The following is a 114830-nucleotide window of genomic DNA, read 5'->3' as shown; positions in this document are numbered from 1 at the left end:
CTCCTCAGTTATCCCAGAAGCCAGAATACCGACACCATGAGGCATTAAATCAACACAAATGACTCACACACACACACACACACACACGCGCATGGATACGGAGACACACCCACACAGCCGCACAGTTGCAAAGGAGAGGGGAGTGGGGTGTGGGGTGTGGAGTGGCTGGAAGGTAGACTTGGGCAGCTATGTGAGCCGACCAAAAACCATTGCGGTTCATATTGATGCACTGCTCCGTTAGGCCAACACTCGCCCAACGGCATGTGGGGTGGGACATGCATGCAACCGGGGAGTGCATGTGTGTGTGGGTGTGTGCCTCAGTTCGGGTGTGTTTGTGTGGGTGCATGTGTGCCTGCGCTCGCATAAATCCAAACATTTACAATATTTTGCTAATTAGCAAAATATGTGTGAATAATGCATATGACAAAGCGAGGGACGTATGGCAGGGAGCGAGAGAAGTGCAGCGAAGGGGAGTACTTAGGTTGATGCATCCTGTAGGTGTCATATTAAATTTATGATTCGTAGAACTGCCCACAGAAACAGAGGGGCAGCAGAGGCAAACATATAGCAACAGAAGGGGCATAGATGAAGGCAGTCACACAGAAGCAGGAACAGAGTGGTGGGGGGGAGAAACTGGGTTGCAGAGGGTCAGAGAGAGAGATAGACAGCGAGAGACACTGTGATACAGATACCCAGAGACAGTGACAAGTGGCAGGAACTCGGAACAATCTCAACAATTTGGTCAATGATTAGTTCTAAGGGGCGCCAGCAAAAGTTTCAACTGCCAAGAGAATGCTACGATTTGGGTTACATTATTAATAAACGGATGAGTGCAAGTCTGATACACACATATATCAGACATACAGTTGTGTTCAATGAAATAGGACCTCCTCACATTCTAAAACTCCTTTGAGACACTTCCAGACTTTCAATTTAAACAAATGATACCTTATTGAAGAAAAGAAAAGAAAAGAAAAGAAAAAAAAAAACACGTTTGCATTCCATCTTCTTGTTTTTCATAACTTTTGTAGTGCTAAGTGCAAGTACTTCAAAACAACTAAAAAACACAACAAATAAATTACAAAAAGTCGCCATCAATAAACTTAATAGATTATATTAAATGTTTTGATGTAAGAAATGTTTGGACAAGGCTGTATTTTTATTTTTGAAGCTTTGAAAAAATCATTGTTAGCTCCAGTAGAGGATACCTAAGATTTTGATTAAAAACTAAAGCCAAGAGGTATGATTGAATTGAAAACTAAGTTGAATGTGCTCTTACTATTGCAATTAACCCTTTTAACTAGAAGAAGATCCCTTAAAACTTATCTTTTATGCGAAAAAAGAGGTTTAGAGGTTGGTCGAAGATGGTCAAAGGCAAGTCATGGCCTTCAATATCCTCAAAAGTTATTAAAACCATCATATATCGCTCTGTAAATCAGTTATGACAGTTAGTATACGACTGACTAGATATTATTTAATTGAAAAAAGTTTGTTTGGCGTTCACAAACATCAGATTAGTGAAATTCTTGAAAAAACAGTATTGGGCATGTTGGGTTGAGCCCTATGAGTTCCAGCCCATATGAAGTGCTACTTCCAATCCTTTCGTTGGAGTATTACACAAAATACTTTTTCATACATTATATTCATATTCCAGTTAAAAAACCTTTAAAAAGGATCTGTCAACAAGCTTGCCAGAAATGGTGTTTCAGCTGAAAAGATCGGCTTTTTTCCATGCTAAAATCAGTCCCTGGATCTGAATGTGATCAAAATCCTATGGGGGAATGCCAAATGCCAAATGCAAATATTTGCAATTCCGGCAACCAGAGAAAATTGAGAGCCAGTGGTTATAAAGTTATTGGCTAAAATCCTATTAAAGCTTGGGCAGGACCTTACTGATTTATTTAAGGCTGGAGCAAGGAAGAAATTAAATCAAAATTTATACAAAAAACTAAATATTAAACCTCAAGAAATATGTGAAACATGAAAGATGGGTGGGTATTAACTTAAGTTTGGGTTTTTTTTATCGATTTTTAAAAACTCACTACTATTTCATTGAGCAACACTTTTCATGGGTATTTTTGTAAAGTCATGTAAAACAAGAAGATGGAATGCAAATTTTCCAGGATTCCTTCTGGTTTCTAATGCGTACATTTCAGGCATTCTATAAAGATATCACTTGTTTAATTTGGAATTTGAAAATGTCTTAAAAATAGTTTTGAAACTGGTGAGGTGCGGCACTACTACTTCAGTGAACACAGCTGTATATAGACAGCAGAGATTTGTAGGTGAATGACAAGAAATGCAATTAATTTAGGTTTAGGTTTACTTTTCGGAGAGTTTAAAATACACGTTTTGGTTGCATAACAATTCAACTTTAACTGTGGATATGTTGTCGGACTCTAACTTGGTTTTTCTTTTGCAATAAAATATTATATAATAATATAATATTATTATTATATAAATTATAATTATGAAGCAATTTCTTTTATGATTTTTGACTAACAGATATCATTAATTAAAGCAGAGAAAATTGTATACGAACTTTTGCAAGTATTCGAAAATATGTAAAATAATGTTGGACGCAAATAAATTGCTAAAATTCACTCACCCTTAGTTAATTTGAGCTAAGACTCACAATTAAAAACGATTTAACACAATATTGGATCACAAATCGATCTCTTGACCATGTGGACACTTTCCTGCAAGACTTTTATGCGGAAATGCCCTTCTATGCCAATTGGATCTACCGTGTTGAGAAATAAAATGGAAAACCCGAATAAAAGTCTCACAAAAATAATAAAAAAAGTTTTTACTTTACTGCACTTTACTTCAATCATTAAAAATCACATTAGAAAAAAGGACTTCAAGAAAAAAGGACTTCAAGGAAAGAGGACTTCACTACAACACTGCTACATGTAAGAAAAGGATATCCGAAATATCAATTATAACTTTCGATACTTGAACTGAACACTTTGAGAAATGAAACGTAAATGATCGATGGCTCTGCCAGCTGGTCAGTCGAAACCTTTGACAAAGTTTTTTTCAGAGGGTTTCAGACAGAGAGTGTGAGCTTTGAAGAGCGAAACCCGAAAAACGCCAAAGAGCGTAAAATATTAGAGAGAGATCACAGAAAGCTGAGTATGGTGGCAAGCTTTGACTCCCTTAAAAGAACAGATTAATAATGGGAGAAGTATGGCAAAAAAGAGAAGCTTTAGAAGGACAGAGAACAGAGATCTCTTATGAAGAGTGTGTTAATTTTTAAGTGTAGTTTTTATTTGGGTTCTCTTTGAAATTGATGGTTTGATATGGTTTATCCAAGCACTTGTCTTTCTTTTGATATGACGGAGAATATTGTTATTCTGCTGCTACTTTTTGCTTTAGTTCTCCTTCAATTCTTCCACAACACTTTAGGCATTAAACTCATTCTCTCCCCTTGCATTGTGTTAATATCTCCATTTAATGGTGCTAAAACTTGCATCGATTTCCCTATAATCATATACTTTTATAGACTTTTAATTGGCAATTTCCTCGGTTGGCTGGCACAGCACAACCTTGAGGTTGCGTCAATAACTCATCCGAAACTTTTGTCCACGGGAGTATTAAACGGGAGTCGTAAAAGCGAAGAATTTGTTCATAATTTATGGCAGTTAAGCAGCTAACAAACTATCCGCAGATAGTCCTGGGGTCTCCCTTTGCATGTTCAGCGATAATAAGCGGGGCAGGTGGGGGCAGTCTCTTTTTTTCAGGGCTGGTTTGGGGAGGCACTGCACCTGTCGTCGTCGTCGTCGCATCCAACACAAAACGCGGAAGCGACTGAAAAGCAATTATCAGGTGTCAAAATTTATATTAGAGGCAAAGCCCACACCCCAAACAAAGTAACCCAAAAGGGGAACCCCAAGCAACAGAATCCCTTAACGGGAAGGCAAAAGCAAAAAACTTTCCCAAGCCAGCAAGTGGTAAGAAACTTGAAAATCAACTTGCAGGCAGGTCCTGCAGCCCCTGGCTGGCTGGCTGGCTGGCTGGCTAGTCCTGTTTCTATGTTCTAACCCTTTCGGGTGCCTTCTGAATGATTTGTGGCCCGAGTGCATTGGCACGCAATGTGCATTGTTGGGTAGTCGTCCCTTGGGTAAGATACTAGGACGCGGATATCCTTTTCAAAATTTTTCGCTCTATAAAGTAATATTATTTTCGCTTCTCTTTTTTTATGAAGCATAAAATCTGCTATGGCTGTTAGTTCCTCTATTATTTATTGGCCGTGTGCGTGTGCTGTGTGAAAATGATAGGCGGATGATGATGGCCGGGAGGGGTTCGAGGTGTGGGTTGATTAGCTACCCAAAAACTAACTGATATACGAGAGCAATTAAGAGGGGGGAGGCCACTACGACTGAGTTTTTGTGCCTGCCACCTACTGGCACGGTTATTGAAAAACAACTTTGTGTGTGTGGGGGGGATTCCGGGGTGGTGCTGATACTGCACTTTGCCGCATTGTGTTCATATCTCGAGAAAGGGCAAACCATTTCGCACGGCAGTTAAATTTAATTAATTTATAAATCAAGTGATAGAAGTTTTAAGAGCCCTTCGAATTTGTTCAATTCAAATAATTATATGTGCACCTCGCTGATAAGAAATTCCTTCAAATTAGCTTTTAAAATGAATAGAAAATAATAGAAAATCTCTGCACCTGCCTTCCTGAAAGAACCTACTCAATAATATTTTTAGACTTTTTAATGTCTGCGCATCTGCATAATGGCTCTCCTGTTTATCTTAAGCCAAAAACGTTGCACATTTTATAGTCTTAAGTGCTTCCTGTTACATCCAAAATACACGAAACACAATCTAGCAGAGACCCCACACATACACAAACCCACAGTCCAATGCCATGACCAATGACAATCAATTTTTACTTAGCACGCACTCGCCACACACTATGACCTCACAGCCACCAGACCCCACCTACTACAGTCAACCCTTTTGGGTACGTCACAGCGGAATAAATTCATTCATAAATCCGAACTTGTACAATGTACAATGAGAGAATTTCCCTTGGCGTTCAATCGCGTTCAACCGAGAACCGAGAGAGCAGCGTGGTGAATAGCCACAGCAAACCACCCATTGGGCAGCACGGCCTTACCAGCACAGAGACACACTGCCGCACACACAGAAATACACAGAGACTCACACACACTCACACGAAGTCAAACTTAGAAACAGAAAAAAAAGTAAAAGGCAAAACGAATGGAAAAGCGAGCGCCAACAAAAAGCAAAAATAAAATGTAGCCCCAGCCAACAACAAAAATCACAGTTGTCTGATTCGTTCGCGACGCAGCTGCCCACAGAGCCACCCACATCCCCACCCCAGAGCACAGCACACCCACACTCTCAAACGACAACAACGGCAACGACGACAACGATTCGCCCAACGACATCTTCGGTTCGATGTGGGTCCTGCCGCCACTTCGTGGCTCGTTTGCCGTCGTTGCAGCCGTTAGTCTATCGACAGCGTTCGTGGCGTGCGGTTCTGTCTTACTCTAAAAGGTCCTTACCACTTATGTACATATGTACGATTCCCCAGTGCTACGATTGCCGCGATTACGATTTCTCGAGTGTTGTTGTTTACCGCCAAGTGTTGCATTTCGTTGTGGCCTGCAAAATGAATGAAAAACGAATCTTGAATGTTTATAGTGCATAAATGAATAGTGTGGAAAGGAATTCGAAGAGTATATAAATGTTAATGCCTTTTACAAGTATTTAGAGTATATTATGAACATTTTTTTTGGAAATAATTTAAACAAAAATTTAGCATCAAACAAAAATTCACTCGAAAGAGTCGCGTGCAAGGGACTTCAGTGTACAAGTTAATGATTGAAATTTCTATGTTATTTTTTAATTTCATAAATGTAAAATAGAGTAGTAGACTCAAGAGCATGTTGTCCCAAAACATCTCCATAACAAAGCAGAGTATAATGAAATATTCAAGCAAATTTGTTCTGTAAATCCCAGCCAAACCGTTCTTTCAATTTTCAAAGCCTCAAAGAGAGAGTTTTAGGCACAGATCTCGCTCTCTACTTCTGTAAAATATATAAATATAATTCATAGAATCCCCAACCTTTCAAAAGGAGCGAACTCATAACCAAAACGTTAACAAAAACACAACCAAAAAAAATTAATAGAATTTAAAGAATTTAATATTGTAAAACCGCTGGTAAATCTCTCAAAAGATTATTCCCACCCTCAGGTTATGCCCTTAGGCATAGTTGATATCAAACCTTGTAAAGACATTAGTAGATAATTAACTAGAAATTGCAAGAATGGTATTCCTCTTGTTAGCCCCCTGAAATCCGTATAACTCATTCGCGTGCTCGCGCTGGTTGGCAACTTAGCCGCAACTTTTGGCGACATTTGCCGTCAGCTGCGTGTTTGCTGTAATTATATTTAAAATACAAGAAGTCGAGGTATTTATGAAAACGTAACATCCAGAAGCAATGCTACCCTCAGACAGGGCTCGTCTGCCCCATTGCAGCAGCAGCACCACCCATGCCGCTGCCATGCCATTCCACTTTTCGGTTTCGCCAAAGCCCACCCTCTTGGCGGTCGGTCAATGGTCGTCACAGGATTTCCTATTGGAGCTGCAATGCGTGTATTTCGTGGCAAAAATTTGCCTACAAATGTGTCTGGCCCACTGTCCACTGGCTTTGTCCTACTGTTTATGGCACACCAACACACGTGAGTGTGTGCTGCCTCATTTTAGGCGCGCCAACAATTGCATACGAGTCCATTCCATTTATGTTTCACGACTGCTGCTGCTGCTGCTGCCGCGTGGCCTGTCGGTAATTTAAAGTTCATTGATATCCATAAAATGCAGTGTAAACACACAGGCAGAACAGACACACACACACACACAGCCAGACAGACGTACATTTTGCCATGGAAAATCTATTTTGTGTCTGTATCAAATTTGTTGCATACTTTTCGGGGTGTTCTGACATAATAGATTCCATTCCTGGTTTGTATTTTTGGGGGAGGATGAACCCTTGGGGGGAGCAGCCACACATGTTTCTGTGGCCCCATGTCATTTCTGTGTCATTTGCATTTTACATAGAAAATTTGATCTATTTTTGCTGTTATCGTGTTTGATTGTGATTGGAGTTTGCACTAAAGAGAACTGTGGGTTGGGAAAGTAGGTTTTGGTTTTGGTGTTGATGTTGATGTTGCTGTTGCAGTAGGTGATAATGCTGCAACGAAAACATTTTGGTTACAATTTGCTATCCAAAAATGTACTTTGGGGCTTTGCGTACACAAGTGGAAATCTTTGAAGTGTCCGGGCATAAATTTTAAAGCGTTTTATGCCAGGTTCCCCCTTTGGAACTCTTGCCTGCAGAGACTCAAAGTCAAGTTCTCCATCATATGGCATATCAATTGCAAATTATCATTGCTCCCTCCCCCGGGGGAACACACAAAAGAAAGTGCAGAGACTCATGAAGGGGGCCATGAGTCCCCCTTCAGGAGTTTGACATAATGGCCGACATGTGAGGGCCGAGCCGGGCCTGCTGCTGGCCAGTCCTGTCTCTCCACCTCTCTTTGTTACCTCGGGGCCATTGTTGTTGCTGTTGTTAATAACAAGCGATAATAATCAACTTCCGTGCTGGAGGCGCTCGTCGTAGGAGTGCAAAAAGGAGAAGAAAAAAAACCTCAGGCAAAACTTTGCATACTTCAAGCAGCCGCCATACAGTGGAAAAATCTACACTTTGATTTATGCTAATTTTATGCACGGCGGCCAAGTAAACGGCTTTACCTCAAAAACCGCACAGTCTCGGACTCGATTGAAAAATGTGCAAAGCTGTGCTGGGGTGGGGGTGGAAAAAATAATTTTTGAAAAATGTCGAAGTGGAATCAGCGATAAGAGGCGAAAATATATCACGTGTTAATTAATGTTTGTGCTGAAAATTGAAAGTGCAATTGCTGTGTGTTTTTACACAGCTTTTCTTTGTGCAGCATCAGGGTAATTTTAGTTTTTTGCAAGTTATTTTACAGCTGATTATACAAAAAGGTGAATGGATTCGAGAAGCAGGAGAAACAGAAGGAGCAGAAGGCACTTTTGCATGTCCGAAACCATAAAAATAAAATACGACTTTGGGTTCAGGCACCCCAAAAATGTGGCCATGAGCAGCACTAAGCTTTTATTGTGTCATAAATACTTTGTACTTTGTTTTGGAATACGGAAATATAAGAGAGTATCAGCAGGATTAGGCACAGCAACAGCTAAAAGTACCCTAATTCGAGTCTCGTTGCTCCAATCATAATTGTAGCTTCTTTTCGCTTCAATTAAATAATTATTTAATGGGCAAATCCTCTAGCCCCTCCAATTAGTTATGCAAACAGCGAGCCTCCTCCATCGACACACTCACTTTCTAGGCATTTTTTTGTATGGCTTCGGGCTGCAAATAAGATTGTGGCAAGGCTGCAGGTCTATGGCTATCACCTGTCTGTTTGTCTGTCTGTCTGTCGGTCTGCCCTGTCTGCCTGTCTCCTGACATGGCCCGCATGCTCTAAATTATTAATAATATTGCCATGCCCATTTGCCAGACATTTTTAGTGCCTATCGTTTTCCCGCTTTCCCCTCCCGCGTTTGAGCCATTTGCAGTGAGGCCTGTCCTGTCCATTGTCTGTGTCTTTTGTAGTCGCTGTTGTGCTTTTTTTTCCAGTTCATGTCTGCCAAAGGACACACCACACCAGGGCAACACGGCACACGGCACATGTGCCGGCAATTCAACTTTCAATTGCGCTAAATTATGTAAAAATCAATAAGAAAGAACACAGCAAAGTGGTTGGGCGAAGCAAAACAAGAAAGAATTTTAATGAAATGTCATTTTAAAATTGTTCCTGTCAGTTTGTGGGCAACAGAAAGTAGGCTTTCCCTTACATTTTTGTTACTTTTAGTAAGGCCCTGCCGTGCATTTTCGTAAGGCTTTCGTACCTCCTACCAGGCTGTTTCCTCGATTTTGCTCCTTCTGCAAAGCTTTTTAGTCCGTTTCATACCTTTTGAAAGAGTTTTACTTCCAGTTCAATCCTTCTTCTCGTCACAATCGTTTGCGTGTTCTGAGTCATGGGCCAATAGAAAGTTAATGAAGGTTTTGGTGAGAATATTAGAGATCTTGGAACTACAGAACTCTCTTTCTCTAGAAAAAAACTTGGATATATTTTGCAGGTGTGGCGATCATATGCCTTTTCTTAGCTAGTTTCCTTGCTTTTGAGTTGCTTTCGCGTGGCTTTTGCATTGCTTTTTAGCTGATTTTTTGTTGCATATGCGGTGTTTCTTCGTTTTTTTTGTGATCATTAGAGGTCTCTGCACGTGTCTTGGCTCTCAACATTTTTAGTAGTCTACCAGCAACGCAGGTAGACCTTAAACTAAAAGTGTGATTACAACTGCATTGCGCCAGTGTATCATGAAATGCCTGCCCCCAACACTTGTCACATACGTTCACCGCCTAAAAGCAGGCAATAGAAATGGAGGCGAAGTGAACCTTAACTTTGACATAAAGCGAAACTATTTCGGACTCATCGGAGAGGAGACGAACTCGTTCGAACGCCCCTACTGCCACACACAAGTGTTGCACGATTTTATGCTTTATTTACGAGGCAACACACGAGGCAGCGAAACATTTCATTTCCGTTCCATAAACAGTTTTGGGCCCTCTGGCCATGCTTAAATGCCATGAAAATGCTCTCAAATGAGCGGAGAGGGAGGGAGAAAGACGAAGTCCTGGCAGAGGACATGCAACACCTTTGGTAAAAAGATAGTTTGCCGTTTCTCGTACTTAATTTGCTGGCAGCTGTTCGCCAGTACAATTTACACAGCCCAAGCACGCCAGCTAAAATACGAATGAACCGGGCAGAAGGATACACCGATATACGCTGGAACCTGCCTCAAAACATCCGGGGGAGGTAGTGACTGAAGGGTAGAAGACTGAAGGTTTACCCACACTTTAAACTTGAAACTTTTTAATTTGGCAAATTTTCAACGCTCCCGTCCCTTCCACGCTGGCATCATGATTATTGTTTACCATTGTTTCGTAGCAGTTTTGATTCTGTTTTCAAGTACTTTTTGTTGAACTTTCCCACAAAAGTTGATGCCATTAGAGAGGGGAGAGATGGGAGGCAACTACGGGCGCTGGGCGCTAATGACTGCCAATTACGCGGCGCGCCGCTGCGCTCTTGCCCACTCAGGCTGATCCTTTCATACTCGAGGGACGGAAGGAAGGTGTGAGGGAAATCTGTCCTGGGTCTTTGTTTTTGTCGATTTATTCTGTGATGTTTGCATATTAATATGGATCGTTGTTTAACAGTTGGCGCTGCTCCAATAACTATAACAAGTAAATGGTTTCATGCGTCTAATCGTGGGCTCAATCAAGGGCAAAAAAAGTGTATAAGAATTTTCACAAAATAAAGCACAACACAAATCTATACAAACATGAGTAAAATAACTACACAATGCCAGGCTAACGGCTGTGGGAATACTCTAAAAGTGGCGCTCGTTGTCATTCTAATGTGCCAGCAATGCCAGCTGCAACGAGTGGAGGTGCCACCAGAAGCAATTGGTGAGTTTTAGAGATTTTCTATCAGTATTTGCTGATTTTCACATATTTTTTTATAGTTTCTGCTTCTATTTTATTACAACTTCATTGCTTATAAGCCACCAATTTCACATTTCTTTCATTATATTCCAATTATGGATCAATCAAGCCGTTAACCACTGAAAAGTAATCTCCTCACATTTCTCTCGCCTACAGTTGATCCCAAATTTAGTTCACCGATTATGAACATGACAGCGCCCGTGGGACGTGATGCCTTTCTCACATGCGTCGTCCAGGATTTGGGACCATACAAGGTACGCAAGGATTTTATATCCCCATACCTATTGCCTTATTCCCATCTCTAATACCCTATTACTATGTCTATTGCCCTATTCCTATCCCCATGGCCCTATCTGTAGCTCTCCTGCAACAAATCAGCTAATAACCGAATGTCAAATAAGCAAACTTGTGGCAGCTGTTCCGTTTCGGCTTGCAGTTCCTCTTCCGGACTCGGACTCAATTACACACTCAATAAGCAACCACAAAATTCCCCAACGACGCTCCCCAACCGTTCACATTAATATTCATTAACATTTTACCATTTGCCCAGACGAGACTCGACTCGGTATCAGATACCGGTCTCGCCCCAAGTCGTTGTAATCTCAAAGACCGAATCTCGACACCCCGAAGTGGATGTGGAAGTGGAAGTGGAAGTGGAAATGAAAGTGAAAATAAAAACATAAATAGGGATATAGCCGACAGGGCTTGAGTTTTGTATGACAAAAGGGAAAATCACATAAAAAGTAATTGAAATATGAATGAGGACGTGTTAAGCGACGAGCCGAAGGAGCAGCAGCAGCACGACCAGGAGGATTGTCCTGTCCTTTAGCTCCTGTCTGCATTTGTATTTTGCATTTGTATTTGTTTTGTTTTGTCTCTCCCCCCGAAAAGTTAACAGACGTACGTTGTACATCTCCATTGAAGTGCAAAAAGCATTATGCAGACACGCTCCACAGGGGGCTGAGGTTTGGGGATGTGGCAGGCAGGAAAGGTGCGCATTGGGAGAGGGTGTGGCTCATCCAACCCTTAGTCAGCGCCATGCACAATTAAGCGATGTTACCGCTCAAAAGATAATTGAGCAGGCACTTGGGTGTAATTACTTATTTTATGCTGACATCGACTGTGGAGTGGGAACCTCCCCCAAAAACCCAAAACTTAAATTCAATTTAATCGAAAATAATTCATTAGCTTGCTCTAAATTAGCCCCAAATTTAATTTATTTATGGGTGGCTATCCATTATTTCTATATTATGTATGTGACATCAGAAAATAGCTTTACGGAATATTTACCTTTACGTGTTGACATGTCAGAAAGAGCGAAATGGGAATTGGGGTTCCCTCATTTACACATGCAACGAGTCGTCCTCTCCTTTCCCTACCCTTTTGTTTCCTCATCCTATACATACAAAATATTTTCAGCTTTTTAGCTTACAAGCTGCGTGCTTTATCGTATAATAATTTACCCGGGTAATTGTACAATTACGATGGTTGCCTGCAGGGGGACAAAGGGTAAGGATAAGGGTAGAGTAAATTTCTTGAATAGTTCTGGGAATAGAGTATTATTTTTTGTTGTATATAATTGAACGGCTTTGCATGCGACAGCCAGACTTTGGTACAATTTCGTGTGGCATTGTGGTTGGGGATTCTGATTCTGATTCTGTTGGCATGCCCTGATAAGAGCTATCTGATGGATGTTGCTGGAATGCCGATTAAAGCTAGTTAGCTTCCTTAATAAATATCATTTATGTGACTGGTTTTGCTAAAGATTAGGCTAAAGGCATTTATAAGTCGGAAAGGGGTGATGCATTAATCATGGGAAAGAGGGTTTATATAAAGTTTATAATCACGTTTTATAAAAAGTTTATATCACATTAAAATTACTGATTAATGAAGAACCGACAATAAAATTAAGCTGAAAATGATTTGCTTCATGGCAGGTATTATCCAGTTTTGCCCTTTTAAATTTAGATTACTAACCCACAACCTGTCCAAGGGGAAAGTAAAATACTATCCACCATCCTTCTCCTACATATTTAATTACCCTTTAGTCCCGTACATCTCTCAAATAATTAATAAAACATCATTTTTCCACAGGTGGCGTGGCTGCGTGTCGACACCCAAACAATCCTAACCATACAAAACCATGTTATAACAAAAAACCAACGCATTGGCATTGCCAACTCGGAGCATAAGACCTGGACAATGCGCATTCGTGACATCAAAGAGTCGGACAAAGGATGGTAAGTGCCAGGGCACAGAATGCCTGTGGATCTAGTAATGATACGAGGCCGACTGTAGTACTCAAATTTACAATCCACCGCCCTCCAAGGTACATGTGCCAAATCAACACGGATCCAATGAAAAGCCAGATGGGCTACCTCGATGTTGTGGGTAAGTCTCCGCTGCAGCATTTCGCAGCCTTTTTTCATTTGGTTAGTCAAACAATCATACGCCCCGTTGCCAGGCACCGGCACTAGTCGGGTTGGTTGGTTCTCCCATTATTGTTCGAACTGTATTCAGGGAACTAAAATATTAAAAAATATACTGAATCCCCAGGAACAAAAAACATAACAAACAAAACGTTTTCGCTGGACGCAGTAGCGTATCGTGAGGGGCTGGACAAAGGGGCATACCACTGTGTGGAGTCCGACCTCGTGGCTTATGGATGCCGCCGCTGCAAGTTGGATTCAAAAGCCGAAACGTGTACACTCGGCGCACACTGGACCCAACGTTGGCTGGCTAACGCCCTGGGCCGCCTGGGAGGCTCTCAATTGTGACTGCTTAAACATGTTTAACCGTCCACTGAACCGCAGAAATTGTTGATTTTGAATTAAAACGGGCAGGCAGCATAAGAAATGTTCGCGCTCGACTCTCCGACCCCCGAGGAAGTGGTTTCTGACGAGGGAGGCCAACTTTTTGGCGGTCTGGTTGTCCATTTGTGGTTCATTTTCGTGCCCAGAGTCCGGTCTCAACTCAACTCTGCCTAAATACCTTTCGCTGGCAAAAATCTAAATCAACGCGCTAAATATTTTAGCCACCACTGCAGTCGGCAGTCGGCAGTCGGCGTAGAAATTGCACTGGCAAACACGAAAAACTATAATCAACTGTGTGTATTTGCACTGGATAATCAGTGGGCAATGGCACAGTGCTTCGAACTTAATGGGAAAGTAGTGGGAAAGTGGTGCAAGCTGTGAGTAAAAAATGGTAGACGAAATTATGTGGATATATTGCTACTAGAATTGACACACTTTCTGCCTTAAGTTGTCCTTTTTTGGGTAATTTCCCGCCTTCAAAATCTGAAGTAATCGACCCCTGGCAAAGCTGCGTCCCTGTTGCATAATTTCAGCAAAATCTGCCCCAATTTCAATCACTTGTGAAACCTTTGCTGCAACCACTGTGCCATATTCAAAAGGGGTACACGAAGCGCCAAAAGAGAGGCAGGAAAAACGGCAACGGGAAACGTTCGAGTTGCGAGCCAGCGGATGGTGAATGGGTGACGATGGCGGGAAAGCGGACGATGGTGGGAAGGCGAACGATGGCGGAAAGGTAGGACGCCGGATGATGGCGGGAAGGCGGACGATAGCGGTATGGGGTGCTGCCGTTTGATGGTGGATTGTGTGAATGGTCCGTGGACGTTGGTCGTTTCTGATGATTTTCGTGACCAAGTGCAGTTAAATAGTCGACGACAAACCGTAGAGGAAGCGACGCCCAGCGCTCACCTTTTTGTTTTTTTTCACTCACTCGCTGCCATACAGGAGGAACCAGTCAGGATATACACTATAGTATGATAGAGGGGCATCGGCAACGGCACAACACTCATGTATGGAGTGCAAGCCCCGTTTGCCCGAGCATTCCTGACATTTAAGCTGATGAGATATTCATATGCAACGTCCTCGTTTCAGATTTTAGCACACAATTTCATTTGGTTGGGTTTTCGCTTTATTTTAGTAATTTTTCTTTCTTTTAATGAGTAAAACCATTTATTGACATGACAACTGAATTGTTTAGAACTGATACGACTGTTGGTGGATTGGCGTATCATTGTTAGAACAAATTGCATTTGCCATTCGTTGTCTTGATTTAAGTGCTGTTATGGAGCCGCCTTTGTCAGCTGCAATTTCCCGCACCCGCCACTAACCTTGGCCACTTAATGACCATCCAGTGGTCAGACGAGTCCTGTCCATGTGCTGACTCACTCTACGGATTGCCCTGTACTGGCTGCCCTGTGCTTTCTGCCCTGCCATACTTTAACAAGCTGTTTGTCAACACCAGCACATTTTTTGGTCATTTACCAACCACATAATTGCGGGATATTATATGCATACAGAGAGAGACCCGGAGACCACACAACAGAGGCCGCCGACGCCGACGCTGCCGCTCCCACACCCAAACCATTCCATTCCGTTCCCTTCCCATCCCAGCGGTGTGTCAGGGCCCCTCGCTACCTTTGCTTCCCTTCACTTCTCCCTGGCATTATTACGTTTTCATAGTTCATAGGTTGTACGCTGTGGGTGTTGGTCTACCATCTCTCTTTCCCTTCTTTTTATGTCCATACCACTGTGGCCGCGGTAATAATTTGTATTTTCTGGACATGTGAAAAGTTTGTCCTTTAAACAAAAGCCTCACACACACACACACACACACACACACACACACACACTGGCACTGCCACATACGAGTATCTTTTGCTGGCTGCAGTCGAAAATATGAATCACGATCCACGAACAGCCCAGAGGGAGAACATATTCCGAGCAAATTATTTAAATGAAAAATTACAAATTTAAATCATTTAAAACGATTCCAACTCATATTATGTTTTATTGTTCTCTCTTCCCCCTCTCTCTCCCTTCTCTCTTTTCTTCCATTTTGTTGTAAACATTATCTGCCACGAACGATGACGATGAACCGATGAACCGTCTGTCGACCTCGATTGCAACCCGATTGCTCTCCTGCTGCCTGCTGCTGCCTGCCTGCTCTTGTTGCTGCCTGCTGTCGCTGCAGTACCGCCGGATATCCTAGATTATCCTACAAGCACGGACATGGTCGTTCGCGAGGGCAGTAACGTGACGCTCAAATGCGCTGCTACCGGTTCACCAGAGCCGACAATTACATGGCGACGTGAAAGTGGAGTGCCCATCGAGCTGGCCAGCGGAGAAGAGGGTAAGTTCCTAGCGGTGTGTTCTGGTGTGTTTCTGGGGGTTCTCGACTTTCCTGGTACTGCGATTCGAATTTGGGTTTTACGAATGCAAGGCACTGAGAGAAACACAGTTGGCACAGGAAATGTGATACATAGAGAGGATTAGCAGAGGGATATGCATGGATATTACTATATACTGGATGATAGATTGCAGATCTGTGCAGAGGGAAGAGTGAGGGTTGGATATCCATAGCTACTACCAGATCCTAGGTTGATAATTTCTATTTATTTTTTATTGCCCCAGAAGTATAAGAACAGCCTTTAATGTTCCAATATTCCCCACAATATCTGCTCCTACCGATAGTCTTTAGCTTTCTCTCACTGTAATACAAATCCCCCTTTCATGGACCCCCACTCGAACTCAAACTCGAACTCGAATCCCTCTGCGAAGCCCGCCTCTGTTGATTTGTAAGTACTTTTGCTGCTGCTGTTGTGGTTGTTGTTGGACGTCGTCATCGGCAGCCTGCATGAGGTCTGCCAGCCAACATTGTGGATTGGACTGGAGTACTCTTACACAAAAAAGGCAGCGGCTATCAGCCGGCAGCAGTTACCCAGCCAAAGGCTTTGGAGGCTCTCTCTGGTCTCTGGTCTGGTCTCTGGCCCGAAGCCGGGAAGTGCACCCTAGCTGCAGGTGTGGGTGGAGGCCTCCATCCTGCAGAATGGCAGAGCTACAGGATTGTGCCGTGTGGCCAGCATGCGAGAATTTTTCCTCGTTTTGCTCTTGTTTCTGTTGTTGCTGTTGGGCTGCTGCTGCTGCAGCTGTTGATGATGACGTCTGACTGACAGAATTAGCAAAATGGTTAAGGACCACGAAAGTGTTTGGCTGGGTTCACATATCCTGGCCCAGCCTTGGGTTGAGAGGATGAGCGAAAGGGGGGGCACTGGGCCAGGTTTACTAATTGGCCTTGAAGTGTGCGCCGTTCAGGTTCGACAGACGAGAGGAGATGCAAAATTGGAAACAAGTTTTTTCATACGAAATATGAATTAATTTTGTATGCAACATCAAAGATGATTCAGTTACCGATTCATTGATAAAGTTAAGCCATTCAATGCATTATTCATTCCATATTAATTAAAGAATGTGAGCGAATTATGAATTATTTAAATTTTGTAATGCACTTTAAGAACACTTTCTACAAATATTTTTCAATACATCACAGAATTCAAATAAAATTCCATATTGAATTCATAAAATCTTCTGTGAAATGTTGTTTTTTCTTTGGACATTCTAAAATATTTTAAATAATTTCATAAAAAATACACTGAAATGTTGATTTTCTTTGGACTTGTGCAGTTCCGAAATATTTTAAATAATTTACCGAGTTGCTCCGTAAACAATCTCCCAGTGTTTTTGTTAATGGCGGCCTCGCATGAGTTATCCTTTAAAGCATCTACCAAAAAAAAAAATAAAGAAATGTCCACACGAAAGACCAAAAAACGATGTGAAAACAAACTCGACTCGAAATCAAAGGTGGCCTATGAAAAAGACCATGAAAAAAAGCAACCCAAAACCCGTGAACATGAGGCAACAAAAAATAAAACACAACCAAATAAGAGAACATAAGAGTATGAATTTTGGGTGCAAAAAAAAAAAATCTGCATAAAGAGAACAAAAAGCTAGCGAAATGACCTTTTCGCCGAGGCTTAAATGTCTGCCAGCCAATTCGAAGCGGACCAACGTCCAAACGAGTCTGCTTCCTGTCCAAAGAGTGGACCCATTCCGACTCATTCATATACAAAATCCTCATGCCGTGGGTATTTGTTTGGTGTGGAAGTAATACTGAGCGAGAGACAGGGAACATTATAAACTTTTGTCGGGCATGGATGATGGGCTCTTTGAGCACTAAGTGTGGGGAGAGAGAAAGGGAGAGACTCTGTATAAAAAATGGCCTCAAAATAAGGAATGAGTTTTATATAAAGAAAGTGGCTGCTGATGTCTGATTCTACTGTGTCTAGGTCTCAAAATTGCACATGGAAATAATTTCCGATATTTGGGTAGAGCATAGTTATAATTTGTTTCTTCGTATAAATGTAAAAATAAATGTATTATTTTGTGATGCCTTCCGTCATTTCGCCATTAGTGTATTCCCCATTCGACATTCAATACTGTCACCATTTTCCACATTGTTTTAAACCTCTGGTTCTGTTCGGTTGAAAGTTTTCTTGTTCCATTTGCAATTTGACTATTTGGTTTTTGTTGAGGTGTGTTGTTGCTGCTGTTTTGAAATGAAATGAAATGAAATGAAATGAAATCGTCTGAACAAAAGTAAACTTTTATGCTACGGCTATGGCTATGGCTACGGGGCTTGAACCAAATTACACGTTTTTCGTGGCTATTACGTTTAATGACCGGGCCGGGCCCTGAACCAGGCAACTAAAAAAAAAACAAAAATAAAAATGGAACAACAATCAGGGGGACAGGATAAACGTAGAAGGTAGAGCGGTGAGTGGCTAATAAGCAAGTCGAAGTTCGCGGCAGGTCGAAAAAGGCAAATCAATAAACGAAAAATCAGCTGATACTCAATGATTATGTCCCAGCAAAGCCCTCTGCCCCCTCACCCCCTCGCTAAACTACCTCTCCAACAATATCAAGCGCAAACTAGCCAGAACTTCCGCTTCCGGTGTGCCCCGTGACCGTGGCAGTGCAGGGGCTACAGGGCTGTAGGAAATCGTATATCCTATCCATATCATCGTCTGCACTGCTGCCGGCTTTAACCTCAGCCCCCGAACCCTTGTGCAATTTATATTATATAAGCCTCGTTCGACTATCAGAACAGGATGTTTGTCCGGCCAGCCAGCCAGAACCCGCCGAATGCCCCTCCGTAACACCAGCAAACAGCATCATAAAAAGTCACCAACAGCGTGGGGGCATGAATGGTGCATAAATGTGGCTCTGTTGCATGCAACTTTTATTGTGCCTCTCTGTCTGTTGAGTGGCGGAGCTTAGGTAAATGTAATAACTATCATTACATGAAGGATAACAGCAGCAGGATAGGGAGTAGGAGCTGAAGACACATTTGCAGTTATGATGTAATTACGAGGCGAGTGTAGGTGCCTGCCTGGCCATTACTAGTCGTGGAAAGTAGTGCTAAAAAGTTATAGGAGATATCCCCGAACATAAGTTTTGAGTGGCAACACAAAATCGCACAATGCAAGTCAATCTTTATAGCTTCTAGAATTCAATTTGATTGCCATAAAAATGTTTCTAGGTAAAAGAAATACTCAATTAATTTCCTTTCCTTCCAGTACCCAGCATTGAAGGCACCGATCTGATAATACCCAATGTAAAGCGTCAGCATATGGGCGCCTATCTGTGTATTGCTTCCAATGGTGTGCCCCCCTCAGTGAGCAAGCGAATAACACTCATTGTGCATTGTAAGTGAAGGATACAGCTATAAAAAGTCCGTAATATATCATTGGTACACTCCTCTTTGCACAGTCCCACCTATGATCACGGTACAAAATCAACTCATTGGCGCTGTAGAGGGCAAAGGCGTTACTTTGGAATGCGAATCGGAGGCCTATCCAAAGTCTATCAACTACTGGACTCGCGAACGCGGCGAGATAGTGCCGCCAGGTGAGCGCCAAAAAAAAGGGTCAACTTAAATTAATTGTGGCATAAAGTTTATGACATTCAATTATTAAATAAACTATAAATATGAATTAACATTTAAAAGGCCATAATCCGCGACAAACACATTATCGCTAAGCCGCTTCAAGTCCTATGGGAAAACTCTGTAGCCATTTCCGTGATTCCCCAGTGGATCAAACCCGACCCCACGAAAAAAAACCAACTAACGTGCGAATGGATGACCGTTGAGTGCAAAACCAGACACACAAAAAAGTTGTTAATTAGCTGATTTAGTCACGGAAACTCACACAAGCACAGAGACAGACACACACCAGACATGACCACACAGTTCTGTGGTTTCACGACTCTGTCTGGGCTTAGAGCAGCAACAAAAAAAGATAGTCTGGAACTCAGAAAAACTCTTTCGGATTCTGAGAACCCTGTTCCCCTGTTTGTTTTCCCCTCAATTGTTGTCATAAATGGAAATGAAATTAATTTACAATTTGTTTGGCACTTTTTAATTGACAACAGAAAACCCCAAACCAAACCGAACCAAGCAGAGCTGAGCTCCTGGCCTATCCCCTGGTCTGCTCTCTTTCTGAATTTGTATCTGTATCTGGCCTCTGGTGTGACATGCTTTCGTGCATTAATTTTATGCCTGTCAGCAACATTGTTAAAACTTTTTGCCACCCCCCTCGGAGACTCCCAGACTCCCGGGGGCACTGTGTGTGTGTGTGTGTGTGCACGTGACATGCATTTAATTATTTAATAACGCAAATTTTCAATTAAATATTAATTAGTTTATTATTTTAATGAAATATTAAGTCCAAAAATCAAATGAAATAAAACCCCTCCCCGCTGGTTGGCAGGTGGCAAATACTCGGCAAATGTCACGGAGATTGGTGGTTACCGCAACTCGATGAAACTTCACATAAATCCACTCTCACAGGCGGAATTCGGTGCCTATCGATGTGTGGCCAAGAACTCGCTGGGCGATACAGATGGCACCATCAAGCTGTACAGTGAGTATAACATTAAAACGGACTAAAAGAGGGGTTAACCATGGTTAACCTTTGTGATAAACTCCCACAGGAATACCGCCTAATGCCGTCAATTATGTAGAGAACTTTGAGGCGCGACACAAGGGTAAGTGTTAACTCTATTGAAGAGGAGCGAGCAGTCTCTTAGAGCCAAACTTTTAAGCACAGACAAAGCGCGAGAAAACGACAAAATAAATTTAATAGCCACTTGGCATAAATTTAAGATGAGCAGAAAATATTCCACTTTGGCTGCGATCCGGCGACAACAGACAGAGTGGGAGACGGTGAAAAAGGCCCATAAATAATTCATTCGGCATGCAAATCCGTTTCAAATCGTCAACGCCAACGAATCAGGTGAATGCTGGACGACTCGACATGGTGAATGTAGAATGGTGAATGGTATATGGAGGGTGGAGCGGCAAATAAGACTCCAAAAGGGGTGTGGTTCATGAGGTCAGACTGAAAGAAAGAAATGGAAATTGAAATTGAAAAGCAACAAACGAGCGACAAGTTTATTATGAATATGCATTAAGACCAACCAACCAACAGAGTAACTTAAAGATACAAAAACTTCGACTGCTACTGCTACCTCCATTTGATAGACTAAACCGCATTTCAATAACTCTTCTCCTTTGCACTCGCAGGCAAAAAGCGAACGAAAAGCTCGGAAATGTATCATCCGGCTCGGGCACAGGAGCACAGCGGCGAGGATATGGAGAATCCAGGCAAGAGAAAAGGTAAGAGAGAGAGAGAGAGAGAGAGAGTAAAAGGCTGTGGTGTGCAGCGCACCGATTAGGGTTATGGGCCATATTTCAAGTATTTTGCCTTGTGGTTTCGGTGGAGGCGTACCCGGCCACTTGAGACGTTTCCAAAAGCCATAAAAAAGGGTCCCCTGTACCAGTAACCGCTCCGTTCGCTGCTTAACAGATTTTCACACTAATTTGCCAGAAATGGGAAGCAGAAGAGAAGTAGCGAAGAAAAGAGAGAGAGAGAGAAGCTTGTGCAAATACTGGAAATCATAGCATACTTTTTTGGGCCACGGGGCAGGTAAAAGTTTGCTTGTCTGGGAGGGGGGGGGGGGGGGGGGGGGGGGTGCTCTTTGGGGCCCACAATAATTGTATATCAATAAACACGCTCGGCTTGGCTTTATGGCAATTTAATGATTTGTAAATACTTGGGGCTGCGCCACAATCAAATAAATTCCTTTTGTGTGTGGTTGAAAAAGTTGAAAATACTCCTAGACTTCTTCAGGTTATTTTTATAGCTTAATTGAGTTGCTGGAAAAAGTTGTTATAGCATTTTAATAGGGTGGCCGAAGTACACCTAAGATGACCCATTAAATTTAGTACATTTTTGGCAGCATTTAAAGGTTTTTTAGTGCACGACAAGCTTGTCAAATTTCCCTCTGCTAATCACTTGGGCTGGCTGGCCCCCAAGTCGAGTCAAATGATTTAGCCAATTTCCGACCCGTCCGCTAGATGGCCCAAGCCCATTTGCATACGGCACTCATACGATCTTCTCATCCACACAGCCGATTTGAGTCTCAGTGCGGAGAGCATTGACAGCATGTATGGGGCGTCCTCGGCAGTGGTTCAGCACCAGACCCTCAACCGGTTACTTCTCATTCTGGTACTGGTCCTAACGACAACGACGACGATGGTAACGACGGCGACGGCGACGGCGACGGCGAGTATGAAGCGAAAAACCCAGCTGCCATTGTTGCCACAAACACTGACACATGTTTGACACAGACGCGAAGTTGACAGCCCTGTGGCCAGCGCGAACCAACCGAACATGTACTTCTTGCCGCCAAATCTGGCACTGAAGTCACAGCTGAAGCTAAAGCTGCTGCGAGCAGTCAAGTTGCAACAAAAATCTGTAGAGCTGCGATGATGATTGAGTTTGTCAATGCCAAATGTTTCTTGGTGCTGATTTATGGCTTCAATGTGGGCGGTGTCGGTCTTTAGTTCAAGTTTGTCAACAAGATTATGTTACATATTCTCTCAGATATATATATGGGCATGATGTTAGCTCTTAAGTTAACCAGGCTTCCTACAATTTTCCCTCGAATAAAACGAGAGCATGTGTTAAGGTGTTCTCTAAATATTTAAGACTTAGCCCCAAACAAATCAAAGTAACCATTGTAAAATAACGTAAAATATGCAAATCAATTACAGGCACATGTACATAGAGAGAGCAAAGTATTGCAAAAAGAAAATTTGTATATTTGAAGCAAGGTTAAAAGTTTATTATAATTATGTATAATATATGAATTTGTTTAAACCAAAATGTGTGGGCATAATTAAAGAGACTGTATGTGTGCAAAGTAATAGTTAATTGCAAATTTATTTAAATGCTAAAAAATATAATTTACAAAAAAATATTCATGCAAAATTAGAGTTTAATGGAAGGCTGGGTAAAAGAGCAACGGAACATAAAAAACAAAAAATACATCAAATAATCACAGAAAAAATATCAACCTAAAGAGAGAGAGGAAATAAGCTCCGCCAAAATGCTCAAAAAGTTATCCCTAAAACAAACCATACAAAATACAAGCTCAGCAAAAGGCTGTGTTACAGAAAATAATCCCGGACAAAATACACCCAAAATGTATCCATAGTTAACCTTCCTCCTACTGAAAGAAAGTTTCAAAAATTTAATTCATATTTAAACACAAAAAAACGCCATGCATATCATTTACTTAAACATACTTAAAGAGCGAAATACTATTAAAAAGCAAACATTTATCGATACTTTTTTAGGCATATTTGTTTCAAACAAACAATCAATACTATTAAAAGCAAAATGTTATTTACCAAAATAAATATATGAAAAAAGAAACAAAAAGTAATAAATAAATGCTAAACAGCTTAAAGTGTGCTGCAAAAATAGAAAAGCGCGTGTTAATCCGACATTTAAGTGGTACGTATTTATATTTAATACATTAATATTAAGCAATGTGTATATTACCAGCAGAAATTTAATTGTTAATAAAGAAAATTATAAGAGTTAAATAAAATATACATTATATAAATATAAATAAATATATATACAGAATATCTAATGTAAGCATGACATGTAAATGGAAACTTGACAAAATGGACAGGAATATTTATAAAATTAATATGAGAAGAAAAAACACAAATAAACATTAAAGCGTTAAGTCAACAGAAGGCGTTGTATTTTGGTTGGGTTCTGGGAGGAAAATGTGATTTGATAAGGTGTTAAAGTGTCACGAGAATGAACCAAGGATTTCATTTAGAGAAAATATATAATTCTTCTTTATGAGTCTAGCTATCAAATATTGAAGAATATTGAATAATTAATAACTGAATGGTCCCTAGTGATAATTCACATGTTTGAAAGGTACATATGCCATCCCAGTAGCCTTCCCAATTAATTTGCAATTTATTCTATGACTAAATTCCATCCAACAACTACCATTTACAAACATATATAACAGGTAACTGAACTCTAAATTTGTTATTTTATAACACGTCGTAAACTGTGATTTGAATACCCCAAAAAGTGCGCCAAACGACCTGGCAAATCACTTCCAAGCCCCACTTTAAAAGACGAATGCTGAGATTTGATTTTGTGCCCATCAAAACAAGCGAATAAATTACCAAACACACACTCGTATGCCCACTGGACACTAAAAAAATCAAATTAAAAGTGGAAAAAAATTCGGAATAAAACAAAACAACAACAAAATACAGAGGGACCTTTCATTAGAGGGAAATTTAAGTGCGGGTAAGCACGCAAAACCAAACCAAACCAAAGCCAAACGAAACGAAACGAAAACCCAAACCGAGTAGAAGCGAAAAATGCTCGCCAGTACGAACAAAGCAAAGCCAAAATTAGAAAACACAACTCTCGGCCAGAGAACTCTTCAAAAAGCTCAGGCTAATAAAAAGCCCGCTGCTCTCACCTAACCCAATGGGTGTAAATATGTACATCTATGTGTACTGTTGAGCGTGTGTATTACGAGTAGTTTTTATTACATTTGTTTCCAGGAATTTTCAAACATTCCAAAACAGGTGCAACCACAGCACCATTCCGGCTTACGTGAGCTCCTTACTTGCTCCCCTTTACTGGTTTTTTTTTAGTGCATTTTCATGGATTTTTTTCTCTACACAAAAAAACACACCAACGAGTGTAGCAGTGCAATGCCTGACCCCATAGGTGGATAGGTACATCTGACAGACATTTTTGCATATAATGCATATAAATCTCAAGGTTAAAGTGTTGTAAATATGCATTTACCTTTCTCTCTTATGGGTTGCTATGTGAACCCAAAAGCCATCGATAGTATGTCCCTGTCGCTGGCACTCTCCTTACCCCCGACTGACCCAAATAGTATCGATTTTAATAATGTCAAACTGCTAAAGGGCATTAAGAGGTCCATTGGCTCGTTGTACACGTTAAAAAATGGAAATGCGGTCAAAAGAGATCATTTTTCCGCAGGTAAAAGAACACTAAAGGCCATTTAAAGCGTAAAAATATGAAGTTGTGGTCAATTTATGTACATGGAAAGTGGAGTATCTTTTTAAATTAATGAGCTTCATCAATTGCAAGGAGAATGTTACTTAACCGGAGTAAATATGTAATCCATACGTGTGATCAATTGATAAATTCAAAAGGTGTTTCCAATTTTAATTAATTGCCTGTGTGCTTATGTGCTTGTAAGCTTCAACTAAAATTCAATTGGTGTCTTTTTTCCATTTATATTTCCTTAAATTTCATACCACAATCATTGTCCAAACACTCACCTTTTTCCTCCTGCCTGGGATCCAGCCATATCTAATTGCTTGCCCTCACAGGGAATGAAATTCGCTGAAATTCAATTAACAGGCAAAGAATTATAGCAAACTAAAACACAGGTTTAGATACGCTCCCGAAGCGAATTTCTATATTAGCATAATTACAAAAAACCTGTGTCCCAAGCAGGACCCACAGGAAGAGGAAGCCAGCGTTGTAGTGGCGACATCTAACGTTGCCATATGCCAGCTGCCAGCTGCCAGCCGCCAACAGAACCTGCACACAATTAACATTACTTAAATACACATTAAGGTTAAAGACGCGCAATTTCTTCATGTTTTGAGGCTATTTTTTCAGCGTTGAGTTGTTTATCAGAGCACCACGGGCTGTGGGGTATACGAAAAGAACCACCAAAATTGCGTGACGCACCCAAAAGAAAAGCATTTCAACACACACACAAGGGAAAGCAAAAGGGAAAGCAACGTGAAGGCTGAGGGATAAAATAAAGGAGGGAACGAGCGTTAAAGAGGAATATCTCGACGTGGAATGTCCCTTTCAAACAATGGACAATAAATGGGAAGAGGGGAAGAAAAGGCTTTAAAATGCTTAACAATTTTATAATCATTTTACCATTTTTTATAACCAAATTGATAGCAGCATATGTAATGTAAGTTCTAATGTTCCCACCTTGCCCACAATTTTTCTATATATGTATGTATTTCCCTTATACCCTTATCCCTTTCTTATATAGTTACAGGGTATTTTCAAATGTAGCTGAAAGCAGTGGGACTCAATACCGCATAGCACCGCATAGCACCGCACAGGAAGGGCAATGAAAATAAACACAGTAATTAAGTTAATGAGCATTTTGAGATTTATTATTAATTTTCTTTTGGTCCTTTTTCCTATTTTTGCTGTTGTTCGTTTGCGTGGTGAAGTAAAATCATTTCGAATATTCGTATTACAATTATTTGCGGCATTTTGATTTGCATTTAAAATGTTTCAAAGCCACAAATTCGGCCCTAATCTGCATACATTTTTGGGTTACAATAATTGTTTTAGTTTCCTGTGTGTGCTGTATGTGTTTGTTTGTGTATTCCTAATTGCTATTTAAATGGTTTTGCAAATTAATTTAAATGCGGAATGATGTACAAAGTCAAGCGACTTGAAATGGTTCTTTAATTTATGGCCCAAGCCCAAGGCCCACAAGGCCATAAAAAATCTGTCATCGCATTAACATTTTGTATCATTTCTGTGTGTGCTGTGATTATGCCATCATCGTATAAGTAGGGTTCCATTTAGAGCTCTTGGTCCACCCTAAATTTTACGATTTCCTGTTAAAGTTTATGGCCCTGCAAAAAGAATACATTTCAATGTTAGGTGGGGGGGCAACAATTTGTTACCTCGACAATGTGTCAGTGTAGGAAAATTACTCATCCTTTAGAATCAAACGTTAAATCTGCTCCAATCAATATACCAATTTATAGCCCCCACAAAGGACGCCACTTAATTTATCAATTTACATACAATTCTGGCAAATGGCTAAACCACAAATCCGCACTCGGAATCATTAGCTGACGGCCCACAACAGATAATGGTAATGATGAGAGGGCCCACAAAAAGCGATTAGCCAGGCCCAAAAAGCATGTTAACAAATTGCCAGAGCTTAGGCCAACAACAGACACTAATCACCTGAGAAAAGAGACCCACGTCAGGAGAGAAAAATCCCACCAAAAGGACCACAACACAAGCCTGTCATATAGCCATAATCATGTCGGGCTCTCTCATCGTGTAAACAAAACTACAATTAATCAAAGATTTTACCTAACCGGACTTTATTACACGAAGCTTTGGTTAATTGCATAAATAAAAGTCTAATGTTCAGGGTGAATAGAGGTACTACAACACAAAAAAGGGGAGGGAGAAGCTTAATTAAGGAGAGCCAACGACGACGACTCCCCATGGACTTGGCAAATAAATAATAAAAACACAAATTGACTCAAACACACAAGAGAATGAGCAAAATGAGCAGAGAATGGGGTAGTAGAAAATAGAGAGAAAGGTAATGAAACAAATATTGAGGGAATGGAACCAGGAAAGATAGCGTTATAAAGCGGCAGGGGAGCTGGGATTAAGGACAACAGGCCTGTGGCCAAGTTTAATGACTTACAAAACCTGTGTACAAATGGTTAAAAATACAATTACGCTGAGCTAGTGCGTGGCTGTGCCAGTACGGACTTGAAATCAAACTTTTTGACAGAAATAGTGCATCAAAAATATAAATACTCAAAGATTTGGCTATGGGCAAGCACTTCAGCCAGAAATATCCACTTAATGTGCTTTGTAATTAAAACAATTATAATTGCACGAGCTGAGCATGTGGCAAATGCACTGACAGAAAGACAAATAAATGAAAACAAAATAAAGAGAAGAGAGTGATAGTTGTTTGAAAAATATTTCCGACCTAGACAAAACGATCGTCCTGATCTGGCGAAGGATCGATGCTCGAGTCCCACTGATTCGGATTGACATAAATTTTTGATACTGTGCCACGGAGTGAGTCGAAGCCCTGGTTAAGAGGTACAGGTATGGGACGCGAATCTATATCCTCCATCCATTTGGAGTAGGCGGCTTCGGACAACTGCAGGCGTTTCTTCTCTTTCTCTTCGAATAGCTCCCGCTGGCGTCGGAGTCGCTCGCGCTCTTGCTTTTGCCCCTCGATCTTGCGGCGCTCCCATTCCTTGACCCGCTCTTTGACCTCCTCGGGCGTCTCCTTGTTGCGGTTGGAGTTCGTCTTGAGAACTGGTAGCTTCTTTTTATTATCCAACAGCTTTTGTTCCTGCTTGCGTTGGAACCACGCTTCGTAGTGTTTCTTGGAGTCCTCGGCACGCTTTTCCATCTCTCGTTGCTCCTTTTCATGTTGACGCTTGGCGGCCGCCAGCTTCTTCCTCTCTTGGTCATCTTTGCGCTTTTTCCATTCCTCATACTTGAGGCCATCGCGCTCCTTCTTCTCCTCGAGACTCTTGTAGTAGGTGGCAGAGCTCTCCGAGCTGCGGCTGTTCAAATTAAGCGGCGGCAAATAGTTGCTGCTCCCCTCAGAGGCCTGAAAGGCAGCGCCATACGCCTGACTCCAGCTGCAAGTGGACTGCGAGGAAGTCTCTATGTTGTAGGTTCGTCTGCTAATCTGCTGCTCTCGATCGGAGCTGGCCTCGAGAAACTTCCAGTCCTGCTGCGTGGCATTGCTGCGTATGTAGTTTCTGCCACTAGCCGATCCCACGCTGCAACTGTTGAACGAGTCCAGGCTGTCGGCATCGCCATGAACGTCGGAGTTGTCCTTGCCCATGGATTTCTTTCCAGGAATAACAGTGGGCTTCAGGTAATCACCCATCTCGCTGTCGTAGGAACTCTCACTGCGTGAATCAGCCTCCTCGCCATCAGGTCTTGGTGTATTCTTGTAGCAGTTCATTATGGATTCCAAGTCATCATCATTGATGGTTAGTCCACCCAACGCATCCCTCGCCTCTTCTTCCTCCAACTGGTGACAAAATTCCAAAATGTCATCGGTGTCGCTGTCATCAGCATCATCATTATATTCATCATGACCCACAAATGTGTGTTGAGACTCCGAGTCTGAGTATTCGTCTTCATCGGCAGTGGGTTCTGGTTGCTCTTCGAACGGCTTTTGGGCGCCCACAAATCGAACAGTTGGAGCACCCAAAGAGCGATCGCTGAAACCATCTATAGACTCTTCTGAGTCGCTAATTTCTATCAAATTTGTGGAACTATAGCCCGAAAATAGCTCCTCTTCTTCCACGACTTTGTCTGTCTCGTTTTTCTGCGATTGAAAAGTCATTTTGTCAGACTTGCCGAATCTCTGCGTAAGATAAGTAAAAATCAAAGCAAATACCAAAGTAAATGAAATAAATATTTTTTATCAATAAATACTTTTTGTTTTTCCAGATGACGTGTTTCTAATGAAAATTGTTCGTAAACGGAGGAATCTCGTTACGTGGCTCCCCTAAATAAAAACCTACTAGATCGGGGTTTTTTTATCAGTGTACGTTTGGTTAGTCCGCAGCAAAATAAAAACATTTTAACTAATGACAAACAATTACTTAAACAACGAGTCGAACGGTGGTCGAGCTCAGGTTCTGGTCAGTGACGACGACAACGACGATGGCGATGGCGACGACAGGACAAAAGGTAATTAAAACACTACCCTATAAGCGCAAATACACACGTAGACACAGATACTCCCAATCTCACACAGAACAACAGTCGACTATGGGGAGTTTGACCTCATTTTGGGGCAAAAATTAATACCATCCAAACAAAGAATGACGGGAATATGTTGGGCAATGCTAAATTATATAGAAAAGGAGTCGTGCATATTTTTTTTTTTTTTAATTGATTACTAGAAGATAATCGTATTTACATTGACTTCCTTGTATACTGCAAGCTGCTCTTTTTCTTTCAGTTGTAGAAATGTTGGACATAATAGCACTACACGTCAGTGCAGAGACTCTGCAAGTGTCTCAACTGTATTATATTTGTACGATTGTACAACACATTTAGCCAATTTTAGTTTTCAAGTTTACCGTCCAATTTTTTAAAATTATCGAAAAACGGTTCAGGATATCTATTAATTTTATCATAAACGTTTCTTTATCGTTCTCAAAACTAGTGACAGGTATTAACGCTTAAGTGCAAGGGAAATTATCATCCTCGTTTGCAATTTTCTGCTTCACTGAGTTATACATTGAAAACAGCTTTGAAGTTTTAGGATTAGTCCTAAAATCTTGAATTATAGAGAAAATGCACATAATTGCTAATTGGGATGCAAAAAATATATCACAAATATCGAATAACAAATATACAAATATCGAACACTCTAATAAATATGCAGCAATTCGTATGCTGCCAAGAGGTGACACTATTTTGTTAGGCCACTTTAAAAACAAAAACTGTTAATTAAAACCTCTACTAGGAGGCTGTCAAGTGAAAACGTCACTTAAATTGTTTAAATTTAAAAATTTTGTACTATTGCAAAGTTGCAAGAAATAATTTTCGTACCAACCGAACTTCTCTGTTAAAAAGTTTCTGACTTAGCAGTGGTAACCTCTGTTATATTTTTGGACTGAAAATGTGATCAAAAACTCCATAGTGCAGTCCTTTCCTTCCTCACACACGCATAGGTACTCCCTGCCCCATTCACACACACACACACAACTACTGATATGGCTACTTCCCCTTCCACACAGATATGGGTGTCTGAGCGTAAAGTTGCCGTTCCTTTAAAAATCGTATTTTTGTGTGTTCATGTGTGTGTGTGTGTTTGTGTGCGGAGTGTACCTGGTCTCGTGGTCGAGGTTTTGTGCCTGTCACTGCTCCTGCTCCTGCTCCTGTAGTTGTAGTTACCAGTTAATGAGCGGCCCTTCCATTTTTAATGAGACTCCAAACCACACACAGTTACACCCACATGACACACACACATGGACCTTGCTCAGGTGTAATACAAAACAAGAAATAATGACATGGTCATGTGATTCGACAGAGAGATACCTGTTTATCGGGGAAGTACGAGAGGCAGGACAAGGCTCACAGGAGATCACAAACTGATCTACTCTTAATGGGAGATTTATGAAAAAAGGGGCTACCTATGCCTAAGATTTTCCTAATGCTTCCGTTGATTATATTACCAAAGATTAAATAGAACATAAGCAATGTGGATTCAATATACCCCCTAGAAACAAAATGAAGCCTTTTGCCAGGGTACAAAATCTTATCGCACTTATCGCTTTCCTGCACTCTCTCTGTCTCCCCCTTGATAGACATAATGAAATGATTTTTTATATCCCTAATTATCGTAATCTTGGCTCTCAAATTAAAAAACACAACAGTAAAATACGAAAAACAATGCGAAAACCAATTAAGTTTTTTTTCGGCAACGAGCTGCCAAATGACTTGTCAAAAAGGGGGCGTGGCCGCGTTGCGTGTGTGTTTATTTGTATCATGGGTTCGCTCCAGTGTTCCTGGTCCGGTAAACGGGTCATTTTCTACTTTGTGCCCTGGAAAGAGAATAAGCCCAACATTAAAGAATGGGCAGCGAAAAATTATATATTTTAAAGTTTTTTAAAAAAGATTTAAGTCGTACAATTAATTGAGGAGAAAGTAGCTTATAAACCGAATCAATGGCTGCTATTTTGGGGCTAAGCCAAAGGAAAATCGTTGTTTTAAATTACTAACTTTAGTGCCATATAATTTACGACAAGCTTGGGAAACTGTGCAGATGTTCCTTTTAGAACTTTACGCGTAAGAGTGCGTGTCAAGTTTCGAATAACACAGTAAGACAGGAGAAAGTGTTGGATAAACTAATGATTCCAGTTGGACGAGGAAATCCTTTAAAGCTTCACGAATAAAACTCGATAGAGATCCCCGAAAAAGCTCACAGATTCCTCAATAAAATGCTTACATTCTTTTGAAGCCCATCAATTGATTTAAAGATTACATTTCTAGGGATTTTGCACATGCATTTAAACATTGTTGCCCCAAGGACTCCAACAGGTTGTCCAGCCATTCTTGTTTGTCATGTCCTGGCGTCGCGTCAATTACAGCATTTCAGGCAAGCACTCGAAATAACTTTTTATTTGTTGTGTTCTTTGTTGTAATTATAATTTAATTTTTTTTGGTTCGCTCACGGACTATTGGCAGTGCCCAATGCCATTGATTATTTTGTGCGTATTTTGTTGGTTCTACTGGGGGGAGGGGGTCACGTTTAATTAAAAACGTGACAATTTTACCTGTGGCCAATGCGGGGCATATTTCATACGCCATATGTGACCCGAAACCGAAACCAGAGACCGCCACGCAGCGAACACCCCAACCCTCCCATGCCCCGTGGGGAATATACATATATATTTAAAATGTTATTTACAATCATAACAATTCCGTATTTGCCGCCATCGAGTGTCGTTACATTTCACTTTCACCGACCGCAAATTTAATTAACTCTATGAATGCTCGCACTCGGCTGATGACGGCTCCGTAGGCTACGAGGAGGGTTGGTGGGGTGGCTGCGTATTGTATTTTTAATCAATGAAGCGTCAAATTGAACTGATTAATTTTTGCCTGTTTGACAAATTGAAAACAGCATTGAATAAATACTAAATTATTAAAGGGAAATTATGACAGTCGCATAAAAGTAGGAATTGTTGATCTACCAAATAATTATAACAAAACTCATCTGGAAATCGAATTGAATACTTACTTAAAATGCTAATTTCATGTCCATAAATAAATGTACAAAGCACTCGTGAGACTGTGGCTTATATGCCTGCCATGTTCCAACATAAACTTTTTATCTAATTAAAATGTCAGCACAGCCTTGTGACAGGAATTGAAAAGGCAATATCTTTGGCAATCTTTTGCTTGATGGATCCCCATCCTTGTGGCGGCACCTCACGCACAAAAATGAAGTGTAGAAATGAACCACAAACAAATCAGATAAGTAACTCCCAACCCCATATACTCGAAGCAAGCAGACCCAGACGTAGTCAATGTCGAAGTTGAAGTTGGAGACAGCGACGACAACCTTTAGTAAGGAGTCAAGGAGCCAAGAGCCAACCTCTAAGTAAGCCAATTTACTTAATTGACTTATGGCCGAGCACGAGAAAGTTTCGACAGTTGAATGTTTGGTGCTGCTCCATCGGTGCTTCTTTTACAAGTGGCTGACTTTAATTTAACCACAAAAACCTAGGGCACAAATGAAGCTAAAAATATTCGCCAAATGAAGGTCGTCGTTTCTCGAGAGCAATGATGCAATGGAGAGGAGAGCTCGGAGTGTGCTAGAGATTGGATCTTCAAGGAAGAGGTCATCATAGAGCAGGAAAGCTTTGCAGATGAGACATTGGATTGGTCCTAAGGCATAGGCTTTCCCTGTTTCTATACGTCTGCTGCTCTCCTATGGGTTTCTTGTGACATTCACACTTAAATCCTGTCAGTTTCTACGATGAAGGCTGTTTTTTTTCAGGCTTTTATACAGTTCAAATTGAATTTCTACAAATCTCCATAACTGTAAGCGAATCATCGCTTTTAACCCAACTGCCAACTGTTCCTGTAAAACTGAGCTTAAGTCCTTCTTCACGCCGCACAAACTTTCACCGACCTTCCTAAACCCTTTTCCAACGATTTATCGCAGCTTTTCACGCTCTCGATGTCAACAACAGTCTTTGCAACGCAGGCATAACCATCTCTCAACATCAATTAGCACTGGCCAAGGGGCAAAGGGCATGGTGCGCAAGGCACCGGCGTCTATCTACCTTCCAGCTACCGTGTCATATTTAATCAAGAAACTTTTCAACAATTGCTGATGAAATATTGCTGCAACCACGAATCTTTCCCGCTTCTATCAATGGCACGAAACGAAAAATATAAAAAATTAATGGATAAAGTAAGCTGCCGAAAATGGGGATCCCACATACTCGAAAACAATCAAAATTTCAGTGTCGCAGAGCATGAAATTTCATTTGACATAGTTTCGGTGAGCTAAAACCTAAGGCAGAGAGGCAGAAAGGCATTACATGAGTGTGTAAGTGTGCAGGCACACAGTCAGCCACAAAAGTATGCACAGCAGACACAGTATGTGTGCGGGGTTTGTAGAAATGTCTAGGTATAGAAGGTGGCGAGACGGTTGCAGTTACAGTTTTGGCCCCTAAGCCATAATTGGTTGCGTCAGTGCATAAGTCACGAGTTCGTAGCGAGTCCTTCGACTCCTTGTCGTTGTCGTTGTCATAACGACACTCACATACATGGCTATACACTGTTCGCTCTTTGCTATCCCCTCTTGTACCGAAAGGTGTTCTGCATTTAAATAAGATAAATGCAAGCGCCCACTAATTGAATTGCTGACAAGATTTTCCCTCGGAAAACCATAGACACAGAGACAGAAACCTATGGAAATTTCATACACTGCCACTCTCCCCCTCTTTCTCTCTCTGCTGTGTGTGTAGAAATTTTGGTAATTAATATTTTCACAGGAGCGGAAATGTGAAACAAGCCTGAAGGATCAGCAACAGCAGCAGCAAGTTTACCCCAAACTCGTATCGTTTGCTGCATCAGATTGTTGCACAACTTGTGAACTCTCCTCTGTACGGGAGCTGGCAAACTTTTTAGTGGTTGCCAAAGCTTCCCTCAGCTCATGAATGGACAGACAAGCAAGTGACAAGTTGAGATTGATGGCTGTGTTGTTGTGTTGTGGCAACTAATTTAGACGAAAATAAAGTCCTTGGATAGACTTAGCCTAATTCTACCGTATCCCTTGTGCACTTTCCAATCTATAATGATTGAGTAACTAATATTTTAACATCGGTTTCGCTTGGCTTTCTGCTATTTACCTCTGGTAATGTTGCTCTCCCTAGTCCTTTAATCTTCGAACTGCTCTGTCTCTCCTGCAACCATTTGCATACCTTTAGCATTTTTAATACTTTTAATTTCTAATATAAACAGCCTCACAGACAGTCTATTCTAAAGAGAGTCAGTCCTTCTGGCCAGACAAAAACGGAGAGGGAACCGTAGGCAAACACTCTCCCCCCAATGCTGCCCCTCCGCTGTTGTGCATTGGAAAAAAAGGGGAAAAAGCGAAAATAAAACTGATTTCATTACCTTGATTAGTTGGTCTCTTCAAGTTCTGCCCAACCCACCTAACCCCCCGCTTGTCTGACTTCTTTTTTGCAATGGAATACAACCACTCACACACATAAACACACACACATATTATTGAAATTCCACGGATGCGCTTATGATGGCAGCCAGAAAAAACAGAGAGACGTAGAGCGATGATGATGATGATGATGAAATTTTGACCTTTTTACTCCTCTGTCTTCTGGAAATTTTTTGGGTTCAATGCAAACATTAACCTCATTAGCATTCCGCACGGAATGTCGTAGAATGAAGACTGCACTTTAGCTGTATTTACAAGTACTACCTGTACCTTTGCTCCCCCACTGCAGCTGTTGCTCATTTTTCTATATATATTTTTTAATAGATTAATTTTAATAGTTTAAGGCGATTTGCATGTTTTTCAATTGAGTTGTAAACACTTTTAAGGGTTGTAAAAGTTGGCTGGCGAGCGTAGTTTTTAATGGATAATTAAATCAAGTCGCCAAGCGATGAATACTCGCAGTTTACGTTACAATTTAATCTGCGAATGGTTCAGAAGTGACTAAAAAAAAGAGTTTTAGAAACAAATATTTGTATATAAGTCGAAAAACCCCTTGGCGCTCCTGCTGCCTGATTTTTTAATAGTTTCCCAGCCATTTTAATCCACTTTTCAGCCTCTTGCCAAATGAACAAAACAATATCTAACCAAGAAGTAGCACTTGCTCCCACTCCATCCCTCATTTATTTTCGACACTTTTCTACAATTTAGCCAATTGCACTTGATGCCTCCTCACTTAACCTGCGTCCTCAGCCTCCATACCCTTAGATGTCCCATCATGAACCCTACTCAGTTTCCTTGCCATCCCGCAGAGAGAAAGAAGCTTAATTAAGCATAATAGAGCACTCATTTCGCTTGCAGCATTTCGTTGCAAGTTCTCTTGGGCTGGAGTCGAGTTCTCTTTTTTTTTTGCCCTTTTTTCTGCAGCCTAAGTAGCTGTTGGTAATTTGTGCTTAGCCACACTCACAGACCAACGCCTGCCTCCCTGCCACCACCCACACCCAAAGTAAGTCCAAGGGATAGCTGTGTGCTATGTGCATGGAAAAGTTTGCACAATTTTAATTGCATTTCCGCTATTTTTGATGCCCTTTGAATTTATAATGCCTCTTCGTTATGGCCTTTCCTTTTGAGCACTTTCCCATCATCATCGTCATTCCTATTGCCTTTTGGCACGTCCTGAGAAAAATAATTCAATTAATTACAAAGCGGACAGGTGGCAAGTGGCAGCTACACTTAATATTAATCATACGCACTGTGAACCTCTAGCATAAAAAGGCAAAACCCCGTAAAAAAAAAGCAAAACCAGAAAGCAGCGCCCCCTTGCTGATACACATTTGTATCTAATAAACATGTTTATTTCATTAGGAGCATTACACATGCGGCTATTTCATTTGTGAGTCCCTGCCCGTGCCCTCCCCTTTGCACTCTCGTGGGACAACAATTTTCCCATAGAACCCAACGATTTCGACATGAAAAATGCGTTCGCGAAAAGTTGCCCCACTCGAATGAGTCGTCCGTGGTCCGTTGGTTTATGATTTGGGGTTTTTGGGGGCCGCCACTCCACGCAGTTTTTTTTTTGCTCTTACACTTTCCCATTTCCCCTGCTCCAAGTGGATTTCCTTCTAGCCATGTCCTGGCTTTTCCCCACAGAGGAGGCTTCGGGCTGCTGCTGTTGCTGCTGGCTGCTGCTGTCGACATCATTACAAATAAATTGAGCGTGAAAGATACATTTCGCCAGATACATTGACATGCAGCAATGATAGGCACATTTCTACACAGGTTTCTCGAGGGATTCCCTGAAGGCTGCTGGCTCGTTGCTGCTGTTCCTTTGAAAGGTTAAGTAAGTGAGTTTCTGGATGCTGGCTGTTGTGCTTATTTGACTTTAAAATTTGTGCTCTGGCTTGTGCCACAATTCCGAGTCAGTTTTAGCGTTGACTGGTGGCAAGTTTCAAGCAATTTTAGCGTTGACTTGAGACACAAATTCGAGCAGTTTTAACGTTCAAGCTCTGACTTGTGGCACTCAGTGGGAGCATTCAAGTAGTTGCCACTAAAATGGCTGGAAGTTTATTTGCTGCAAAGTGTTGTGTGAAAACTAAAAGCCTAGAAATATATTTGGGAATTATTTGGCAGCAAATTTTGTAAAATGAAAAAATGTAAGTGAAAAATTGTACAGGAAAATTCGGAAAAGATTTTCATTCTATTTTTTCCCAAGTATCAGTCATAGCGCCATGAGCCACTCTCGGATTTGTCTTCCATAAAATAACTCAATTTATACCTTTCCTCAGCCATTTGGCAATCAATTCAAATGCTGTCACAGGCCAACAGGAAAATCGTCTTTAATCCTCATTCAAAACCCAGAAAAGATCCTCAAAATAAGCTTTGCCCCTTATGATTAGTCTTTAAGGAAATCAAATGCCGTAAAATGATTTAATTATAATCCCAGAGCATGGAATACGATACAAAAATTCAATATAAATTCAAATTTTACACACAACGATGATGTTGATGATGCTAGGGAATTCAACGTTACGTACATATGTATGTATTTATTATGCATATACATATATGTGTGTCTGAATAGGTTTGTATGTATTTCATGAGCGACAGTTTCAAATTGCGAACACAAAAGTCAATTTGTTGAGTGGCAATTGGTTAGAGGAGAAGGAGGGTCGGCACATTTGGCAGCAACAAATGTAAGCGTATAAACATAACCATGAAAGATATTTGATATAATAACATACGTGACCGCATTTACAAATTTTCAAATCAAATCCTTGGCAGCACCAGCAGCAGTACGAAAGGAGGAGGAGAAGGAGCCAGGACCTGGAGCCAGGCCTACTTGAACTCGCATCCATTGTCATCTCTGTCTATTGGTCGTGCATGTGAAATGAATTGAATGCTAAAATCTGAAGAGGTTTGAAGCCAAGCCAGCCGTTCATGCTGGGAAATCTGTTAACATTTATGCATTATCATTTCCAGGGCTTATGACATTTAATGCCATCCATAAGTTGAGTAAAGTCTGAGAATGTCTGTCTGTGTGTTGGTGTGAGCCATGACATTATCATGATGCCGTTTCATGTTTCTTTACAGACACTTAATGAGTATCGTCCTTGAGCAACAAATTTATGTTGCTGATTTTCTGCTAAATATCGTGCGGCTCAAGTATATATTTTACTCTGTTTTCTCTCTCTCTATCAACAGGTTTTCATTGGGCTAATTTATTCTAATGTGTTTTTTCAGTTAAGTAAATTAATTTTCATTGCATGCATAATAAATATTTGCACACTTTTAGCTAGTAATCAATTAAAACTCAATTATACAATCAGTTATAGTGAAGAAATGGCACACAGTAAATGTTTGACAAAAAGAAAATATTTTTTAAACCAAATTTAGTAGGCTACGATTAAAATATAAGTGAATCAAATGTATAACAAACAAAATATTATACCTACAACTAATTTGGATAAATGGCCAAACACTAGTTTTAAAATAGATTAAAACGCAACTTAGAAATTATTTTAATAGGGAACATTTTAAAATTATCAGGTGAGTCGAGTTCAAGTATTATTTTTACACTTTACAGACAGAGTAATTGGTTCTTCTCTAGAGTTCATGCTCTCTTTCCCCCCATTATTAATCCCATTATTTGTTTTCCATTTTCTGCTCTCTAAGCACACACAGAAAACAATACAAAAACACTAACTAATAAGATTTCCCCATTAACTTCATTTTCAAAGAAATAATTCATAAAATGCATTGCTATGCTGTGGCTGAAATTAGTAATCGCAGTCGCAATATATGTCCAGGACATGCACCTCCCTACCGACACCACTGTCCAATTAGTTTTCGTGGTGGTGGTCGGCCACGCAATGTCATATTTTCCGTGGCTATAACACAATGCAATATTTTTTGACAGTTGCAGTGGGTTTTGTGTTGGAATTGTGGTAGAGTGCATATAGGAAATTTCACTGTGGTTCTGCTTCGTTTTGTTTGGGAGGAGTAGTCGGTGAAGTATTGGGAGGGTGGTGAGAGGGAGGCTGGTAACATGGCGTATAATTAACAATAATGAAGTCGTAAAACCGCAATGCAATCAGCGATGCGCAAAACACAGATACGCACACGCACGCACAATGGAAAAGCCATTTGGCATACAATAAGCGGTACAAGTGGATTGGGTGGGGCAAACGACCAGCAGGTACGCTGGCTTTCAGCCTTGAAGTCAGGGTCACACGCGACATTATAAAATATTTATAAACCATTTGCACGCATAATTAGTCTGTCATTAAATTTGGAGATTTTCGCCATTCCTCTCTCCCTGTGTGTGTGCAGTCTGCCTTTCCAGCCGCTGCCAGTCAGCCACAGAATACATAAACAGAATCTGCTGATACCCTCAGTAGATTATACCAGCAGATGGTAAGTCCAATCATTTGTTGGTGTTTTTCAGAAATATTATCCATTAATTTTTGTACGTACAAAAATACAGTACAGTATTTTAATGAAGATGAAAACCAAATTTCAGTCTCGAAAACGTCTCTTAAATGGTTTAAAATATTTCTTTAAAATCAGAAAAAGCCTTGAAATAAGTAAAAGATCTTTTTTGATCATTTAAAATATATCATCCAGAAATCCTGGCACAAACATGCATTAAAATGGCCATAGGTACTCTCTTAAACCAAACTTCAATCAGGTTTAACAATCTATTAAGGACTGATGTTTAAAGGACCACATTCGTAACGTATAGCCATGCCACACAGTAATACAAGAACAAGCATCATTACAAAGTAATTATACCCTGCCTACCGTCAAGGTTGCAGCAGGAGCAGGACCCATAACCCACAAATCCATTCGAGAGATGCAGACGAGACTGTGGTGGGTTATCAGATGGTGGGGTGGGATGGAGCTCTGTGGGCAGAGCCACTGCGGGTGGGGCGTTGAAATGTCATGTCATGTAGGGACAGGCGTCGGTGCGTTATGCGTTGGACTCCCTTCATCCTGGCATGAGTTGTGGGGCATGTGTGTGTGTGTGTGTGTGTGTGCGTATGCCGAACTGTACATGTGTTTGGTCATAAAGTAATCAGCGGAAATGTCAATGGGCCGCCGCCATTTACTGATGTGTCGGCAACTGAGGTTTACATCGTCCTACAGCAGTTTCTGCGTCGTCGCCATCCGCCATCCAGCCCATCGTCATGGTATTCTTTATACCATATATATAACTATATTGTTGTATATATTGTCGCCTGACCTGATGTTGTTTTTCCGAGCCCATGGATCGGATCGGCTCTACGCTGCTTTTGGCCATTGTAATTAAAATTTGCTCGTTGCATATGCAAGGCGCGATTGGCATGGCTCCTGCCCTGCCTGCCTACCTGCCTGACGGTTTAATTGTGTGAATGCCTGTCATTCACTTCCCCCCTCTCTTTCCACTCGTTCACTTTTTCTCTTTGTGTGTGTGTGTGCCATTGCAAATATTTTATGGAGCCGCATTGATAGGCAGCTTATATGAGAATCGGAAGCAGCGGGACAACAGCTCTCACACATCAATTCAGGTGAAAAGAAAAACAACAAACAACAAACAAAGTGGCTTAAGTTGTTGATACGATCATAATATACCCATTAAACGAATACCAAAAAAAAAAACAAAACAAAACTTTTACAATGGAAAAAATAAAGTTCGCATGGAGGTTCGAGTGAAATTTCTAGTTCCGTTTTTTTGTTACAATTTATGACCACATCACAACCCTACATACTTCTGGAACAAAAATAATAATCCACTGCCTCGTTGACATTGGGAAAATCTGTTACCAAGTAGCACACTCTTCATCAATCAAGGTACACCCCACAAAAAACAGACAGATATTCATTCAATTGTTTTCTACTGCACAGGAACACTCATATAGAAACTACTAGCGAAATGGCATTTTGTGACCGCAGCAAGGCCAAGGGTTACTTTATACCCTTCAAAGATGTCTTCAAAAGCACACGAACGGGGATCTGTCAAGCTACAACAGTGGCAAAACTTTCTGATGAGCTCGCCAATGGAGCAACTATGCTGGAAGCCCAGGAAGTAGCGAATAGCTGGGGCTGTACATTCCCATTGTCGCCTGATTCGCATCGTATAGGAATGCAGAAAGGATCGCCTGAGAATGCCATGTACAATGATGTTCGCTTGCACATTAAGATTCCAAGATCCCCAAAATTCGGTAAAGAAATAAAGAAGATAAAGCGCATGGCAAAGGGTTCCTCAACTGTGCAAAAATATACGTCCCCACCAACATCTGAAAGTGCTCGTATAACCATTAAGCGAGCGGTGGTTGCCCGCAAATCTCCCCTCTCATCAACGCCTAAAAAGACAACTAAGAGCAAAACTGGTAAAAGCATTAGGCGATCGGGTATAGAAAAATCTCCGTGTACACCTTCGACTGGGAGTCCACCGAAAATCATTAAGCGCGCGTTAAAGAGCCACAAAACTTCCGCCAAGAAGAAGACTCCGAAATCGGCTTCTACAGCATCCCCAGATGTGACACCTAATAAGGCACCTCGCATGGGCATAAAGCGATCACCGCAGCTGCAAAAATCTTCATCTAAACAATCGCCTAAGCGGATATTAGGTGGAAATAATCACATGATAATTATACAACCCTTGGAGGTGGACAAATTTGAATTTTCGTCATCCCCAGATGTGTCCCCTATTAAAGACTCTAGCATGGGCATAAAGCGAACACAAAAGATGCCAAAGCCTTCATCTTCAGGTGAAAATAATCGCAAGAAGAACTACCAAGAGTTACAGAAATCTCCTGTCCTTGTTACGACTGGAGATAGTCCCAAGCCGAAGAAGGCATTGTTGGAAACCAACAAGTCTCCAGATGGTATATTTAAACAAAATCGTCGCACGAACCTAAAGCCCAGAACGGAGATTCTCAAATCCCCAACAACCACATCGTCGGATGAGAGGTTAACTGAATACCCGGAGCTTTATCCAATGTCATCGCCTGAAATGAACTATAATAGCGATATCATGTCATCGCTTTCTCCATTTTCCACCCCTTCCTCTGCCGACGCTTCTTCTGGGCCTTATCGTATGACCAGAAGACGATCTGCAGAATTCCATATATCACCATACGAATCGTCACCGGAATCATGTGCAGGCAACAAGAAGCGCTCCATTTATGATTCGACATCCGATGAGCTACGTAATAGGAAACGCCTTTTGAACTTAATGATTGAATCATATTTGCGCAGGACATCTTCCTCCATCGATTTCGATACGCCCACCAACGTCAAGCGAAATCTGGAGACTAACAAACATTCTCTAATGTCATCAAAGTCCCAGAAGGAACAAAAGGTAAGGACCATTCCCTAATAAATTTTCCCCTCGGATTGTAATTATTTTTAACGCAGAATCGCAATGTCAAGTCCTGGAACTGGACCTTCGACGACTGGTTGGCATACAAGAAAAAGCAACGTCAGGCGGAGTTGAAGCGACAGGAGGAAGAACGTGCCTACCGGGATTTCTGGACGGCAAAGCGTAAGGAAATTTCAGAGGGTGCCCATCAATCGTGGCTGAGGAAAAAGCAGCGTGAGGCGGAGGCAAAACGCGTACAGAGTCACATGCAGCTGGCGGCTCTAAATGCCAGCAATTCGCTCAAGAATAATCCCATTAAAGCAGCCCCGGCCAAACCTAAACGAAATGTATCCCAGGAAATGATCAAGCAGGAGCTCGAATCTTGGCACCTGAAGAAGATCGAGATCGAGAAGGCCAAGCGCAAGGAGCAACAACTGGCGTTGCTTAAGCAAGAAGAGGAACAGTTCAATCGCCAAAGAAAGTCCGAAATGGCCTTCAAGAAGTGGTTCAGTACTGTCCACACAAAGCCCAAGCCGGTGCCAATGAACCAGGGACTGTACTCGTTGCGTAGCACCATCTCAAAGCTGTATGTGAATCCCCAACCCTGGGTTACAGTTTAACACAGAAACACATTTTACGGAAAATTGTAAGAAATACAGAAAAAAAATTAGTTTGGTTAGATCTTAAAAAAAATTAATGAAATAAAATTTAAAATGTAGCCCTTAGTATCTATTGATCTATTAAACTTTAGTAATTCTACAGAAATTTTTTCACTGAATTCTGGATAATCCAATGCTGCTCTAGCTGGTCTATTTTGCATAAGAAAAGAGCCATCTGTCAGGACCTCTCACGACCTGAGCTGTATCTGAAGGAGCAAACAAGCAGTGAGAAAGAAGGTGCCAGTCGAAAGATAAATCTCCACGTTTTTAGTGGTTAAAACAATGAAAACCCTAAATCCCAATCCGCACGAGAGGGCCGCTTGCTGTGCCCATAAATAATGCAATAGAGAAAAACCCCGAAGACCATTCAGCATAAAACAAAGCCAGGTGCAAAAGTTGGACGGGGAGTGGAGTGGCGTTTAGGGTCATTGAAGCAAGCGGTGTGGGGTGGTTTTATGCTCAGACAATGAACCGACCAGATATTTATCACACTGATGTCGAGTGATCAATAACCACGAGGCGGGAGTACGGACTGGAGCAGTGGCAGGGGCAGCAGACTCCCCATGCGCGATGATGATGAGTGATGGGCGAGGCATTGAGCAATTGCCAAAGAAAAGGAGAGAACAAAGTGGATTAGAAGAGCGAATTCAAAAAAAGAGACTATAGAGATTGAAAAATAAATGGAACATAGAAAGATTATTTAGATAGCAAGCTAAAATCAAAGGATAGATAGAGCCTTAAGTTGAGTATGGGAATGGTAATTCGTAATTAAAAATATAAAATATAATGATCATAAACAATTAAATATGGGACTTTAAGTTAGGCAGAAATAATTCTTTTCTTCTGTCATTCTGTCTACAAATCACTCATCTCTCTCACCCAGATTAAGGAATATAAAATATCTATCAATTTATCTATCATCTATTCACCCACTTATGTTTCTTTCGCTACAAGACCATCTATCCTCGGCTATGGAAACACCACCAAGTCCAATCATGCATTCACCCTTACACACAGTCAATAGAGTAAAATTGGTGGTGCGGTGCGGTGTGGGGGTGACTCTCCAATCTGGCCATTACTCCTTGTTCCTGGTCATGTGACTATCAAGCCGAAATGCACACTACAATAATATCAAAGCGAAAGTGCGTAAACAATGCAAACAACAAGGAAACGACGAGACTCTCAGTGACCGACCACAGTTCGCTCCCACTAGCGACTCTGTATCTCTAACGTGCGTTGCAATGGCAGCAACAACAACAGCACTAAGAAGATGAAAACAAACAGCTCTGCAGAGGCAGCATCAGCAGCAGCAACACAAACTAGTTAGTGCAAACTACATTGATGACGAATAACATGCTTCAATACCTTCCAAATTTAATCCTGCCAATGCATTGGCAACACACCGCTTGCCCCTATTGCCCAGACATCATCCATCGACAGCCTCTCTTCACCTTCACCACCATCACCATCACCATCATCATCATCTCTCTATCTGTAGGACACACAAACACATGGAAAAGTAAGCATATCGGTCTGGTCAAAATATACAGTGGTTTGGGATTGGGAAGTGGAATATAAGAGCTAAATGACTACAATGACTTTCTGGTACGATTTAAACTTTAAGGAGTTACGCGTCATGCAGCAGCGCTCCTCAGTCGTGTCTAGTAGGTCCCTTCCCTTCCAGTCACCATCCTTCTCTTTTCTTTCTTTTATTTCCTGCTTGAAAATTTTCCGTAAAAGTTTACCAAACAGAAACAGATTTCCCCCATTAATGCTTTACCTTGAACCACTGTCCATTCACATATGAGGGGCGTGTGTGTATGGGCAGGAAACCAAACCAACGTTGACCTCATCAAAAGGATTGCCAACGTCTTTTTGGTCTTTTTGTTTGCCAAGGCCTGTGCGCACACGGCCTTTGACTTTGGCCAAAAGGGGGGGGGGGGGAGAGGGTGGGTGAAAAACATAGAGTGTATTTCAGAGGGTAGTAGTAGGTAGTACTACGGCCAAGAGCTAGGAAATTGTGCAAATGAACTTTAGGCCTTTGGCTTTGTTTGTTTGCATTTCGGGTTTTACATATCCCAAAATCTCTAGATTTCTCTTCTCCCACTTGAAGACCGAACGAAAACAAGCCTTATTTTATTTTGAACAATATAATTTTGTGACTTTACAACACACACACACGCAGACAACTGTAGTCCAGTGCCAGTGTGCAGGGAACAACAATTGAAATCTTATTGAGATCTCCTGTCCTCTGCAGTTTCACTTCGATTTTTGCTTACCACTTTTCCACTCTGATGTTTTTCCTCTGAAAATTGTTATTTGCCAGCCCTCCGCACATCCCCGCCAGCCACACACTCTTCTTGTGTCCTTTCCGTATTGGCTTACAAAATTGGTTAAACCCTATTTGTTGGCACAGTTGTATTGATTGACTTTTCAAATGGTTGATGATAATGTTGCGGTGAATATATGTGGCACAGAAAAGTCACTGGAGAAAGAGCAAAATGCAATAGAATAACTATGGATGATTGTGTGTATGTTTTTCAGCTATTTTCGAGTGCTTAACGTGATGGAATAATAATTAAATAAATTTTATAAAGCAGCTAATTGTTAAGACCGCTTTTAATTATGAACTTTCCATATGCCATCAGAATAATAACAAACTAATTTCTAATACTTCCCAAAAGAAACTACCACATCTATTAAATTCTCCTAATTAATTGCCCATTGAACTTTCACTTTAAATTAAAATTGAACTTGTAATAATCACCAGAAACAGAATCCTAGTGACTGCAATTATCCATTGGATTTTCTTCACTCCAACAATTGCAAAGTCAATTATGGGAACACTTATAAGTGGATCTACTCGTACTTCCGTCACTGTGGACTGTCATTAGCACTCGAACGAATTTTTGAAACAACAATTAATTAAGAAGCAAATTGAAATTCATGACTAGCGCTAATCAGGCGCTCACATTTACAGGAAACCAATACCCAGAGAAGGATGGCGAAGAAAAGTAGAGAAAGAATACTATTAAAGTGTTGAGAGGGAAAAAAAGTGGAAAATTATGTCAGCAATTAGGCAGAGGCCAAACTGTAGGGTATGACACTTGACAGAGATGTACATGGAGGGAAGGACATGGTACTGGAAGCAAGAGGATTTCAATGTAGCCAACTGCGGACTGTAGGACATCATTAAAAAGTCATTTACATGCAGGGCTAGGCTCTGCGTCGCAGGACACTTAGTTGGAAATGGCACGGGGACGGCAAGGCACGGTCTCTCCGGCGACTGACTCTCTGACGCCCGCTCTTTCTCGGTGAGTGACTATGGACGGTTTGTTAATTTTAGATTTGAAACACGTTTCCAACTCAATTTTATCGCATGTTACGCCTTGCTGCCTTTTCGCTTTACGCCCAATGCAAACAAGCTGCTGCCTTTTTCCTACAATTTTCCCTCCCATATACGAGTACTCTTCAGCTGCTGCTGCTACACGATAAGTTTTCTAGCGGCGCTTCTTGAGTGTACAAAAAACCGATGGCATTGTATAGGTCGGGTAGGTTTTGAGTCGAAGACTGTCAGTAAAAAGCCTCACGTGCACGCACATTTCCCCAGCCCCGCAGTTGACATGCTTCTCCCGCTCCTATGGTCATGAATTTTGATTTCAAGTGTCGCCATTGCCATCGTCGTCGTATCGTAATTTCTATGCTGAAGAAAGGAGCCGACAGGACTGAGGGAGGGACTGGTCCAATTAGAGGGCGAAGGTAAAATTTATGCGCCCCAAGAACCTTGCTATAAATTGGCCATTGTTGTCATTGCTATTGATACGTCTTTCCCCGGATTTCTGGCCCTTTTATCCACCTCCATTCCTTGGAACTGATTCCGATTCCCACATGCTTCTGCCACAATGAAAAGTTGTTGAACAAAAGCCTCCTCGCACTCAAAAAACTTTTAATATAATTTTTCGCATAATATTTTCTCAGTTGGAAAACGAAAAAAAAAGTTCAGTCTGTTTTTGGCCTAGGCCGGGGTCCTAGGACACCTGGCTGACCGCACGCATGGGAATTTTGACAGGTGGCCGACGGACAAGGACAGGACAAAGTTGGAACCCTGGAAAACTCATAAAGCTAATTAAGAATTGTGCCAAAGTTGCTCGGGCTCTTAGGGTGGCTGCGTCCCTCTCTAGGTATTTGTTAAATTTATTTAAAGCCGTCACATGAAATGCATATTTATGAGCAGGGAGTTTTGTTTCTTATTTTATTTCAACAATTATGAGTGTCAAAATTAGGTAAAGGCTTGAGGGGGTTACTTTGGAGCTTAACCTTTGGAATAGGAATCGTTGAGTCTTTTAATCGTTTTTCTTAGCCACTTAGAGTCTCTGGAAAACTTTACTCAAACTGCAGCGGTAGGTCAACTCACTCAAAATTGCACTCAACGTTTGAGCGCAGCTTCGTTGTAAGTAATCCCACACACATGTCTTTACACGATGTTTCTGATCTATGTCAATGAATGATATCCAACTATCCAGCGAAAGAACACTGATCCGACGGCCTCTGAGTATTTTCTCTTACCTGCCAAAGCTGCGCCGCTGCGTGGCTAACTTAGTGCTCTTCCTCTCTCTCTCTCTCTCTCTCTCTCTCTCTCTCTTTTTCAGCTCTAATCTGCTTATGCTTGTGCGCACTCACTTCGCATGTGGGCGAAAGTTAAAGAGCGACACAATTAAAAGCTTACGTCTGCTTCCCCTTCCTAAGACCACTTGAATACTGATCCATGGCTGCTCTTCGCTCTGCTCAATCTAAGCTTCTGCTTTGCTGGTGATGCCTTGCCAATTCTGCTGAGTAGGATGAGCTCACATAAAAAGAAGAGAAGCAGCTTAATAGCGTCTTGTGCCATAGGTTCTGGCATGAAGAAACTATATAAGGAGGTATCGTCGAGTGCGAGTGAAAGGGCTCTCGCTGTAAGGGCAACGACAATGGAGTGGGCTGATTAATCATTTGAAGGCAATGTGAAAAACATAATAATTGTTTCATAATTCAATTTTAATAGTTTGCTACATAATAGTAATCTGTGTTTTGAAAAAAATAAAAATTTTGGAAAATTTGAAAAAAAAAATGTTGTCTGCGACCAACTTTCCGCTTCGACAAGCAAACGATCACTGAAAATTAGGAAAAGCAACGAGTAACTCTACCACCGACGAGGCCTCCTTATAGTTACTTCATGGGTTCTGGTTTGTTCCTCTGCTCTGCTCTCTGCTTGCTCTATTGCTACTCTTCTTATTTTCTACTGTAATGGAGTCGAACTTTCGAGAGCATACGTTAAAGAGCGGCACTGCACTGCATTATCTACTTCAAATGTGTTATGGGAACAATTAGACATTGAGTTCAGCTCTGCATATTCTTCAGTGGTTTATAATAATATCTAAACCCCTCGGAAATAATATTCATTCAGAATCTTAGCTCTGTAAAGTTTTTCTGCTTAAACCTACGCAGCCAAAAAAAGTTGTCATATTTTCTAACAAAATAAATGCAGAACTATTGTAAGCAAAGCAGTGTTCAGTTTGTTTGCGAGTAAGTGCTTTTGAGATGTTACAACAGCCAACAATTGCCAAGAAGAAGGTATAAACACTGCTTTGATGGCAATTTTGCATATTTACTTATGCAACATGGATACATGGATACATGGATACATGGACAATGCTTTCCCACTTGACCAACTTTCACAAAAGCTAGGAAAAATCTTTATTTAATCAGGCATAGTTTGGCAAAAGTTGTGCGAGTACCCGAGAGAACGGAGCGGGCGAGGGCGAGCCACACACAAAAAAGTTGTTCGTGCCCTGCTTGTCGCCTGGCAATTGTTTTGCACAGAAATGTCTTTTGACATTTTGTCTGTTTTGCGAATGTTTGTCGCAATCAAATAAAAACTTTTCAGTAAAAGGCAGCAAAAAAAGATTTCCCAAAGGGAATGATGATAGGCCTACGGTAGGTGGGTGGGCTGTAGAATTATGTGGGTTGAAAAATCTAATAACTGTTAAATTACCTGCAAAATGTTCATTTCACAGCGCTATAAACACGCACTCGAAGGGGGGTTCGTTGTTCGTCCTTAGACGACTTAAACACTTACAAGGACTTAAGCACCTTTTGTTATTCTACCTGCGTAGCTGTAGTCCCCCCTTGTCTGTCACTTTAATCTGGTTGCCGCACGCAGCAGCAGTACTAAAATCATGTGAAGGACACTCTCGCACACACATGGTGGAAAAGTTGGCATGGAAAAGTTATTAACACGCGTCTCCCGACTTAAATAAGTCATATTTCTAGACGTCTTTCCCTTTGCCTGCTACCCCCACCAACTGACTCCCTGACTGACAACTGACTTGGGCAAGTTGAGGCCCTGGCGCTGTCCTGTGGATTGCTTATTAATTGCACGACTGCTGCTGCTGCTGCTGCTGCTGGCCTGAAAGTGAAAGCTGAGCGATGCAAAAGTTTGCCACTTAATGTGGAATGAGGCTCAAAGTGTGGTTGATGGATAACGGTTACTCGTTTATACTTTGGCATACTTTAGGAAGGGTTTAGACAAAGACCAGCGCTTAAAAATTGTGGCGAGTCAAGTGGGAAACTTTTGACATGATTTTTCATTAAATTGTGTAGCCAGAAACCTTTGCTACACTTCTAATATCCATAAATAATTATATATCTATGTTTCTACAAATCTGCCATAAAATTATCCATCGAATTTCATACATTTTATCGACACATCTATCGATGAACTGCATTTGTGTAATACATCCAAAAACTAATGGAATTTCCCCCCAGTGGCGGGGGGCTTCCGGAATTTCCATCTGCGTTTGTTTTTCGATAAAGGTAAACCGTGTTGCAGACATCGTCGTCGGCGTCGTGCGACTTGTTTGTAAATTATAAAATAATGTCGGTTGCATTGCCAACGATGTCTGCTGACTGCCTGCCTACATGGCCTGCAGTTTTGTTACCCCCCGTGCCAGATTGAAAGCTAACTTGTAGAGTTAAGGGATATACCCTTGTACTAAAATACAGCTGCACTACATAGGAACTAAAATAGGAGCCATGACATGATAGAGCCACAGCAGACATGGAGGCCTGCCATTGGAGTTACCTTTAATTTCGCTCAAAACTTTCTCGAAATTCTGCTTAAAATTATTATAGTTAATATACTGGGTATTATATAGTCGAGTATTTTCCAAAATTTCTTTATTTTTTTTCCTGCGGTTGCAGCCAGTATGTGTGTGTGTGTGGCAATGGGGGCGGCTTCTGCACAGGGCATGGGGCGGTGCCATTTTTATGCCCCGCTCGACTAAGTGGCACATTTTTGGCTTAGCTTTTAGACATCACGACGGCGACTGCCACTACTACGAGTACGAGTGGAGGTACAACAGCCAGTTTGCTACTACTGCGGCTATAGCGGCGAGACGAAGGCAGGCAGACTGCCAGCAAACCTCTTGCATGTCTGAGCCGCCATTGCACTCGACTGTCGGTGCTGTCAAATAACTGACATTACCTCGAAGCCGCTGCCACTGCCGCTGCCGCTGCCGCTACTGCTACTGCTGCCACCATTACCACCGTTGTTGCCGCCATTGTTTTCGTCATCGTTGCAGCGTAGCGTCGCACACATTTCGTGACTTTGAACAATAAAAAATTTCGATTAGAATGTAAAAGCGGCAACCAGCAACAGAAACTAGCAGCAACAGCGGCCACTGCAACGGCAATCAAATTGTGCGAGGCCGCCTGCCCCCGCTCCCTGCTGAAAGTGAAGGTGGAGCCGTGTAATAGCAAAAAATCGCTAAATTGTATATTAATAGAAAATGAAATCTAAAATGTAGTCCCCCGAAAAATAAACCAAAAAGCTTTCAAAGCAATTCAAAACTTTTTGACTTTGTAGGCGGACTCGAAGCGGAAAGCGAACGGAAACCAAATATTAAGGGAATAAATTGCAGGTACAAATATGCTTTAAAAAAGAGTGCAAGATTGTTCCCTCAATAGGTAAAATTTATCGATGAAAGTTCTATGCAGAGAACAACCACGACAAGTCAGCCCAAAAATAATGGATTCGGAATCAATTTGAAACCAAAATCAGATTCTTTTTTTTTTTGGTAAGAAAAAGCCATAAAAACCAACCGAAAATTGTATTTAAAGTAGTCTTTATCACTCACTGATGTAATTTCGATGTACAAAATTTCTAATATAAATCATTCAAAACATCTGCTTTCTGTTGTGAAATGAATGGTTCCCTTTGAAACCGTAAAATTTAGTTTATTTTCACACCCGAAGAAAGTAAATTTCAGCTACCAAGTAATCCTTGCTTATTTGCTGTTTACTTATGATAAATGCTTTGTAAATATTTCCTCATTCTATTGTTAGCAACACAGGAACACTGAAACATCAAAAACGCTCTGACAAAATAGTTTCAAATACAATAAAATTAAATTTACATTAAAATAATTAGAATTAATTCTGAAAAAATATTCGTTCTAAAGGCTTTGTATTGCATTTTGTAAACATTTTTGCAACATAATTCGACAGCACTTCTTACACTATGGCCTTTCTGGGTCGCCTTAACAGTCGCGGCGTTCTGATTAATTGGGAAATCTTCAGCGGCAATCGCTCGTGTGCTCTCAAGAGCCCACCCAATGACGACCAGTCGGTGGAAGAATCAGTTGAAAATGTACCCCTTTCCAAGGGCTCTAGAACTTACATCAAGACCTACGACGATGAAAAGACCGTTTCAGCCATGGGTAGTCCCAGCACAGTGCGTTATATGGGCAAATTCATTTCGTCCAAGAAAGGCAATTCAACTTATGAAAAGGATGTGTCCACACCACGTTACTGTGCTGCACAGGAGACTGAAACGGAAGCGGAAACTCTACCAGAAGAAGATGGGCGAAGCTCGTATAACTCTTCGCAATATGAAGATTCACAGGCCATGGGTGACTTGATGCTGGACAAGGACTCAACCACTTCGGTGTGCAGTTGGGATGAGATCATCTCGGAGGAGACAAGTTCAAGCCCCTGCATGGCAGATGATCCATGCCTGAGCATACCCTCGCTCAAAATTCGTTCCCAAACGGAAACTGAAGCCGAATCGGAGGGTTACTCGCCCACCTACAGTCAAACGATCAAAGCTCTGAAGCTGGAGCGTCCCGTCAAGGAGGCCTACGACACTTGGCTTTCAGCGAAGCGCCAGCAAAAGCAATACAAGGCTCAGGCCGAGCGTCAGAAGGAGGTGGAGCTCAAGAAAAATATCGCCGAACGTCAGAAGATGGCCAAAGAGAGCTACGAGCGTTGGTGTGCGGCAAAGTCTCTGCAAAAGTCAGCGTCCAGCTCCAAGACCTCTTTGACGACGCCCCCAAATAAACCCGTCCAGAACAAGTCTAAATCGGCTTCAGCGCCTCGCCTGGATGCAGCCGCTCAGCGTCGTCTGCAGGAGTGGGAAATGGAAAAGGTGAAGCAGGCGGAGAAGCGTCGCCTTCAGCAGCAGAGGGAGGCCGCGAGGCGGCACCAGGAGACGCTGTTGCGCCACAAGCAGGCGGATGAGGCATTCGAGAAATGGATGCAGAACGTGTCGCAACGACCCAAGCCAGTGCCGCTTAATCAGGGCTTGGCATCGCTGCGGGGCACCATTTCTGAGCTTTATATTAATCCCAATGAGTGGGTGGATTGATTGTCACAAATAAACAACAGCTCTCTTGTTACTTAATATTTTCAGTGGAATCTCTGCAGCTGAATCTCTTCGCTGACTGACTATCGTCCAGCTCATTAGCAGTATTAAAATCAAAGCACACTATGGATGGCTCAAAGTTATTTATAATACCCCAACCAGACTACACACCGACTACACTCCGACACGCATGCCATTAATGAGCTACACTAAGCTCTCAGCCCCTCCCCTCCCAAAACCCACAAAGCAGTGCTGTGTGGCGATGGTTAGAAATTACATCACATCTCATAGCACCCCCCCACTTCTCCCCTACTCTCTATGCACACAAACACTTCAAATCAAAACATACGCAAGACCATTCATGGGGCCATCCCGCAGTCAGCCGCCAGCAAGCAGTGTATCCTTTTCACAGCCTGACGCTCTCGCAGTATGCAAGAGTCTCAGTCTTTAGTGCTGCTGGGCGTTTGCATTGGATGTCTACTTTAACGGTACGAAAGCACGCACACAGCTGCACACACGTATACACACATACTCATGTACACGTAACGTTGCTAACACCTTTGAGGCCTTTTGATTTTGAATTTCATTGAAGCGGCTTGATCCCCCCACCCAACCTCATATGCAGTTTTGGGCAGCATCCCCTTGTCCATGTAACATAGTAATTTGTGAGGTTTCATGTGGCCTAATGAGGGTCAGTTTTAAAGGTTTAATATTACAGAATTTAGCTTGGAAAATGCGCATATCAGGCTAAGTATTTAAGTTAATTTTGCCCCAGCATTTTGTGCTGCATAAATATCTGCTCCTTCATCGAAAATGTACCGCTCTGAAATGACTTGTAGCTACATTTCCTGCCAATTTATCCTCATATTTCCGCTATGCCTATCAAGAGTTTAGCTACTGGCCTTCCTAGCCACTCGAATCCATTTTTTTTAGGTCAAGTTCGCACTGCTCATCACTTTTATTGGCTGCAATTCGAAAAGCACTGAAACTGGTCCTGACAGACTCTCTCTTTCTCTCAAGTTAATAAAGCAATTTACAATGCAGATCCACAGCATCGACCCCCAGGCGGATTTATGTTTAATTAAATTGTCCAAAAGTTTTGTCATGCTTTTTGCTCAACGCCTCCTTTGCGTTCTGTCTCTGTGAAGTTTAAAGAGAGTGCCAGGCTAAAACGCTGTGAACTTTGCCACCTGTCGCTCAGGTGAAACAATCAAACGAAGTGAATGGAGGAGCTGGCTGGACACAGAAGCAAATATACATACGAAAACTTATTTAATATGAAAATGGCGTGCAGGCAGCTAAACAAAGAACGAAAAAAAAGAGAAAGAATTGTATTATTATTTGTGCTTCGGTTGGCCCGAGGGCCTCAGTCACTTGGCCTAACGCTATTTAGTTGCTTCTCTCGGAGCTTCTTGCCAGCTTTTTTTTATTTTTGTGGATAAATTTCAAGCTTGAAGAAGCATGGAAATTGTATGGCATACGAGATGGAAATTGACAGACGCTCCGGCCAGCCCAAAGGCATAATTCCTCACCGCAACTACGAGTAATGATATAATTATATTCTTCTTATTTTGTTGATTGCCCAGCTCCTGTTCATAAGTTCACGGATAATTTAAATGTTAATCAAATTAAAGTCTCGTCACGCACCATTCAGCTTGGATGTATGGAGATCGGTGTTGTATTTTTTGATATTTCGCTCTTTCCTGTTTGCTTGTCCGACAATTTTTTAATAATTTAATCCACTGTAATTGAGCGGCATGGCAGCGCATTTAAAGCCTAGAAAAATGTATCGTGAATATATCTGAACAAAAACAAGAGCCAAATATATGAAAAAGGATAACGACCAAGAGATGCCCATTAGTCGATAAACATTTAAACTGAAACTACCTCTGATTCTTCTGCAGCAAAATTATAAGTTGTTGGAACTTCTTTAGCTAAAGAAAGGTTTAATCCCTTTTTTGATAGGAATTATAAAAAAATAATATATAATAATTATAAAATAAAAAGAAAATATTTGAAAAAAAAAAAAAAACAATTCGTAATAATCCCAATAAGTTCTCCTAAATTATACAGACCAAGCATACTCTCCTATTCTCAAAGCTCTACTAATTACCGCATTGCCAAAACTTTTACTATTTATGTAGCAGACGATAACCCAAAAGACTATACGACCACCGGGTATGAAGACAATCCCACAAGGGAGTGAGTTCCTGGCTAAGAGTGTGGAAAAAATGGGAGAGAGGCAAATATTTTTGCGCAAACATTGATTGGCAATCCGGCAGTGAAAGGTGAGTGGTAAGAGACTGGCGGGCTGACTGGTATGGTTGAAAAGAAGAAAACACTGACATTCTGGGTGTTAAAACATACCCAGGACATATGTAAATACAGACACAGGCACACAGGCACACACGCACACAGTCACAGTAGCCAACCCACACCCATTCACGTAAAGTCATGATGGATGAATAACCCACAGACACGGTTCGAGTGTGTGACGAACATTGAGCTGTGCAAAAAGAAACAAAAACACATGTGGCAGGAGGTGCAGAAAGGAGAAACCAGGCAGGGAAAAGAGGAGTGCAGAAAGGAGAGAGAAGCGAGTAGAAGGGAGTAAGCGACTGGTTTTAATAAATGAAAATTCATTGAAAACTGATAGCGTGTGAAAAATAAACGAAATGGGCAGCCGGCAAAAATAATAAAAAAAATAAAAAAATAAAATATGAAGTGTCAATGGTTGAGGTTGCAGCGGAATTCTGTAAGAGAGGCGCTATAAAAATTATGGCCTATTTTATACAACATATTGTAACAAATATAAAGCATAAATATTTAATGTATTGGCACATTTATTTATTGAAATTATCATCTAAGAATCCCTGCCACTTCTATCATAATTTTTTTGCATCTACCCTCGCGTTTTTTTTAAGCACGAGTACACAAATCCCTTTTGATTTTTCTATGATTTCTATATCCAGACAACGGCTCTACATTTATGTATGTCAACTACTATTTGATCACAGTTCCCCCATTCAGCCAAGTCGCTCACGTCATGCCATTTTTCTAGTGGCAATTAGCAGCCACAGGCGCCACAGCATATGTCGGCCCAAAATCTCGTCAAGCTTAGATACGAGTAGTTGGCAGATACCAGTTCGAATATTAATTAAAATAAATTGCCAGAATAGGCCAAAACACAGCCAGCGGCAGGAGTGGTTTGCTGTTCAGGCAGTTGGGAGGCAAAGAAGTGTTTCTATGCACGTAACATTTGTTTAAATCAAATATTGTGTCATATATGGCATGAAAAAAATGTCAAAATAAATAGGAAATTTTCTTTTATTATTTTGATCAATAATTGTCAAATATCGTGTCAGACATTGCCAATCCTAAATTTGAAAGTTGAAGTTTGATGTTACCTCCGGACTCTTGAGCAGCGCTTATTCTAATATCCATATATTATGTTTCATTTGTGGGTGTTAATATTCATGTGTGCATATTCATATATTCGTATTTTGTATAATAAATTGTATCAATTAAAGCGTACTCTAGAGCGGTTGATCGCGATATACCAATGGCTCTTACTCATTCAACAAAGGACGAATGCAAGCAATAAGAAAATCAATTCATCGGCTTTCGAGTACAGCAAGTGAGTTAATTAATTGAGCATATTAAATATATTTCATTTGGATTAATTGGTACTATTTTCTATGATACCAAGCAGACGAAACTCTGATATTTAAATACGAATAAATTAATATATTTCAGATACCTGATGCACTTATTGTTGCTGTTTAACTTACAGTTTCAATTGCTTGAGTTTTGCCAAAAATGTATCCAAATATGCCATAAATATTTGAGGGAATATTAACCAACCAAACTGTCTGCAAAATGCCTCGAAATATGTTGTGTTTAACCAAATATTTATAGCAGTAGTCCGTAGTTTCTGTTTAACCAAATATTGATAGTAGTTTACCCTGCATTACTCGCATATTTTGTGGTTAACCAAATATTTTAATTTAGCTAGAGACATAATCTTAAGTGATATTCTTGTCACCTCATTTGTATTTAAGCCCACAACGTACCATAAATGGTACGTATGAGTAGAAATGTATGTACGAGGATATGCCTGCCCACGAACTGTCATTTAGTGGGAAATAATAATTTAATTAGCCCCAAAAATACAGACGCTAGGAAAAAGGGTTGTCAGAGTGTGTCACACACACACACACACACACACACATACGTGTCAAAAAGGGAACAAAGAGTGCCAGAGGTTATGGCCTGCGAATCGAGAATTTGTGTGCATATCAAAAATACCAATTATGACAACATTTTTTTCTACCCAACCCCCGAACCCTTTTCTGAACCTGAACCATCTGAACCCATACAGTTGCGGTATATACATATATGGAAATGCACTGCACATGAAGGCATCCTTGTGTGTGTGTGTGTGTGTCCCGTGTCCTGGAATTTTCAATGGTGCTCGAGCATTAACGTTCAAAAGTCAATTAGTGGTTTTTATAAATGTGATTAAATTAAGTGACAATGTTGTTTACTGTTTTTACGCTTTTCGGATTTCAGTTGCATTTTAATTGGGCTAAAATATGGCCCTGTAAATTGAACATAGCCAGAGGCAGAGGCACGGGCAGGAGCAGAGCGCCGTCCGGGCGTATTTCATGGGAAAATTGAACTCTAATTGGGCAAGGAATATTTGAGAATTTGGTCTGTCAATGTGGATTTGTTGTGCTGCATAAAATTTGCATAGTTTTAGGTACGCTGTTGTGTTTGGTAACGAGAATACTTTAGGCGAATATTGGTTCTAAATTTGAATGGATTGTGGGCTTATCGGGCGATAAAATGTATCAATAGAGCACGGAAGTTATTTTTGCTTGCTTAGCAAATCAATATATCCTTGTGAATTGTCTTTTGAATACCTTAAAAAAAATGGTTTAAATATTGATTGATACAAAAGCAGCATCTCTCGAAATCTAGTCTCTATTTCTATATTTCTCCCATGTAAATTGCAAATTGCGCCTCCAGCAAACTCTAACCACTTAACCCTAATACAATTTTCATTGTTTAACATTTTAATATAGTTTCGAGAGCATGTTTTCCTGTCTAAAATATTTTAAAAATTAATTTTTCTCATGTACTTCGCTTCCAACATGTTTTCTTACACCAGCACAATATTTCTTATGCATTTTCTTTGTTCGTACAAAGGCTTGCGGGGGCCAGGCTTTTAAGCCTTTAAGAGAAAAACACAAAAAAAAACCCATTTTCCACTCGCTACACACAAGGTGCGGACATAGGGACAGAAAGACGGACAGACAGACACTCGTAGTATACAGACAACATCCAGAGGGGTTTTTTCAACTTAGCATTTAAAAAAAAAAATCTAAAAGCGACACAACGTCAAAACAATTTGTCGTCGTTTAAAAGTCGACATTTAAATAAGAAAATGCAAATGCGACGACGGCAGACTAACAGCACAATGCACAGTGCCACTGTGGAGGCCGTGCACCGCCTAAATGTATGCAATAATATTTTTTATGAGTACGAAAGACGCCGCATGCGGACGGTTTCATATGCATAAAATTAAGCCCAATGGACTACGGCTACTGACAATTCTAGTCATGGCTCGTAGCACTGGTTTGGAAGGGTCCGGTTTGGGAGGCTCTGCTTTGGCAGGGAGCTCTAGTCTGGGTCTCAGCTTGCTGCTGCTGGGCTCAGGCCCACTTCTGGTCGAGCGTGACGGAGCGCAGCTGTAAATATAAAGTGTCGGGGGGATCACCACCACACTCGTACTTCTACGTACAGACATGGACAACAATCACCCAGATGTGGGCACCGGCACTGGCACTCTCACACTTGGCTTTTGCAAAAACGTGTCTATTACAATTCAATTTGACAATAGGCGCACACAAGAGCCAACCCAAGCAACAAACCAAACATCCAACCAACCATTCAGCCGCACTAAGCTACCGTGCATACTCACATACACACACAAACACTGGGGACAGACGACAGGCACACACATGCAAACACTCGCAGTGGAACACAGAAAAGCGCGAGAGCCCCAAAAGTTGACCGTAAAAAAAAAGGTATAAAACTGCCGCGTATACTCTTTCGGGGGATAAGGTATGCCCAAGATATGAATATCCATGCTAGAAACTATACTTGATAATATTTTAAATATTTTAAATATTTATTTAAACAAGAAATACATTTATTTTCCTCCCCAAAGTCTGTTAATAATTTCATCAGTTTAAATGTGGAGCTACAAACGCAGAATTCCATTCCTTTGCACTTACCTCTTCCGTTTTGTAGGCTGTCCCGCCATTTACTCTATCTCTTTGATCTATAAATATTCCCATCTTAAAATCAAACTTCAAATGGCATCCCATCCTGCAAAAAAACTAACAATTCTATAGCCCACAGAGTATCCCAACTTCGCTTTAGTTCCCCTCACAGTACTTTCCCATTCATTGCCATTCATGTTTGTTTATTTGTATTTTGGCCATGTGTTTTTACTGCAACGGAAACGTCAAGTAAATTTTTTCCCCAGTTCCTACGTAGTTAGTTGATGAAAAAACGGGGGAGATAGCAAAAAAGGTGGAAAACTGTTGAGCTGGAGAGAGAGTAGAGGGAAAGCCAAGGAAGGAAGGCATTACAAAACAAAAATCTGAGCGACGCAGGTGGCAGGAGCCCCGGCCACAACAATGGTGACAATATGGCACAGAGCAGAAAACCCCCACCACCCCCCTGGAACATGGAATGAAACGTGAAGAGAACTCCACTTCGCCTAGTCCCTGGGGCGTTATTTGCACGTTTCCGGTATAAATATACAACGGTCGAGATTTGTTTATGCGAAATGAAGCGCACAAAAGACAATTCGCATAAATGTTTGCCCGGAAAAGAGAGCTGAGCTGAGCTGGGTGGAGCTGGTGGCTCTGCCCCTACCGTGTCCCAAAATGTGGGTCGCAGCGACTGAGGGTTCCCTGGTGCGTGACTTTGGCGGAAATAAAATTTGTCAGCTTTCGGATGGTTGGGTGGTGGCTAGTGTGTCATTCCTGACTTTAAATCAACTTACAAATGCTGTGACAAAACACATTTTTGGGGGGGGGGGAAGTGCCTTGTATCCGGTTCCCAACAGGTTGCCCAAATATTGTATCATTATATAATGGTGTCCAATATTCAGTGGCATACCCCAATTAGAGGCCACACCTAGCCATCAATCAATGGTAAATGATATAATAACTAATCGCCAGGAGATGTGATAACCATCTTCATAATTTGAAAGCTCTCTTTCCCACTCCCTCTCTTTCTGAGGTCCACACGGGCATATCAAATAAATAAATCATATGTGAAAACTTTTTCACTTAGACTATATTTTTGGGGTAACACATTCTGGCTGTGTGTGTGTGTGTGCATGCCCTGTCGATGTCGACATGCTAGCCGACATGTACAGTGGTTTAAGATGTACTTTTAATGATTGGAAATACATTTGTGGAATTATTACTATCATTGTGCAAGTCAGAATCTCTAACCCGCTCTGCTTTAACAGCCTCTAATTTTTCCACACTGCTTTAACAGCCTGTAACCGACGCTGTTAGCAGCCGCTCTGCTTTAACAGCCTCTAATCTTACCACACTGCTTTAACAGCCTGTAACCTGTAGCCTTAGCTTAACAGCTCACTGTTAGCGCTCTCTGACAGCGACACTAAGATTGCTCATCCTTGGATTACGTGTAGAATTATTGATAATATTTTAGCGCATTCCTTCACCACTGTTCCGTCTTCCCATTTCCCTGACCAAACAAAAAAAAACAAAACTTTATCCAAGCCAAATAGCCTTAGGCTGCAACTTGTAAACTTATTTTGCTCACACACACGAAAATTCCGTCTATAAAAATGTATCTTTTATCCCATTTGGTGCTTAGTGGCTGGCAGGGGGGGGTTGGGTACATATCCTTAGCAAAATGGAATATTCAGCGCTGTTTCGCTCCTGCCGAAGATGATGAATGGCCTGCGTGTGTGAGTGTGTGTGTGTGTGAGGGGGAAACATGTGAAAAAGTTCACATCAATTTGTAAGTAAACCCCCAAACTGCACACGGACTGGACTGGACTACACTTCTCCATTTCAAGTTTACACTTCTCTTGCTTTTTTTGGGCTGCTGCCTCGTTTCTGTGGTAAGCAAATCATTTGCTGACTTTAAGAAATGGAAACCATGGCGAACACGATGGCCCAGCGAGCAGACAGGTCACGTATTATTATTGCCACAAAGCTTGGGTCGTTCGTCGCCTCTTGCCAAGAATTTGATTTCGTTTTGCCAACTTATAGGCGTTGTGTTCTGCTCTGTTCTGTTGTGTGCATTTGACTCCTGTGACTCCGGCCATGGACTCCTGTGTCATGGCACAGCACTGTGCCATGTCCTTGTTTTCGGGGTGTTGACAACGTCCGTCAGGTCGCTCGATGATGGCGTTTGATGATAACGTGAGTTGCTCGCTTCTTTGGCCCCAGACCCACTAATTTTTTATGCCCATTGTCGTAGGTTTTCTCTTTGGCCAAATGTCAAATTGTTTTTAGAGCTGTCCTCGAGTTCCTCTATATTTTTTTTCCTTCTTTTTTTGTGTCAGCAGCCACTTTTTATTGTCCATCGTGTTGCCAGTTTTTTCTGTGTAGTTTTTCTATAGTTTTTCCTGAGTTTGTTTTTGTGGTTTTTTCTTTGGTTGTTCTGTGGTTTGCCCTCTAGCATTTCTGTTGCTTTTCTTTTTCCCTATAATCTGCGATTGTGTTTGCCAGAGGCGCTCCTGGGATTACAATCGAATGAAGCAGCAGCTCATGAGTTCGTGTGTGTGTTTGTTTTCTCTCTGTCTCTCTCTCTCTTTCTAGCTGTGTGTGTGTGTGTGTGAAACCGCAACCTGGTCAAAAGCAACTTGAAACGCTGCTGCCATGCTCAATTGTCATTTTGGATGCCTCCGCTGGTGGCATCCCATTGGCATCTCAATTATAGAGACTTGTGGTCGCTCCCAAGCATCACAGCAACTGATTGGAAGGCACTTCAGTTGTTACTCCGGTCTAAGGGATTGATTAACAACAAACTATTTATCTTGGGCATTCCTTAAAGTTTCCTACGTTCTTTGCTTAAATTAATTTCGGCTGCCCCTTTCGCCCTTCCTTGTCTGAATTTCAATGCTAATTTTCTGTTCAATTGGCTTTCAAAACTCCCCCGAGCTTGCGTAAGACAATTTGGCTGTATGATTTAACCAAAAAGTCCTTGACTATCAAATATTAATCAATGCAATTGTCGTGTGCGGATGCAACGGCCACTTTCATGCCATTCCATTCCCTTGTCCAGCTGTGTTCTTTTCAATTTAGCAGCTGCATAAAGTCTTTGGCTTATGGTTGCGTTGGTTATGAGCAAAAGAAGCGACGGCATGCAGAATTATTAGGTGCAAAATTAAAGTTTCAAATCAAATTGTTCCGAGATGTGTGCAAAATAAATAAATAATATAACCCCGAAACCCCAAATTTTATAATTGGTAATAAAATTCTCTTAAATGTTCCAAAACACAATAAAACATCTCTACAAAACCAACAAAAATGTCTAAAAACCCTTGCGAATACTGCGAAGGGCAAAATGTTTCCCCTCTCAAATAAGATCCCTGTAAAACTCTTCGTTCTAATCTTCTTCTAATCTCAGGGGTCATCAAAATATTTGTTTTTGCGTGGCCTGGCTAGCATACAAATTGATAAATTACAAAATTACTAATTAAGGCACATATCAAGGCACTCCACTTGCTGTGGGGGGATACCAGTACTAGACCAAATTTATGCCCAGATATTACGATATTAATAATTTCCATATACCGACCGTACAATAAATCTTTGGGGGTGCAGTCCGCCCCCTGACTCTGCCTCTCTGCCTCTGTCTATCTCACTGGCAGGAGCCGCTTAAGTTCATGTCATTTGTCATATTTGAATTTTACACTTCCTTCCGGTGCGTCGTCGTCGTCGGTGAGTCTTGGAATTGCAATTTGCCGGCTGTCCTATCCAACCCCCCCCCCCCCCCCTNCCCCCCCTGTCTGGTGCTCCTTAATCACTGTACTCGCTCCCTCCCCCCACACACCACAGCAAGCCGCACCCATTATAATTAACCAAGTTGCTTAGGCCGCCCGTCATCGTACTCGAACTCTGGCAGGTTCGTCAGCACCAAGGGGGGGTGGCATGGCATGGCATGACAAATGTCTTCAATTGCAGTTCCTGCCTGCCTATATCCATGGGAGGCATCTCTGTGGGCCGCTGATGCTGCTCATATTCAGATACACCGAATGCTCAGCCCACTGCCCACTGGCCACTGTCCACGAAAGTTTATGTAAATGCTCGGGCCTAGGCTTACTGTCTGCTTTAGATAAATTCCTGTGATTATAGTTTGCTCAATTGCACGTGCCTCCACACATATGTACAAATGTGAGTGCGTACGTGTGTACGTGTATGCGGGTTGTAACAGAATTTAGTGGGGGAACCCAAATTGATTTGAGATTTACTATTAAGATGCATTTCTCTTATGCATTTTGCATGACATGTGTGTGCGTGTGTGTGTGCTGCTCAAATTATTTTCAAATAAATTATACATTTTATAATGAATTTGAAATTAATTAATGCCCTACCAGCATGTGGCAGCATTTTGTCAAGCTAATTTTAGCAGTTCGAATTTTCAAGGTTCAACTAGAAATTAAAATCAACTTTGGGTGAATTTTCGATTAATTTTCGCATGAAAATTTGATTGGCAAAAAGGGGTTTTTCCTTGGGGGTTTAAAGATGCGACTAACATTTCATATTAATTCAATATTTATCTACCCCTTATTATTGTAATTAGATAGCATTTATGGGCAAATAACAATTATGGATCTATCTTAGTGTGAAAAATTGTACAATTTGGCAGCAATTAAAGTAACCCAAAACAATAGAATCAATTGTAAATCAATTGAAAAACCACAACCAACCCCTCCTTTTAGCTTTTGTTTTAACTGCCCGAGAAAAGGAAAACCCAATCAAGTGAAAGGAAAGTCCAGAGAGCATGTCAAAAGTCAATGCAAACAGACGGCAAACACTTTTCACAGCAAACTTCAATTCAAACAGTTTCCATTCTCTAGTTACCGACTGTTTAATTGTTGGCCAAGTTTAATCAAAAGAAATGGCCAACTCTTTCACATATGTATGTACGCGCCATTGTCCCATGAGTTCAATGGAGAATCAATGCATTTGCTGGCACGAGGGTGTTCATGCGATTTGATTTCGGGCTCCGTTTACACACTTTGATTTCAATTACAAAGTTGCTGTTGAGTGGAACAATAATATGAAATTGCTTGGGTGGAACTAGAATAAGCAAAAAAGATGGGGCAGAAAATGCCAGCTGCAAGTTTTATGTACATCAGCATGTATGTATGTATGTATGTTTGCCCCCTACAGAAAACCTTGACTCAAGTTACAAGCCACAAGTTGCATGTTAGCAGCGCGTAAATTTTTACCCTGCTTATTGCCCAGACAGAAGAAATGCAGACAGACAGACCTACAGACAGACAACCAAATGGTAAGAGTTTTATGTGCGAGAACAACAAATGGTCTTGGGGGGCTCTGCCAAGCTGTAGTTAAATTTTTTAATTTATTTTCCTCTTGTATTGTGCAGCGGAAGTGTTTAAAATTGCAAAATCGCCGGACACGCCTCCCACCCACAACGGAGAGTACTTACCGCATAGATACGCAAAGTGATAGGCACAAATGGAGTTTAACAATGGCTTAAAGATAGATTAACCTTAACAACAAAACACACAGCAGCACTCAATATAATCAACACTTGACTACAGCTACTGCAAAAACATCAATATATGTTTACACAATTTGTAGCAAAAAAAAAGAATGTATAGAAAACCCTTGAACGGTCATCCACAAACCTAAGCGCCTCTTGGGGGCTTACGCCTTTGACCTCTGGGGATAACTTGCCACAGACACAAGAGTACATAAAGCACATTACACAGACACCAAAATTGGAGCAGCAGGACAGCTGCTGGCAGTCTTACTGTCTGGCAGTCTGAAGTACTCCTGGCCACATAAAGTGTCATTAGCTCGAGTGGCGGAGCAGGCCAAATCTCTCTCTATCTCTCTGTGTGGGAGTACCAGTACATTTGGCAGATTACAACGCAAAGCAAACCAAAACAGCCAAAGCAGCCAGTGAGCTAAGCAAATAAATGCTTCAGCATAAAAATATGAAATTATTTACTTCAAAAAATACAAAAAAAAAACACCAGAAAACGGGGCAAATGGAGAGCAGTGAAAATTTTTATTTTAAAGCAGGATTCCTGAATGCTCTGTAGAGTTGGGTTAATATAGTAAGCTGGGAATATGCTAAGAAGGTTATGAGATTTACTTAAATAGTGAAAGTGCCAAAGAAAAGAAAATATTGATTGAATAATTGAACCATAGAAGCCTATCCCAGTGCCTAAATGCATAATGAATAACGGGGCTGAATACTCTTTGAGGAAAATTCAGGGATTGATAAATCCCTCAATCTTTTTATAATTTTTATTATTTTATTCCCGATCTCTGCCAACAAAATCCACTCACAAACCCTGTAAGCTTTCAATGTTACCCCTACACATTGCACGATTCTCCGCGTAGAGTATCAAAAGTTTTGATAATATCTTCCATAAATGCTGATTAACTTGGGTTTTCCACTGCATAGCTTCTTGCAGGCCAGGACAGCTGGCCGTGCTTATTTTTGTGTGCCTCGCTGCCTGCCTGCCTCATTGCCATTGCAGTTGTCTACTGTTCAGTGCTGTTTATCTTTTTGGATTGCAATTTGGCATTGGGTTTTGGTTTTTGTGTGGCTGGATTTTACTATTGGCACTAAGTAGCTATCACAACGTTGCCGGACCATTCAAAATGAAGTGGCAAACTTGTTCATTATTGTTATTATGACTCTCTGCCGCTCCCTCCCGCTCTTTGTAGCTGTTTATCTGTGTCTGTAGGAGTATTGCTTTCTTTTGCTGTTTGTTCAAGTTTTTGGCGAATAGTTGGACTCTCTTTTTCGAGTGTCTCTGGGCTCTTGGACAATGTTGAATGGTATTTTCCTTTAATTAAAAAGCAAATTCGTGCTGCCTCTGTCATTAGGCTGATTGAAAACTGCAGATACTGCAGCTGGCTGGAGGGGGTTTTCGTGGCACGGAGACGCAGACCAACTCCAAGTAAGCAATTTTTGCAAACGGCAAATAACAAATAACAGCATACCGTGTCGATTTTTAAGTGCTTCTTGGTAAAACAAAAAAATAAAAGAAACAGAAAACAAACTCGAAACTCAAAGGCGTGCGCCCTATAGGGTCTGCCAACCCCCGACGGTGTGCTCAAATAAGCACTTGAGCCATGAAATGTGGAAAATAACCAGCCGCATAATGACCACGCTTCGTAGCTGTGCATACATATGCACACAAGGGTACTAATATCGCTTTCTCTTGCCCCTGCTTTGTCCTGCTTGTTGCAGCGGCTCGCTGGTTCGCTGGATGTGTGTATGCACGGGATTTTACATTCCCACCTAATGACTTTGAAACGTATACGTATGGCAGCAAAGTCAAAAACATGCACTTAGTGGATATTCCAGCCACGTTAATCATAGACGTACTGCAGGGTGCAGGTAGCTGGTAGCATAATAGCAAACTGCAACGCAAAATGCGTGACGAAAGGTGGGCAAATGTAACTCAATTACAAAGAGGGGCGTACTTTAATTTAAGCAGTATCATCCAATGAAAAATGTATTTAATTGGATTCACTGTTTACTGTTGTTAGATAAATTTAAAACGAGCGGTAAAACTTCACTGCATTTGTTTCTTTGCTTCGTTTAACCTTGACGCTTGACGGTAATAAATGCTCGTGCATATGCTTAACGCAATGAGTGCCGTTTGGAGTGTCGTGTGGAGAGCGTTGGGTTGGAAGTTCTGGGTGGAGACCGATCACAAAGCGCTCTCAGAGTATAAGCAGCGCTACCAGCAAGCAGTAACAGCAGAGGTAACAGAAAGCGATACAAGCAGAGGAATCGCAATGACTAACAGCGAGCGGTAACAGCAAGAGAATAGCAGAATGTTTACATAATTCCAAAACCTGCAGTTGCTCTGATCTTTGACCTGAAAACTAGGCTGTGCCTCCAAGAATGCTCACTAAATCCAATCTTTAGGATCTGAAAGAGCCTATGCGGCCTCGAAGCTATTGGCAGATATAGAACCACAATCTGACCACAATCGATGCCAGGGTATGGTAAATCCAGCAATAAGAAGACTTTTTAATACTATTTCCAGAGCTACAGATATAATAAATACTTCCTTCTCCACTGAGGTGAGTTCCTTGCACTCCCTTTGGCAACTACTCCAACAAACAATCGCCGACCAATTGAAAGATAACGACCCATTCCCACTAAAGGTACAACAACAAAAATAACAAAATGGAAATGAGAGCAAAGTGAAGAAAAAGAAAAAGAAAAAGAAAAACCAAACAAAGCTTTGAAAAAAAAAGAAGAAAGGAAAAGTATATGAATAGAGGGAAAATATGCGCAGTCGCCGGCTAACAATCAAAGGAAAATGGAAAAAAATATACTGACACACATATAGGGTATACATAGCGAAGGTAAATGCCTTCCTCTATATAGCCAGCCACCCCTAACCACAGACAATTATTCCTTAGGCTGCATCTCGAAAGAAGAATCCTCCTCCTGCCCACTGGCCAAATACTCTGCTCTGCTCTGGCCCTTTACTGGTTGTCTGACTTTCCTCATAAGTCAAGTCAAACATTTGTTTTCCATTGCCTACTTATTGGGGACTCCACTGCGCATTACAACAGGATGTGGGTGGACGTGGGTGGCGCTACTCGGTGTCCCTGCTCGGTATGGGTGCGTCGCGTATTTATTTATTATTTAACGGGAACAGCCTATCGCATGTCCTGGTAGGCGTATATTTTCCAATTTTCAATGTCTTCGCATTGGGCGCATTTCGTTTCGTGTCTTCGGCACTCGGAATCGAAAATTGTACAGCGAGTGTCTGTTTCTTGGCTTTTTCTTCGGTTTTTCTTTAAGTTTCTCTGTGTTCTTGTATTATTTTGTTGTTGTGTTGGGAATCATTACAGCTGGCTGAATCACGATTTCCATTTGCCATTTTCCACGTTTTTTATTGTAGGGGAAAATTACGTATACAAGAATTTGTCTTGACATTGAAGCTAAACTTGAAAATTGTTTTTCTGAGTCTGTTTTTTATTAAGCTAGAAATTGTATTATTATGGAATTTATCTTTAATATAAATTAAAATATTTTTCGTGGTTTTTTTATGGGTGCAAATTGCGGATAGAGTGAGATGGTATTCAAAATGATATTAAGAAATATTTATAAGCGCTCAATTAATGTCATTTGGAATATTCTTTAACGAAAAACTAACTAACTAACCGAAAAACTAGTCACTTCCATTAAGCAACCGGTTTTCAGATACACCCTACACATAATCTTTTGATAATTTTGCATTGTCCATACATATATTTCGCATTTAAATTGCGGTTATTTCTTTTATATAACCCAAAACTAAAACAGTTTTAATGTCTCTATATATTTTCTATTGACTTACATGGCAAACGCGCTGCCTGGCAACCTTCGGCAAACTCACCACACTTGCTCCAGGAGGGGAGAATTTCCCCTGCAATAATTTCCCTTTCAACCAAATGTAATACCAGCAAAGACTATGGTGAAGCGTAAATATTTTAGTGCAGAAGAACACAAGCAGTTGATAGGTTGTATGACATTTTACCCAATTCATTTAATATGTAAATTAGCTAGTTTTATTTATATTTAAGGTATATTTATTAATAAAAATAATACGAATAAATCAAAAAATAAAACTGGGCCCAAAAATGCTGGACTTCATTTGTGTATAAGCATGAGTAAGTGTTTCATGTTGGCTTAGGTATTTATTATGCAAAAACTAATTTGATTTTGTATGATTTTCATATGCCAAATTAATGGCCTAATGTTTGAACATTGATTATAAATAAAATATTCTCTCATAAATAAGGCAGTTTCCAGCATGACTTAAATCCTTTTTTCATAATTGAATATACTAATAATATAATAAACTAATGAATATACTAAAATTCTAGCAAGTTTACACTTTCATATGATAATAAATATCCTCAGAAATTACTTTAAAATTGTCTGCAGCAATTACAGAATCAATAGGCGAACATCTGAATGCAGCTTGAATGCAAATCAATTTTTTCTGCAATTTCAAACGGCAAATAAAAAGCCAGCAAGAAAAACAAAATCAAACCTCATCTCACCCCGACAAGTTCAAAGTTCAAATGATCGAAAATAGATTCTCTAGGTCTAGAGACACAAAAGAAATGTTCATTAAACACAAAACAGAAAAAGAAAACCAAAACTTCAACGTCTGATGTTTTGCAAATTTTTCGAATGTCATTTTATGGTCTTGGGTTGTGGTTGTCTGCCCCTGGATGCTACTTCGGGCTCTCCATGCCCCTGTGAAACTTTCACAAAATTGGGAATGTCAGTCAAGACACGCATTTGACATTGACTTAAAAATCAAATCAACTTTACAGGCCAACAGGGCAGGGGCACAGACTGGGGGAGCATTGGGGATTTTCCCATGCCCAAACTGTAGAGAATGAAAATCAATTAATACGTTTGTAAATGTCAGCAGCTGGGCAGCATTTCAACTGGGGTGGCTCTACACACACATTTGCAGACGGATATTGGTTGGCTTTGCCGATTTTCTGCACAGAGACAAGAGCAACTCCAACTGCCAGTTGATTTATGGCGTCTACAGGAAATGAGCTGCAGCTGGAAAAAACTAGTGAAAATCTAATGGAACATTGGACATATGGCTGGGTAATTTTTTTAAGTGCTGAAAGCTCAATAACAAATTTGGAAAATGGAACTATTTTAAATTTATTTGGCGCATTTTCTAACATAAAAAGCAGCAATAATGTGCAACATATTTATTGCTGGGGATAATTCGAATAATTTATAATTGTGCTTTGATAAATGAGATTATGCGGGAATTATTTTATGCACATTTAGCTATCATTTGTATGCTCTTATAAAAAGTTCAACAATTTAAATTATATATATATCAGCATCTGGCAGATTAAATTCTAAATTATATACATTTTCAACCCAAAATAAAATTGATTTCTGCTTGCATCTCTTAGCGAAAACCCCGGGCTGTTTCTGCTTTATTTTAATCTTGAATTTCAACCGTAATTGATTTTTCAAATTCTAACAACCAATCACTAATTGGGGCTGGGTGGGGGTGTGGCATAATTATTTCAGCCTGGAATCCAATCGCATGCACATTCTTTATGTGAGCCAGCAAGCCGCATTTGCAATTAATTTTTGGCACACATTTTAAAACACACAAAAACCGCGTAAATAATCCAAAATTGAGATCACAGCTGCGGAGCACAGTGGCACAAAGCTGCACTAGTGGCTGCATCAAATAACAATAGTTTGGGGGGACAGCAACTGCCATTGGGAAAAGCTGTTATCCTGTGACTGTGGCCGAGTTTTTCGGCTCTGGCTTTGCTTAGGCCTTCTCGGTTCTCCTTGCTGGATTCACGTGGCACGTTTGCAGCCGCCGCCCCCCCCGAAAACCAGTTGGTCAGTCATGAAACAATAATGTCCACAAATTGCCGCCACAAGCTGTTGGTTCAATGAGAGAAAGAGATGCACACATGCAAATGCACTGCGTCTGTGGCACTTCCTCTGTGACGCCATATTGAATTTGTACCTCTGCCATAGCCGTAGATTGAGCCAGAGCGAGAGCGAGAGCGAGAGCCTGTATGGGTGCCTCAACTTCCGCTGGGATCGGTAGGACGCCCCCGGGTGCTGCTCCACGTCGTGTTGCTGCTGCTGCTGTTGTGCTGCTGTTTTTATTTGCCAGCTTGCTTTCAGCTTGTTAGCTGGTTGAATTTTCCGAAAATTTCACCGAGGTACGCACGTGAGTCGCGCGTGTTCCTCCTCAACATATTGGCTGCTCCCCACCATCTCCCCCGGAGCAACAATTACCGGTTAGCATTGCGGCTGGCCCCTCGACAACTTGTTGTTTAAAATGCATTGTGTGTGTGTGTGTGTGTGTGTGCGGCATGCCGAGAAGTGCACTTTACAGCTCCGATTCGTTGGTGATTTTAGCAGACTACTCGGAATTTGTAGCATGCCCAAAGAGGAATTGTATAAACGGTGAAAGAGGTAGTTTATGCTTCTATTCTTCCCCCACATAATTAATTATCAACATCTAAATCATTAATTAAATTAAGCGCAGCATGAACTCTGCATTAAATCAGAAATAAAATGAAAACAATTAACCACAATACAACGACAACAAAAAAAGAGTATTCCCTGTTTACTTGCACGAATAATTCGAATTTAATTTAGTGATTCAAATATTTGCACAGCCCACCACCCCACATTTATGATCTCCAGCTGAGCAACCAATTAACACTACAACTGGCATGCCACCCAATAAATAACAATTAAAATTTTATACACAATCAACAAGACAACAGAAAAAAAGGAAATCTACCAAACAAGGATAATAAAACCGTATGCGGTTTTATGTTATTTAATTTTTTGTGCATGAGTGTGTGCCAAAACGTTTTTCAAATTGTGTGGCAGATCTAACAATAACGAAAATTTCGACAGACGAATGCGGTTTGAGCACAGCAGCAGCAGAAACAATTCGACAATGAAATCAAGTAAAGGAAGCAGCAGTGGGTTATGACACACATTTGTTCAAATCAAAACAAGCTTCAAAAGGCTGTCAGATAAAAAAATCAAGCAAAGAAGTGAGAGGTGTCGAGTGAGCGGCCGCACTAACTGGAGTCAATGCAAAGCCCCGAAAAAAAAACACACACACACAAAACCCAACCCCAGCGTACATCCCTTCACACGCACTCTAAACACTTGCAATATTGTTATTTCCAGTGTTGATACACTAAGAATGGGTGCCTTGATTTTGTGTCAAGTCAAGTCAATATTTGAGATGTTATATGATATTTACTAACATTAGTGGCATGATTTTGTAATCGAATATTTGAATCAATGCAAAATGCTTTAATCCTTGTTGTAACTTAATTTAAATCAAGTCAAAGCTGCCCACATTGGATGACTATTTAAGCTATATAATTCTATAAAAATTCTTTACCAGTTCCTCTGATCAAAAAGGAACATTTTAAGCTCCTAAAGAACCCCTGTTTATCCCAGGGTATCTGCCATGTCGGCCCCACGAAAACCCTTTCCCTCTATTCGATGGCACGAGTATTTCCTCTCCTTTTTTTCCGGTTTTGGCTGCCCTTTTTTTGTTGTATCCTTTGTGTCCTAGTGGTGTGGTAGTCGTCTGTCCTGTTGTTGCTTTTATTGCTCTGTCATGTTTATATTGGTGGCAAAATTGTTTTTGTTTGCCCTGTAATCGAGTCAATTGTTTCCGCTCCGTCGATGAGGCAATCGACTGCGTCTGTTTTTTATGGCTCTTTTTTTCCACTCCCCCACTCTCGCTCACACCCTCTCTGGCTGTGTATGTGTTGTAGTTTTTGTTGTTGTTTGATACTGCCAACATCCGTTTAGTGTAGGACCTAAGGGCGTTTCCCTGACAAGGGTTAATAAGCCTTGTGGGGCCATGTCACTTTTGACACAGATGAGAAATGTTTTTATATGAAATGAACCCAATCTAATGAAGTTGGCAGAGATTTAAGTAGGTGTTGGATGGGCAGGAGTAGAATTAGAGTGTGATTATTGAAAAGCGTATGTGTGAGGATTTATGTGTAAACTATTAGAGAAAAATCAGTTTTGCTCTTCCACTTGCTCGCACAAATACCCTTTAAACAAGCGTTTTATACGAAGCACCTTTCAAGACACCCAACGAGCAGCTTTTTCTTTTGTTTATCCCGCACTCATTAACATTCCCTTCAGCGGCCAATTGCCACCCCCCACAAATTTTGGCATCTTATGGCCCATCGCCATTGCCATAGCCCCGCAGCCGTCAACTACTGGGACATAATTAACCCTTATTTGTACATTTTATTGCCTCGTACCATAAAAGAGCCATTTAAATTACAAAGCGCGATATATACGAAAAACCTTTAGCCATTTGGCAGGCCAGACCCAGGCTTGGCCGTTGAAGTCCTTGAGTGCGGGCATCCAGGACTCGCACGTTATTGTCTGAGTTGGAATGCTGATTGTTGAGTGGCATTTAACTTTAAGGAAATTTGTCGGTCGATGGCTGGCTGGTTGGCTGCCTTAAAGCAGCTTACAATTTACAGTTTGGCCGCCGCACTGTGCGGCCAAGCCGCTTAACTGGCATAATCCAAGTATCTGGCCAGCAAGGCAGCAGCAGTCCGACCCAACGCTTGACCCTTTCACAGCTACATTCCTGTTTTTGCTCTGTTCTGTCCTGCTTTACCCACCCAAAATCCATTCATTGGCCTTTTTTTGCGCTCTCTTCTTTTTTTTATGTTGCGGGCAGCCATCAAAGTTGAATGCGAGTGCGTGTCTGATGCGGGCGAATGGTGGTCATATCATCGAAGTGGTTTCGGGTCGTAGAATTTGCTTGTTAGGTCATAAAAATTCAATAGCTAAAGGGGTGAAAGGGTCCTTGATCTACTCTGACTCTCTGTCTCTGAGTGTGATTGAAACTGGTGGTGACTTGATTAAGGGGCAACTGGTTTTTTTCGCAGCTTTAGTAACCTCTTGCGATGGGCTGCACTTTTGGAATTCCCAATAGGTTCTGATTGCCATTATCCATATATTTTCAGTGCATTTCCTCAATTCTTTACCAGCCTTGTGCAGTGGCAATATCGCAAGCAATGAAGTCACAACTGAGCTGTGATTATTGCTAGTTGAAAACTTTAACCAATAACTCGCCCTCTGTGCAAGGTACCGCAAGGTTCTCTGTAACAGTGAGGCAATTTTTTTCAGGTCCCAAAAGGACCGAATTACAAATACATATTAAGAATATACCACATAGGTTTTAGTAGCAATAACAGGGTACGGGATAACATACCAATAATGATTTGTTGTTTTGCTATGTTCCGCAAAGGAAGTTTTTATACTTTCAGGGCAGCAGCTCAAGTAGAACAGCTGAGCTAGAGCTCTGACACAACGTTACCTATCTCTGTTAACACACTGCGGCTGCTCTCCGTTACAGATCTTCGTTAACAGACTGTGGCCGCTGCTTGTTACCGATCTAAGAGACTATAGGTACCGATCTCTGTTAACACACTGCGGCTGCTCTCCGTTACAGATCTTCGTTAACAGACTGTGGCCGCTGCTTGTTACCGATCTTAAGAGACTATGGTACCGATCTCTGTTAACACACTGCGGCTGCTCTCCGTTACAGATCTTCGTTAACAGACTGTGACCGCTGCTTGTTACCACTTTACCGATCTCTGTTAACACACTTCGGCTGCTCTCCGTTACAGATCTTCGTTAACAGACTGTGACCGCTGCTTGTTACCACTTTACCGATCTCTGTTAACACACTGCGGCCGGGCTCGGTTACAGCTTTTCGTTGGCTTTCTATGGTCGCTCTCGGTTATTTTGCGTGCTCCTTGTTGGATTACTACTCTTACCTCCACATCATTATAGTCACTCCCACAAACACAAGCCACGTACGTTTCTTTCTTTTGTGTATGTATGTATATTTCAGAATATCTCTTTAATGCTTAGCTCTATAGTATTCTAACTATATTCTATAATTCACTGAATGTTTGCAAGCCTTTTCATTCCATTCCACTCTACTACTCTGCTCTTTTCTTTGACTTTTTCTTCTTTTTAACAGTAGAGCCACTCGACAACTGTTGCAGCGAGGAGTAGCCCGTGGAAGTGGAGTCTCGACTCTCGCGATAGGTATGCAATGGCTTCTTGGTAAGCCAGAAGCGTATGAGAAAGTTAAACTCTGCCTTTAGGGCCAACATTGCGGGTATCTGCAGGTATATAAATATTAATCAACGATTAAACATAGTATAAGGGAGCAGCAAACCTTCTCCTTCACAGCTATGCGATGCACATGCCATAGAAACTCTGCTATGCCAATGAGAAATGCAATAATTAGGCCCACAACGAGCATAACAAAGAGTCCACCCACAGAATCCATATCGAATTGTCCATCATCGATGGTCGAGTCCTCTACACAGGTGCTCTCATTGCTATTAAACCATTTGTTGCGCAAATTATAGAGCACACCCTGCTCACTGAGCTTGAGGATGCCCACACTGAGATTTGAGCGAAAGTTGGCATCTACGAAGGGAGGGGAAATATGTGTACATACGTAGATAATATAATATGGGATTCATAAATAGTTTCAACACTCACTCAATGGCACTGCTATGCCGTAATGCTTCTCTCCAAAACTCTCTCCAATTTGCGTGAGCTCACAATTGCGCTGCACATAGTACTGCAGATTTGTGGTCTCCATGAGAAAGGCGTAGGTACCGCGACTGAGTTTCACCCGATCGACACCCTCCTCGTTATTCTTGGTAAATGCGTCCGGCTTGAAGGACAACATCTTGTTCCAGGCCATGCGATTCTCCGTGTCGTTGGATTCGGAAAAATAAACGGATGTCGCACCACCGCGTATGGTGCCAAACTGTACCTTATTTTGGTCCACGAGATCATGCAGCGAGGCAATATTGCCCGACAACTTGGAAGAGGTTATAAAGGCAGCCAATTTGGCTATGTAAGTCTGTGATATGAGCAGCGCAAAGATCCACCAAAAGGCGGTGAGCAAGCGCATGGGCAGGCCCCTGAAAAAAGTAAAACAAAACCTTATTATAAAACGAAATGTACTCATATTGTTGCAGGCACTTACCTGGGTAACAAATCACAGCCCTGCGTCAGTATAGAACCCAACACCAGCCACATGGTATTATGCATATTCCAGATATTATGACGCACCAGCTCACGATTGGCATTCTCTGATGGCGGCTCCCATTCGAATTGATCCATACGTCCAGCCAATATCATGGCCATCGATGTAATCATCATGGCAATCATGACATAAAGCCAAACCTCCACGCCATATGGATTGAGGAAGCCATAAATATCTGCCTTGGGCGGTGGCTCCTTGTACGACAAAATGCTAATGCCCAGCTGCATGAAGGGCACCGTGAAATCCACCACAGAACGACGTGCCTGGGTAATGGTCAGATCACAGATGCCTATTTGGGCATTCTGCAAAGAAGAATTGTTTATTATATTTTTATTTTATTATTTCTGCAACTTACATTATCTATGAGCTGTCGTATGATGCCATCCCATTCATCGGTGGCTGCATCATAGCTGCCGTATTTATTATCCCTAACTGGTTCGAAATCAAAGTCAAATTTACATTCCTCGGCCAATTTATAAATCAAATCCACGGCATAGCCCTCAAAGCGTTCATTGCCCTCGTAGTGCACACCTTCAGGCTCGTCGCTATAGGAAAAAATTTAAGTTATAAAAAATAAAGCGTCTATAAGCCAAATGTAGATCCTACTTACCGCCAGCTAAAGTAGGGCTTACCCACGCGAGTGGCCACTGTAAACCGCACGGGCTTCTGCGAAAAATCCTCTTTATTTTCCAGTCTTCGCTGCTTTACCGCCTGCGTGGAGTTTTCCTTAATTTTCTCTATATCCACCAGCTGAAAATCTTTATTCCAAATGTGTGTCACACGATCGATGAGCGGATTGTAGATTTCCAAATTGAAGTCCTCACGCTGCCCATGCGCATTGATCTTCAGGCGTTGCGTCTTAAAGGGCGGCTTCACTTGCTTTGGAGATAGCTGAAAATATGATTAGAAATTGTATCATTTAAGGGAATTTGTATGTGGTGCTCCAACCCACCTCCTTCATTTGCTGTACTACATGTGGTCCTGGCTTCCAAAAGCCGTGACCGCAGCTAAATTGTGGAATATAGAAACCCGATCGTTGACTCATTTGTAGCAGCGCATTGTAGAATAGCACGACTGAATCATAGACAAGTTGGGTGCCCAAAGAGTCAAACTAGGGGGAGAAATATTATTTTTAGCTGCTATTAAATTGAGTTGAAATCTGAGAGCCTACCCTTGTATCCACTTCGTTGTCGAATACATCAATCTCATCATGAACTGGCGGTGGTATATAAGTTCTCAATCGAACAGCTGCCACTGTAACCGTAAACTCTCTTGAATAGAAACGGTCAATGCCACTGACATGGGTATCCAAATTAGTAAGAAATAAATTCTGCCAAAAGGGAAATTAATCATTAAAAATCAAACATTTAGTACAGATATTATGGCTACTCACATTAAAAGACCCCGTCATATTAAAGTCTATGGAGGCGTTGACTACATCCACCAAAATGTCCGCGGGACAATCCAATAGCACAAATTTCTCACGTGCATTGTTAATCCTTTTCCAGAGTATGCGATAGTCGTCGCCACGCTGAAATTCCTGCATTTTAATGCCCGTTTTGTGTAGTTGTTTCCATGCAAAGATGTGCTGCAGGCGATTGAGGTCTAAGGGTGGGAAGGATTGAGGTGTTGATTTTGGGAAAAGGTGAGATACTATTGGAGCTAAGATTTCACAAAAATCAAGCTGGTTATGAGGGTTACTATATGTCAAATTAAAGCTAGAATTATTATTTCTATGTTAGCATAATCAAAAGAGACGTTTAAAGATGGCTTAGCATTTTTAAATATAGAAAACATATCAAAGTTAACATTCAGAGAGTGAAAAATATGTTTTAAAAATGTATAATATTTATACTCACGTGCACTCTTCTCATAGACTATCGTGAATGACTTCCAATCGAAGCTTTTGCTGCCCAAAATATCTGAAAATGCATTCGATAGCATCAGCTCCATGGGTGCCACATTGACAGTCATCTGATGATTGAGGCGCTCCCTAAACGATTGCTGCGGATGCCAATCGAACTGTAGATGTGGTATACCCGTCATATTACACAAAACCTCAACAATATCTGCAAACAGAGAGGGCATGGGAATTAAGAGCGTGAGAGAGTGTTTATTTTTGTTTAGAATGAATCGAGGAACTAACAAAACACACAATGAAAATGCTGAGCAAAACACAAAAACAAAACGAGAGAGAGGAAGAGGGAAATGTATTCTTGGCAATGGTTCAAAATCTAAACGTTTATTTACTGCAAAAAATATTTTGAATGCTGCTTGGCCCGATTTTAATGTGTCTGTGTGAGAGTGTGTGTTTGGATATTTCAAAGAATCATTAACGAGGTTGACGAGCCTTTCGAATCTCTCACTCGGACACGTTCTCTCTCGCGCGCTCTCCCTTTCAATGGCGCTCTAATCTATATGGATTTATAGCATATATCTTTATGTATATGTCTAGTGCCAGACATTATTTTATGACGCTAGAGCATATGGTTTTTTTGTTGTTTAAAAATAATTTAACTATGGCCAGACAAAAAACAAAAGAACACAAGAACTTACCGCTGTTTGTCTTTGAACTTGGTCCAAAAATAGCAACCACACCATTTCCAATCAATTCGCATGCTAAAAGAAAGGGTTACAAAAATGTTTAATAATTCAGCTACTTAATTAAAGCACTTACAAAGATCCTGCAGCACAATACTATCATCAATGGTCATATAATGTTTGATGGGTTCCAAACGTAAATTGGCATTCAAGGCATTCATTTCCTCCACGGCCACATCAAAGGCTTCTGCGAGCTTCATTTCCGTATCGAAGAAAATGCCACCTAAATTGCACATTATTATGGATTATTTCTCGGCTAACTATATATTATTTATGCAGATATATCTGTGTACCAACCAATTTTAAGCACCAAAGCCTCTTCATTGGCAGTGCTGCAAGAAATTAGAGCCACGAGCACGAGGAACTTTATGGCAGACATCATGATGCGTCCGGTCAGCTAAAGTTAAGCATTATAACGATATCTCATATATATAGCGACTGTATCCCAGTGTTCCAATTCACTTCAATTCAGCTATAGGAAAATATTTGAAATTTCATCTATAGGAAAATGCTCGAGATTCGAAATCGGGCGTAAAAAAGAAATAAGTAAAACGAACGAAACTTTTCCGTATCCGTACCGGGCCACTGTTCGCAAGGCACTGAGTAAGCAGCACAAAAAATGAAATTTGTATGGAGCTGTCTTCCATCTCGAATTTTCTCTCTTTCGTACACACAATCGTGGGTGGCAGGAGCTTTTTTGTTTTGGATAAAAAAGAGAGAGAAAAGAAACGGTCTGCGTTGGACCAGGCAGACCCTGGGCATCAGCTGTAGCTGGAAATGAACCAATAAATGAAAACTAAATGAAAACTAAATGTTCGCTAAAATTAGGCTAACCGGACGCCCCCATAGCCGGCTAAGTAGGGTGCCACAAAAAATAGAAAAAAATAAGAATAAATGACTCAAAAAGTCGAATAAGGCGTACCCTAGGCTGATAATTGAAAGACTGAAATACTTGAGTCTTATATACCCCACAGAGCACCCTCTTAGTAAGTAGTCCATACAAAAACTGAAGAATGTAATGACCATGTCATACATGTCCTGGATGAAAATAAGACAACAATTATTAATTAAAAAATTTGAACAACGCTAGAAAATGCACACACATCTCTGTGCTCTCATCCTATATACCCCACAAGGCACCCTCTAAGTAAGTAGTCCACAACAAAGTCTCTATAAATGTAGCACAACATAAATTCACATATACATACATATAGGCATATATCAAAGCGACCAAAAATCCATAGATTTCCCAATCTCCTTACGCACATAGTTGAATTTTTGAATTTTCTCTTGACTCAAATGTTAAAAGTCACTTTTAATTCAACTTTAAATGTTATTAAACAGTTTTGTAGATTTGTTTACGATTTCTAACTGGCCGTCTTGCTGCGACTTTTCTGCCTGGAGCCGGAAGATCTGCGGGATGAGGATTTATCGCTGCTGCTGGATATTCTCAGTGGTTTCTTGGGCACCCAGAACTTTAGGGCAAAACTGAGTTCCGCTTTTAGGGCCTGCCAGGGTGTGACACGCTCCTCAACAGCCACATGCTGCAGATTCCAGAGGAACTCAAAGATGCCCAAAATTACGCCAGTGAGTACGCCGCCAGCGAGTACCAAAAAGACGCCACCCAACTCGATAATCGAGAGCTCATCGCCGTCCACCTCGTGGAAGGTGTCGCAGGTGACGTTGTGATTTTTCCACCATTTGTTCTTCATTTTGTACAGCTCACCCTTTTCGCTCAATTGGAGTATGGAAACGCTCAAATTTGTGCGATAATCGGCACCTAAATAAATGTTTAAATAATTTAAATCTCCCACAGTTTTTTTCACTCACCCAATGGCACTGCCAGGCCATAATGTTTTTCGCCAATTTGTTCACCAATCTGCGTTAAGTCGCAATTCCTTTCGATGTTATAGGTCAGGCTGGTGGTCTCCATCAGAAAAGCGTAGGAACCCTTTTCCTTACGCACACGTGCCACGCCCTCCTTGTTGGTTGTGGTAAATGCCGATGGATTAAAATCCTTCATTTGATTCCAGGCACGCTGATAGTCAGTCTCATTCGATTCGGAGAAGAACAACGAAGTGCTGCCGCCACGCATGCTACCATACTTGACCTCATCCTGCTCAATAAGACCCTGTAGATTTTTGATGCTACTCTGCCACTTGTTGCTGGTCAAAAAGGCAGCCAAATTGGCGGTATAAGTGCTGAGCATCATCAAGGCAAAGAACCACCACATGCCAGTGAGTATGCGCATGTGGGGACCTCTGAAAATGCAAAACAAAATAATTAAAAATCTATTATTTTGCTTTCTAAGATTTAAGGTCAAACCTGGGTAAAATATCGCAGCCCTGTTGCATAATGGAGCCCACCATTAGCCACGTGGAGTTGTTAACATTCCATATATTCTCCAGTTCATCGGGATCCTGTATGGCCGGATTTGGTGGCAGCCATTCCCGATAGGAAAGTCTACAAAAATTCCACAAATTACAAAGTTAATTTACCCATCTATAGGAGCACCCACCTGGCTATAAAAACAAAAGCCAACGTCATCACCAGCTGTGCAAATATCATATAGATCCACACCTCTACAGCAAAGGGTTCCAGAAAGGCAAACTGATTCTTTGGCTCGGGTGGACTCTTGTAGTGCAGAATGCTAATGCCCAGCTGCATAAAGGGCACCGTGAAGTCCACCACAGAGCGTCGCAGTTGGGTGATGGTCAGATCACAGACGCCAATTTGGGCATGCTGTGGGAAACAAAATTAGAAAGAGATTTCTGAGGTGTTCTTTATGCTACCCACATGATCAATTAATTTTCTGATAATGCCATCCCATTGCTTTGTCTCTGGATTGTATTTGCCATTGCCATTGACAATCATAAACTCATAATCAAATTCCAGCAGCTCGGACAATTTACTGATCAGATCGACTGCATATCCCTCGAATTTTTCCCGTCCTCTGAAGTTCTCATGATCTTCCCTGCAAGAGAAAAGAGCAGAGAACTTTAAGGCACATCCACAGGGAGCTTGGACTTTATACTTCATCATAAAATATGGCTCCTCGTAGTGTGTGACCACCGTGTAGACTTTTCTTTGCACTGAGAAATCCTGTGTGGAGCCAGAATCACCCAAGTCCAGACTGATGTGCCTCCGCTTTATGCCATTGTCCGGAGTCCACACCATCAAGGGTTCATTCACTGTGGGTTTGTATATTTCCAAATTGAATTGTGTACGCTGTCCATTCTCATCAAGTTTCATATTTTCCGTTTTGAAATGTGGCTCCACATCGTCCTCCGATATGGTTTTCATTTCGTTGACTATAAAGGGTCCCAGCATCCAAGGACTTGGACTGCCACAATGTCTATTTGGTGGATGATATGGCTGCATGGCAGCTATAATATTACGGGCCGAATTGGCAAAGAGCACCACAGCATCGTAGATGAGTATGGGCAGCATCGTTTGGTTGCCAAGGATTTGCTGGTGATAAGAAATTAGAGACAGGAGTTTTGAGTGCCTTTAGATACACAACTTACATCCACTCTGCTAATGCGCGTCTTTTTCCGCTCAAAAGGATTCGGATCGACGATTTTCAAGCGCACTGATGTGATATTTGCTTTGAAATCTTCATTATAAATATCCTTCAGGCCAGAACTGTGAGTATCCAGATGAGTGAGGAACCAGTTCTAGAATAATGATAGGTTTCAATTATAAATGCCGATATTTTTATGTCCTATGTTTTATGTCCTACCCTAAAAGGTCCCTGCAGCTTGAAGTCCACAGAGATCTTCAGCAGCTCCTTTAGCGTGCCCGGCTCACAGTCCAATATGATACGATGCTCATGAAAGGTTTCGTCTGCCTCTTTCCACAAGACACGATAATCGCCAGCATAGTCTGCCAGATTTCTAAGCTTTACATAGTCGCTGTTCAAGGCATGAATGTTCATCAGATCCTGCAGGCGTGCGAGACCTAATGAATGCATAAAGAATGAGAGATTAAAGTGTAGTTAAATATAAGTTTTTAATTACCCTCAGGTGTTTCATAGATGAGCGTAAATGTGCGCCATTCATAGTTGATTTTGATGATCTCAAAGTAGGCACGCGATAGCACGGACAATGTGGGTGCGACATTCACAGACATTTGATGATTTAAATGCTCCTGACGCGTAGCCTCCAGTTTCAGATCGTATTCTATATGTGGAATGCCTGTCGTGTTTGCAATTTGCGCCACAATATCTACAAACAACAACAAGAAAATAATCTATAGAACGGAACACATGTGTCTTTTAGCCTTAGAGAGAGCAACGTTAACGTACCACTGGCTGCCTTTGAACTTGGTCCGAAAATAGCCGCAACGCCATTGGAAATCAGTTCACAAGCTAACACACACGGAAGATGAATTTCTCATATAATAATATGTTTCTGTTCTTTTCGATGGCCACTCCAAAAGAAATACTCACTAATCTGTTGTAGCAAAAAACTATCATTCGTTGGCATATAACGCTTGATGGTGACAAACCGCAGTTCGGCAAACTTTAAATTATTCACCTCACGAAATGCCTGATCGAAACTGAGTTCAATTTCCTTTTCATTTTCATAGAAAATGGCACCTAAGCGTATCAGAAATTATTGAATAAAATCATTTGACTAAACGATTGAAGGACCTACCCACTGTAATTTCATTACGACCATCGCCAGCCAGTGCGAAAATCGTTTTGAATAATACAATGACATAAATGTAGACTGGACAGAAATGCATTTTTGTGTTGTGTTTTCTTTTTTTCTTTGTTGGTTTCCAAAAACAAAAACCACTCGACAACTAATTGAATTTTCTAAATGCAGCGGCCATTTGGGTTTATTTTTGCTACATATAGACACACACACAGGCACAAAATTACGTAAAGTAGAATCTTCGAATATATATTTATGGTGAATTTATTTGAACGCGACGGCAGCATCCAGTCTTGGAGCGCTTTGCATGCCTACTGACGATCCCCCTCTGCAGATGGCGCTGATGAATGGCGCTGGCGTGACTCTCTCCAGTTTGCTCTCTTTCATTTTTGTTGGATGGTATGCGCTCTCCTGAGTCTCCCTGTGACGCTGACTGTCGGTGACGTAGGCGGCAGCAGTCAGTCTGGTATGGTCTGGTAGTGCTCTGATCTATTGCTCGATTATTTTGCTTTGTCAGCGGCAAGAGGCTCTTTTCTGTGTGTGTGCCAAATATTATGATGTTCTTGATATTGCTTTGTATTTGGTTATGGCATCCTTTTGATCTAACAAGAGGTTTATTATTGATCTCGAAAGTGCGCCGTCGAATGTACTCAAAATATTGTTCTTCAATTCTTTCGCCTTATACGATGATCATAGATAATAATCGAACCATTTTTAGGTGATTCCACATAGGTGCACTGCGGATTATCGTCCGTCATGCGCTTCTCAATATTTATCACACAGCCATCGCCCTTGTGCTGGAAACACAAACCCTTTATGGCATCTGGCATTATCTTGTAATTATCCGAATTGTTATAGGAAACTTTGCCGGTCTTCCAGGCAATGAAGCTGAGATCTTGTTCGGTGGGTTCGAGGCGCTGATTGCCGGCAAAAATATTCACCCAATCGTGCTCTGAATGATGGCCCAACTTGAGGTGACGCAAACTCTGCTCATAGTCTATATAGCCGGATATTAGAAAGCCCTTTGAGTTTCGGGTGCTAATAAAGATAATGCTCTAAATCGGAATAAATCAGGAAATATTTTAAGCATTTCTCAAAGAAAAAGAAAGTGTGGAAAACACTCACCGAAATCTCTTTAACAGCATTGAGTTTCTCGCGCTCGGCGAGCGCAATGACCAACGGATCATTGGCTATTTTGTGCTGCTTGAAAAAGTAATGTGTGCCCAAAGGACCCTTTGCTTGTTCCTTCTTAAACTTGGACTCGCTCAACACAATCTCCCCAGGCTGTACTTTAAGCGGCACCAAAAGCTGCATGGCCCGTTCACTTGTCAAGTACTTTTTGTCCTCCAGCCTGACAAAAGTATTTAGATAGTCCTCATACTCGTACTTGGCCAAAGTTTGCGCCATAAGTCTTTCCTTTTTGGCCAAAGCTTCGCTTGGCTTTTCCTTTGCCACGCTCACACTTATGTGAGAGAATGCACTGATGTCGTACTTGCTGCTCTTGTCTGATATTAAACTTTGATTATCGTAATTACCCTGAATTAAGCGAGTGATGCTCGGGCGAGTCGTTCGCAGGCCAGCGAACCAGCTGGTTGTGGCTTTTCCTAGTGTGCCCGGTGAGGAGTTATCATTAGAGACGCTATAATTAACCTGACGATTCCAGTGGGAGTCCACCGAAAAAGATGTGGCCAGGCTGGGCATGGGCGTTCCCAGTGAGCGACCACCGACGGACATGGTGAAGCTCGGCTTGGCTCCCACGGTTTTCCAACCATCATCAGATGTGGACGAACTTTCGTAGGACATGTTAAGGTTACGGATTTAGCTGATTGCAAGACAATATACATATATTATATGGAATACTCTAGTGTTTGTGTGTGCGTGTAACGAGGAAAATAACAATTGAGTGTGATAATTCCATGCCGCCTAGATGTCACATGGATCAATCTCCAAAGTACATTGAAAGAGAGAAAAAAGGTTTCAGGCCGCAAGCACACAGCAGGTAGACGAAAGTAATTGGTTTCTATATGTATGGCAAAGTGCATTGTGTATGCGCTCGGAGCTTTTCGGATATGTCTATCTCGTTCTGCCCACAGCTACGATCCACGATTCATGCCAAATGATGCACATACATGAAAGCTCTACGCGATTCAGACTCAGCGTCTAAGCGCACCGTAAAGCTAAGAACTTGCAATGCAAATTCAGGTATCAAGCGAAGAAAAAGGGGGGATAAAGAATCGAAAGAACGTCCTCCGACGCCATGGGGTGATCCATTTTTATGTACAGTGGGCAGGGACCGCAAATAAGAGCTATGAAGACTAAATTCAAATTAATAAATCAATGTGAAGAAAATAAATATGTTACAGCTACATAAAATATACTGAAAAGTATAAGTATTTCAGTCAAAGATTTGCAATTTTTATTTTAAAACTTATAATTACGGTCTCTGACAGTGGGCATTAAAAAATAATCTACAATATGGTGATTTATCTATGATTAGTAACTCTCGGATTTTCCCATCAAAAATGTACAATATCACACAAAACTCTACAACAAACACAACAACACTTGAATACACAAATAAAGACTAATTCCAGCAAAAACCAACACTCCAGACACCACACACTAGACACTTCTTACACCTTCAAATGGGCACTCAACAAGTGGACTTAAGTGTCTTGAATTTTGAAACCTACAATGACTACATCAACTCCTTTACCACTGCCGACGATGAACGCTTTTTGAGCAATCGAAAGGTGATCAAGTCCATTGTGCAGCTGGGATACCGCACCACAAAAGTGCCGTACGATCAGGATGAGTTCGATCGACGTGTGAATATTGCCGAGCAGGCCATCAGACCAAAGACCACAAAAGTGGGGCTGCTGGGCGATTTTATGTCGCCCACGAATACGGATCCAGTGCTGCTAGAGTTTAAACGGCGCGAGATACCCAATTTGATTAAGTATTTATCGGTAAGTGCACGGATGGGCTACTAATCGTAATCATACCTATTGTATTGCATCCACAGACCATTGTGTTTACTTCCTATCAAGCGAAAGATGGTTCTGAGATCTCTGGCTACATAGATCTGGAATGCAGTTGGCGCCATGCTGCCAGCGATATCAAGAAAATCGACTGGAAGTGCGTCTTTGAGGGGCGTTGCCGTGTGAAGGCCATGCCCCACCATCTGAGCTACTCGAATCCACGCTACAACATGGTCAAGTATACAGACAGTGATAACTACCTGGTGATGCACGACCATTATTATGGTCTGCTGTTTATGCACAAGGGCGATCGCAAAATAGTCACAGTGGGTGGTCAATACAATTTGTATTCGAAAAATGCCAAACGGTCGATGGTGTACTCACCCAAGCTGGGCTATGTGGTGTTCTACGATCATATTGTGCGCAAGAAGGTGTAAGGTTTGAAGCGGAATACCATCAAAATGCAATTCTATAAACTGTGGAGTTTCCGGAAGAACTATCAACCGGAAGGGACAGATCTCTTCCGTTCAAATTTAAGTATAAATGTGGTACAAGCATTAAAACGTGAAATATTTATCGCAATAGCGCAGAACATTTTATTGGACACGATCCAAGTGGTGCGCTCTATAGCTCTCTTTTTCCCTAGATCCCTCTGATCCGCAATTGTTTAGAATATGTTGAGCAAAACAAACCCCCGAGTGTGTGCTCTCCTCTCTCTCGCTCACTCTCTCTCTCGCTTTTAAATTTAGCATAGGTCTAATTCCGATTCTGTTACGAATTCTGCACTCATTGCATTGCAGACCTCCGAGGCAGACAGTTTGCCGTGAAATATTTTTTCGCGCTGCAAGTTTTACATCATCAGTCATCAGGAAAATCCTACTTCAAATGGAAAATCCAAAGTTATAGTATAGTATAGTCAAAATGCGGCCATTATACAACCTATATTTAGTGCTGTGTCTGTTGTCAGTAGCCCGTGCTAGACAGCAGTTTATGGTGGGTAAGTTGCACCACACGAAACTGGGTCACTGTCTTCCCACAGACCCTGTTGCTACATGTTTTGGCGTACATTTTCTCTAGGCAGCATTTTTACATCCGACAAAGATGAAGCAGAAATTGCATTTCGCACCGCAGTGGATCGTGCAAATATATTGGAAAGAAATATAGAACTTGTGCCTATTGCTGTGTATGCTAATACGGATGATAGTTTTATTATGGAAAAGATGGGTAAGTTAGCAACTAATGGTAGAGATAATCTCTTTAATCATTCCTCTCGCAGTGTGCAATTTAATTTCCCAAGGGGTAATAGCTATATTTGGACCCAGTACAGGCAGCAGTTCGGGTAAACAAAGCAAATACAAGAAAACAAAAAGAAACCATAACATTTTGTTAATGTTTTTGCAGATATCATAGCTTCAATTTGCAACACCTTGGACATACCACACATTGTCTATGATTGGCTGCCCAATGAGTCCATACCGGATCGACAGCACTCCACCATGACTCTAAATGTGCATCCCGATAATCTATTGCTATCCCAAGGATTTGCCGAAATAGTACAGAGCTTTGGCTGGCGTAGCTTTACGATTATTTATGAAGGGGATAGAGGTAACTAGAATAACTCTAAGTCTTATTTTGAACTCATTCCTGTCTGCCTTTTAAGAGCTTCAGCAACTGCAGGATATTTTGCAAATTGGCGAACCCAGCAACATGCCCACGACAATGAAACAGCTTGGCCCAGATGAGGACTATAGACCCTTTTTAAAGGAAATTAAACTCTCCACCGATAACTGTTTGATTGTGCATTGTTCGCCCACGAATCTGCTGAGCCTCCTGCAGCAGGCCAACGAACTGAAAATGCTGGGCGAATATCAGGTGCAGTTTATGGCTAAAAGTATTACAGATCCATGTAATTATCTATAATCTTTGCAGAGTGTTTTTATACCTCTACTGGACACACACACCGTGGACTTTGGTGATCTCTCAGGCGTGGATGCCAACATAACGACTGTACGTCTGATGGATCCCACAGATTTTCACATCAAGAATGTCATACACGACTGGGAGGAGCGTGAGAAAAGAGAGGGACGTTACTATAAAGTTGAACCTGGGAGGGTTAAGACCATGATGATACTGATCAACGATGCCGTTTGGCTGTTCTCCAAGGGCTTGACGGAACTGGGCATACTGGAAGAGCTAACAGCACCAGAGGTGGAGTGCAAGAGGAAAAAATCCTGGCCACATGGAAGACGTATTATAGAATTTATGAAGGCGGTAATGATAGCCCCTCAAAGATACTTCTCTGACCTGATTTAACTTTGTCTTTTATGTAGCGCTCTGATGAGGCCTCCACGGGTCGCATTGACTTCAATGAGTATGGACAGCGCAGCTTTTTTACCCTACGCTTCATGGAGGTGAATGCTGGCGGGTACCTGGATCTGGCCACCTGGGATCCTGTCAACGGTTTGGACATACTCAACGATGATGAGGAGAGCGAAAAGCGTGTGGGTCAGAAGTTGTCCAACAAAACTTTTATTATATCCTCACGTTTGGGAGCGCCTTTTCTTACACTAAAGGAACCCGAGGAGGGTGAGGTGCTGTATGGTAATGCCCGCTACGAGGGCTACTCCATAGACCTCATCGATGCCATCGCTCAGATGCTAAATTTTAAATACGAATTTCGCATGTCACCCGATGGCAGATATGGCTCCCTGAATCAAGCCACACAAACGTGGGATGGCATTGTAAAGCAGCTGATCGATGGGGTAACTACAGATTGTAATCTAAGCGAGAAGGGATGTGTGAGACGCTTCTTACGCGTCACAACTTTTATACCCGGCACTCAGTACAACATCTGCACCTTAGCGGTTATTTGTCAAATTTTGCATTTTTTCTTCATCTGTCATCTACATCAACAACACTACTCACACCAACACGCTCCTTTAGCTAGCCGCCCTTCCCTAGACTCACACACTGCAGAATCATGGCAGAGGCAGCGCCCGCACCCAAAAAAATAAACAAATATAAGCTGCGGGACGGGGTGGGTTAAAAGTCGTCAGAGGCAGGGGAAGAGGGACGGCAGAGGCAGGGGCCGAGTGAAGCAGAAGCAGAGTGTGAATGAGAGAATGTGAAAAGAACAACAAAAGCTGAGGGACGGGGTGGGTTATAATAATGATCCAATAGGATCCCAATTTGGTGATCTGATAGATATGGCCATTTCCTACGGAATGGCGTTTTTAGTTTTCTTTTAACTTCAAAACTGTAGATTTGGGAGGTTTTCGCCCTTTTGCGGGGGCGGAAGGGAGCGTGGCTCATTTTTGAAATTCACTGGTTTCAGTGTGAGCATATAGCAGTCTGGATGCAAAATTTGGTGGCTCTAGCTCTTATAGTCTCTGAGAACTAGCCGACAAACAAGACGGACAGACGGACAGACAGACATGGCTCTATCGACTAGGCTATTGATGCTGATCAATAATATATATACTTACTTTATGGGGTCGGAAACGTTTCCTTCTGTGCGTTACATACAACCGTTATTCCCCACAAATACAATATACCCTATTTACTCTTCGAGTACACGGTATAAAAATGAATAATTTAACGATCTACTTTCTAGAACGCTGATCTTGGCATTTGTGATCTGACAATGACCTCATCGAGACGTCAGGCTGTGGATTTTACGCCACCCTTTATGACACTGGGCATTAGCATATTGTTCTCCAAGCCGCCCATACCGCCCACAGATTTATTCTCATTTCTGTCACCCTTTTCTTTGGATGTCTGGATCTATATGGGTTCGGCGTACCTGTTTATATCGCTGCTGCTCTTTGCGCTGGCTCGCATGGCTCCCGATGACTGGGAGAATCCGCATCCGTGCAAGGAACCCGAAGAGGTTGAGAACATCTGGACCATAATGAACACCACCTGGCTGTCGATAGGCTCGTTGATGGGACAGGGCTGTGATATATTGCCCAAGTGAGTGGAAAGGTTGCTTGCAAATATTTCAATGAATCATTTGATCATTTTTTAGGGCTGCCTCCACCCGTTTAGTGACTGGCATGTGGTGGTTCTTTGCTCTGATGATGTTGAACTCCTATACGGCCAACTTGGCTGCCTTTCTGACCAACTCACGGCAGGGCAACTCCATCAGCAGTGCCGAGGATCTGGCGGCGCAGACCAAGATCAAATATGGTGCCATGCTGGGTGGTTCCACTTTGGGTTTCTTTCGCGACTCGAACTTTACGACTTACCAAAAGATGTGGACCGCCATGGAGAGTGCCAGTCCGTCGGTGTTTACCAAAACGAATGACGAAGGTGTGGAGCGGGTGCAAAAGGGCAAAAATCTGTATGCCTTCATGATGGAATCCACCACTCTTGAGTACAATGTGGAGCGAAAGTGCGATCTGGTGCAAATCGGTGGATGGTTGGACTATAAAAGCTATGGCATTGCCATGCCATTCAGTGAGTACATAGACTGAGCAGGAAAACTCTTAATATTATGGGGAAATTCCCTGCTTAGATTCTCCGTATCGTAAACAGATCAGCGGCGCAGTCCTGAAGCTTGGGGAGCTGGGCAACCTGGCGGAGCTGAAGCGCAAGTGGTGGAAGGAGATGCATGGCGGTGGTAGCTGTGAGAAGAGCGAGGACGGTGGCGGCGATACGCCCGAGCTGGGTCTGGAGAATGTCGGCGGTGTATTCCTGGTCCTGGGCTTGGGTCTGCTCTCGGCTATGGTTCTGGGCTGCACGGAATTCTTTTGGAATGTCAAATCGGTGGCCATTGAAGAGAAGATCTCCCTGAAGGAAGCTTTACGCTCGGAGGCTCTGTTTGCCATGAAAATTTGGATTACCACCAAGCCAGTGCACACCAGCTCGGGTTCCGGCAGCTCTTCCTCCTCCTCCAGTTCAAGCTCTTCTTCAAAGTCTGGCAAATCCCGTTCCAGTCGTTCCAAACCCTCCTCGAAATCACAGCCTTTATCCATGAAGAGTCTCAAGAGCTTGGTCGAGCCCGATGTAGAGGCTTCTGTGCACAACAAGCTGAAGAAAATCGGTTCCATGTTCTCATTGAAGTCCCAGAAGACAGCCACGCCTCCGCCAGAAATTGGCTGGAAAGTCGACAAGTCAACGCAAATGGATGAAGTTCTGGATGAGCCCGAAGAAGAACCAGAGATTATGCCACTGCCAGAGCAGCCACACCATAGACATCACCATCATCATCACCATCATCGCCATCACCACCATCATCAGCAGGAACAGGAGCAGCAACAAGAGCAGGATTTGGAGGCATCTAAGAATCGACGTACCAGCAAATTAAGTAACGGTGTGCCGTAGGACCTTAAATTACATCAAATTCGTTTCATTAGTACTTAAAACAAATATTTACAGTCACTTTTCGTATCACATGCGCCATAAATAAAGTTAAATTCATTTCTTAAATGGGTTCCCTAAGACTTAATACCCTACAAAACTTTTCAACAAGTATTCTTACAATCATTAGCTAAAAATTAATATCTTAATTATCTTGCCATAATCAGCCCCTTTAGTCCAAGGAAAAAGCATTTAAATATTCCCTTTTGTTCAATATAAAAATATCAATGTGGGTACCATATGAAATTCTTGAGTCCTCAAAGCCCTAAAAAATTCCTTTATGGGGAGTTTCATCCTTCGATTGCAGGTTCCCTGTTCTTATGGATATAAACTATTTTTTCACATCCTTTAAATTTTCTGCCATTCATATATAAAATATCACATGAAAAAATTTAAACTTTTTAGAATTATTTCTTTAAGAAATAACATATTATACTTTCCTGCTGCGTATCCTTTATTTTTAATATGGAAATTTAGTTAATTAATAAGTCCCATCACATTTCTAGGGGTTTTTGTCATTTTTATTTGCTTTTTTTTTATTATTTAATTTTTTTTCTATTTGCTTTTCATTTTTTGCTTCTTTTTTTTGTATTTTATAATTGCTTCATTTAATTAAATTAAATTAAATTATTTTGGACATTAACAATTGCTTAAATCATTTTTGATTGCTTTTTTTCATTGATTGCAAATCTAATAAGATATTAAGTCATGTCATGTCATGCCGAAAGTTAATTAATGATTGCGATATTGCATATTTGAAATACTTCAGAATTTTTCATTGACATTACACTGCTCCGAGCTTTCCTTTTTCGCTTGCTTTTTATATTTATAATATAATATAATTTACGTTTATTTGTTAAACATTTAAATTTAAACATTTAAATGTTAGATAAATTATTTGCAAAGCTAATTGAATACGTTTAGTGTTTCATTCAGATTTTTAAGGTACATTATTTGTTGCTTTTCCTCCTGTATTTTTAGTGTTTTTCGTTTTTTCTTTTTTTGGATTTTCTGTTGAGCTTCTAACGCACAATTTGCTAAGTCTTGACTATTAACTATTATAATATATGTATATCACTAAATATATGTGTGTATATTTATATATCATACAAAAATACAGAACCTTGTGTAACTGCATTAGAGAGGAGAATCTATGAGAGTACTTTGACAAATGGAGTTAGAAACGGAATGAGAAAGCCAAGGCATTCAATTTGTTAACAATTATGGGAAGTTTCTACAGTTTAAGTTAAAGATTTATATATACAAAATCGTTTGGAAATGATCGAGGATTAATTCTTATAGTTTAAATATAATTTAAAATACTTTTTTTTTGTCAAGTTTTCTGGTTTGGAGTATTTCCTTTTCGCTTTTTTTAAGGATAACTTAAAGTACATTTTTGAAATATTTTTTGGACAACTTTTCCAAAGGGGTTTTATGTATTTTTTTTTGGGTTTGGATTTTTCTATGGTTTTTTGACAAAGACCATGTCTATGGAGCTGCGGCGTCTTGGTCAATCTTTGGCCGCAATGGCGACGGGCGGAAATTGTCGCTCATCGTAGAGCTTCGTTGGCGTGTCGATGGCATCGCAGAGTTTACGGAATTTGGCGGAATCTGTGCAGATATAGAATTAGCTTTCATTGATTTTCTGATTGATTTTCACCGCTCACCTGACATGGCATCCGCCTGATCACCCCTGAGTATGCTAGCATAACTATTATCCGGCATGGGATCGGGATTCTCAATGAGCACACTGGCCGCACAGCTCTTCAACAGCGTCAACGACTGCGGCGTGGTCACTGGCTTGGCCTGCATCCGCAGCACACTCTCGCTCAGCTGCAGCTCGATGACATCCTCCAGGGCGCCCCGCAGATCATGAACCGCCAGCAGCTTGCAGGAACCACCTCGCTCTGCATTGAACTCGTGCACATAGAGGAAACCATCCTCGCAGGCAATCAGCAGTCGCAGCTCCTTCTGCACTCTCGTCAGTGCACAGATGTGCTTGAGTCCCGCCTGGGCGAGCACCACTGTGGCAAAGGATCGATCTTGGGCCAGGACATCGCTGACTTGCGTCGAGTGCAGTAGCGAGGACACTGCCTTGGAGAACATGCCACCCCAACTGGCAACGGGCGCGGCACTGGCCTCTTCTGTGGTTGGTGGAGCCGTGGCTGTACACTCCTTGGAGGCACTGTCCGACTTGGCAGCCACTTCAGCTGAAAGTTATAAAATTTAGTCTAGAATCAATCATGTATGGATCTTCATTCCACTCACCAATTGCCTTCAGTTCCACAGACTCTACGGCTCGTGCATCAATCCTGAAGATGTGTACCGTCTCCGTGTTGGAGGAGGCGCACAGAAAATCCCCGCTTGCAGCAAAGACCAGCGAGGCAATTCGCACACAGCTCACTCCACGCCGGAACTCCTGAACTCTCTGGCCGTTCTTAACACAGAACACGCGTATCACAGTGCCACGCTCCGAGGCGGTGGCCAGCAGCGCCCCACTGGGCGAGAATGTCAACGCGGAGAGGGGCGTGTCATGGGCCTTGATGGTCATCCCAGTCCTCAGCTTACTCGCATTGAAAATGCGCAGCTCTCCGCTGGACTGGCAGACGGGAAAGGCCAAATGTGAGTTAAGGGACAGGGCGCAGAGCCCCTGCTCATTGGGGGCAATGTTCTCGATGGAATGCAGGATCTTCATGTCGCGTATGTCATGGATGTGTATGCTCTCCGCCAGGCAGACAATCAATCGCTGGCGATTCATGCGCACGCACAGGATCTCCGACGGGTAGAAGCAGTTGCAAATGTCCTGCTTCTTCTTGAAGTGCAGCATCTTGAGGCAATTTGGTTTCTGGGAGGTGACCAGCACCACCAGCGAGCTGTTGAACAGACGCTCCACGATCCTTATTTGCTCTGTATTGTCCTTGGCAAAGATCTCCTCCACCTTATCCTGTCCGGCAATCGAGTAGAGTCTCAAACCCGTGACACTCAACACGGACAGGGAGCTGCAAAAGTACCGATTTGAGTATTACTAATTATGATTTTACTTCCAGTTTTTCATTTATAATTTATTAGCCCTCTCGGGCTTGCAAAAATTGCCGTAGTGGACGGTATTTCACGTCCCCATGGCGGGGTATTGGTTAAAGTTTTCAACTAGCAATAACCGCACCTCAGTAGAACTTCATCGGTTACGGTATTGCCACTGCGCAAAGATAACTTCACATTCGAAATCATTGCTTTCTCCATGGCGGCGCGACCAGTACTGGTTGGGAATTCTAATGGCACTGAAACCTCCAGCAAACAGTTTCGCATTTTCGGGCGTGCTCAAAAAGTACTGCATGCTTTTGGGCTTGTGTTGTTGTTGCTACTGCAGTTTTGTTGTCGCAACTGTATCCTTTGTATATGATTTGATGGGGGTGAGAGGCTTAGGGGAGGTTTTGTGTGCAGTTCGGGGTTGTTTGTCTACACAGGCAGCTGCATTTAATGCATTGAGAAACTGACAAACTATTGCATTTAAAGTTAATTATAATTGAAATAATGTAAACTAAATTAATGCCTAGTAAATAATGCTCCCGCAATCCGGAAGGAATTTCGTCATAGTTTGCAAATGGTAAATTCACTTAAATTACAAAAATCTTACCTCTTTTGGAACTCGGGCTAAGAAAGTATTACTTGAAAAAGAATTGACCGTCATAAAAAAGAGAAAAATTAAAAAAAAACATTGGAACTAGTTATTAAACCTCAGTGGGATTTGAACCCAGGGTATGCGCCAAGCCTGTTGAGCGCTGTTTCCTCCCACAGCACAGATAAAAGTAAGAGCGAGACTGCACTATAGCCAACTAAGGCGCTAAGCTTATTTTAGTACATTTTCAATAAAATACCAATTTGACCCAAAATTCTGCATTCGAATTTTCTTATGACCCGATTTCTTTACTTTATTGCTTATTTAATAACATATTCGATTTATTTTAATCTAAAAACATGAGATCTATCTTTTGAACATGTTTACCTGCACATTTTGCACTTTGTACGTACTTAGTACCTCCTATTGCCAACTACTCAGCTTAGTAGCTAGTCCTAATCGAATCAAATCAAGTCGCTGGGCGACAACTGGGACTCGCCCTCGGCCAGATAGATGTGCATCGCCTTGTAGAGCAGGGCAATGCCCAAATGTTTTCGCTGTTTCATGGTCCACGACTGTGCGGGTCCATAGTAATCGCCACGCTTCAGATTTGTCAGGTGCACCAGGCCCATGGCATCGATAATGGAGGCCTCTCTCGTGTACGCATCAATGGGCATTATGTTGTGGAACACATGTAGGCATACGACACCACTTTCGTTCTGCCAAATCTCCAGTATCCGCTCGAGCTTCTTGCTGCCCAGTTTGGCATCACCCGCTGGCGGCGACTTGAACACATCCGGCTGCAGTGTGCGAAATCCGCCCCTTCTTTCCGCCTTCTCTGTGCGCTCCCTACCATTCTCGCGCTTCTGATTGAGCCGCGTGTGCTGGCGCATTGCATCGTACAGATGGGCATAGGGCCGCGACGATTTCCCCTTGCCCACGTAGAAGATCGAGTCGAGGAATCGCTGCCAGATGCTGAACTTGTCCAGAAAGGTGCTCTCTCCGGGAAGATTTCGGGAGATACGCGGATCGATCAGCATGTAGATGAAGCTCTGCTTGAGATGACCCTCGCGCAGCGTTCTCTTCACAACCGGGGCCGTGGCAAAGTGCTCCGATGAGGCCGCCTCCTGCGGCATAAATTCGCTAATGCGCTCGAAATCCTCCCGCGAACGGAGTGTCCTGTGCAGCTCCACCGAATACCTGATCTGAGACGCTTGGGCATGCTTTTGGGCAGCCAGCAGGGCATCCGTGTTCCGTCTATATTTGATCAACTGTTTGATGTACAACCGTTTTGTGGTCTTGGTTATGGGACCCACAGGGGCACCCAATTGGGTGAGCTCTCGTCGCAGGGCATCGGTCTCGTAGTCCAGTGGCAGCGTCAGATTCGTGCTGACTGTACTGTCCAGCTGTTGCTGCTGCTCCTGCTTGGGAACTCGCTCCACAAATCTCTTGGCTGGCATTTGCTTTTCATCATTCTGTAGGAACTTTGCCTCGTAGAAGACCAAACCATTCTCATCATCCGTGTGGACATAGGCCTCTTTGATCTGCAGAAAGTATTCATCCGTGGGTCGTGGCGAGCTGCCCGCCAGCTGCTCTTCCTCCTGGGCGGTGACAAAAGTGTTGTCCGGCTCGGGTTCTATGACCTGTGCCTGCGATACCTGCTCCACCAGCTGCTGGAAGACCTGTCGATGGGGCGCGGCTGCATCCTCGATCTGCTGCTGCTGCATCTCCATTTCCATTTCGAGGCTGTCCTCCTCGCGCAGCTTCTTCTGCATGTGCCGCTCGTAGTTGAAGTCGTCTTGGGCCAGTGCCTCCTCAACTATGGCCTCCACATGCTTGTCGTACTTGTGCATCAGCGACTGACGCGCCCTCGAGCGCTCGACCTTCTCGCGCCAACTCTCAATGATGGAACGTCGCTTCGGATGATCTGGATCCTCCTGGTATTGGCTTTGCAGCAACTGCGTGAGATGAGCCTCCGTGAGGGCAAAGAGATTCACGGACTCCTCCTCGTCCGGCAGCGTGGCGGGTGCATCCGCAATGTCTGGAAACTTGGGCTGCGGCTTGTGGCGCCTGTGGGTAATGTTAATGTAATAAGGCGATGTCACATCGTAGTTGTACTTAAGCGTTTGCTTGGGCGTGGTGCTGGCCTCCACCGCCTGATGTTGTGGCACCTGCAGCCTCTGGTTCTGCTTCTGTTTTAGCTTCTCGCGAAAGATGTGGTCGCGCAGCAGTTGCAGCACCTCAAAGTGGCACTCTTCGATGGCATAGTGCACGGCCAGCCGGTTCTCATCATCCGGCAGATCGGCGCGTGCCCCTCGCTGCAGCAGCATTCTCACTAAGTCGACGCGCCCATAGATGCTGGCAATATGCAGGGCCGTTGTCTGTCCATCGCTCAAAGCGTTCACATCCAAGTCGGGACACTCCAGAAACTTTTCGAGTATGCGGCGTGCCAGCTCCTCGTTCCGCATGCCGCACACATAGTGCAGCGGTGCCAGGCCACGGTCGCAGGGCACAATTCCAGCATTTATCACATTCCGCTCGAGCATCGACAAGATGTCCGCCTCGTTCTCATCTTCCAGGGCGTCCAGCAGGGTGAGTGCCAGGAAATTCGCACGCTGCTCCATTGTTAGCGGACAATTGATTTTTCCCCATTCACACTATTGCTCGCTCGCTCTAGTTACACTCTCTCGCTTTAAAATGCACCCAATTATTGTACAATTATCGCTTTTTTTCAATGTCAGCGCTTTGTTATTGTTTGCTATGCTCATTCCGGTGTTGGAAAACGCTTCTATATACCATTTAGCGCTAGTACATTTTAGTTGGTATTTTTAGTACTGGTATTTTCTATGCGCCAAATTTGAACCCAATGCTGACCCAATTCTTGTCGTGCGTGCTGTTGTTCTTGAAAACTACAGATTTGGCACATTACGTGCTATTTATTTGTATTTGGGACACGCTTCGTGCGATAAGCCTTAGCCAATCTCTCTCTGAGAGCGCAACACGTGCCCGCTCGGGTGATTTTTTTGGGTTTTGTTTTTTGCTATCAAAACTAGTTTCCCGCCCAAAGGCGTAGCCGTCAAAGTAGTTGCTAAAAAGGGGCCCAAGGTTGCGTCTGGCCTTGTTGGTGGCCGCCCCCCTCCCACTACTCCTCTGCCATGACGCTGTACAATATGATAGCGTTAAGGTCTTTGTTGTTGTTTAGTTGTTGTTTTCGCGATCTTTTCTGGTTGTTTACTAACAATAACAATGATTAACCAAAAAAATATGTACATGCATACATATTTGTTTATATATGTATTTAATATGTATTGACGCATAGACACACACAATCATTAAGCAAAATAAAGCAAGTTGAAAGCTTAATGAGAAGCGATAAATTTGTGTAGCAGTCAGCACAAGTCAAAGGTGGACTGCAGTTCATTCGCATTAAAAAAATATAAAATACAAAACTGAACAACAAAAATATTGACTCAACCGATATTACAGCTGCCACCACAAACAATAACAAGCACTTTTACATCACGTGTTTTTGAGCGTACAATTACAGTTATCTGTTGTCTAGATCTACATACATAGAAAGGGCATCCCGCTAGAAATGGGTATTACGGGTCCCTTGTTATGTTTGTAACTCAGAGAAGAAAGCAGTGTACAGCCATACCAGAAACAAGTTGCAGCAACTATCTGTATAGGGAGGGTATCACTTCATTCGATGCCCTTGGATTTTTGTTGCTTGTTTCCCCTTGAACTTGTGCCGTACCAAAGTCAAAGAAAGTGCCCGCCCACCTCGATTGCAATTTAAAATTTCAATTTTTATTTGGTTTACTTTTTTTTATAGCGTACATTCACCCGCCCTGGGGCACGGAGCTAATTGATTTGATTCTGATTAGAAAGCTCTGTGCTTGCTGTCTCTTTCTCGTCTACTGCCTGTAAAGTAGAGCGCCTTTGTTCCCTGCTTTATGACGCGCATCGGCATCGGCATCGCATCTACTGCTTGGCTTGTTGTTTTATTGCAATTTCGCATCGAGTGTGTGCTTTTGTTTTTTTGCATTTTCGCCATAAGTGGAAATATTGATTACTGTTGTTCTTTGCATTCTCTGCTTTCTGCCTTGGGTGCCTTGGTCGTCGGTGCAATGGGTGGAGGGGAGGTGTAGCGATAGCAAAAGCTATCTTGTGCGAAATCACAGTCGCCCAGAACTAACGGCACTTCAAAACGAAGCCCGAGTTGGTGTCCTAAGCTAACGGCACTAAAATACAGGTGTATTTACAAACATACATATGTACATATGTGTGTATGAATTATTCTAATGACATCAGCTGAGACGAAAATAATCGCAGTCAGTTCTAAAAAACTGGTTAATTAAGCTTGCCAGACAAGTACAAAGATTTGTGAGGCTGTATGCATAATTTATAAGGCAATGCGAGACACATCAGCTGTTGCGCATTTATGGGGTGTAGGTGAATGTGTGCCATGCCATTGTGATTTGCTCTAGCTGTTTGTGCGTCTGTGATTCATACACTAAGCCACAAAATTAGAGAGCAAAGTGTTGCATTTCTAATTAGCTGAGAATCTGCCAGTTTCACTCTCTCTCTGTTTTGTTGCTTAGTGTAACCTTCCCCTCTCCTCGTCACACTTCATGCTTTAACTGTATTTCATAATATGCATGTCGCTGTTATTAGAACTGCTTGTTTGCATGTTCCAATAAAGTACAAACACAAATGGAAATGACACTCATACACGATAAAATAAATAAAGACATACACACATGCACACAAATATCAGTAGAGCTATTTATGCTGGTATGACACTCTCTAAGTCAATGATTTATATTTCATACAACGGTTTCATTTAATATTAAACTTGGAGTAAAAAGGCAAAACATTATAATTTATATAAATACTAGTCCAGTTAACCTCAGTAAGTGTCATACAAGCACATCAATTACGACTTCCCCCTCTACACTAACATACCCCTCTCCGACCCACAAGCAGCTGTGTCTTTTTGTATGTAAATAGCTTTTTGTATTTAGTTTTTCGCCATAGTGACCTTCTTTCTTGGAGCCCCAAGGCTTGTCTTGTGTCTTGTTAGATGGTAATTTATTATGATAACTTACGTAAAGTCCTGATTGAAATTCATTTGATATGTAGTCATTGTTGTGGCTGATTCTTCCTTTTGCTGATTATATCTTTATCTGTATCTGTTATATGTATATCTCTGGGCTTTGGGGGATACAGCACTTTCACTCGCGCCTTTAATGTCCAGATATATTGCACTTTCTCACCAGCGGAAATACACGAAAAAAACACACACAATCACAAGTACACAGGCAGATGGGACTGCGTAGTGCTTCGGAGTAGGTTGAATTCGATTTTTTAGCAATTAAAATTTTTGCGTTGCCTTTGTTGTGTTTGCGACTGTTTTTTCTATCAACAAACACACAGACCAGTGTGACCGCCGATTTATACAAAAATATACTGCCAGATTATCAGTAATATACCGAAATATTCCGTCCCACATATACCGTAATATAACGGCAACGCAACTCGATTTCGACAAATCATCAAAATGTATTGAAACGGATAAAACTAGTGCCCTTGTTAAAGTTAGGTTAAAGCATTAAGCACTATCTAACAGCTGCCATAAGGCGTGTGGAGAACATGGAGCATGCAGCATACTTTCAAATTTGATAAAAACATTCCAAAATGTTAAATTTATCCTCCATGTCACTGAGTACCATCTCAGGCATATGAGAACATTCTAAGTAAATGTACGGAAGGCTCTGGCAATCGCCGTCAACAATATTGATGGAAGTAACTTCCGGTACACCTACTTGCGCGTCGCATCAAGTACCGATACCTTCGGATCTGCCGAGACATAAATGTTAGATGGGGGGTGAGTGCTTTAAACATTCAGGCACAACTTCAAGCGGTGGTGTAGGATAACTACCAGTTCAAACACTTTGAGACTGAAATCGGGGTGGACCTATGCACAGCCAGCATGCGGAAATTATTTTCGAGAGAGTGTACAAATACACATATTTACTATCTTACTAAATCTTAATCTTAAGTTAAGTTTATTTTAATTACTTTGCAGAAATATTTCCTTCAAACTTAATTTTCTGCATATTTTTTGGAAAAGAATATTATATAATTGGAAAATGTTTGTCACTCTTGGCTCCAGATATAGGATATAGATAGAGAAACCGGTTGGCCACCATTCGGAACAGACTTCTTATCCCGCACACACAGCTTATTCCGTACACACTTCACTTTATTGCATTGGCCCATTTTGTAAAAACCTTATTTTCTAATAGCCGCCAATCTAAAATATTGATTTATTTGTCTGATACAACCATTTGTTCAGGCCTGAGAGTCCTAGTTAGCTAGTAATTTCAATCCGAATATTTAAATCAAGGAATATGATTTGCGATCAACAGAAAATAATGTTAACCCATTGTTTTGGAGCGGGTGTAGAAGGGGTTGGCTATGTGGGTTAAGTTCGTGCATTTTGTTTTTCTCCGTATATTTTCGGTATATTTATAAAATGAAAAAGCATATTCCGGTATATTTACGAGGAACAGACGATATAATTTGTCGGTAAGTCCGCGGTCAGACTGCCATCGAATCGATGTTTTCTTTTGTTTTAAACCACAAATTTAATATGTAAAACAAACAATTTGACTCTAGAAATATGACTAATCGATGCAGTACAGTGAAGTGCAATAGAAACGCTTAAATCTTGGACAAATGCCATGTCATTTCAGTGGAAATAACTCAATTTCATCTGTGTAGTATATATATTTTTTCGTGTGCTACAAGAAATTTTCTCGGCCCGTTTCGGGGACGCATGAAAAATGGCGGCGTCCTCAGCTACGGCTGCAGAGGCGACCACAATACCAACAGAGGCAATAACGGAGGAATGTAAAGATGAGGATGCTCTAAGCACGACACTGCATTCGTGTGCAAATGATCCTGATTTTGCAGTGATTTGTGCGTTTTTGCAAAAATTCGCCAAAGATTTGGGCTTGATTTTGCCGAATTTTAAGCATTTGCAGGAGTGGTTGACAAACAACGATGAAGGTGAGTGCATGTGTGTGGGTGTGTGTGTGATTGAGAGAGAGCGCAATTGATTCACTGTTTTTGCTTTTATAAATTAAATCTAAGAAAAGGAAAACTCTTTATTAGTCAAGTTATATAAAAGGAGCATATATTTGAAGTGGTTTTTCATGGGAAATGTGTGATTTCCATAACTTTTAAATAACCATTTGCTCTCTTTCGACAACACTTATTGAGAGAGAGTGAGAGCCTGCAATGCGTGTGTTTGTAGTAATTGCATTAGTAAAGCAGCAAGAGCGAGATCGCGATGCAGTAAATGCATTAGTGAAACCGAGACAGAGAGGGTGAGAGCGATGCAATGGTAAAACAGTTGAAGAGAGCACTGCTGCAGTGTTGCATTCGTGAATGAAAGAGAAATCGTTGCAGTGTTGCGCCAACAAACAAGAGAATTTTCTTAAATTAATAATAAATAATACATTTTACAATAATTTTAAAGTTCCTGAACTGAAGGATTTGCATATCAAACTCCTGCGAAAGACACGCAAAACGGTGCATGAGAAGAACTGGGAATCGGCTCTCAGTAAATTCTGTTTCGGATACTCGCTCCAAGATGCCTGGGAAATCGAACGTTTTGGCTACAAAAACTCCAGCCTAAAAGTCAAACTAAGGATTTTTCGGGTAAGATGAAACATCCACTCCTCAATATGCCAATTAATAACATTATCTGATGTTTCTAGGAACTCCTGGAGAGCCAGTTCGAGCGCAATGTCAAATTCCGTGCCCACATACTCACGCAGAATTCGAATACCCTGCGCTCGGAGCCCATTGGTCGTGATCGACTGGGGCATGCCTACTGGTTGACCCAGGACGATGATTGCAATCTGCGCATCTATCAGGAGCATCTGGATGAGGAAATCTGGCAGGTGGTCGCCACCAATCGGGATGAATTCGTGAATCTTATAGCCAGGCTGCGTGGCAATGAGGTGGTGCTGCCCTCCAAGGATATTGGCGAGGCGGATGAGGATACGAGCAGCAGTAATAGTTGCCCCGCTAAGCCCCCACCACCCGAAGAAAAGGAAGAAGAGGATGAGGGCGACGAAGATGAAGCAGAGGATGAGGATGAGCAGCAGCCAGAGCCACAAATCAGGGAGGAGCCAGCGAAAGTGGTGCCCAATTTGAAGATCAAACTGCGCTCACCCGATCAAGACGAACAAAAGGCCAAAAGGGTCAAGGTAAGTATACAAAAGAGTGCCACGAATCGGCCGTAACTCATTTTGTATGCCTTCTTTTTCCAGCCACTGTTCATCACACAAACAAAACTGGGAGGCAGCTGCTCGCCGGCTCCGGCCAAGAAACGTTCCATTGAGGAGGTGGACAGCAGTCCCACAGAATCGGTGGAGGAGCAGCAAAAGAAACATCGACCCACGTTGTTGGACATCAAACGCATCAAGAAACCCAGCCGCTACGAAAGCACAAAGGACGAAAACGATGCCGAATCGGGCGAGGAAGAGGAGGAAGATGACGATGATTCGGAACTCGATGAAGCGGAAGAAGAGGAGGGCAGTGGAGACGATGATGATGAGGAGGATGACGACGATATTGACAGTGCGGCAGCAGACATCGAAGAGGATGATGGGGAGGCAGATGACGAAGTGGGCGAAGCCATTGAAGAGCCCACCATGACGGTGAGTGGGCAGGGATCAGGCAGCGACTGTGATGCCGCTGATGGCAATTTCCTAAGCAATTTCGATCAAGAAACGAACGACAATGAATTGGAGCTGAGTGAAGCCATAGAGGAGGCTGTCATCCATGTGTTTGGCACGGGCAACGGCGCCGAATGTCTCGTGGGCAATGGCAAAAACGAAGCTGCTGCGGAAGAGGCAGCAGCGGCAGCACCCACACATTCAGAGCCAAAGGCAACATTCTTTTTTGGCGAGCCCGGCTGCCTGAAGCTGAGTCCCATAAAGCAAACACCAAAGCAGGAAGCGAAACGAAGTATTTTCGATAGTCTAAACGAGGAGAAGACCAACGGTGAGAGTGGCACCCGAGAAGGCACACCGCCACGCAATGGCAGTGACCTGAAGGAGGAGCCACAAAGCCACAAGCAAGACGCAGCTACCAAAACAGGCAACGAAACAAAAGAAATCTCACCAGAAGCAGGCCAAAACAAAGCCCTGCAAGCAACCAGCACAGAACAGCCAGAATACCAGATCAAAGTAATTGAAACGAATGAGAAAATCTCCCAACCTATTGAAGAAAATGACACAAAAATCAAAGATGATATTAAAGAAGGCAAATCGAATAATATACAGGAAAAAGAGTTTGAAAATCACTCGAAAAGTGAGTCAAATCTAGAGAAAGAAGCTGCGGCATGCTGCGAGGGATCTGTGACAGCAGCTAAGAGTCCCAAGGTCAGCTCAAAAGCTACAGAAATCAAAGTAGAACAAAAGGAAACTCTAGCTGAAGCAGTCGTCAATGATAATAGGCCAGTGCCGGCCGAAAATGAGGCTTCCAATATCGTTAAAGCTTTGAAAACCGACAAGGAATCGACTAAACGTAGTCCGGAAAATGCTAAAAGCGTTCCTGAAAAAGATGGAAGCAGCTCTGAATTGCCAAAAAGCAGTTCTGAAACGATTACGAGTGGTCTTGAAACGGTTAAAAGTGGTCCTGAAACGGTAATAATCAGTTCTGAAGCGTTTAAGAGCAGGTCTGATTCCATTCGAAGCAATTCTGAATTGTTTAAGAACTGTCCGATTGCTATTTCGATTGAAAAGGAACAAATCAAAGCGATTCAAATCCAAACTGTACCCATGAAGGGTGAAAAACCTGTTGAAAAAGATTGTGATACTGCTAATACTGATTTGAAAAAATTTGTGGAGGACTCAGACAAGATTTCAGATGATTCCAAAGACAAGCCAATAAACGAGAAGAAACCTGCTGCCACTACAGCCACAAACATGATCAAAACCGATACTGAAAAGCTCCTAAAAGCTAAGGAATCGTCACCCCAACCGGTTCAGGCATTGGTTGTTGATACTCTTCCATTTAAAAGCAGTAAATCGTTTCCAAACGATAATAACTCCACAATGCCGCCCAAGGAGCAGCCTAAGATTGTCATTGAAGCGGTTACTGTTCCCAACGAGCAGACTAAAATCATCGCGGAAGCGGCGGTTCTTCCTAAAGAGCAGTCTACGATCGTCGGCGAAGCCGTTATTCTTCCTAAAGAGCAGCCTAAAGCCGCCGCCGCCGCCGAAGTTCTTCCCAAAGAGCAGTCTAAAGCCATCACCGAAGCTGTAATTCTTCCCAACGAGAAGACTAAGCCCGTTGCTGTACCGCTTACGACCGAAAAGAAGTTCGAAACTAGCAATAATGGCTCTCAAATTAAAGAAAAGCCATTGGAAACTGTACAAAACGATTTGCCCAGCACTTCCAAGGCTGTAATTCCCAAAGACAATGGCGAAAAGCAGGAAAATGAAGCCAAATCCCCGCCAGCGAAAGCACCAGCTGTAGAATCTGTACATAAATTCGACGTACCAATGAACATAAACGCCTCAGCGAGTGAATATCCCAAGCCCGCATCGATATTGCCCAATCGCAAGCGTCGCCTCAATGACTTTGTGGCCGCACCCGCGCGACAATCAACCTCCGAGAGCGAAGTGGATGCGCAGCAGCACGAGGAGGAGATCGATGAGGCACTGGACGATCTGGATGTGGGTGGAAAGCGCATTAAGATGCGTCCCAAGACCTCAAATGTGGAGGCGCGTCGCAAAGTTGAGGCACAGAAGACACATGTCGAGGAGACAACCTCCTCCAGCGGCGAAGAAGATCCACGAAGTCGACGCAAGATTATTGCGCCCAAGAGGCACTTGGAGAAGGCGCCCGTGACCAAGCAAAAGCCAACGCTAGCCGAGATTATCGAGAAGAAGCTGAAGAAAACGCCCGAAAAGTTGCCCGACTTTATGACCGAAAAGTTGCCAGACAAGGAGCCTGAAAAGATGCCCGAGCAGCCCACAGAACCAACGCCAAATGTGTCTCTGCCGCCACCTCCTCCCAGAGAAGCCACGCCCCCGGCCCCATCCTTTTGTCATCCGAAGAAATCGCCAATAACAAAGCCATTGAAGAAGAATCTGCTCACACAGCTGCGACAGGAGGAGAGCGACGAGGAGGCCGTACCCAGGAAGCGCACAAACAGTGAGACGGTGGTGCCCACCCCAGTGCCTGCAGCGCCACCGGCTGTCCTGGAGGAGCGTCAGCGCAAGCGTCGCAGCAGTGAAGACGCCAAGGATTCCAAGGAATCGTCGTCCAACGAGGCACCACCAGCAGTTAGCGAGAAGCTTAAGCGCAACAACGAGCAGGATATCGTCGAAGAAGAGGATCCGGCGGTGGTTTCTCTAACCAAGGAGAGGGCTGAACTGTCAGCACCAACCAAGGAACAGTTTCCATCGCCTGCTCTTTCAATCAATGAGAATATTGTGCCCGAATCATCCATCAAACTAAAGGACCCTTCACCGCCACCAGCCATGGAGAGGCTTTTGATGCTGCCACCAACTATAGAGAAGTCTCCAGCAGCCAAGGGGAAATCCATACCAATCAAGGACAGGTCTCCACCAGCCAAGGATAAGTCTCCGGCAGGAATTTCCATCATTGAGAGATCTCCGGCGGCTCTTTCCTTCAATGAGAAGTCGCCTGCTACAAATCCAATCAAGGAGAAAGATGCTTTGCCGTCTCCATCCAAACATATGGCTTCGTCGCAGCCTGAAGCTAAGGAGAAGACTGCGTCGCCATCTATATCCAAGGAGAAGGCACCGCCACCCAAGGATCTGTCACCGTCGCCAGTAAAAGAGAAGATTCCTGCGGCAATTCCCACCACAGAGAAGAATCCAGTGGCACCACCAGCCAAGGACGAGAGTCCAGTTCCACCAGCAGTCATTGAGAAGACTTCAACACTCAAGACTCCACTGGCAGTGCCACTCAAAGAGCAGCCTCCAATGGCACCTCCAGCCAAGGAAAAGTCTCCAGTTGCACCATCAACAATGGTTATGGCTCCTCTATTGCTACCGCCAGTCAAGCAGAGGTCGCTATCTCCAGCGCACGGAAAAGAGAAGACTCCAGTGGAAGTCAAAGAAAAATCTCCAGTTCCAGTGCAGGTTAAAGAGAAGACTCCATCGCCGCTCCAGGTCAAGGAGAAGGCATCAGCACCAGCTCAAAGGCTTCCAGTCAAGGAATCGACTCCGCCGCTGCCCTCGAAAGACACTTCCTCCCCTCCCGAAGGGTCTGCGCGTCGTTCCGGTCGTCGGGGTGGTGCGGCAGTCGTTTATTCCGAACTGCCGCAACCCAAACGAACGCGCGGCGGACCCAAGGAGAAGCTCATGCCAGAAGCAAAGGCTGAGGTGAAGCATGAAACCAGTGAGGAAGAGGAGGAGGAGGAGGAGGATGAGAAGGACACTGGAGAACCACCCGCCAAAGTGGCAACCAAATTGAAGGCTCAAATAAAAATAGAAACTGCAGCGAAGAATGAGGAAACGCAACAAAAGAAACCACTCAAAGAGGACGAACCTCTAACGAAGAAACCCCTGAAGGAGGAGGAAAATCCACAGAAGAAACCGCTCAAGGAGGAGGAGCCTCTCCAGCCGAAACAGCCATCCAAAGAGGAACCACTGGCAGAGCTAGAGGAGCCCTTGGATGAGGAATCCATCAGCGAAGTTACCGCAGCCAAGGAAGAGCAGCCCGCAAAACCAGTGGGACGTGGCCGTGGTCCGCGCAAGAAGCGCGAGGTGGACACCACAAACATCATTGAGTGCGTGGACTCAGAGACGCCAGTGCGTCAGTCGCGACGGATTGCACAGCAGAAGATCAAGGAGGAGGCCGAGCGACGCAAGCAGGAGGAGGTGGCGCTGCGTTCCATGAAGCAGGAGCTCAAAAAGAAGAAAAAGGCACAGAAGGAACAGGATCCCACAGTGCCAGAGCCAACGCGGAGCGAAGAGGAAGAGGAAGCCGAATCATCCGAGGCCAGCGAGGCGGAGGAGGCTAAAAAGAAGAAAAAGAAGCTGCCTGGCAAAGATGGTTGGTCCTCGGACTCGGATCAACAAGCGGACAGCGAAGAGGAGGAAGAAGAACCACCGCACTACGACACAGATCCAGGATCTCCGCTCTTCCGCTCGGATCATGAGTTCTCCCCGGAATCCGAGCTGGAAGATGAGTCGCAGGTGGTGCCCATGAAGCGTGCACGCACGGTGCGCAAAGAGAACGAGGAGGACTACGATGCGGATGAGGCATGCAACGAGTGCGGCAAGTCGGATCATCCCGAATGGATACTCCTCTGCGATACGCCCAACTGCAACAAGGGCTATCACTGCTCCTGCCTGTCGCCGGTGCTGTTCTACATACCCGAGGGCGACTGGCACTGTCCGCCCTGCCAGCAGGAGCACCTCATTGTGGCCCTGGAGCAGCAGTTGCAGCGCTTTGATCAGATGGTGGCTCACAAGCAGCAGGAAAAACGGCTGGCTGAGGTGGCGGAGCGCGAGCGACAGGAGCTGGAGGCCGTCAAGCTGGCGGAGGATCGTGAGGCGTCCAAGGCGGAGCGCCATGAGGATGACGACGACGACGATGATGATCGCGACGAGGTGGCCAGCAAGCAGAGCAAAGCGGACAAACCGAAGAGACGTCGCGGCGACGGGCGGAGCAATCGCAAGGCAGCCAAACGCGGCACCAGACGCCGACGCGGCGGCGACTCGGACAGCAGCAGCGGCGGCGCCGGTGGCAAGAGCCAGTCTGGGGGCAGTGCCTCCGGCTCTGGTTCGAGCAGCAACAGCAGCAGCTTCTCGGACTCGGACGATGAGCCCATCTACAAGCTGCGCAAGCGACGGCAGATCAATGTCAGCTATCGTCTCAACGAGTACGATGATCTGATCAATTCGGCGCTCAAAAAGGAAATGGATGAGGTCGCGGGTGCTGGCAATCTGGGCCGTGGCAAGGACATATCCACCATTATCGAGGCGGACAAGGAGAAGGCACGTCGCGACGATGTGCACGTGGATGAGGAGCAGCCCGAGGAGCGACCGCCTTCCGTTGTAAATGAAGAAAAACCAACGAAATTGAGCAGCAGCTCGGACGACGAGGATGAAGTGCCGCTGAAGCGCAGCAAAACGAAGCAACCGCCAGCGAAAAAGAAGCCACGAAAGCTAACGACGCTGGATGTTAGCTCCGAGGAGGATCATGGCAGCGATGAGGACTTCAAGACGTCCAGTTACAGCGAAGAGGACACCTCACAATCTGCCTCCGATGACTCGGACTCCAGTCTGGAGGTCTACAGACGGCCGGGCCGTGGCAAGAAGCAGCGCAAGGCGGCCCGAAGAGCCGCCCGAGAGCGTCGCAAGGATCGCAAATTCGTGGTGGAGGAGAGCGACGAAAGCGAAGAGGAGCAAAAGAAACCCAAATCCAAGAAGAAGAAAAAGGAGGACTCCGATTACACGGAAACCGAAACGGATGACGACGAGGACGCTGGCTCCGAGTTGACCGAGAACATGGACAGTGCGGATCTGTGCGATGATACGACAAGCGAGAGCGAAGACGGCGCCTGGCATCCATCGAAAAAGAAAAAAACAAACAACAAAAAGTGCAGCTCGGCCGCGGGCATAGCAAGGAAGTCGCCAAAGCTCAAGAAACCCGCGCAGCCGGCCAAGAAACCGAAACGTTTGGAGTACTCCGATGATGATATCAGCGAAAGCGAACCGGAGGAGGAGGATGAGGACGATGACGAGGGTGCACCGACCTCGGGCAAGGGTTCGGGCAAGCAGCCCCGCTCGCAGCCCCTCAAACCGAGCGCCTCCACCGCACAGACGGGCAAGGGCAAAGGCAAGTCCAAGAAGAAGAAGCCGCCGTCGTCGGAGGAGGACGAGGGCGCCGCTTCGGATGAGCGGACACGCACGCGAGGTCGTCGCTATGCCTACATCGAGGACTTTGATGACGACAGCTCGGATGGCGGCATCAAGCCGGGCGTCCATCGGCCCGACACGCCGCCCGAGGAGCGTCAAAAGTTCATCCAAAAGCAGGAGGAGATCAAACGAATGCTGGCGGAAAAGAACGCTGAAGGAGCTAAGCTGGCGGCCACGCCACGCCTCACGCCCATCAAGGGCACGGCACCGGGACAGGTGCCTACAGCCGGCGGCGCACAGGAGAAGCGAACGCCCAGCAAGGGTCCTGCGGGTGGGGATTCCCTCTCCACAGTGCCGCTGTCGGTCATACGGCAGGCCAAGGTGCTGGACATTGACTATCTGCAGCGCAAGGGCGAGACCATTGGCGACCTGGAAGACAAGGATGAGTCGGAGGAGCTGGACGATTCCGAGATGATGCTGGACGATGCCGATCTGCCCGAGGACATGGAGGATGCCATTGCCCGGATGGTCGAGGAGGAGGAGCAGTTTAGTGCCGCGGCTGCCAGAGAGTTGCCCGGCCCCGAGGAGGTGCTGCGCACGACACCCGCCAAGGCCAAAGCCAGCAAAGTTTCTGCCCCCGTGGATACGCCTCCCATGCCTCCGGCGCCCCATGCAGCCGCCGCACCGCCGTCGTCGGGTCTGCAGGAGCCGCATCGTAAACGTCTGCCCATGCCCACCATGCATCCGCCTTTGCTGCGGCATCAGTTTCCGGGCCCTGGACAGCACGGACCACCGGCATCGCTGCTGCCGCCGCCACATGGCATGCATCCCATGCTGCAGCGTCAGCTCTCGCAGTCCGTGCCGGCCATGCAGCTGCTGCAGAATGCGCTCTCGGCGCCGCTCGGCCAGCCGCTGGGTCGTGGCAACTATCCACAGCCACCTCCCACGGCCCAGCACTTGCCACTAGTCATGTCCATGCCTTCGGCTGCGGCCCATCTTATGCACCAGGCCAGTGTGGCCACGCAACAGGCGGCAGGCCGTGCACCTGAGCCTCAGGCGGCCCGACCTCCACCGCCGCCTGTCGACAGCAAGCCACGTGGACGCCGGAAAAAGGTGACGCCGCTGCGGGATCAATTGCAGAAGCAACAAACGGCAGCGGCCGTCACAGCAGCCTCGACCACACCTGGAACTCCAGCGCCACCCGTGGACAAGATTAAGGGCGTGCCAGCACAGCTTTTCAAGCCCCACGAAGATGCCCCTCCACGCTCAACGGCTGCCGCCTCCTCACAGGCGTCGGTAATCACGCGAATGCCCACGCATCTCTCGGCGCATCCGCATGCACGTGGTCCACCCGCGGGCATGTATCCCAGCAGCGCGGAATTTGCACGGTTTTACGCCCAACCTCTGCCGCCGCCCAGCTCCGCGCCTGGTTCGCGTTCACCATCGTCTGGCGTGGGTCCAGCCGCGTCACCGGGACCACCTCGTCACCTGCTGCGTCCACAAATGCCGCCCGGTCTGCCGCCACCACACTCAGCGCTGCGTCCCACCTATGGACCGCCGCCGCCGCTGCGTGGAGCGCCACCACCCACATCGACAGCGAGTAGCGGGGGGGCGTCGCCCAATACCCGTCCCCCTTACATGCACGGAGCGGAACATCACGGTGGACCGCCCCTGGGCAGTGTCTACGGCACGGGACCGCCACCAGCGAGACATGCATCGCCACACTTGAATCCCTACAGGTGAGAGCAGTCGAGGGTTCAATGAAGGAGCCTGTTGATAATTTTCTTCGTTTTTTACAGCCGCGGTCCGCCCATTTATGGCAATCCCAATTATCAGCCCCGCGTTGGACCACCCGGACCACCGCCTGGTAATATGCGACCCGGTGCCGTGGACTACGTGGCAGGTGCACGTAAGTAGAGAGTGTAGTTTCCACATCCGAGAATCTCTCTCTAATGTTTCGTTTCATTCAGGCGGCTATCCACCGTATGGCTACTATCCACCGCCGCCTCCGCTGACCACACCACCCGCCCATGCAGCGCCCAGTTCGGTGATTGTGAGTGCCCCACCGCCTGTGACGCCCACAAATCATTCGGTGTCAGCGCTGACGCGTGGCAAATCACCAGCTCCAGTGGCAGCAGCACCACCCGCGGAAGTTATGGCACACAAGGCGCCGCCACAGCAGCAGCAGCAACAGCCACCACCGCCTTCGGTGATAACGAGCAAAAAACTGACAACCCTGGAGGCATATCCACCCATAGCCAAGTCCCCTATGGCCGTGGGTGTGGCCGAGGCGGCAGCAGCTCGAGCTGTGGGCTCGCCAGCGGTCATAGCAGAAGAGGACTCTGGCTCGGCGCACGACACCAGTGGACCACCGCCAGTGGCGACAGGTCCGGCGGTGGGCGAGTTCAGTGGACTGGTGAGCTACTTTAGCTCCCAGCAGGATGACTACGACACATAACAAGCGCCGCTGGGTGCCTAAAACAACAACAACAACAATAACGAAAAGCATGTACATAAATGTAGACTGTAAGGAAAAGCACACGAGGGTGGAGAGAGGCAGCCTAACCATGTATAACCTCTGCTTTAGGCCACTTATTGGAAATTGAAAAAACCCCAAAAACCTAAGCAATATAAAAGGTCATCAAATGTGCACGCAAAAGCAGATTTATTTTAATTTTTAACTGGTATGTGGGTTCGTTTCGTTTAAACCCGTTTTTTCTTGAAAAATTTGGTACATTTATCTGCAACAAATTTAATTTATTTGCCCCTGCCCTTCGGCCTTGAACGCTAGTTTACGTTCTGTGCTCTTAGAGTTTATTAGCTAAACCCATCAACTGCGTCTAGTATTTTACATTTAGCTGTATATTATTCAAAGCCACTAAGTTAAATAAGATACATACCATTACAGACCATAAAAACAAAAAGAAATCAAGCTAAAAACATATGCTAAATCAATGCGACAAAATCATAGGCTATAGATGGATATGAAAATATATGCGGAATATACATATGTATACATACATATATATGTCTTTATGTATATGCTTATGTATAATGTACATGTTCATGTAAACTGCAATCTTTGTAAACTAATTATAGCATACTGCTTAACCTAATAACTAAACTAATGAAATTATATAATTAAATTTAACTTAAGCGTTCGAGAAAAATATAACAAAAATCATCGGCATGCAAATGGTATACCAGAATCAAAGAAAATGACGAGCGACAACAGAAGCGTGTATTAATTTAACAAAACAACAAATAAAACTATTTATCATTAGTTACAAAATATATATATATATAACTATATAAGGAAATGTTTTTTTTTGTGGCAAAAAGTAGGGTTTAAAGTACTTTATTTTTATAACCGGTACTCGAAGAGTAAATAGTGTATATTGTATTTGTGCACAAAGTGAATGTATGTAACACACAGAAGGAAACGTTTTCAACCCCATAAAGTATATATATTCTTGATCAGCATCAATAGCCGAGTCGATTGAGCCATGTCTGTCTGTCCGTCCGTCTGTCCGTCTTGTTGAGCGCCTGGATCTCAGAGACCATAAAAGCTAGAGCCACAAAATTGGCTCCAGACTGCTGTGTGCACGCCCCCTTAAGCCCCCGTAAAAGGGCGAAAACCTCCCAAATCTACAATTTTGAAGGTGGGAATGGCCATATCTATCAGATCACCAAATTGGGATCCGATTGGATCATTGGATAAACCCACCCTGTCCCGCAGCTTTTGTTGTTCTTTCCACATTCTCTCATTCACACTCTGCTTCTGCTTCACTCGGCCCCTGCCTCTGCCGTTCCCCTGCCTTTGCCTCTGCCGACTTTTAACCCACCCCGTCCCTCAGCTTATATTTGTTTGTTTGTGTGCGGGCACTGCCTCTGCCTCTGCAGCGAGTCTGCAGTGTGTGGGTCTAGGGAAGGGCGGCGAGCTAAAGGAGCGTGTTGGTGTGAGAAGTGTAGCAGATGAAGAAAATATGTAAAATTTGACAAAACACCGCTAAGGTGCAGATGTAGTACTGGGTGGCGGGTATAAAAGTTGTGACGCGTAAGAAGCGTCTCACACGTTCCTTCTCGCTTGAATTCTAACAGCTGCAGCTCGTATAAGGATTCATTTAGAGCCCGCAAGTCTGGATATCTGTCCCTAACTGGCGCCTACTAAAACTGAAGCATCCACTCTATTTTGTTTTTATTTGTTAATATTTTTATTCTTTCCTTTATTATTTTATGTTTATTTTACGTGTATTTTTATATTTTTTTACTGAAAAAAAACGGAGTCTTAAGTTTAAACTCCATTTTTTTTCTAATTTGCTTTTTTAATGTTTATTTTTAAATCCTTCAGCTCCTTTTTAAATAGGGGTCGTTCTCATATTGGCAAGAATAGCTGCAAAATATTTGAATTTGAAAATGTTCATATTGGAGGATTCGAAATCATCTTTACGAACTATTTCGACATACGAAACATTAATTTAACTTCTTGCTGTCTTTTTATTACCAAATCCAAACTGAACTTGTGGTTTTTGTTTTTTTGCTGTGGCCATTAACAATTTCTTACCACACCAGTTGGAGGTCGTTGAAGAACATTTTGGCATTAACCAAGATTTATTTTGGCGTAAGTACGCGTAAGTACTTGACGACAAGGCAATTGTAGAGGAAACAGCAAACAGGTTTTACTTTCATAATTGCTAGAAACTCTTCGATTTATATTTAGATGGTTTGAAAAACAGTTCGGGATTTAATAAGGCATGATATGATTTCAAAATGAAATACCAATAAATCTTTCTTTTAAATGATTTTGACATCTCTGTTGAAGGTTATTTAATCGGCTTTAGAAAGTCGCATAGAAATTCGCAAACACCGAAATGTTTGCCAAAATATATAACTATGGAAATCAAACATTTGCTGATCTGCACTATGTGTGTGTACGAGTGCCAATTAGCATAAAAATGTATAGCTACATTTGCATAGAGGGCCACCACAAATCAGAGCTGAGCTGAAAGGTTACTTGCTTAATGGCATTAGTCGCGTCTGTGGCTTAAAGTTATGTGTAATTGAATGCCAAAAGAAAACTGAATCTTCAGTTCTACGACACATATCCCATATATTAATGGTATTCAAAAGAAAA

At 42.7% G+C, this 114830-nt stretch overlaps 12 protein-coding genes and 2 non-coding genes across 20 annotated transcripts; 7 read left to right on the top strand and 7 right to left on the bottom strand.

Moving 5' to 3' along the window:
* The first annotated feature begins 5519 nt into the window (after positions 1-5519).
* LOC117587922 (limbic system-associated membrane protein) lies at positions 5520-23424 on the top strand. The gene is made up of 12 exons (XM_034278909.1): positions 5520-5727; positions 10344-10595; positions 10788-10885; positions 12726-12871; positions 12961-13022; positions 15633-15791; positions 19075-19203; positions 19268-19405; positions 20269-20421; positions 20492-20545; positions 21084-21176; positions 21971-23424. Exons 2-12 carry the CDS (start codon positions 10469-10471, stop codon positions 22183-22185), a joined length of 1374 nt encoding a protein of 457 aa, XP_034134800.1. The 5' UTR covers positions 5520-5727; positions 10344-10468; the 3' UTR covers positions 22186-23424.
* A 4215-nt stretch (positions 23425-27639) lies between these two features.
* LOC117587952 (stress response protein nst1) lies at positions 27640-29161 on the bottom strand. Its single transcript, XM_034278949.1, has 2 exons — positions 29146-29161; positions 27640-29074 (listed from the first exon to the last, which is right to left on the bottom strand). Exon 2 carries the CDS (start codon positions 29051-29053, stop codon positions 27665-27667), a length of 1389 nt encoding a protein of 462 aa, XP_034134840.1. The 5' UTR covers positions 29054-29074; positions 29146-29161; the 3' UTR covers positions 27640-27664.
* A 9178-nt stretch (positions 29162-38339) lies between these two features.
* LOC117587925 (inner centromere protein-like) lies at positions 38340-42930 on the top strand. The gene is made up of 3 exons (XM_034278912.1): positions 38340-38461; positions 40799-42257; positions 42314-42930. Exons 2-3 carry the CDS (start codon positions 40827-40829, stop codon positions 42875-42877), a joined length of 1995 nt encoding a protein of 664 aa, XP_034134803.1. The 5' UTR covers positions 38340-38461; positions 40799-40826; the 3' UTR covers positions 42878-42930.
* Positions 42931-51358: 8428 nt separating this feature from the next.
* Positions 51359-52634, top strand: LOC117587655 (coiled-coil domain-containing protein 34). Its single transcript, XM_034278546.1, has one exon. The coding sequence runs from the start codon at positions 51474-51476 to the stop codon at positions 52596-52598; it is 1125 nt and encodes a 374-aa protein (XP_034134437.1). The 5' UTR covers positions 51359-51473; the 3' UTR covers positions 52599-52634.
* Positions 52635-73457: 20823 nt separating this feature from the next.
* Positions 73458-73611, top strand: LOC117588244. Its single transcript, XR_004574111.1, has one exon. It is a non-coding gene; the product is annotated as a U4 spliceosomal RNA (small nuclear RNA).
* A 721-nt stretch (positions 73612-74332) lies between these two features.
* On the bottom strand, positions 74333-78746 carry LOC117587926 (glutamate receptor ionotropic, kainate 2). The gene is made up of 13 exons (XM_034278913.1): positions 78448-78746; positions 78227-78373; positions 78106-78168; positions 77409-77618; positions 76943-77154; positions 76721-76879; positions 76502-76660; positions 76160-76440; positions 75905-76094; positions 75490-75851; positions 74994-75424; positions 74662-74918; positions 74333-74605 (listed from the first exon to the last, which is right to left on the bottom strand). The coding sequence occupies exons 1-13, from the start codon at positions 78530-78532 to the stop codon at positions 74420-74422; spliced, it is 2742 nt and encodes a 913-aa protein (XP_034134804.1). The 5' UTR covers positions 78533-78746; the 3' UTR covers positions 74333-74419.
* Positions 78747-79513: 767 nt separating this feature from the next.
* Positions 79514-82941, bottom strand: LOC117587840 (glutamate receptor ionotropic, kainate 2). Its single transcript, XM_034278805.1, has 12 exons — positions 82809-82941; positions 82601-82750; positions 82457-82519; positions 82170-82376; positions 81893-82110; positions 81678-81827; positions 81185-81621; positions 80947-81124; positions 80669-80892; positions 80476-80613; positions 79981-80411; positions 79514-79930 (listed from the first exon to the last, which is right to left on the bottom strand). Exons 1-12 carry the CDS (start codon positions 82897-82899, stop codon positions 79518-79520), a joined length of 2700 nt encoding a protein of 899 aa, XP_034134696.1. The 5' UTR covers positions 82900-82941; the 3' UTR covers positions 79514-79517.
* A 128-nt stretch (positions 82942-83069) lies between these two features.
* LOC117587842 (cilia- and flagella-associated protein 299) lies at positions 83070-84652 on the bottom strand. The gene is made up of 2 exons (XM_034278806.1): positions 83937-84652; positions 83070-83866 (listed from the first exon to the last, which is right to left on the bottom strand). Exons 1-2 carry the CDS (start codon positions 84612-84614, stop codon positions 83477-83479), a joined length of 1068 nt encoding a protein of 355 aa, XP_034134697.1. The 5' UTR covers positions 84615-84652; the 3' UTR covers positions 83070-83476.
* Positions 84653-85368: 716 nt separating this feature from the next.
* On the top strand, positions 85369-86276 carry LOC117587670 (cilia- and flagella-associated protein 299). Its single transcript, XM_034278562.1, has 2 exons — positions 85369-85780; positions 85837-86276. The coding sequence occupies exons 1-2, from the start codon at positions 85457-85459 to the stop codon at positions 86227-86229; spliced, it is 717 nt and encodes a 238-aa protein (XP_034134453.1). The 5' UTR covers positions 85369-85456; the 3' UTR covers positions 86230-86276.
* A 326-nt stretch (positions 86277-86602) lies between these two features.
* On the top strand, positions 86603-91655 carry LOC117588018 (glutamate receptor ionotropic, kainate 2). Of its 3 annotated transcripts, none has more exons than XM_034279053.1 (10): positions 86603-86789; positions 86870-87016; positions 87069-87131; positions 87194-87397; positions 87453-87664; positions 87722-88063; positions 88123-88554; positions 89406-89764; positions 89820-90250; positions 90309-91655. In XM_034279053.1, exons 1-10 carry the CDS (start codon positions 86714-86716, stop codon positions 91115-91117), a joined length of 3075 nt encoding a protein of 1024 aa, XP_034134944.1. In that variant the 5' UTR covers positions 86603-86713; the 3' UTR covers positions 91118-91655. The 3 variants fall into 3 exon arrangements, with proteins under 3 accessions (XP_034134944.1, XP_034134946.1, XP_034134945.1); XM_034279055.1 differs by having other exon boundaries at positions 86703-86785; XM_034279054.1 differs by having other exon boundaries at positions 86732-86789; positions 86874-87016.
* A 463-nt stretch (positions 91656-92118) lies between these two features.
* LOC117588020 (WD repeat domain phosphoinositide-interacting protein 2) lies at positions 92119-100182 on the bottom strand. Of its 2 annotated transcripts, none has more exons than XM_034279057.1 (4): positions 94317-94408; positions 93422-94152; positions 92821-93363; positions 92119-92764 (listed from the first exon to the last, which is right to left on the bottom strand). In XM_034279057.1, exons 1-4 carry the CDS (start codon positions 94391-94393, stop codon positions 92664-92666), a joined length of 1452 nt encoding a protein of 483 aa, XP_034134948.1. In that variant the 5' UTR covers positions 94394-94408; the 3' UTR covers positions 92119-92663. The 2 variants fall into 2 exon arrangements, with proteins under 2 accessions (XP_034134948.1, XP_034134949.1); XM_034279058.1 differs by lacking the exon at positions 94317-94408 and adding an exon at positions 99881-100182 and having other exon boundaries at positions 92593-92764.
* LOC117588243 lies at positions 94222-94361 on the bottom strand. The gene has a single exon (XR_004574110.1). It is a non-coding gene; the product is annotated as a U4 spliceosomal RNA (small nuclear RNA).
* On the bottom strand, positions 95062-97863 carry LOC117588019. Its single transcript, XM_034279056.1, has one exon. The coding sequence runs from the start codon at positions 97391-97393 to the stop codon at positions 95234-95236; it is 2160 nt and encodes a 719-aa protein (XP_034134947.1). The 5' UTR covers positions 97394-97863; the 3' UTR covers positions 95062-95233.
* A 1180-nt stretch (positions 100183-101362) lies between the features above and the next one.
* LOC117588017 (remodeling and spacing factor 1) lies at positions 101363-112988 on the top strand. 4 transcript variants are annotated; one of them, XM_034279051.1, is made up of 7 exons: positions 101363-101846; positions 102319-102500; positions 102560-103054; positions 103118-104992; positions 107549-111435; positions 111496-111605; positions 111667-112988. In XM_034279051.1, the coding sequence occupies exons 1-7, from the start codon at positions 101621-101623 to the stop codon at positions 112152-112154; spliced, it is 7263 nt and encodes a 2420-aa protein (XP_034134942.1). In that variant the 5' UTR covers positions 101363-101620; the 3' UTR covers positions 112155-112988. The 4 variants fall into 4 exon arrangements, with proteins under 4 accessions (XP_034134942.1, XP_034134941.1, XP_034134940.1 ...); XM_034279050.1 differs by having other exon boundaries at positions 103118-108853; positions 109559-111435; XM_034279049.1 differs by having other exon boundaries at positions 103118-111435; positions 111667-111945; positions 112003-112988.
* The last annotated feature ends 1842 nt before the right edge of the window (positions 112989-114830 follow it).

This window comes from Drosophila guanche, unplaced genomic scaffold (assembly GCF_900245975.1).
Source record: "Drosophila guanche unplaced genomic scaffold, DGUA_6, whole genome shotgun sequence".
NCBI classification, from domain to species: domain Eukaryota; kingdom Metazoa; phylum Arthropoda; class Insecta; order Diptera; family Drosophilidae; genus Drosophila; species Drosophila guanche.
Note: the sequence above shows the minus strand (reverse complement) of the source record. Positions and strands in the feature narration are given on the sequence as shown.

Bases quoted from the DNA above. Each gene is read 5' to 3' on its own strand.
- LOC117588018 (XM_034279053.1), top strand. From the start codon at position 86,714: ATGCGGCCATTATACAACCTATATTTAGTGCTGTGTCTGTTGTCAGTA. The intron at 87,398-87,452 runs GTAACTAGAATA...CTGCCTTTTAAG, and splicing joins TATTTATGAAGGGGATAGAG to AGCTTCAGCAACTGCAGGAT. The intron at 88,555-89,405 runs GTAACTACAGAT...TCTACTTTCTAG, and splicing joins TAAAGCAGCTGATCGATGGG to AACGCTGATCTTGGCATTTG.
- LOC117587926 (XM_034278913.1), bottom strand. From the start codon at position 78,532: ATGATGTCTGCCATAAAGTTCCTCGTGCTCGTGGCTCTAATTTCTTGC. The intron at 76,441-76,501 runs GTGGGTTGGAGC...TCATATTTTCAG, and splicing joins TAGTACAGCAAATGAAGGAG to CTATCTCCAAAGCAAGTGAA. The intron at 75,852-75,904 runs GTAAGTTGCAGA...TCTTCTTTGCAG, and splicing joins TACGACAGCTCATAGATAAT to AATGCCCAAATAGGCATCTG.
- LOC117588020 (XM_034279057.1), bottom strand. From the start codon at position 94,393: ATGGAGAAAGCAATGATTTCGAATGTGAAGTTATCTTTGCGCAGTGGC. The intron at 94,153-94,316 runs GTGCGGTTATTG...GTACTTTTGCAG, and splicing joins ACCGATGAAGTTCTACTGAG to CTCCCTGTCCGTGTTGAGTG. The intron at 93,364-93,421 runs GTGAGTGGAATG...TATAACTTTCAG, and splicing joins TGTGGAACTGAAGGCAATTG to CTGAAGTGGCTGCCAAGTCG.
- LOC117588019 (XM_034279056.1), bottom strand. From the start codon at position 97,393: ATGGAGCAGCGTGCGAATTTCCTGGCACTCACCCTGCTGGACGCCCTG.
- LOC117587655 (XM_034278546.1), top strand. From the start codon at position 51,474: ATGGCCTTTCTGGGTCGCCTTAACAGTCGCGGCGTTCTGATTAATTGG.
- LOC117588017 (XM_034279048.1), top strand. From the start codon at position 101,621: ATGGCGGCGTCCTCAGCTACGGCTGCAGAGGCGACCACAATACCAACA. The intron at 101,847-102,318 runs GTGAGTGCATGT...ATAATTTTAAAG, and splicing joins GTTGACAAACAACGATGAAG to TTCCTGAACTGAAGGATTTG. The intron at 111,606-111,666 runs GTAAGTAGAGAG...CGTTTCATTCAG, and splicing joins GGACTACGTGGCAGGTGCAC to GCGGCTATCCACCGTATGGC.
- LOC117587922 (XM_034278909.1), top strand. From the start codon at position 10,469: ATGAGTAAAATAACTACACAATGCCAGGCTAACGGCTGTGGGAATACT. The intron at 10,596-10,787 runs GTGAGTTTTAGA...TCTCGCCTACAG, and splicing joins GGTGCCACCAGAAGCAATTG to TTGATCCCAAATTTAGTTCA. The intron at 20,546-21,083 runs GTAAGTGTTAAC...TTGCACTCGCAG, and splicing joins CTTTGAGGCGCGACACAAGG to GCAAAAAGCGAACGAAAAGC.
- LOC117587670 (XM_034278562.1), top strand. From the start codon at position 85,457: ATGGGCACTCAACAAGTGGACTTAAGTGTCTTGAATTTTGAAACCTAC. The intron at 85,781-85,836 runs GTAAGTGCACGG...TTGCATCCACAG, and splicing joins ATTTGATTAAGTATTTATCG to ACCATTGTGTTTACTTCCTA.
- LOC117587842 (XM_034278806.1), bottom strand. From the start codon at position 84,614: ATGTCCTACGAAAGTTCGTCCACATCTGATGATGGTTGGAAAACCGTG. The intron at 83,867-83,936 runs GTGAGTGTTTTC...ATTCCGATTTAG, and splicing joins ATGCTGTTAAAGAGATTTCG to AGCATTATCTTTATTAGCAC.
- LOC117587952 (XM_034278949.1), bottom strand. From the start codon at position 29,053: ATGACTTTTCAATCGCAGAAAAACGAGACAGACAAAGTCGTGGAAGAA.
- LOC117587840 (XM_034278805.1), bottom strand. From the start codon at position 82,899: ATGCATTTCTGTCCAGTCTACATTTATGTCATTGTATTATTCAAAACG. The intron at 80,412-80,475 runs GTTTGACCTTAA...TTGCATTTTCAG, and splicing joins GGCTGCGATATTTTACCCAG to AGGTCCCCACATGCGCATAC. The intron at 79,931-79,980 runs GTGAGTGAAAAA...ACATTTATTTAG, and splicing joins TGGCCTGGCAGTGCCATTGG to GTGCCGATTATCGCACAAAT.
- LOC117587925 (XM_034278912.1), top strand. From the start codon at position 40,827: ATGGCATTTTGTGACCGCAGCAAGGCCAAGGGTTACTTTATACCCTTC. The intron at 42,258-42,313 runs GTAAGGACCATT...TTTTTAACGCAG, and splicing joins AGTCCCAGAAGGAACAAAAG to AATCGCAATGTCAAGTCCTG.